The sequence below is a fragment of the Scyliorhinus canicula genome, chromosome 10 (assembly GCF_902713615.1).
Source record: "Scyliorhinus canicula chromosome 10, sScyCan1.1, whole genome shotgun sequence".
Lineage (NCBI taxonomy): Eukaryota > Metazoa > Chordata > Chondrichthyes > Carcharhiniformes > Scyliorhinidae > Scyliorhinus > Scyliorhinus canicula.
This window is the reverse complement of record NC_052155.1, coordinates 105,557,104-105,678,999: the sequence shown is the minus strand read 5'-3', so window position 1 is coordinate 105,678,999 and position 121,896 is coordinate 105,557,104. Positions and strand designations below refer to the sequence as shown.

Here is a 121,896-nt window from a genome sequence, read left to right as displayed (position 1 = left end):
ACATGAATAGGATGGGAATAGAGGGATACGGACCCAGGAAGTGTAGAAGATTTTAGTTTAGATGGGCAGCATGGTCGGAGCAGGCTTGGAGGGCCGAAGGGCCCGTTCCTGTGCTGTACTTTTCTTCTTTTGTTCTTTGTTCTATTTCAGAGGACAGTTAAGAGTCAACCAAGTTGCTGTGACCGGAGTCACACAGGCCAGACCAAGTAAGGACAGCAGATTTCCTTCCCTCTAGGACATTAGTGAATCAGATGGGGGTTTTTCAAGTGTCCTCATTTAGACTTTTGGTTTGATTTTTATTGAATTGAAATTTCACCATTTTTTGTGAGATTCTAATCCAGGTCCCCAAAGCTTTAACCTGGGTCTTTGTACTACCACCACCTCCCCATGAGATGAGGGAATGATCTAAGTCAAATGACTAGAGGTGGCAGAACAACTCCCTTTTGACCTAATCATGTAGCAAAGTGCTTTTGATCCAAGTAAGTATTTTTGAAGTGGGCCTTGCTAGAAATAAATCCCAGTGCTTTGTTAGCAGTTTTAATACTTTTGCTGAGCTATGCTGCTGCTTTTAATGTTCACCTGTATCACCAGCACCCTTTGCTCTTCTGCCTTCGTTTTTTAAAAACTTATATTTTTATTAGTTTTCATTTTATAAATGCAATAAACTCTCAAAACTGATACAGTATAAGTGCTCATACATGCAACACAATTCATTCAGCATAATCATTAATCGTGTTTTTACCCACCAAACAATAAGTACAATGAATGGAGAAGCTAAATAGGAAAGAGGATAGGGGCATGTAAACATGACAATATAGTGCACACCAACATGTAGAGTGAGTTTGTGATGGTGCTCCATAACTTATGGAAAACCTTGAAGAAGCAAGTCAGACATAGGGGAGCCCATTTGAGAGAGGGATCCCATATGTTTTGGAATGCATCCGATTTAGAATGGAATATGAAGTTAGGAACTCTTATAGAGATATACTCCATGATAATTTTAGCTAATTCTTAATGGAAGGATAATTATCACTAATCCGCAAGCAAAGGATGTTCATCTGAGCGGCGAAGGCTAGGATGCTATAGAGCTATTTTTCGTTTGTGTCAATGATTCTACTATTTAGGAGTACCATAATTAGGAACAATGGATACAATTATAAGGCCATACTGAATATCTTCTCAAGCTCTTAGTAGACCAGTCCAGTTAGATTGAATTTTGAGACCACACACTGAATGTAGTTCCCCCTTGACTACCTTGCACTTTCGGCACAACATGGATATAGCAGGGTCAAACCTGTCTCAAGCTTGGTCCGATATGTAGATGGCATAATATTTTAAACTGAGTCTCTTTCGTTCTATTACAGACAAATTTTAATTAGCATTTCCCATACATTACCCCAGGTTTCCTCATCAAGACTACATGCAAAATCTTCTCCAAGACTGCAGTGTTTCTAATCTATTCTACACAGGATCTGGAAAAGTGTGATAACATTTACTAACTGATTGCTTAGATTCATTATACAGAAATCAGGATTTTTTTCTACTGGGGAAACTGAAGCATCAAGGTGTATAGTTGTCAAGTTGCAGATTTATTTTTAAAGAGTATCTTGTTTTACATAAGGTTTATTCTTGTTCCATGTAAAATAAACTGAGCATCCCATTAATTTCCTTGAGGACCTTAGCAGAAAGCAAGATTGGCAACATCTGTAAGGAATACAATAACCTAGGCAACACATTCATCCTAATCAACACTATCCTGCCCAACCACAAAATCAGCAAGGATGACCAACAGAGCAGGTCCCAAAGAATAGACTATACCCAGAGAAGTAAATCCTGAAGGGGACCACTTGAGTAGAAAATTAGGAAATGAGTCTCCTCTGAGCCTACCCAGTGGTACGGCTTCAGATTTGGTGAAATGAATTTTATAGCCCGAGAAAAGGCAAAATCTATCCACCACGTCAATAACAGCGGAAACAGAAATGCCTGGCCTAAACACAAACAGTAACACACTGTCACCGAAGTGATTTTATGCTGCTCCCCTCCACTATGTAGACCAAAAAACGAAGGGTCTTGTCTTAATTACATCAGTTAGTGATCTATGACTATTGCAGTCTTAGGAGCATCCCTGTCTCTCGCTGGAGACAAATTCTCAGGCCTGTAACTGCCCATAAGCACTGCTACCAGAGGGTTTTTATAAAAAAAAGCACTCCCAACCCAAGCATTTGCAGGGAATAAAATAAACAACGCTACTCCGCATCCAAGGAGATCACCAACCCATCTAATGCCTGTTTTTAAAAGACCCGAATAACATTCAAGAGATTCCTAACGTACTTACACTAATTCCAGCCCTTTATGAACCCAGTCTGTTTGCTCTTGATGATCAATGGGAAAACCCCTCCAGAGGCCATGCTGACACTTCGGACAACTTCAAATCTACATTCGGCATCAAAATTGGCCTATAGGATATGCACTCTTCAGGATTTGAGGTGGCACGGTAGCACAGTGGCTTTACATCTCCAGGGTCGCAGGTTCGATTCCTGGCTTGGGTCACACTGCAGAGTCTTCACATTTTCCCCGTGTCTTCCCTCTGGGTGCTCTGGTTTCCTCCTACAGTCCAAAGATGTGCAAGTTAGGTGGATTGGCTATGCTAAATTGCCCTTAGGTTAGATGGGGTTACTGGATTATGGGGATGGGGTGGAGGTGTGGGCTTAAATGGGTGCTCTTAAGAGCCAGTGCAGACTTGATGGGCTGAATTGACTCCTTCTGCACTGTAAATTATGATTCTTGCTTGCCTTCAGAATGAAGGAAACATTAGCATCTTGGAGCATTTGCAGTAGCAGACCTCCTTTAAATGAGTGACTGTACTTGCCAATTAGCCGATCTATTAGTAAGTCTTTAAATTTCACACCCAAAACCATCAGGCCCTTGGGTCTTACCAATCAATCAAGTTCCATCAATGCAAGAGCCACTTCTCTCTTAGAAATAGGAGCATTTAAAGGGCGGCACGGAGCATACTGCCTCATGGTGCTGAGGATCCAATAGTCAGCCTTCGTCCTAGTCAAACGGTTCACAAACTTTAAACTCCTCTCAACCTGCTAAGTCAGCAAGGAGTCCAGTGCCACATGAGTTACACATTCCTTTCAACAAGCGGTTGGTCTCCTGACATACTCAAGTCTCTGCTTGTCAATTTTTCTTCCAACCAGCACTGCCGCTCCACCATTTTAGGTCTTTTGCTGGCCGTATGTAACATGACAGCCTCCTTTGCTGGCCGTATATGAAATATAGCCGCTAGCATAAACCTTACAGGTTTCCCATAGATCAGAGGGGTTTACATCAGAGGGAATTGACTGAGTAGAAGAGGTCAAATTCCAACTTCAAACATGTAATTATGCCTTTCACATCCACTAAACCCATAACCTTTTGTTATCCTCCAAGTCATACACAACCCTGACTTGGAACTTCTCCATTCCTTCAGTCACTATATCAATAACCTGGAACTTCCTCCCCCTAACTGTTGAATGTACCTACATCACATAGACTTAAATGGTTCAAATCCCAAAAACATTTAGGGAGGGGCAACAAATGTTGGCCTTGTCAACAATGTTCACATCCCACAAATGAAAGGAAAAGCTATTCTGCTGTCGTGTCTATTTGGCTATGTATTTTTCTCTTTATAATAAATGTGTTGCAAATGAAAGTAGTAACTACAAAGGTGTCCAAAGCAAACAGAATAACTTTTACAATTAAACAAAAGCAAGATTAATGTGATGCCAGATTGTGCAATTTGTACCATAGAACTACTGATTTTTTAAATGCTTTTGTATGCATTAGAAAATAAGACAGTACATCACATTATCAAATCTCAGTTGTGGCAGTAAAGCTTTTATTATTTTTTCAGGATGTGGGCCTTACTGGAAGGATCAGCATTTAATTGTAACTTGCCAGGTTACATCAGAAGGCAGCTAAGAGTCAACTATTTTGGTGTGGGACTGGAGTCCCACATTGGCCATAAGCTTGGTAGATTGCCTTCCGTTGTTTATAAATTCTGATGGCTTCATGGTCACTTGTACTGATGGCAGCTTTTAAAATCCAATTTCAGATTCTCGAACCGTGCTGGAATTTATTTCCAGTGACCACCATTATGCTATCGCACCACTGTTGGTGGCTTCTGGAGACACAATGCTTTACCTCTCAAAAGCAACAATTGAATACTTAGAAAACAGTCAATTGCTCTTGATGCAAATAATCTTGCAGGAAGAATGCTATTTCCCATTTTAACAAAGCCAAATTTGATCATTCAGGGGCTGGTTGAACCGCTGGCTTTGAAAGCAGACCAAGGCAGTCCAGCAGCACGGTTCAATTCCCGTACCAGCCTCCCCGAAACAAGCACCAGAATGTGACGACTAGGGGCTTTTCACAGTAACTTCATTTGAAGCCTACTTGTGACAATAAGCCATTTTCATTTCAATGTAATATCAGTAACACTGGAATTTGGGATAGTGCTTTTCATCTGGCTACTGTAACAAAAAATTTGGGGATTTTAACAAATCATTGAAAACACTGAATATTCAAAATGTACTCACTCCGCACACTTTTCTCCTATAGGATAAATTGTGATCATTTGAAATTTGGCATTCTTGTGTTTGCCCTGATGAGTGTATGACAAAAAGCTTGGACAACATGTCTCTTTACAGCAATTACTGCTGAAAAGAACAGCTAATTCTTGCATGATGTCTAATTAGGCAAAGGGAACTCTTAATTTAGCCATACCAATTTGAAAATGCCTGGCTGCTGAAAAAGATGGTCTCATGAAGTTTAGGTGTAGGGGTAACATGTTTTGTGGATTGGTTAGCTAACAGGAGTCAGTAGACATAAATGGGTCATTTTGGGGTTGGCAAGATCAAATGAGACACAGATCAATGTGGGAGGCTCTACTATTAACAATCTATATTAATGACTTGGATGATGTGACCAAATTAATGGTTACTAAATTTGCTGATGACACAAATATAGGAATGAAAGTTAAACCATGAAGAGAACACAAGGTGTCTGCAAAGGAATAGATAGATAGGTTAAGCAAGCAGGCAAAAATTTGGCAGAGAGAATAATGCGGAAAATGTAAACCTGTCCACTTCAGCAGAAAGAATTAGGGTACAGGCGGATCAGTTTGTCCCGGTACATGAATCATGCAGGTGCAATAAATGATTAGGAAGACAAATGGAATTTACTGCAAAGGGAATGAACATAAAAGTAGGATGTTTTGCTACAGGATTGTTGTACAGGGCATTGGTGTTTGTTCCCTAATGTTTCAGTTACACTACACCAAGTGGTACTGTAGTCGCATTACAGTTGCTAAATTGCTGACTTCGAAAATTCAGCACAACAGTAGATGTTTGCCTTTGATGTGTTACAAAAAATGCCACATTGACATGAAATGTGCAAAACTATGTCAATAGAATCATACATGGTTTGTTCACAAAAAAACAATTAAATAACAATAGAACTATTATCATTGAGTAACCTTTAGTGTTGAGTTTACATTTTAAACAAATAAAACATTTTACATTTTCCAACAGTCTGATAGTAATAAGTATTGTACAATATGGAGCAGTACTGCAGGGTTATACATTTGAATCTGTATTAGAATATATTTTTGCAATGTATATCAGATCGCACAATTGAAAACACAGTTCCAAGGTTATAAAATATTACGTTCAAACATGTAAAATATTTGGTAATGTATAATTTACTTATTACTCATAAATAAAATAAGCTAATAGAATATACATTTTAATACACAAGGGTTTGTTTTCTTTAAATATGTTTGTTGTACCAAGAGCTAGCATGCGTTGCTAGACTTGGCTATAAATGCAATTTTTTAAAGGAAAAAATAAAAACACTGATGGTGAACCACGAGGTAACAAACGGTGGCTTTGCTCCTTCAATCTCTGGTGTGGGCAAGTTAGATCAAACTGAGAACAAGGCGAGAATTATTTCTTCTAAAATCAGTGTAAAAAGTATTAGCAATGGCTAGGGAGCAGATATCACACTGTTGTGAAAAAAGAGGCATGTTTCAAAAGTTGATATGGCTCTCCGAATTACAAGTTTAAACATACTCATACACAAAGTAATACTCCTCTACTCCTCTTTTTAAAGCTAACTTTCTTTTTGCAACATAGTTCTCTAGCTGCATCTCAGACAATAATTCTACGGTGTGCTGGAGATGGTCGACCATTTAAAAATTATTAAAACACCTTATGCACTCCCCTATGACCCCACGCCCCAATTTATACAATATACATTTTAAAAAACTAGATTAAAACATATTTCCCACTATGGAAAAATAAAATTTAAATTTGAGCATACCTACATTTCTGTGCAGGAAATTAATTTTTTGTACAACAAACATGGGATTAAAAAGTATTATACAATCGTTTTAGGTCTTCTGAAATTAAGCTAATGTCTACCCTTATTCTACTACCTTGAGTGGATTCTGGGAATTCCAGCAGTTATAGTGTAATTTTAATGTAAATATATAATACCATAAGTTATTTTGGTCCAATTTGAAGCAATATTGTATTACAGAAGCTCTTAAAATTAATTAAAGAAAATTAAGTGTATTTCCAGGCTACTATGCATATAAAAATACCAGGGGAATGAGACAAAGTTTTACACTTGCACCCAATTATTAAAATGATGAAAGTGCATGTCTGCTATAACTATCATCTGAAGAATTTCTGGTTTTGAACAAAGCGATGGTGCACTGGATTTTCAGGATTGGTATTTGAAATAAGAGTGTTCTACCATCAAGATATTTTACAAATTAAATAGTTAACAAGAATAATATTACTATCTTTTTTAGTTGCCTTCATTCTTTAGTCACCGTTTAACTTTTTGTTTAAGCAGGAAGAGCTGGTTAAAAGGAGTTGAAATTCAGTGAGGGAGGTTAATTGCAAGTAATAATAGACAAGAGATGACTCAACATTTACTGCATATGGTAGTTCAGGCCTCTCACCGAAGATTGCAGTATCCAAGTACATCATTACCCACACTCCTACTTTAATTAATAAACAAAATAACAACATTGAAAAATGTTGGAACTATTTGATTTTTAAATGGGTCCTGTGATGTGTTACTTAGATTTCAAGATAGGTAAACAGCATAATTTATTTGCCAAATTACCTGGTTTACAATAAATTTACAGTAGTTGCTGTAAGTGACGACCACAGCTTATTACTGTTTAAATTAGTGTAAATGCCAAAGCAGGAAAATACTATGGCTTATTTAAAACACAATTAAAACAACCATCTAATTAAATTTAGTCAGCCCAGGTGCCTCATTTAAGACAAACATATAAAAAGCAACACAATAACTTCAAACATTTGAATTTGGCTGTTTTCTCTTTGTGAATACATGCAAAACACTTACTGGCACATGAAGTCAGTAAGCCAAAAGATAAAATTTACATTTTTAAACCCTGATTTCAGAAGTATCCCGTATGTAAACCACAAAGATTTAGCAGTAGCAGTATTTCTTCATACTTCAAGTGTCATGTGAATTAAAGTCCAAACTAGAGGAAAAGTACAAGCTTTTCTCTCCTGCCTGATCAGGACTGCGGTGTATTTCCTAACAATGGTTTTCTCTTTCCCATTGGCTTCAGCATGTGTTGTCCAAACTATTAGAAAGAAAAGTAGAATAAAATATCAAAGCCTTATTGAGTTGTCAGTTTGTTTTGTTAAACTTTGATAGCAGAGGATTTACGCTTTTGAGAACAAAGAACATCAGTTCATAGGAAGCCATTATCATTTTTAACTGGACAATGCATCGTAGCACCAACAATGTAAAATAGCAATCACTTAAATTGCAGCACTATTAACATAGAAAATACCACGTAGTACAGAGCAGACATCAGAAATAAAATAAATAATGGCTGGGCGACTTAGAAAAGATGACTAATTGCTTTGTTCAAAATTGGGTTTTGAGAATGCTCTTACAAGGTGGAGAAAGACATGGAGAAACAGACTGGTCTAGGGAGGGAATGCCAAAATACGGCCAAAGAACATTACAGCGCAGTACATGCCCTTCGGCCCTCGATGTTGCACCGACCTGTGAAACCACTCTAAAGCCCATCTACACTATTCCCTTATCATCCATATGTTTATCCAATGACCATTTAAATGCCCTTAATGTGCAACTGAAGTCACTACAACAAAAGGTGGGGCAAAAGAGATGGATGATCTAAAGATTACAGTTCGAGGCCAAGAGCAGTGGAAGGGGTGGATAGCTGAGAACTGTTGGCCTGAACTGGAGTATTTGGAAAGGTTTGTGTTTTGTAAGTAAAAAGGGACTTTACAAGAGAAAAGGGAGCATGTTTAAAACCATTGCCTCAAAGGTTCAGATCAATAGTTTCATATTTCGCAAATACTTAATTTGAAAGAACTGAATTGTGACTAACCACCTTAACTTTGCACTTACCTTTGGGTGTTCTGTGCTTGCTTGAAAGTCAGAGCTTGAAGATTGATTTCCACTACATCTATCATTTTGTAGCGATGCGCAAATTTGCGTTTCAAAGCTGCTGCTATTAATGCTGTTGGATCTGTAGATTGGTCTTGTTTGGGCTTTAAATCATCCAAAGATCTGAAATGAAATTACATATTTTAATAATAATATTTATTATTGTCACGAGCAGGCTTACATTATCACTGCAATGATTTTACTGTGAAAATCCCCAAGTCACCACATTCCGGCGCCTGTTCGGGTACACAGAGGGAGAATTCAGAATGCCCAATTCACCTAACAAGCACGTCTTTTGGGATTTGTGGGAGGAAACTGGAGCACCCAGAGGAAACCCACGCAGCCACGGGGAGAGCATGCAGACTCTGCAGATAGTGGCCCAAACATCGAACCAGGCCCCTGGCGTGATGAAGCAACAATAGTAACCACTGTGCTACCGTGCCACCCCTTATGTTTATTATGTTCTTGAATATCTTTGCAAATTCCCTCCTCCATCTCACCTCCACTCTTTGATAGCGGCTTGCAATGATCAAGATTTACATCATTTAATTCCTTATTTCTCAAGACGGAGTCAATAAAGTGGCAACACACTCCCTTAAACACCCTCGCATTCTATTGCTGTAGTATCTAATATTACTACCCAGTCCTCTTTCCTTCTCACCATCTCTCCCAAAAACATAGAATTATATAGGCTGTATGGCACAAAAAGGCTATTCTGCCCAACCAGTCCATACGAGTGTTTATGTGCCACTTGAGCATCATCCCACACAATTTCTAAATTTGCAAATGACATCAAATTGAGGAAATGGTCAATACCGAGGAGGATTGCAACAAATTACAGGCAGACATTAATACACTTGCAGATTAGAAAAATAATTGGTAAATTAAATTCAATACAGATAAATGTGAGCAGGTACATTTTGTAAACCTGTATCAAGCTTTGCTTATTTAGTTCTGGCTACTAAATAATGGAAAGAGTATAGAGACACTGGAGCATCTTATATTGAGCATCATCCCATCTAAATCCACTATCAGAATAATTTATTCCCTCTCCCTCATATACTTGTCTAGTTTGCATTATTTTTCATCCATACTGTTCACTCTAACCACTCCCTTTGATAGTCAAGAGTGTCAAGAAAGTAGTTTCTTTTGAATTCACTAATGGATTTCTTAGTGATGATCTTATATTGAAGGCCTGCCCCACAAGAGGAAATATTTTCTGTACACACTATCTAAACCTTGCATAATTTTAAAGATCTTGATTAGGTCACCTCTCAGCCTTCTTTATCAAGAGAAGAGACCCAGCCTGTCGATCCTTTCCAGATACGTATGCTTCACATTTCTGGTATCATAGTTGTAAATCTCTGCACCCTCTCCAGTGTCTCTATACTCTTTCCATTATTTGGTAGCCAGAACTACATAAGCAAAGCTTGATACAGGTTTACAAGTACTAAAATGTACCTGCTTACATTTGTCTGTATTGAATTTAATTTACCAATTATTTTTCTAATCTGCAAGTGTATTAATGTCTGCCTGTAATTTGTTGCAATCCTCCTCAGTATTGACCATTTCCCCAATTTGATGCCATTTGCAAATTTAGAAATTGTGTTTTTGATTCCAAAGTCAAAATTGTTAGTGTAAATGTTGAGCGGCAGTGGTCCAATCTCTGATCCTTGTGGAATATGCTTCCCACCTTCAGCCACTGAGAAACTGCCCTTTATTCCAATACTCCGCTTTCTGTCTTGAAGCCAGCTAGCAATTCATTCTGCCACTTGCCCCCTAACTTCACACACTCTGGCCTTATTCATGAATCTATAATGGCGCAGCTTTTCAAAGGCCTTTTGAAAATTCGGATAACTTGCATCTGCTATGTCAGCATTATTTATTCGGTTACCTTCATTAAAAATTCAAGGTTGGTCAAGCAACATTTTCACCTTTGAAATCCATATTATTCAATACTAGATTTTCATTTCTAGATGTTCTTCTATTCCCTCCTTTGGTAAGGGTCCATTATTTATCTGACCACCATTGGCAAGCTGACTGGTCTATAATTCCATGATGTGGAGATGCCGGCGTTGGACTGGGGTGAGCACAGTAAGAAGTCTTACAACACCAGGTTAAAGTCCAACAGGTTTGTTTCAAAGACGAGCTTTCGGAGCACGGCTCCTTCTTCAGGTGAATGGAAAGGCTTGTTCCAGAAATGTTTATATAGACACAGTCAGAGATGCCCCGGAATGCGAGCACCTGCAGGCAATCAAATCATCAAAGATGCAGAGAGAGAGGTAACTCCAGGTTAAAGAGGTGTGAATTGTCCCAAGCCAGTTCAGTCGGTAGGCCTCTGCAAGTCCAGGCTTGTTGGTGGGGGCCACCAACAAGCCTGGACTTGCAGAGGCCTACCGACTGAACTGGCTTGGGACAATTCACACCTCTTTAACCTGGAGTTACCTCTCTCTCTGCATCTTTGATGATTTGATTGCCTGCAGGTGCTCGCATTCCGGGGCATCTCTGACTGTGTCTATATAAACATTTCTGGAACAAGCCTTTCCATTCACCTGAAGAAGGAGCCGTGCTCCGAAAGCTCGTCTTTGAAACAAACCTGTTGGACTTTAACCTGGTGTTGTAAGACTTCTTACTATAATTCCATGGACATGCCTCCTGAATTACATTAGCTATCCATCAGTCCACTAGAACTGCACCCTTTTCTAATAAATTAACTATGAATAATAATGACCCTACTATATCTTCCCTAGATTTTTTAATTCATGGATGTAATCCATTTGAGCCAAGGAATCACCTTTTTGGGATTTTAGTTTATTCAGGGTTTTAGTTTATTCAATAATACCCTTCATTTCAAATGCAGATATTTTATAATTGATGCAAGACCATAAATAGCAGTAGACCATTCAACCCTCGAGGATGTTCTGCCATTTAATAAGATTGTTGCTGACTAACACACACTAAGTCCACTATCCTGCCTTTGCTCCGTAACCCTTAATTCCCCTGATTAAAAACTTATCGATCTCAGCCTTGAAAATGTTCTTGGGGTAAAGAATTCCTAAGATTCACCACTGAGGCCATATCCGGTTACGTGTGCGCAGTTTTTGTCTCCTTATCCAAGGATGTTCTTGCTATAGAGGGAATGCAGAGAAGGCTTACCAGACTGATTCCTAGGAAGGCAGGATGGACACCAGAGGAGAGATTGAGTCGGTTAGCGTGTATTTGCTGGGGTTCAGAAGACTGGGGGAGAAAGAGATCTCAGAAACCTATAAAATTCTAACAGGACAGATGCAAGAAGGATGTTCCAGATGGTGGGAAGAACAGAACCAGGGGTCACAGTCTAAGGATACAGGATAGACTATTTAGGACTGAGATGAGGAGAAATTTCTTCACCCCTATAGCGGTCGGCTTGTGGGATTTGCTGCCACAGAAAGCAGTTGAGGCCGAAACATTATACGTTTTCAAGAAGCAGTTAGATACGGTACTTGGGACGAGGTCCGATACGGTACTTGGGGGCGAGGTCCGATACGGTACTTGGGGCGAGGTCCGATACGGTACTTGGGGGCGAGGTCCGATACGGTACTTGGGGGCGAGGTCCGATACGGTACTTGGGGCGAAGTGGATCAAAAGATCGGGGGGGGGGGGGGGGGGGGGGGGGGGGGGGGCGCAGTAAGGGAAATGGGGTCAGGCTATTGAATTGAATTGAATGATCGGCCATGATCATAATGAATGGCAGAGCAGGTTCAAAGGGCCAAATGGTCCCCTGCTCCTATTTTCTAAATCTGTCTTAAATGAGCACCCTCTTATTCTCCGATAATGCCCTCTAGTCCTACACTTTCCCATGAATGGAAACATCTTCAACATTTACCCTGTCTAACCCCATCAGAATCTTATATGTTTCAATCGTATAATCTCATTCTTCTGAATTCCAAGGGGTACAGATTCATTGTCTAATCTTTCCTCATTTGGCAGTCCCTTCATACCCAGGATCATCCTTCCCTGAAAGGACACGAGTGAACCAGATGAGTTTTTACGACAATCAACGATAGACTTCTAATTCCAGATTTAAAAAATATATATATATATATTTAGAGTACCCAATTATTTTTTCCAATTATGGGGCAATTTAGTGTGGCCAATCCACCTATCTGCACATCTTTCAGTTGTGGGGTCGAAACCCACGCAGACAGTAATTCCAGATTTTTATTGAATCCAAATTTCACCATCTGCCATGGCAGATTTTCTCCCTGGATCCCCAGGGTATTACGCTGGGTCACGACAACTGGTCTTGAGACAAAATCACTACGTTGACACCTCCCTATTTTATTTTTGCACCTCAATGAGAAAGGGTTTTCTTCCTCCATTTGTTCTTCATTTCTTGCTTTGTTTTCTTAAAACGTTGATCATCTTTCCTTGTTCATTTCCTCCATTTTGCTTTCTGTTATTTCCCTTATACCGGTGGTCATTTGCTTACAAGCACCAAGTTTAGAGCAAGCTGTTAACTGACCAGTAGCTATGAAACACTGAACACAAGGGATTCCTTTTATTTGCTACCCAAATCCCAATCCCTCCCCATTACTCAACCAATTACAGGAATTTCTTTTTAAATAAAAGAAAATCTAAAAAAATGCATGAAATACTCAGCAGATCTCAGTACATCTGTGAAGAGGGAAACAAAGTTAGCATTTCAGGTAGATGACCATTTGTCACAACTGGACAAAGTTAGAGAATTCAATTGCTGCCTGCCAGCTGAGTATTTCAAGAATTGTGTTTTATTTTGGATTTCCAGGATCTACAGCATTTTGCCTTTGTATTTAGAATACCTGTTGCATAAATAATACAATTTCCAATGTGGTATTTCTGAAATAAATCACTAAACTGGATTTGATATAAACATAAGCAATGGTTACAAGTTTATGTATGGATTCTTAATAGACATCTTTTGCTAAAATTGGAATGCCTCGGGGAAACAAGTAAAATCTCTTCAGTGAACTCCAAACAAAACTAGTTAGGTATAAGGAAAGGAATCTTAAAAATACTTACTTCTTCACAGATCGTAGTTTCACCTTATTGATGTCTTTTAGGACATCCAACATGTTTGGCATAGTTTGCTGTTTAGGACTAGTTGCAGTCTGACTATCAGCTTTCTTTCCTCTTCTTTCTTTAATGAGATCAATCACAGACACACTTCGCTGGATGGCAGGTGGTGGTGGTAACGGTGGGGGTGGTGGTGGTGGCAGTAGTGGAGGAGCAGGAGGAACAGAGCCATCAGGTGTCACTGAACAGGAGGAAATAATAATAATCTTTTATTGTCACAAGTATGAACGTAAAAAACTAAATTGCACAAATTATAGCGACCAGTTCATAAAATGTTCTTGAATGGAGAACTATCCACATGTTAAATTCTCCACCATATAAAAATACATTTTCTACATATTTATTAAACAACTATATGGTGAAGTATTATTTCTCCAACAAACTTACAAATTCAATAACTTTGTTAAAGAGCATAGCTTCTGAATTCTATTGCAAACTAGATTGTTTTAAAGCCATTTATTCAGTTTCTTTGAGAGGCGAGAAGAAAATGAGAAAGGAAAATTCAATACAGATTGCAAGTTTGGAGATTGGATGGCGTTATGGACTACCTTGTCAGCACTGGACACAAGTTCAAATCTAGCAAGACAGCTGGGAGAAAAAAAAAATCTGTCTTGCAGGACTCCGACATGAAATAAATATAGGTAGTATTAATCCAGTCCTAGTTGACATGCTCTAACACAAGATTCACCAAAAATTCAACATTAATTGGCATCTTAGTAAATAAGAATATAGCTCGTTTAAAAATACTGGAAGCTATTAATGGTGCATTAGGACTTTTCCTAAATAAGGCTCAAAGTTTGCTCTGGCAACCCAATGCATGGCATCCACCGTTAGTTATATGTGGCCTTTTGCTTGTACGTTGTTTTTGCCCTGCAAGTTGCTTGAAGTCCCAGGTGAAAATGGCACGAAACCCTGCTCTGAGAATCTGACTGAACAAGGCAAGCAATGGTGTAAGTCCTTAATCAGTCAGATTGAAAGATTGCAGAGTTTACAATACAAGGCTGGAACAAGAAAATGTAATCTAGAATGGTGAATTCAACAGAAAGAAAAACAGGTACAAGGAAATTGAATTGAGGGGAATATTTAAATATAATATTTAAAGCTCCAGAAACAATTAAAACCTGAAATGAGATGCTTCACTTGTAATATTAAGTTGACTAACCCGATCACTGCATTCAGAGTACTTAGACCAAACTAAGCCCCAGCTTTCTGCGGCAAGGTGCAGATTTTTTGGGTCAAATATCACATGTTTAATAATCCTGTGCATATACAAGAAAAATTCTCCTAAACCTTTATTTTCAATTGTGTGAAGAAAATCTTAATTTTCTGCCTTCAGCTGCCAACTCACCAACCAGCGGAAATAGTTTCTATTCTAGGACTCGAAAAGTCACTTGATTAATTTAATCTTGGGAACTGCCATTCAGCATAATGATCTACTTGACACACATAACAAGAATCACAAAGTGCATCTTACAGGCCATAAATAAAGGTGGAAGTTAATAGTTTAGTTAACAGTGAACCCCTGGGATAAGCAAGGAGACAGCTACGGTCGCAGTGAAACATCAGCTGGTGCCTCTCAGATCTGTTAATTATCAATCCAATCTATTCAATTTGCTGACAGTTTGAGAGATGAAGAACTTTATCATAATTGTTTTAGTGCATATATCATATCAAGTATTACTTATTTTATACTCATTCAGTACACAAGTTAGTACCAAGAGAATGTGTGACGCATATCATTATAAGTCTCAAAATTAAACAAATAAGCAAATAGCTTAACAGAGGAGGAAGCAAGAAGCACAATTTGCACTGGGCACAAGGATTATCATAATCATTTAAAGTAACTACGAGGAGGGTTTAGGAGAAGTTATGATAATATGAAGGTTTTTAAAAAAAAAAGAAACTACTGTATAGAAAAGTTAAGCAAAATGTACCATCACAACAGGTTCTAAATAACTTAAAAGAATACGGAGCATAGATAATGAGAAGGGGAGAATTTGAGAAATAGCTCTAAGCTGGAAATGTTCATTTTTAGGAAGTTTGAACAGTATGAAATAGAGGCCAAGGGACCAAAACATCACTATTTTTATGACCAAATACCTTAAAATGGCCATGTCTGTTCCCTGAACAAAAGAAAAAGCCACTTGTCAGTTTCAGAAAAACTCCGACCTCACTATCTCAGAAGAGCCACCAACAAGCCCCTGTGGATTGTACAGCTCAACTTCAAAGACAGCTATACGAAGGCCATCTGCATTTTAGTAACCCAGGCTAGGCCAGAAGGTGGATCGTATGCTAAGACAAAAACCTCAAAACCTTCCTTTCCATTTCTATTGGCTAAGACATTCAAGTCTCTGGAATCCAGACGATGGATACACATCCTTTGTCAAAGATGCTGGAGAGGTGAGAGTCATGGGCCTTTGGCTTGTGGAATAGGTAATATTGCCTTGCTGAACTGCACAGCTCAGTCTGCTGTTTGCCACCTGACTAGCAGCCTCACAGAATAGGAACTCTGCACTGTTTCTGCTGGAAATTGTGTGTCACTGCCTACAAAACTGACTGATTCCCAGTGACAGCGGTAGTATAAAGGGCAAAAGTTCCTAAATTGTGTTCAGGATAATTTTCTACAGAAGTGTCCAGTCCAACAAGAAAGGAAGCACTGTTGGGGAGCCAAGTGGACCAACTGTCAGCAGGGGAGCTTTTAAGAGTCAGTGATTATTGTATCATAAGGTTTAGGATGATAGGAAATAGGCAATGCAAAGTAAAAATAATTAACTGGGGGAAGAGCAGATCTCAATGGGGCAAGAATGGAACGATCCGGTTAGACTGGAACAAAAGGTTGGCGGGAAAAACCATGGCTGAACAATAGGCTACCTTCAGAACAGAAATGGTTCGGACACCATCAGGGTATATTTCCGTAAAAGGGAAAGGGAGAGCAAACAAATCCCGATCTCCCTAGACGAAGCAGATGTGAATTAAGGCAGAAAAAATGTGTTTATGACAGATGACAGGTAGAAAATACAGTTGAGAACTAAGAGGAATACAGAAGGTTCAGAGGGGAGGTGAAAATGTATATTAGAGAAGCGAAGATAGAGGAGAAAAGACTGGCAGAAATTCTAAAGTCTTCTACAGACTTATAAATAGTAATGGGTGGCACAAGGAGTGGGCCCATTAGGGATCAAAAAGAGACGCAAGGGGCATGGCACAGGCATTAAATTAATACTTTGCATCTTTACTAAAGAAGTAGATGCTGCACAGGCCATGATGATAAATGAGGAAAGTCTATCCCTAGAACAACTCAAAAAAATGGAGGAATTGTTGAATAGACGGCCAGTAATTAAAATTAACAAGACACCTAGACCAGATACGGTGCATTCAAGGATATCGAAGGAAGTGAGAATGGAGATTGCAGTGACACTGGCCATAAATTTCCAGTCTGCTCTAGAATCAAGGGAGGTGACAGAGGACTGGGGAATTGCACATGTTACGATCCTTTCAAAAAAACGTCATCAGGGTAGGCCCAACAATTGCAGACCAATCGGTTTAAAAAATATGGTCAGCAAGATTTTAAAACAATTATTTTGGATAGAGTTTGTAGTCATATGGATAAATGTAGGTTGATTAGGAAGAGCCAGCATGGATTTCTAAAGGGGATATTGCGTTTAACAGATTTTGCTGGAGTTTTTTTTGAAGAGGTAACAGAAAGAGTTGATGAGGGTAATGCTGTTTATATGGTGTACATGGCCTTTCAATATAGTGTCACGTAACAGACTTGAGAAAAGTTATAGCTCATGGAATAAAAGGGACAGTAGCAACATGGAAGAAAGAACATGGAGAGACAGCATAACATACAGGGTCAAATTCTCAAGGGGGTCCAGGAGCAGAGGAACCCGAGTGTATATGTGCAAAAATCATTGAAGGTGGCAAGACAGTTGGAGAGCAATTAATAAATCATACAGTATCCTGGGCTTTGTCAATAGGGGAAGAGTACAAGAGTATGCTGAACTTGTACAATATAGTTGATAAGTACGTATCAGTCAGGCAGGGAGGAAGGGGTCGAGCGAGGGAACCGTGGTTTACCAAAGAAGTTGTTAAGAGGAAGAAGGATGCCTATGTGAAGATGAGGCGTGAAGTTTCAGTTGGGGCGCTTGATAGTTACAAGGAAGCGAGGAAGGATCTAAAGAGAGAGCTGAGACGAGCAAGGAGGGGACATAAGAAGTCTTTGGCAGGTAGGATCAAGGAAAACCCAAAAGCTTTCTATAGGTATGTCAGGAATAAAAGAATGACTAGGGTAAGAGTAGGGCCAGTCAAGGACAAAGGTGGGAAGTCGTGTGTGGAGGCGGAAGAGATAAGCGAGATACTAAATGAATACTTTTCGTCAGTATTCACTCAGGAAAAAGATAATGTTGTGGAGGAGAATGCTGAGACCCAGGTTATTAGAATAGATGGCATTCAGGTGCGTAGGGAAGAAGTGTTGGCAATTCTGGACAAGGTGAAAATAGATAAGTCCCCGGGGCCTGATGGGATTTATCCTAGGATTCTCTGGGAAGCCAGGGAAGAGATTGCCGAGCCTTTGGCTTTGATTTTTATGTCATCATTGGCTACAGGAATAGTGCCAGAGGACTGGAGGATAGCAAATGTGGTCCCTTTGTTCAAGAAGGGGAGTAGAGATAACCCCGGTAACTATAGGCCGGTGAGCCTCACGTCTGTTGTGGGTAATGTCTTGGAGAGGATTATAAGAGATACGATTTATAATCATCTAGATAGGAATAATATGATTAGGGATAGTCAGCATGGTTTTGTAAAGGGTAGGTCATGCCTCACAAACCTTATCGAGTTCTTTGAGAAGGTGACTGAAAAGGTAGACGAGGGTAGAGCAGTTGATGTGGTGTATATGGATTTCAGTAAAGCGTTTGATAAGGTTCCCCACGGTCGTCTATTGCAGAAAATACGGAGGCTGGGGATTGAGGGTGATTTAGAGATGTGGATCAGAAATTGGCTAGTTGAAAGAAGACAGAGGGTGGTGGTTGATGGCAAATGTTCAGAATGGAGTTCAGTTACGAGTGGCGTACCACAAAGATCTGTTCTGGGGCCGTTGCTGTTTGTCATTTTTATAAATGACCTAGAGGAGGGCACAGAAGGTTGGGTGAGTAAATTTGCAGACGACACTAAAGTCGGTGGAGTTGTAGACAGTGTGGAAGGATGTTGCAGGTTACAGAGGGACATAGATAAGCTGCAGAGCTGGGCTGAGAGGTGGCAAATGGAGTTTAATGTAGAGAAGTGTGAGGTGATTCACTTTGGAAAGAATAACAGGAATGCGGAATATTTGGCTAATGGTAAAATTCTTAGCAGTGTGGATGAGCAGAGTGATCTCGGTGTCCATGTACATAGATCCCTGAAAGTTGCCACCCAGGTTGATAGGGTTGTGAAGAAGGCCTATGGTGTGTTGGCCTTTATTGGTAGAGGGATTGAGTTCCGGAGCCATGAGGTCATGTTGCAGCTGTACAAAACTCTGGTACGGCCGCATTTGGAGTATTGTGTACAGTTCTGGTCACCTCATTATAGGAAGGACGTGGAAGCTTTGGAACGGGTGCAGAGGAGATTTACCAGGATGTTGCCTGGTATGGAGGGAAAATCTTATGAGGAAAGGCTGATGGACTTGAGGTTGTTTTCGTTAGAGAGAAGAAGGTTAAGAGGTGACTTAATAGAGGCATACAAAATGATCAGAGAGTTAGATAGGGTGGACAGTGAGAGCCTTCTCCCACGGATGGAGGTGGCTAGCACGAGGGGACATAGCCTTAAATTGAGGGGTAATAGATATCGGACAGACGTCAGAGGTAGGTTTTTTACGCAAAGAGTGGTGAGGCCGTGGAATGCCCTACCTGCAACAGTAGTGAACTCGCCAACATTGAGGGCATTTAAAAGTTTATTGGATAAGCATATGGATGATAATGGCATAGTGTAGGTTAGATGGCCTTTAGTTTTTGACTTCCCATGTGGGCAGCACGGTAGCATGGTGGTTAGCATAAATGCTTCACAGCTCCAGGGTCCCAGGTTAGATTCCTGGCTTGGGTCACTGTCTGTGCGGAGTCTGCACGTCCTCCCCGTGTGTGCGTGGGTTTCCTCCGGGTGCTCCGGTTTCCTCCCACAGTCCAAAGATGTGCGGGTTAGGTGGATTGGCCATGCTAAATTGCCCGTAGTGTCCTAAAAAAAGTAAGGTTAAGGGGGGGGGGGTTGTCGGGTTACGGGTATAGGGTGGATACGTGGGTTTGAGTAGGGTGATCATTGCTCGGCACAACATCGAGGGCCGAAGGGCCTGTTCTGTGCTGTTCTATGTTCTATGTTCTATGTCGGTGCAACATCGTGGGCCGAAGGGCCTGTACTGCGCTGTATCGTTCTATGTTCTATAGTTAGACCTCAGCTGGAGTATTGTGTACACTTTAGGAAGGATACGAGTGCATTGAAGAGAGTGCAGGTTAACAAAAATAGTTCCAGGGATGAGAAACTTCAGTTATGCAGATAGATTGGGAAGGTTGGGACGGTTCTCCTTGGTGAGAAGAAGGTTAAGAGGAGATTCGATAGAGATGTTCAAAATCATGACAGGGCTGGACAGAAGAGAGAAAAACTGTTCCTGCTCATAAAAGGATCAGGAATGACAGGGTACAGATTTAAAATGATTTGCAAATGCTATGGTTTGAGTCTGGGATACACTGCCTGGAAATGTGGTAGAGGCAGGTTCAATCGAGGCATTCTAGAGGGCACTGAACGATTATTTGAAAATAAACAATGTACAGGGTTACAGGGAAAGTCAGGAGAATGGCATCAAATCATAATGCCCATTTGGAGAGCTGGTGCAGACACAATGTATGGAATGATCTCTTTCTGGGCTATAACAATACTGTGTGCCCATCTTGTGAAATCAACACCATGCGAAAAGGGGATTCTGCAACATTGGTTTTTAGCCCACCTACTTCCATGAGGAATACGTCATTGGAGATTGAATCTGGACTCTGGAACCCATGTGAAATAATATTTTCTGTGGTCTCTGATGTAGAAGCAAATAAACTAATGCTTATGATGAACTCTAACGCCAGTTTGCTGTGACATCAGGAGAAAGTTGGATTGTACCAAAATTGAGGAATTAGGAAATTTTTCACCACTTATAAAAGAGAAAACAAATTTAAATTAAACTTTCTCCTGCCCGTAACAAAGAAATCCAGTAAAAAGGGCTAAACAACTGAAAATGATGCAACCAATGATATAAAAAGCACTCCAACCCACAACAACAGTACGTGCACAAATGCGCATGTAGGTAGTTTGAAGCTGACAATAATTTAAATGGCTACTATTTAACCATAAATATTGTGTATACCTGCCGAGAGACTGCTTTTCTCTTGTATAGTCACAATCATGGCAATCTGCTCCCGCAACTTAGCAAGCTCATTCTCCAAAACACTGATTTTTTCCAGTGCTGCATCACTGGCCAGTGGGGGAGTTGCAGGTACCTTTTTACAATGCTTCAAATTTGGTAGGGAAGTTTGCCTGGCGATGGGTCTTGCAAAAGACGAAGCCTGATGGTCTGAGATATCAGAACATTCGGGGCGAATTTCAGATCTGCAAACAAAAACATTTAGACTGCAAGATAAAAGCATGTTCCCAATTGGAATCCCAAAAGGAAATATCTACACAAGTATAAATACTCAGACTTGGATAGTGACATTTATTGCTTTATAGGTTCAATTCTTGAGTAGCAATGTTCAATTATACATTCAAAAACCCTCAAATACTGTAAGAAAAAAAGGATATAAAAAACCTCCAATTTGATGAGAAAAAAGTTTAAATATATAAATGATTTATTTCTAATTTGTAAAACAAGGTTAAAATGCAAAATTAATTTAAAACAAGGTTTTTGTTATGTTCTATGCTTACAAATACTCTAGTTATATCTTAAGACATACAATAAGTCCAATAGACAAAATGCATTTATATAGCACCTTTAACTTGGACAAAAGTTCCAAGATGCTTCATAGAGGCAGTCAGGACAATACATCACGAGGGGCAACAAAAAAGATCAAGAGGTAGGTTTTAAAAAGGGCCTTAAAAGTTAAAGATAAATGGAGTTCGTGATGTTTCACATGTGGCACAGTAGCACAGTGGTTAGCACTGTTGCTTCACAGCACCAGGGTCCCGCTTTGGTCACTGTCTGTGCAGAGTCTGCACTGGTTTCCTCCGGATGCTTCGATTTCCTCCCACAAGTCCTGAAAAATGTGCTGCATGGGGAATTGGACATTCCGAATTCTCCTTCAGTATACCCGAACAGGCGCCGTAGTGTGGCAACTACGGGATTTTCACAGCAACTTCACTGGCAACGGAAATGTCAATAATAAGATTACAGTAAGAAGTCTTATAACACCAGGTTAAAGTCCAACATGTTTGTTTCAAACACTAGCTCCTCAGGTGAAGGAGCAGTGCTCCGAAAGATAGTGTTTGAAACAAACATGTTGGACTTTAACCTGGTGTTGTAAGACTTCTTACTGTGCTCACCCCAGTCCAACACTGGCATCTCCACATCAATAATAAGATTATTAAGGAAGGTGCTCCAGAGCTTTAGGCCTAGACGGTTCAAGGCATCGCCACCAACAGCAGAGCACTGGGTGGACTGGCAGGTTGTTTTATGAGGAAAGGTTGGGCAGACTATGCTTGTATCCACTTGAGTTTAGAAGAGTAAGAGGAAACTTGATTGAAAAATAAAAGTTCCTGAGGGGTCGATGGGGAGAGAATGTTTCCTCTTTTGGAGAATCTAGTACTAGGGCCGCCCATTTAGATGTGAGATGAGGAGATGCTGGTCGCAGGACTAATAAATCAGAGACCCAGGTTAATGATCTGGGGACATGGGTTCAAATCCCACTACGACAGGTGGTGGAATTTAAACTCAATAAAATATCTGGAATTAAAAATCTAATGGATTGGCTTGAAACCACTGTTGACTATCGTAAAATTCCATCTGGTTCACTAATGTCCTTTAGGGAAGGAAATCTGCCATCCTTACCTGGTCTGGCCTATACATGACTCCAGGCCCACAGCAATGTGAGTGACTCTTAATTGCCCAGCAAACCATTCAACCACTACAAAAACACGAAAACGGAATGAAACCGGACAGACCACCCAGCATAGACCCAGGCACCGGAAATGACAACGGCAAACCCAGCCCTGTCCTTCTTACTAACATCTGGGGCATGTGCCAAAGTTGGGAGAACTCAGATTAGTCAAGCAACAACCTTAAATTTGTTCCAGCCACCACCATCACCATTCCTGGGTATGTTCTGTCTCACCGGCAAGGCAGTCCAAGCAGGTGCGGCAGCAGAGTGGCATGCAGTGGGGAGGGAGTTGTCCTGGGAGTTCTCAACATCGACTCTGGGCCCCATGAAGTCTCATGGCTTCAGGTTAAACATGGACAAGGAAACCGCCCGATTACCACGTACCATCCACCATCAGCTAATTAATCAATGCTCCTCCAGGTTGAACACCACTTGGAGGAAGCACCGAGGTTGGCACGGGTGCAGAATATACTCTGGGTGGGGGACTTAAATGTCCATCACCAGGAGTAGCTCCACATCATCACAGAACAGGCTGGCCGGGTCCAAAAGGGCATAGCTGCTAAGACTGGGGCTGCAGCGGGTGGTGAGGGAACCAAAAGGGAAAAACATACTTGACCTCATCCTCACCAACCTGCCTGCTGAAGATGTATCTGTCCATGACAGTATGGGTATAAGTGACCACTGCACAGTGCTTGTGGAGACAAAGTCCCGTCTTCACATTGAGAATACCCCACATTGTGTTGTGTGGCACTACCGCTGTGCTAAACGGATAGACTTTGAACAGATCTAGCAACTCAGGCCTGGGCATCCATGACGTGCTGTGGGGAATCGGCAGCAGAACTATACACAATCACAATTTGCAACTTCATGGCCTGGCATTTCCTCCATTCTACCATTACCACCAAGCCAGGGAATCAACCCTTGTTCAATAAAGAGGGTAGGAGAGCATACCAGGGGCAACACCAGGCATACCTAAAAAAATGTGTTAAATAGGTGAAGACTACTTGTGTGCCAAACAGCACAAGCAGCAAGTAATAGTAAGAGCTAAGCGATTCCACACTCAATGGATCAGATCTAAGCAGTCCTTCCACATCCAGCCGGGAATGGTGGTGGACAATTAAACAACTCACTGGAGGAGGTGGTTCCACAAATATCACCATGCTCAATGATGGAAGAGCCCAGCACATCTGTGCAAAAGATAAGTCTGAAGCATTTGCAACAACCTATAACTAAATGTGCCGAGTGGTCTCAGCATCACAGATGTCAGTCTTCAGCCAATATGATTCACACCACGTGATATCAAGAAACAGCTGAAGACACTGGATACTGCAATGGCTATGGACCCTGACAATATTCAGCAAAAGTACTGAAGACTTGTGCTCCAGAACTTGCCACACCCCTAGCCAAGCTGTTCCAGTAATTTCAACAGTGGCATCTGCCCAACAATGTGGAAAATTGCCCAGGTGGGTCCTCTACACAAGAAACAGGACAAATCCAACCCAGCAAATTACTGCCTATCGTCTACTCTCCATCAGCAAAATGATGGAAGGAGTCATCAACAGTGCAACCAAGTGGCACTTACTAAACATTACCTGCTCGCTGATGGCCAGTTTGGATTCCGCCAGGGTCACTCAGCTCCTGACCTTATTACAACCATGTTTCATACATGGACAAAAGAGATGAATGCCAGAGGTTAGTTGAGAGTGACTGCCCTTGACATCAAGGCAGCATTTGATCGAGTATGGCATCAAGAAGCAATAGCTAATCTGGAGTCAATGGAATCAAGGGGGAAACTCTCCACTGGTTGGAGTCATATCTGGCACAAAGGAAGATAGTTGTGGTGGTTGGAGGCCAATCATCTCAGCTCCAGGACATCACTGCAAGAGTTCCTCAAGATACTGTCCTAGAATGAAATGAAATGAAAATCGCTTATTGTCACGAGTAGGCTTCAATGAAGTTACTGTGAAAAGCCCCTACTCGCCACATTCCGGCGCCTCTTTGGGGAGGCTGATACGGGAATTGAACCGTGCTGCTGGCCTGCCTTGGTCTGCTATAAAAGCCAGCGATTTAGCCCAGTGTGTTAAACCAGCCCAACCATGTTCAGCTGCTTCATCAATGACCTCCTTTCCATCATAAGGTCAGAAGTGCAGATGACCGCACAATGTTCAGCACCATTCGCGACTCCTCAAATAATGAAGCAGTCCATGTTCAAATGCAGCAAGCCCTGCACAATACCCAGGCTTGGGCAGACAAGTGCCAGGCAATGACCATCTCCTACAAGAGAGGTTCTAACCATCGTCCCTTGACATTCAATGCCATTATGATCACCGACTCCCCCCACAATCAACAACCTGGAGGGATTACCATTGATCAAAAACTGAGCTGGACTAGCCATATTAATATTGTTGCTACCAGAGCAGGTCAAAGGCTAGGAATACTCTCCACTTGCCTGGATGAGTGCAGCTCCAACAACACTCAGAAACTCAACGCCCTCCAGGAGCAAGCTGCCCGCTTGATTGCTACACCTTCCACAAACATTCAATCCTTCCACCATCAACCAACAGTGGCAGCCATGTGAACCATCTGTAAGATGCAATGCAGGAACTCGCTAAGGTTCCTTAGGCAGCACCTTCTGAACCCACGACCGCTACTATCTAGAAGGACGAGAGCAGCAGATACCTGGGAACCCCATCAAGTCACTCAACACCCCGACTTAGAAATATAATAACAATAATCTTTACTGTCACAAGTAGGCTTGCATTAACACTGCAATGACGTTACTGTGAAAAGCCCCTAGGCGCCACATTCCAGCGCATGTTTGGGTACATGGAGAATTCAAAATGTTCAAAATGCTTAACAGCACGGCTTTCGGGACTTGTGGGAGGAAACCGGAGCACCCGGAGGAAACCCACACAGACACGAGGAGAGACACGAGGAGAACGTGCAGACAGTGACCCAAGCGAGAATCAAACCTGGGACCCTTGTGCACTGTTAGCACTGTTGCTTCACTGCGCTACCATGCCGCCCACAAATATACCGGCGTTCTTTCACTGTCGGAGGGAGGGTAAAAATCCTGGAACTCCTCAATTAACAGCACAGTGGGTACACCTATACCTCAGGGACTGCAGAGGTTCAAGAAGGTGACTCACCACTACCTTCTGAAGGGCAATAAACGCTGGCCTAACCAGTGATGCCCACATCATTTTAAAAAATAAACATTTTCTCAGGAGGGTCTAGTGTTTGGAACTCTCTTCCTCAATAGGTAGTGGAATCAGTGTCTTTGAATATGTATCAGTCAAGGTAAGGTTCTTGATAAGCAAGGGAGCGAGTGGCTATTGGGGAAAGGCAAAAATTTGGAGTTGAGTTTACAATCAGATCAGCCACAATCTTATTTAATGGTGAAGGCCCAAAGGGCCTACTATTGCTCCTAATTCTGAGGTCTTGGACCATTGTAGGGCCATGAAGTTGGAGATCGGAACTGGCAATGCAACAAAGTGATTCGATCACAAGAATCACAATTTTAAATCTGAGTCTTAATGAATACAGCAACAATGCGTAAGAAGGACATTATGCAGACCAGAACAGGAGCAGCAGCATTTTGGATAGGTTAAGGAGTTAGAGGATGGAAAGTTGACAGGAGAAAGTTGGAATTGAGAGTCTAAAAGCATTTGTAATTTTCCTTATCCTCACATTTTGCTTACATTACTATAATTGTCCCAGGAATTCGTATTTGTTAGATCACAAGTTTATATCAGACCACAGGTTTATATAATAATTGGAACCTTATGTCATGCTTTGTTACTCGAAGAACAATTACTTAGCAATACATTTCTGTGGTGTGCTTTAAAACTTTATTCTTAAAGACTTAGGCACAGCAAAGTTCTTATCTGGGGTGCATACTGTTATCAGCAACACAAAAATCATTTGCAACATATTGCAAGTTTTTAAAGCCATGGAATGATGATAAATACCTCATCTTGGAAAATGACTCCCCCTGATCACAAACAATCCAACCTACATCAGCCAGGGAAGCAACTGAACCATACTCTGACTCGGCAAAACTTGGAGCAGCTTCTCCAACGCCATGGAAAATCTATTAGAGAGGTTTTAAAATAAGATGATTATTCAGTTCTCACAACACAAAATAAATAGTACTGAGCATCAAATTCTGCAGTTATTAGAGTATATGATTTCTTTGAAAAACGCATTGTGGAACAACTATACTGTAATCAAACTATTCCCAATCTAGATATCATTCTCTTAGCAGAACTGTACCTAACCTCAATGTGGAAATCAGAGGTATACTTATTCCTCTAAGCAGGAGCCTTAGTATTATACCTCAACATAGTAATATAATGGTCCTATTATCAATATTGCGAGCCTCATATTTCTTGAAATTTGCTGAAATTATGGTGTACACCATTCCCCTAGCAATGATGTTCTAGGAAGTAATGGCCTGACTGATCATGGAACTTATGCATTACTCCATTGTTACATAGCGGCGAAAACACATAGGTCCATAGGTTCTTTAGATTGCCACTCTGGACATTTACTTGCATTGAAATTGGACAGACTTACCGGTATTGAAATTCCAAAGGCACCATCCCTCCAATCTCTCTCCAACCTTCCTCTCAGGCTGGGTGAGAGAGGAGTAGTGAAGCATGCCCCCAGTTGCATTGGCACGGAGTAACTGGACAATTTAAAGGGAGAAGGTAAGTTTTCAAAAGGTAAGTGGGGGTCTGGAGTTTGGGTGGGGGGGGGGATCAACGGAGGGAGACCAGGAGGGTCAAAACAGAGAGAGGATGAGAAAGAAGGAATAAGCCCAGAGGATGATGATGCTGGAGTCAGACCGACGATGGGAGGTTCTGAATCAGACCAGAAGGGGGTGCATGGTTTGGTAGAGTGTTCTCTTGGGGGGGGGGGGGGGGGGGGGGGGGGCGTCATGGGTCTGCAGGGCTTGGTCTGGGGTTAAGCAGTTACTCTGGAGTTAACCATCTGAAATTAGGGATTTAAATCACTTTGTCCGATGGTTTCCAGCATAATTGTCCAAGTTAGCCCTTCTGAACAATTACCATGTAAACCCTTTTTGTTAAAATGTTTTTTATTCAAGGCATTTAACAAATATGCACAGAATATCAGAAGAACAACACATCAACCCAGTAAAGAGCCACAACACTCCAGCTTTCCCCTGAGAATTCCTGCCAGAACCCTCTCAATTTGGACACGTCCAGAACATGTGGAAGTGATTCGAGGGCCTCCCGCACATCGGCCATACTTATCCTCCACCTCCTCAAAGAACCTGCTTATCCTCACTACTGTCTTGTGGGCCCTATGCACCATTTTAAACTGAATGACACTTAACCTCGCACACGACAAGGATGTGCTCACCCTCCACAAGACCTCCACCCACGTCCCAGTCCCCACCTCCTCTCTAGGCTCCTCTTCCCATTTGCACTTACTATCCTCCACCAGAGCGCCCTCCCTCTCCATCAATCCCTTAGAAATATTTTCCCCCTATAAACAAGTCCTCGAAATAATCAATATCCACCTACCACCACTCCAGAACCTCGCATCCAGCTCCGCCTGCCCAAACCAATGGTTGTTGTGAATCAACATCCATAAGAACATACCCTCCACCCCAAAACGCTGTCTCCACAAGTTTAAAGCTGACACCACCACTATCATGGAGAATTTGGCTGGCACGAATGGCAAAGGTGCCAACAACGAAGCTCGCAAACTCTTTCCCCTACACAATGCCGCCTCCATCCGCCCTCAAACCGACTGTTCCTCCACAACCCACTTTCTCACCATTGGAATATTCGCTGCCCAATATTAATTTAGCAAATTCGGCAACGCCGGCAGCCCTCCCCCGCTCCAGAAAAATCTGCCACAGTCACGGGACCTTCCCCACCCACACCAACCCCAAGATCGTCCCACTGACTTCCCTAAAAAAGACTGGGGGGGGGGGGAGGGGGGGGGGGGGGGGGGGGGGGGGGGGAGAGAAAGGGAGGCTTTGAAACACAAACAGAAACCGAGGCAGCACTGTCATTTTCACTGACTGCACCTGCCCAGCAAGCGACACTGGAAAAACATCCCACCTCCTAAAATCCATCTTCATCTCTCCACCAATTGAGCCAAGTTCAATCTATGTAGTTAGGCCCAGCTCAGTGCCACTTGAATACTTAGGTACCTGAAGCTTGCCTCCAGCACCTCTAAGTGACACGCTATGTTCCACTTCACCCTTAACTATCGAGTTGGATGATCAGCCATGATCTTAATGAATGGTAGCGCAGGCTCGAAGGGCAAAATGGCCTCCTCCTGCTCCTCATTTCCATGACCTCGAGCGGAGTTTGAGACTCCATATCAATAGAACTTACCATTTCCACAATATCGTTCAAGCTCTGTTACTTAAAAACACATACATGTCTTAGTCACCGTCATATTCAATTATTCCAGTGTCCTTCTTGATGGCCTAGCTTCTATCTTTCATTGTCCAAAACTCTGTTGCATATACCCTGCCCTACTCACCATGACTTCAGCCATTTGCACTTCCACCTCATTGTTAATAACCAGGCTTCTAGCTGCTTGAACCCTACCCACTGGAATGAATTGCCTGGTGCTCTCCACTCATTTAACCACTTCCTTAAAACTCATCTCTTTGGTCAAGATTTTAGCCACCTCAATCTCTCTCTTTATATCTCAATGTGAATCATATCGTTCAATTACCGCTGAATTTAAAAAAACATATTCAAAGCACTATATACAGGAAAGTTGCATTGCATTTTTATAGCTCTTAATGACCGTTTATAAACTCCCTCCACCATTTTGGACATCGCTCTAGGAGTGGCCGAGGCCCAACTATCTTGAGCTGCTTTAGTGACCGCTGCTCCAGTACAAGATCTGAAGCAAGGATGTTGGTTGATGATTAATTTTCAGTTCCATTCACTTCTCTCAATAAAGCAATCAGTGCCCACATGTACCGAGACCTGGACAACATCCTGCCTTGTGTAGTTAAGCAGCATGCAAGTTACTTGCCATGCAAAAGTCAAGGCAATGATCATCTCCAACAAAAAGAGTCTATAACCAACTTCTCTTGACATCCAATGAAGTGACCATGGATCGAATTCTCCATTCTAAGCATACAATGGGTAGGGGTTATCACTGACCAGAAATGTAGCAGGATTTAACATACAAGTACTGTGACTACAAGAGCAGATCAGTGGCTAGGTAGTGACGAGTGACTCAACCTCGAGTCCCCAAAGTGTTTTTCATAACCTACGAAGTAGAACTCAGGAATGTGATGAAATACTACATAGGCTTCGCTCCAACAACATCGAAGACGCTCGCCACCATTCAAGACAAAAGAAAACTTGTTTTTGCACCCAACCAACATGAACATTCACTCCCTTCCACCACTGTCGCAGCATGGTTGAGGTGTACCAACTACGATATGCACTGTAGCAACTTGCGAAGGTTCCTTTCAGCAGCATCTTGTAAGCCTACTACTCCTACTACCCAGAACAAAGCAGCATACCGCATGTCATACAGAGCAGACTTTGGAAATACATTGCTGTTTCTCCACAGCTTCTTACCAATGACAACCACATCCTGAGTGAATGAAAACTGTATCTGTGAAAAAGGTTTATTTAAGGGACTAATCTAAGGGAGAAACTCAAAGGATTAAAATCTAACAGCTCTCCAGGGTGATATGGCCTACACCGGAGTGTTCTAAATGAGACAGCTGCAGAGATAGTGGATGAATTAGTTATGATTTTCCAAAAGTCCCTAGATTCTGGAATGGTCCAAGTAGAATAAAAGTTAACAAATGTTACACTGCTATTCAAGAAAGAAATAGGAGAGAAAATAGGGATCTACAGGCCAAATAGTCTGGCAGTCACTGGGTAAGTACTGGAATTTTTTCAGGAAGACTTCATTAATGCATTTCGAAAATAATGTACGATTAGAACAAAATACAGTTGTACGAAAGAGAAATTGTGTTTGACAAATTTAGAGTTTTCTTGAGGATGCGATTGGTTGGATAGATAAAGGAAATCCAGTAGATATGCATTTGATAAGTTGTCACACAAAAGGTTAATGAGCAAGGGCTCAGCCAGTCATTTTCATCATAATAAGAGGCCATTTGGTCCATAGAATGCATGCCAAAGTTACAGGTAATATATTAGCATGGATAGAAAATTGGCTAATGGAGAGAAGGCAAAGAGTAGGGATAAATGGGGCGTTTTCAAGTTAGCATGCTGTGACTATTGCACCGATGCAAGGATCAGTGCTGAGGCCACGGCTATTTACAATCTACATCAATGACTTAGACAAATAGACAGAGGACAATGTATCCAAGCTTCCTGATAATACAAAACTAGGTGGCAATGCAAACAGAGGAAGCAACAAAGAGACTGCAAAGTGATACAGGCAGGTTAAATGAGTGGGCAACGAGGTGACAGGTGGAGTATAATTTGGGGAAGTATGAGGCTATTCACTTTGGTTCCAAGAATAGAAAACCAGAGTTTTTATTTTAAAAAGTATGAAACTTGCAAATGTTGACGTTCAGAGACTTGGGTGTACTCATTCAAGGAACACAAAGTTAGCATGTAGATGCAGCATGCAAATAGGAAGACAAATGACATGCTAGCTTTTATTGCAAGCGGATTGGAATAAAATATAAATATGTCTTGCACAAATGTTGGTGACACCACACTTAGAATGCTGTGTAGATTTGGTCCACTCAAGGACACAATTTTACGTGCAACTCCAAGACAATATTTTTAGTAAACGATCATAGATTACTGACCTGCAGCAGGACCACTGCACAGTCCGATAAGAATGTGAACAGAGCTATCAGAAAGAGACAAGAGGAAAAAGAGGCTTGCAAGAGTAGAAAAGTCACAGTTAACATTTAGATATTTCTAAAGACATTTTCTAAGTTATTAACATTATATAATAGTAATTACATTATATAACTATATATATATTAACTATAAAATTTCAAACAAAAGCATATGGTGCCAAAAAATCCCCAAATGGACTGAAGAAAGATGTCGATGCTTAGCATCGCCTTGAAGTGATCCTAGGTATTGAAATTCCATTATATGTCTTAACTGGGAAGATACTGACTTATTCTGTCAATGACTGTTTGACATTCAAAAGTGAAAGTATTTATAAAATGTGTCCACCTGATATTGTGATGCCAAACACAGCACAAACCCCAATTAATATTAGTGTTGTTTTGCTAGCATCATCAAACAGAAGAAAATATACCCAGTTTGCTTTTGAGCCCAGAAGTTAAAAAAGTCCTTATTATATTGATGCTAGACATATCTAGCATCAATATAATAATCTAGTTGGAAGGAAACCAACTGTCCTGGGGAACAATCTACTGCAGCAGTGAGTGCTAAACAGCCAGTACTTCTCAAACTCATTGAAGACCCTATTTCCAAAGGGATGAGTAACCTTCCCAGAAGACGCATTAAAGATTAAAAGGAATGAGTAGAGAATTGTGACTTTATATTTCTTGGCACTGCAGCCACCTGCACGTCAGCACTCAAACGCTATAGCTCTAAACACAATAGCTCTAAACTACAGACAGTTGTACAGTATTACAAAAATATTCATACCAAATAGGAGCAGAAATAGACCACTCAGCCCTTCGATCCTGCTCCGCCGTAAGATCATGGTGATCTGATTGTAACCTCAATCCTACCTTATATTCCTGTCCACCCTCGATAACCCCTCACCACTACTTTTTTTGTTTGATTCTTTTTAAAAATAAATTTAGGGTACCAATTCATTTTTTCCAATTAGGAGGCAATTTAGTGTGGCCAATCCACCTACCTTACTGGGTTGTGGGGGCGAAACCCACGCAAACACGCGGAGAATGTGCAACTCCACATAGACAGTGACTCAGAGCCAGGATCGAACCTGGGACCTCGGACAATGATTCACCACCACTATTAAACAAGAATCTTATCTAATCCTGCCTTAAAAATATACAAATATTCTACTTCCAGTGAGTAGTTCTAGACTTACAATCCTCTGAAAGAAAAAAATTTCTTCTGATCAATCTTATGAGCGACTATTTTTAAGCAGCGATTCTAGTTCTAGATTTTCCGACAAGTGGAAACATCCTCTCCATATACACCCCATCAATACACCTCAAGATCTTAAAAGTTTCGATCAAGTCACCTCTTCTAATCGAGTGGATACAATCTCTCCAACCGTTCCTCATAAGACAAACTGCTCATTCCTGGTATTAGACTGGTAAACCTTCTTTGAACTGCTTCTAATGCATTTACGTCTTTCCTTAAATAACGAGACCAATATTCCAGATGTGGTCTCACCAATGCTCTGTACAATTGAAGCATTACTTTTGTAATCAATTCCCCTCACAATAAGTGATAACATTCCATTAGCATTCCTAATTCCATTAGCTTTCCTAATTACTTGATGTAAGTATATACTAGCCTTTTTGCGATTCATGCACTAGGACACCCAGATCCCATTGCACCTCAAGAGCTTTGCAAACTCTCACCATTTAGATAATAAGCATCTTTTTTATTCTTGCTACCAAAATGGACAATTTCACATTTTTGATCACTCACTTAACCCATGTCCCTTTCTAGCCTCTTTAAATCCTCTTCACAATTTACCTTCCTACCTATGTCTTTTCAGCAAATTTAGCAATCATAACTCCAGTCCCTTTATCCCAAGTCATTTATATAAATTGTGACACGTTGAGGCCTCAGTACTGATTTCCCTTTCACAAAATGACTCTGGCCTATTGTCTTAAAGTTCTCCAAGTTCTCTTTTATAACATTATTAATAATGGCTTCTAACATTTCCTGATATTAGGTTTCTTTCTTTGTCCCTTTTTGAATGAAGGAGTTACATTTTCCATCTTCCAATCTAATGAAACCATCCCGGACTCCAGGGATTTTTAGAAAATTAAAGTCAACTATCTCCATAGCCACTTCTTTCAACACCTTAGGATGAAGTCCATCCGGACCTGGGGATTTGTCAGCCTGCACACCCAACAATTTGTTCAATGCCACTTCCCTGGTGATGCAATTTCTATAGGACCAATGCTCACTTTAACTCTTTTCTTAGTTAAATATCTATAGAAACATGAGATATTCCTCTGGCACGTGTCAGAGCTAGTCAGGGTAAAACCTTGTCCATTATAAAAATAAAAATAGTAATCTTATGGAGTAGCCAGGTTGATGTAGATGTATAATTTCCTACAGGTCCTCTGGTCAGGACTTGTCTCCCCCATTGGAGAAAACAAAATGAATTCCATTTCATTTCATTTTTAAAATATCTGGTCTTGGACTTCTGTGACTTTGTCTGTCTGGCCCAGTTCAAGACTCTTTCCCGGTCTTGGTACCTGTGCAGCTTAACAATTATGGCCCTCTGCTGTTCCCCAGCCCTGGGCTTTCACCAGAGTGATCTGTGGACCCTGTCCATTTCTGGAAGCTTGGGGAAGCTCTGTCTCCTAAGCAGGTTTCCCAGCATCTGGGCCAGGTATTCCGTGGGGTTCCTGCTCTCAGTTCCTTCACCTTCAGCATTCCCTTGTCTGCTCCTTGTCCAGGCCACTCGTCTGAACAAACTCTGCCACCTTTGCCAGGGTGTAGAAGTTAATTCCTTATTTTGGAATGTGACCCAGAGCCTGGCTGGGAACAACAATCCAAATCTCAATCCATTCTTGTACAGGGCCGATTTCACCAGGTTGGACTTGGTCCTGCACTTTGCCAAGTCTGCCCAATGTTCTGATAAAGTGGATTCTATGTCCTTCCCAGCTGCTTGCCTGCATCTGCCTTGCCCACTGCAGGATCCTGATAAAGATGCAGTTTTGCAATTACCGCCCTTGGCTTCTCCCCGGTACGATCTGTGTGCTGTTGATCTCTGGCGGATTGGGGAAGGTGTCTCTCCTGACTAGGTTGCCCAGTTTTTGGGCCACATAGCCAGTCGGGTCCCTGTCCTTGATCCCCTCTGGCAGGACGCGATACGGACATTTTGGCATCAGGACCTATTCTCCTGGTCTTCAACTTTCCCTTTCAAGTTCCCCTGGGTTATCACCAACACCTTTTGATCTCGGCCTTCAGAATGACAATCCTGTCGCTCTGGTCCTTCGATGCCAGTCGTCTTCTCTTGCATCTCCACCTTCTTCCCCAATCCATCGATCGCCGTCTGCATGCCGACCAATGCCTCCCTCATCGCCGGCAGTTCCTTCGTCAGGACATCCATCTCCAGTTGGGGTAGTTGGTTTTCCTCTCTCTGAGGTGGCCTGGGACCCCTCGCCTCGTGGGTCCACTCATTCGTCCACCCGTTATTCGTGACCTTTCCTTCCGCTTCTGTCATCTCTGTTGCCTCGCAAGCTCTCGTTTGCTGGCAATGATTCTATCCTTTCCCTTTCTTAATTGTGGGTGAGATGCTGACAAATTTACGGGCTAATTTTGACTAAAAGTGCTATATGACTATGTTCTGGAGGATAGCCACCTGACGCGCATCTACTCAGCACATTTCCCTCACTGGAAGTCTGGCAACCAGTTTGTTATCCATCTCAATACACTATCCCCAATACCATGCACTTTAATTTTACATGCTGATCTCTTACGTGTACTTTGACAAAACCTTTTGAAAGCCCAAATAAACCACATTCATTGGCTCCCCCTCAGCAACTCAACTAGTTACATCCTTGAGGTCCAGTAATTTGTCAAGCATTTCGTAAATCCATGTTTGACTTGGTCCGATCCTGCCACTGTTTTCCAAGTGTCCTCCTATCAAATCTTTTATAATGAACCCTGACATTTTTCCCACTATCAAAGTCAGGCTGACTGGTCTATAATTCCCTGTTATCTCTCTTCCTCCTTTTTTAAACAGTGGGGTTACATTAGCTACCCTCCAATCTGTAGAACTGTTCCAGAGTCTATATAATCTTGAAAGGTAACCACCAATGCATCCAATATTTCTCGGGTCACTTCCTTAAACATTCCGGGATGTAGATTATCAGGTCCTGGGGATTTAATTGCCCTTCTATCCCCATCATTTCCCCCAACACCATTTGTCTACCAATACTGATTTTCTTTAGTTCCTCCCAATCACTAAACCCTGTGTTCCCCAATACATAGGTGCACGTATTGCAACAGATTGTTTGTGAAGGAGACAGTACCATAAGCATGAGAAAGTATCAATGCTTTGGATGCTTTGCTAAAGGTTCGCAGGATGAAAGGAGCCCTTGGGAGTTAGGGCCCCTGTTGTATCTCTCCTCCACCTCTGTTCTTGGGTGACAGAGTGGGGTCATGAGCCATATTTTCAAAGGATAGCCTTTATTGCCCAGGAGCCGCCCATTCAATCGTGCAGGAGCTATGAACAGCCTTGGTACCAGAGTGCCACAAGATGCAAGCACTGTGAGCTGCCAGGGTAATGGGCACAAACTCAGAGAACCTATGTCCTATAGTCACAGACAATCTGCATTCATTGAGTGGATGCCCTTTTGGCTCATGAAGGCTCCCGGCTCATCTGCTGGCACCTTGATGGCCACATGAATGCAAACTATTACATCTTGGATGTGAAGGGAATCGCAGTGGAGCCTCTGTGACTGTCTTGCTGGCCTAGTCTGTCCAGTAATGGATAGATGTAATGACATGTTTGAACATAGTCAGTTACGAGCTTGATAACTGCTTGCAGTTGATTTGAGACACAGCACACAAACACCCCCTACTGACCCCTGGAAAGATTGTTGGGGTAGTTGAGGGACACTGCGACCTTCAAAACCACTGGAATAAGGTTTCCTCCCAAGCAGCTGGAGTCGATTTCCAGCCCAATCATCCGGCACATTGCTGTCAGTGTGTCCCTGGAGGGACGGAGCCTCCTGTGGCACAGGTCCTCAGACATTTGGATGCGGTTGGAGTACTGCCTCTACACGCTAGTCACTGGGTCATGGCTTCTTCAGCCGATACTATAGCCTTGACCGTTGGCTCTACACTAATTGAGCCCATGCCCCTCCTCTCAAAGATCTCTCTCTGGATGCTGCCAATGTTCACCTGGTCTCCTCTTACTCCTGCCTCTTTCTCTCACTCTTCAGAGGAGGTACCATCAGCTGAATATACTATCCCCATTAGATGAGATGAGATGCACCAGGACCTGTGCTTGCAACTAAATGTGCATTCTGTTGCAATGCTCAAGCAAACTTTCCAGAGAAGTCAAGATCCTCAAATGCAGCTAGGAAGGCTTGAATAGCTACAGAATTCTAAAAGAAATCTGGCACATTTCTGAACTGAGACAGCAACAAACTGGTAATGTGATTGCGCTCACAGGGATCTTTTATCCAACCCTTGCACAGCAAGTTGATGAAAACATGCTCGCCGCACACCCGAATTGCCCAGGCGACATGTGAAAAATCATTTGTGGAGCAGAAAATAGTGTTCAATTGGCTTGTTTAATTGTCAGTGGGTGTGGATCAGACTAGTGCGCATGCCCGACCTGAACACTGCTTGCGTACACAATAATGTCAGGATCTATGCCCGACAGAAATTCTATGTTCGTTCAGGTTGAGCGTGCCCCACCTCAATGTAATATTCAGGCCATAGAGAATCACGGGTATAAACCCGCCACCACTTGCATTCTGCTGCTCCACAAAGGAGGCGTTTTAAAAAATCTTCACCTTTCTCATTTATCTCTACATCAACGATCAGTTCTCTATTCACATCAGAAGATAATTAATAAATATTGAATGGCTTGCCTTACCTGAAAATGAACTCTTGGACATGGTTTAAGAGGCAGGCTAGAGCCTATCCTCCGAATAATACTACGAGACGAGCCATACGGTTTGTTTGACCAAAACGGCTGCAACTGGAAACAAGTTTTAACAATTAGAGAATAGAATTCACAAAAAAATTAATTTTCAGCTCAAGTGAATGCTTAAATTACTACAAAATCAAATTGTACAGATTCTTGGAATGGTTCAAGATCACATAATTACCAACAAGAACAAATATAGTGACTAACAATCTGATGCGTTCCATTATTTCCTGATACCCAGATCCTTGGTTTGCATTCAGAACTGTGCACATAGTTCGTTTCCGCTGGGCAGCACAGTAGCACAATGGCTAGCACTGCTGCATCACGTCAATGAGGAACTGGGTTCGACCACAGCCCCGGGTAACTGTCAGTGTGGAGTTTGCACATTCTCCCCGTGTTTGGGTGTGTCTTACCCCCACAATCCAAAGATGCGTAGAGTAGGTGGATAAATTGCCCCTTAATTGGAAAATAATAATTGGTTACTCTAAATTTATTTTTAAAAATACTTGTGCAATCTCAGAGGAGCATTTACATTTTGTTAGTTCAAAATTAACATTCAAGAGGAGAAGTATCTAACTTACTGAATCCATGTCAAGTCCAGCATATCCCAACATCATCCTAATCATCTGAATGAGGAATAAAACATTTAAGGCTGCATGACATCTTTTCAATCCACATTAATTAGGAGTCTGGAAGCTTTTTGCAGTTCCATAGTTCAACTGAAGGAAAGAAATAATATAATCAGGCAAGCATATACAGCCATAGATAATTTAAAAACAAAACCATGAGATATTCTTTATTTTCAACAGATAAAACAATTCAAGTTGTAACAAAGCTATTACACAATATAAGCTGAAAGCTCAAAGCAAAATATTGCAGATCCTGGAAATACGAAATAAAAACAAAATGCTGGAACAGTTCTGGTAGTGCCAGGGAAAAAGGAACAGAATTACTGTTTCAAGCCCATATCACGCTTATTCAGAATTCTGAAGTCGAAAGGACTTGAAATATTAGCTATTTCTCTCTGAACTTTGGGAAAGGATTTGCCTGATGATCCAATTTCCACATTACACAATTACCCAATTTGGATTAGGCAGATGCGGTGGGGCGTGGTAGATAGCAGAAAAAAAACATTGAGGAACCCAATGCTTCCAGACAATAGGAGTTTCAAGTTTACATACACAATTCAATCCAATCCAATCCAATTGCCATTATAATGAAGATAATCAGTTAATTGAAAAATCATAATTGCCGCAGGTGCCGAGGTAAACATAAATCATGACCGTTATAGACAATTTAAATAAAATTATATAAAGACTTTCACAATTGATTTTAACATATAAATTAAAATACATTGCAAAATGCAGCTCTCAATTTATAGAATGGAACTGAGCAGATGGACCGCTTCTATATTAAGATCAATAGATCATATTTGTCCGGTTGAGTTCATTAAATTGTCATTTACCGGCAGCACAGTAGCACACGTGGATAGCACTGTGGCTTCACAGTGCCGTGGTCCCAGGTTCGATTCCCTGCTGGGTCACTGTCTGTGCGGAGACTGCACGTTCTCCCTGTCTCTGCGTGGGTTTCCTCCGGGTGCTCCGGTTTCCTCCCACAGTCCAAAGACGTGCAGATTAGGTCACACTAAATTGCCCTTAGTGTCCAAAAAGGATAGGAGGGGTTAATGGGTTATGGGGATAGGGTGGAAGTGAGGCTTAAGTTGGGTCGGTGCAGACTTAATGGGCCGAATTGCCTCCTTCTGCAATGTTCTATTTACATATTATTTTGAATTTATAAAGTTGGGGATGGGGATTTCTCAGTCTATTTATTCTATGTTTTAATTGCGGAACAGTGTCTATTCTCCTGCATTCCATCACACATTTACTCTCGTGTGGTTGCTACTAAAAAAGTGGCAATGTCGGGATGGGATTCGAGGGTTTTCTTGTGAAATCCGGAGAGAGCTTTTTACAACTTTTAGTAAGGAACCACAAAGTATTCAGTTGTTCAATGGTGTCGGATTAGCTTTGTTATGCATTACCTTTCTGTTTCTGTTTGTGTCGGAATGCTTTTGAGCTTGTTCACTGTAGAGAATATGGAGACAAGCGAACATTTTTTTATATATGGAAGCATCAATCCACTCATTAAAAATCCTCAGACTAAGAATTATACACTGCTCAACATTCATACTTGTAGCAACATTAAATGCGACCATCATGCTTTTTTCATCAAATGTTGTATAGGCAAATACGTAAATGTGAATTTGTGGCAACATCCAGATATGTAGTAATGTTTATTCACCACAATCAGGAGTCCAACTTCAATTTTATTTCTCCATACACAGATTTAAACATTTTGATACAAACCGGTGGCCTCCTGCATTCCCAAATAATGTGACTGATCAGTTAACCAGTAATGACCAAATTACACACACTTGAATCAATACGGTTACAAAAAGGGAAAAGTACACCGAAAAGAACAGAGATTCCCCCATCACACCACCAAGAATAAACAGCACAATAGAAATGGCTTCATAAGATTGAATGAATTATTGGGTCAGACAAATAGTTAAAGCAGATGCCACCAGCGGGGAATGGCCAAGGTGGGGAGGAGCGACACACCCCACACACAGATTCCTAGTTGTCCTTAAACCGCTTACCCCGGTTCTGCTATTAACCCACTCTGATCAGCCACCCTTCTTAGTCATTACAATCATTTACATTCCCTTTGTCTTTTTGTCCATGGCATCTTAGTCAATCTTGCCCTGGCCTCCATCTATCGCTTGCCCACAATCCTCCCCTTACTGCTAACCCCCATCATCACAGAGTATAAATCTCATCCTATTTCCAGTTCAGCCAGGTTTGATACGTTAGCTCCATTCCCTCTCCATAGATATGCCACGAGAGTTACCAATAGTAACCCTCAGTAAACAATCCTGTAAAAGGATTGAATATAGAACCACAAGATCTGACTCTTGCCCTCTCCTCTCTGCTCCACCTCCCCCCTCCTCTCTGCCCCCTCCTCCTCCTCCCTGCCCCCTCCTCCTCCTCGCCCCCTTCTCCTCCCCCCTCCTCTCTGCCCCCTTCTCCTCCCCTCCTCTCTGCCCACTTCTCCTCCCCCCTCCTCTCTGCCCCCTTCTCCTCCCCCCCATCTCCTCTCTGCCCCCTTCTCCACCCCCCCTCTCCTCCTCTCTGCCCCTTCTTCTCCTCCCTCCCTCCTCTCCTCCCTCCTCTCCTCTCTGGCCCCTTCTCCTCCCCCCACCCCTCCTCTCAGCCCCCTTCTCCTCGCCCGCTCCTCTCTGCCCCCTTCTCCTCGATCCCTCCTCCCCGCCCGCCCCCGCCCCCCCTCCTCCTCCGCCCCCTCCTCCTCCTCCGCCCCCTCCTCCTCCTCCGCCCCCTCCTCCTCCTCGCCCTCCTCCTCCTCGCCCCCTCCTCCTCCTCGCCCCCTCCTCCTCCTCGCCCCCTCCTCCTCCTCGCCCTCCCCCCCCCCCTCCTCCCTCCTCCCCCTCCTCCTCCTCGCCCCTCCTCCTCCTCGCCCCCCCTCCTCCTCGCCCCCTCCTCTCTGCCCCTCCTCCCCCCTCCTCTCTGCCCCCTTCTCCTCCCCCCTCCTTCTCTCCCCCCCCCTCCTCTCTGGCCCCTTCTCCTCCCCCTCCTCTCCCCGACCCCTCCACTCTGCCCCCTTCTCCTCCCTCCCTCCTCTCCGGCCCCTTCTCCTCCCTTCCTCTCCCCCACCCCTCCTCAGCCCCCTTCTCCTCGCTCCCTCCTCTCTGCCCCCCCCTCCTCCTCGCCCCCTCCTCTCTGCCCCCTCCTCTCTTCCCCCTCCTCTCTCGCCCCCTCCTCCTCGCCCCCTCCTCCTCGCCCCCCTCCTCGCCCCCTCCTCCCCGCCCCCCCTCCTCCCGCCCCCTCCCCCCCCCCTCCTCCCCCCCCCTCCTCCCCGCCCCCTCCTCCCCCCCTCCTCTCTGCCCCCTCCTCCTCGCCCCCTCCTCTCTGCCCCCTCCTCCTCCCCCCCTCCTCTCTGCCCCCTCCTCTCCTCCCCCCCCTCCTCTCTGCCCCCTTCTCCTCCCCCCCTCCTCTCTGCCCCCTTCTCCTCCCCCCCTCCTCTCTGCCCCCTTCTCCCCCCCCCTCCTCTCTGCTGCCCCTCCCCTCCTCTCTGCTGCCCCTCCCTCCTCTCTGCTGCCCCTCCCCTCCTCTCTGCTGCTCCCCTCCCCTCCCCTCCTCTCTGCTGCCCCTCCCCTCCTCTCTGCTGCCCCTCCCCTCCTCTCTGCTGCCCCTCCCCTCCTCTCTGCTGCCCCTCCCCTCCTCTCTGCTGCCCCTCCCCTCCTCTCTGCTGCCCCTCCCCTCCTCTCTGCTGCCCTCCCCTCCTCTCTGCTGCCCCTCTCCCCTCTCTCTCTGCTGCCCCTCCCCTTCTCTTCTTGCCCCTCCCCTCCTCTCTGCTGCCCCTCCCCTCCTCTCTGCTGCCCCCCCCCTCCTCTCTGCCCTCCCCTCCTCTCTACCCTCCCCTCCTCTCTGCCCTCCCCTCCTCTCTACCCTCCCCCTCTCTCTCTCTGCTGCTGCCCCTCCCCTCCTCTCTGCTGCCCCTCCCTCCTCTCTGCTGCCCCTCCCCCCCCTCCTCTCTGCGCCCCCTCCCCTCCTCTCTGCTGCCCCTCCCCTCCTCTCTGCTGCCCCTCCCCTCCTCTCTGCTGCCCCTCCCCTCCTCTCTGCTGCCCCTCCCCTCCCCTCTGCTGCCCCTCCCCTCCTCTCTGCTGCCCCTCCCCTCCCCTCTGCTGCCCCTCCCCTCCCCTCCCCTGCTGGCCCCTCCCCTCTCTGCTGCCCTCCCCTCCTCTCTCTGCTGCCCCTCCCCTCCTTCTGCTGCCCCTCCCCTCCCCTCCTCTCTGCTGCCCCTCCCCTCCTCTCCTGCCCCTCCCCTCCTCTGCTGCCCCTCCCCTCCCCTCGCTGCCCCTCCCCCTCCTCTCGCTGCCCCTCCCCTCTGCTCTCCCCTCCCCTCCCCTCTCTGCCCCTCCCCCCCCTCCTCTCTGCTGCCCCTCCCCTCCCCTCCTCTCTGCTGCCCCTCCCCTCCCCCCTCTCTGCTGCCCCTCCCCTCCCCTCTGCTGCCCCTCCCCTCCCCTCCTCTCTGCTGCCCCTCCCCTCCCCTCCTCTCTGCTGCCCCTCCCCTCCTCCTCCTCTCTGCTGCCCCCTCCCCTCCCCTCCTCTCTGCTGCCCCCTCCCCTCCCCTCCTCTCTGCTGCCCCCCCCCCCTCCCCTCTCTGCTGCCCCCTCCCCTCCTCTCTGCTGCCCCCCTCCCCTCCTCTCTGCTGCCCCCTCCCCTCCTCTCTGCTGCCCCCTCTCCTCCTCTCTGCTGCCCCCTCTCCTCCTCCTCTCTGCTGCCCCCTCCCCTCCTCTCTGCTGCCCCCTCCCCTCCTCTCTGCTGCCCCCTCTCCTCCTCTCTGCTGCCCCCTCTCCTCCTCTCTGCTGCCCCCTCTCCTCCTCCTCTCTGCTGCCCCCTCTCCTCCTCCTCTCTGCTGCCCCCTCCTCCTCCTCCTCTCTGCTGCCCCTCCTCCTCCTCCTCTCTGCTGCCCCCCTCCTCCTCCTCCTCTCTGCTGCCCCCTCCTCCTCCTCCTCTCTGCTGCCCCCTCCTCCTCCTCTCCTCTCTGCTGCCCCCTCCTCCTCCTCCTCTCTGCTGCCCCCCTCCTCCTCTCTGCTGCCCCCTCCTCCTCCTCCTCCTGCTGCCCCCTCCCTCCTCCTCCTCTCTGCTGCCCCCTCCTCCTCCTCCTCCTCTCTGCTGCCCCCTCCTCCTCCTCCTCCTCTCTGCTGCCCCCCTCCTCCTCCTCCTCTCTGCTGCCCCCTCCTCCTCCTCCTCTCTGCTGCCCCCTCCTCCTCCTCCTCTCTGCTGCCCCCTCCTCCTCCTCTCTGCTGCCCCCTCCTCCTCCTCCTCCTCCTCCTCCTCCTCCGCCTCCCTCTGCGTGCCCCCCTCCTCCTCCTCCTCTCTGCTGCCCCCCTCCTCCTCTCTGCTGCCCCCCTCCTCCTCCTCCTCCTCTCTGCTGCCCCCTCCTCCTCCTCCTCCTCTCTGCTGCCCCCTCCTCCTCCTCCTCCTCTCTGCTGCCCCCTCCTCCTCCTCCTCCTCTCTGCTGCCCCCAAGGCCTCCCTCCTCCTCCTCCTCTCTGCTGCCCCCCCTCCTCCTCCTCCTCTCTGCTGCCCCCTCCTCCTCCTCCTCTCTGCTGCCCCCTCCTCCCCTCTCTGCTGCCCCCTCTTCCTCCTCCTCTCTGCTGCCCCCTCTCCTCCTCCTCTCTGCTGCCCCCTCCTCCTCTCTCTGCGTGCCCCCTCCGCCTCCTCCTCCTCCCCTCGCTGCCCCCTCCTCCTCCTCTCTGCTGCCCCCCTCCTCCTCCTCCTCTCTGCTGCCCCCCTCCTCCTCCTCCTCTCTGCTGCCCCCCTCCTCCTCCTCCTCTCTGCTGCCCCCTCCTCCTCCTCCTCTCTGCTGCCCCCTCCTCCTCCTCTCTGCTGCCCCCCTCCTCCTCCTCCCTCCCTCCTCTCTGCTGCCCCCTCCTCCTCCTCCCCCCTCCTCCTCCTCCCCCCTCCTCCTCCTCCCCCCTCCTCCTCCTCCCCCCTCCTCCTCCTCCCCCCTCCCCCTCCTCGTCTGTCTGTCTCCCTCTGCTCTTCGCCTCTACTCTCCTCCTCTCACCTCAATCCTCCAGTGGTTCCATCCAACTGACACTGAAGCGGCGCGAGACATTCACTTCCGGGACGTGTTCGCCAAACCCACCAATCAGCCAGGGCTCCAACCGGCCAGCCAACCTTTCAACCGGAAGTGGATGTATTTAATGCAATTAAAATACTCTTTGTGGTAAAGGTTCAAAATTAATCCGAACTGTGTTCACATAATGCCAATAAATTTGAAAAGTAACCCGCAGAGCGAAATGACAATGCGGCAATAACACGGTGAAGGATAGGCTAGCCGGGCAGTGATTGCCTGGGCCAATGGGGTGGCTGGGATTGAGGGAGTGAGACTAATGTGCTGGGCCGGGTTGGTGCAAGGCGCCCGGAGCTGCGGAGGGAGCGGTGTTGTTGGTTATTGTTTTACTGAGTCACCGTGCCCGTTCAGACAGATGGGATTTGTTGGGAGCATTGGCGAGTGACCGAAGGAGGAGTAAATCCGGGCTGTGATCGAGGAGCCGAGCGAGTGTCGGGTGTTAAAGGTATGCGGAGGCCCGTGGTGGCTGGAGGTTAACTGGGATGAACCTGCAGTGTAGCGGAGGGAGGACTGTCTCCTCAAAATGGAACAGCCTTAGGATGAACTCGGGGCCCCTCTTCAACCCTACGCGTTACACGTACATCTGATTTGAGTCCCGTTATATTTTAGACTACTTACTGAACAATATTTCTGAAAGTTAGACGCTCAATATATCCTCTGACATTGTACGAGCAATAATTGTCGAGTTCCCTGTCTCTTTATTAGGTTTTGATTTAAATGACGTTTTTCGCTGTATATTAATAGACCTGTTTAATAGAGCAGATTTATCGTGTTCATTTGTAGTTTAGTGTTGCATAAACTTTGATTCTTAACCACTGTTTTATAATGAATTAATTAATTGACATATTGTTTCTATATGACATGGGGATTCCTAGAGCTTTGCTGGTATAGCCATTTTAAAATTAAATCCAGTGACCTTGGTAAAGTCGCCATAGGATCGGTGACCATAGTCTGCTTTCCCCTCTGAGGGGAGACTTGACTGTTGGTGGTTTAACCTGAGGATCACCACATCTCAGGTGAGGGGCAAGGTTGAGAAGGTGGGCCTTCATAAATAACAGCAGACGGTACGGGAATTAGACCCGCACTGGGGGCATTGCTCTGCACCACGAACCAGCTGTCTGGCCGACTGAGTTAAACTGGCCTCCAGCATAACCATAGAATCATACAACGACTACTTGCAATTATATAGTACCTTTAGCTGAGTAAAACATCCACAGGGGCATCCCAGCAGCCATAATGAAACATAAGTTGACACCCAGTCACATAAGGAAGCATTAAGACAGTTGAGCAAAAATCTGGTTGAAAAAGTAACTTTTTAAGGGTTGTCTTCAAGAAGAAGAGAGGGGTGATATTAAGGAAGGAAATTCTAGAGCTTGTGGCTGAAGCAGTTCAAGGGTCGGCTGCCAATGTTAAAGCAAATTGGGGTTGTGCAACAGGTTAGAATAGGAGGAATGCTGCTATCTCAGTTTTAAGGCAAGAGGAGGTTACAGAGGTAAGGTGATGTGAGACCATGGAGGGTTTTGAAAGCAGTTGTGAGAACATTACATCACAGGAGGCAGCCAATCAGCTATCCAGTTGGTCTCACTTCACTTTTACATAACTCCTTTTCTTTTTGAAGTACACCTGCTTGATCTATGATGCTTCAACTCTGATTTTCTTTAACCATGTGATCAGTTAGGCTGTTAATGGCTCACTTTCAGTCTTCGTATTTTCTTGCAGTGTAAACCATTGAGCTTCACCCTAGGTTTAGTACTTTACAGATTTCCTCACCCTAGGGTTAGTACTGTCCAGGTTAAGTGCAACTTGATTTTTTTTCGTATCTGATATTGCAAATGACATTTACTTGAAAGTATCATGAAAAACAATGCTTCATTATCAATCAGTGTTGCCTACTTTAATGGCATGAGTTTAATTGAATGACCTGTCAAATTTGCGTAAATATATTTAGTTTGTTAATGATCTAATGTATGCCTATTTTACTTTTACAGTGCTTATTGAGAAAAATACTTGAAACATATGGCCTAGTGGATGGTGGCACAGTGGATGGTGGCACAATGAGTGGGGAGCCTGATGCGCTAGCAGTAGTAAATCAGCTGCAAGATTTAGCATCTGATCCCTTAAACAGGCGAGCGATTGTTCAGGATCAGGGATGTCTTCCTGGATTGATCCTGTTCCTAGACCACTCAAATCCTCAAGTTGTTTACTCTGCGTTATTGGTAAGTGTACCTGCTCAATGTATTTTGATATTCAAAATTAATTACTGATAGAAATTAAGCACCTACCCAAAATTATTGTGTATGTTACCTTATCAACTATTTATAATTGATTCATAACTGTTGCTAATTCAGAGCTTTATTAGCATGAGAGCAAAAATCAAAAGGAATTGTTGGATGTTGTCACTTTTAAGCACTCTGAAATTAGTTAAAAGTTTATAACTGGATTATCTATTAGTTTCAGTAAATATCAGCTCTCTTTTGTGACAGGAACAGTTCCTTGGTAGTACAGAATGTGAATAGTCTCTCTTTTCAGCATTAGGTTGCTGAAGCATTCTGGCTTGCACTCATCAGGCCAAATGCAAGAGTGTCAAATTTCAAACGATCACAGCGATTTATACTGCAGGAGAAAAGGGTGCTGATTGGTTGGCAAGTCAATTCCGACTGGCTGAGGCGTTGTCATGGAGAAAGCAAGCTCTCCAAACTCCTGGGTAATTGAAAGAAGGTGTAAGGCTTGAACATATTCCTTTTTGCAGAGAACAAGTTCCTGCATATGAATGTATGTCACTTCAAGCAAGAGTAAATAAGCCACATTACAAGCTTGACTGATTATGTTAAATTGTTTTTTTTTAAGCACATTAAGCATCGTTCAACAGTACAAATTATACTCCATCGTCCTGTGCAAAACCCAAAACAAAATGGCCACTGTTTAAATGTGATTCCACAATTGAACAGTCTTAAACTGTCTCTTCTCAAAGGACAAGAACAATCACAACTTCTCTAGTCTCTACACATGACTGAAATCTTTCATCCTAGTTACAATTCTGGTAAATCTCCTGAGCACCCTCCTGAAAGCCTTTTCATTCTTCCCAAAGTCTAATCTTGGAAATAGACACAAGGCACTAGCTGAAGCCCTATCAGTGTTTATAAATATTTGCCATTACTTTCATTCTTTTGTATTTTTGGTTTGTATTTCTAAAGTCAGGTAACCTGAATGCTTTTTCAAATGACCTCTGTCATTTTTTATTGATTTGAGTATTCAGAGGAATTTGGGTGTTCTTGTAGCTAAAAGTCACAACAAACAATTTGGAAGGCAAATGGCATGTTAACCGTTATTGCAAAGAGGTGAGAGTATTAGAGAAAGGAAATATTGGTACATTATACATTTAGACATGACACACCTGAAGTACTGAGCATTATTTCAGTAAGGCGTTTGATAAGGTTCCCCACGGTAGGCTATTGCAGAAAATAAGGAAGTATGGAATTGAAGGTGATTTAGCGGTTTGGATCAGTAATTGGCTAGCTGAAAGAAGACAGAGGGTGGTGGTTGATGGCAAATGTTCATCCTGGAGTTCAGTTACTAGTGGTGTACCGCAAGGATCTGTTTTGGGGCCACTGCTGTTTGTCATTTTTATAAATGACCTGGAAGAGGGTGTAGAAGGATGGGTTAGTAAATTTGCAGATGACACGAAGGTCGGTGGAGTTGTGGATAGTGCTGAAGGATGTTATAGGATACAGAGGGACATAGATAAGCTGCAGAGCTGGGCTGAGAGGTGGCAGATGGAGTTTAATGCGGAAAAGTGTGAGGTGGTTCACTTTGGAAGGAGTAACAGGAATGCAGAGTACTGGGCTAATGGCAAGATTCTTGGTAGTGTAGATGAACAGAGAGATCTCGGCATCCAGGTACATAAATCCTTGAAAGTTGCCACCCAGGTTAATAGGGCTGTTAAGAAGGCATATGGTGTGCTAGCCTTTATAAGCAGGGGGATTGAGTTTCGGAACCACAGGGTCATGCTGCAGCTGTACATAACTCTGGTGCGGCCACACCTGGAGTACTGCGTGCAGTTCTGGTCACCACATTATAGGAAGGATGTGGAAGCTTTGGAAAGGGTTCAGAGGAGATTTACTAGGATGTTGCCTGGTATGGAGGGAAGGTCTTACGAGGAAAGGCTCAGGGAATTGAGGTTGTTTTCGTTAGAGAGGAGAAGGCTGAGAGGTGACTTAATAGAGACATATAAGATAGTCAGAGGGTTAGATAGGGTGGACAGTGAGAGTCTTTTTCCTCGGATGGTGATGACCAACACGAGGGGACATAGCTTTAAATTGAGGGGTGAGAGATATAGGACAGATGTCAGAGGCAGTTTCTTTACTCAGAGAGTAGTAGGGGTGTGGAACGCCCTGCCTGCAACAGTAGTAGACTCGCCAACTTTAAGGGCATTTAAGTGGTCACTGGATAGACATATGGATGAAAATGGAATAGTGTAGGTCAGATAGGCTTCAGATGGTTTCACAGGTCGGCGCAACATCGAGGGCCGAAGGGCCCGTACTGCGCTGTAGTGTTCTATGTTCTATGTTCTATTATTGATCTCCTTACCTAAGGAATGACATGCTTGTTTTGGAAGGAATACTGTTGCTCGTTATGCTTTCTCTTTAATTGCTCTGTTTTAATAACCTTTGCTCTAGAGTCGCCAGGTATCTTTCTGATACCACCATGAGGTTCAAGGCCAAGAGCTGATCAATAACTCAATAACACCAGTTAGTAAGTTTCAAATCAATACACATTTATTATACACACAGTCAATCACTACTCATGCATAAACTCTAATTACTAAACTATCACTGCTACTAAAAGCCTATACTTAGCTTTGAGTGGCCCACCCACCAGGTCAGAAGAACAATGGCCTTTGTCCGGTTCTGATTCTGCTGGCTTCAAACTGGTACGGAATAGTAGCTAGGAGCGTCTATCTCGTAGCTTGCGTTGACTTGAGACTTACTTGGTTGATGCAGCTGCTAGGCAGGTGTCTCCTCGCTGAGAGCCACGGTCAAGAGTTATTTAAGAGCTGCCAAGAGAGCGAACTGAACTTGGGGACGCTATCTTATGGGTCCCAGGGGTTTCGCGCCCTTTTGGGCAGACCCCGGACTTGGTCCCAATTAATTGGACCAGGTTCCAATCGTTCTCATCGATTTTCTCCAATACTGGAGTTGTTCCCTGATCGTTGGGCGGGCCCTATGTGTCCGTTGGCCTGACTTTGTCCTAGCTGGCGCCGGGGAGTCTGGTTTGGTCCCGATTGATTCAATGTTTCTGATTGTTTCTGGGGATCGCTCATTAGTATGTAGATGGCTATTAGTTTTGGTTCTGTCTGGGTTCTGCAAATCTTAACACACAGGAAACCTTGCACCTGCTTGTTTTCCTTGTAGCTGGCCAATTTTCCCTGTACTCTATGCGGGCATCCATTTTGGAGTCGGGATGTGGCCACCCCAGGTGGCTACATTCCCTCCTTGTGATCCTCAACGCGAAGCGTGAAGGATCACATTACTGCGATGTCTTCATTCCCTGACCCAGCGGGCACTCATGATTAGACTCTAATCTGACCCTAACTATGCAATAAATTTTTAACTAAACAATTTTACATACACATCATCAAAACCCTATGGGGCGCTATGTCATTAAGGACATGCATTACAAAACAAAAAAACTGGAACCTCTAACTATCCTCAATAAACTACTCTCACTTAAATCATTCAAAACATACTAACTTCCTAACTGTACAAATAGCAGCATTCAAATTTTCCTCTGGTTTGGCAGTCAAACCCAGAGTTTTACAATCCTTTAGTCACAAATGAACACATTTCTTTAATTACAAATGAAGACGCACAAACAAAACAAATGTTCTTTATTCCATGTCAAGGGGTTCGGGGGCTTGGTGGAAACCGAAAATAGGGGATCTTATTCTGTATACCGGGGTGCGAGAGCGGTAGGCTCTCCTTCGCCATTTCTTCATGCCAATAGTCTCCACGATGCTGCAGAGTATTGCCAATGCTAGAAGTGCTTCGACCACATATGAAAGGGAATACCATGTGATAAATGTATCACACCATGTTGGGCTACTGTTGGTTGCTACTGGGCTCTGTGTACTATGGGGGAGTGAATCATTGACGGCCTGTGGGGTGGGGGTGAGGGGGTTCGCGATCGCGCGCAACCAAATGGATACGATGATCCCTACAACAAAGATGGAGGTCGTCTTCATCTTCTCTTCTCTCTTCTCTTCTTGTCCTGGAGCTTCTGGAATTCTGTGAATACAAGCATAACATCTGTTATTATCTTGATTAAGATCTCGTGTGTTTGTCTGTCTGTCCTTTAGTGCCAATTACCCTTTATAATTGGTCACCATCTGTGACTCCCTCATTTTAAAAAAAAAACGAATTTCAGGACCAGACATTCTTGAAAAGTACTGAAACAGTGCGAGCCGTCTTGCAGCCTGTGCGGGTTACCATCCCAATGTTTGAGGATGTAAATAGCATGAGGGGAAGCAACCGAAGGGTTACCTTAAAACAAAAACTTTTGAAACAAAAGAGCCAAAATGAGGTGCGTATGGGCCGCGGCGGGTAAGAATTGGATGGGATCCCCGGGTAGGGCGGGCTGTGCTCTACCCGAGCTTAGCTGACCAGAGGGGGGGGTCCAGAGTCGGGGTGGGGGTAAGTGCCGTTTCTCCACTGCCTAAGTAACCGGCAAGAACGGGCAAGAATGTAGTCATCGTGGTGGGTTGCAGTAATGCCTCTACCGTCGAATCGGAAGAGCAATTATGAGATCGTCTCTGGCAAGTTCTCAGTGGTTTCGGCTGATAAGCCTGCTGGCAAGTTCTCATAGGTTTCTGCGGACAAATTTGGCGTGGGGCTGTGGAAGGCTGTTTAAATGCAAACAAAGAACATTTGACAAACACAAACAAACATGCAACGAATATCGTGCAGGTTCCATCAGAAAGGGCACCTTTGCGGGCATCCATTTTGGAGTCGGGATGTGGCCACCCCAGGTGGCTACAATGCAAAAAGTTCACTTCCTGGTATAGTTCTTGATATGAGAGGACTGTCCTATGAGGCGAGTTTTAGAGTAGAACATGCTATATTCTCCTGGCACTTAGAAGAATGAATAGTGATCTAATTGAAACATATACAATTTGTCAAATGGCTGGACATGGTATTATGCTGAATGGCTGTTTCCTTGCATGCAGCATCTAGAATTAGGGAACAGAATCTCAGGATAAGGAGTCAGCCGTTTTGGACTGAGCCAAAATTGAAATATCTTGTAGCTTTAAGTTAAAGTTAAATTAAAGAACTTCTAAGATTAACTCACAGAAAGATGACATTTTGCTGGTAAACAATTTCAGTTTACCAGGTACAGAAGAAATTTTAGATACGCTGTCAAAGTACCAATTCTTTCTATATACCTTTGTACTAAGTTGCTTATGTGACTAATGGCAGAGGAGTAAGATGAAATATGTGCTTTGACCAAAGACTAATATGAGGGTGAAGCAGCAAGATAAGAGTATGCAGGTGAGCAAGATTCCTATTGACTCCACCGCCAGCTGGTAGCATCTCTGCGCTCAGTTGAGCAGGAAAAGGCAGAGCAATGTGCTGTGATTAAAATTAAATTATTGATGTGGTAAAGAAACATAGTGGCAAAATTGTTTTGCATGATAGTGCCCCATGACTCAGAACAGTAAAACAAAATCTGCTTGTTCAAATACCAGGTGCCTGCAAAATATTTTCTTATTGTGTATTTTCTATTTTACAAAATATTATATTAATTATTTTGAATATTATGGAGAAAGGGGAGGAGGCATATATTTCCTTTATTTTCCATTTCTTCCCAGCTACAACCACCGCCACCCTAAACTTCAAAGAATCTCAGAACTTCTACAGTGCCAGGAATTAGTTAAAATTTAGAAATGGCACTCAAATTGGTCATGATTGATTTATTTAATTAACCTTTATTTAGCCAGGTAAGTGAATTGAGAACCAATTCTCTTTTACAATAATGACCTGGCCAAGAGGCTAATGCTGCAATACAGAAATTACACACCATTACAACTCATTTGTCATGCTAAATCCACCATCAATAAATCAGGCACATAAACAGGAACTCATCTAAATTACAAAAACAGTAAATGCTGGATAATCTCAGCTAGTCTGACAGTATGTGGAGAGAGAACGGAGCAAACGATTCGAGTCTGAATGACAAACAATCATCCTTCTGCAAAATATTAGCTCCATTCTTTCTCCACTAACTGTCAGGCCTGTTGCGATTATCTGACATTTTCTGTTTTATTTCAGATTTCAGCGTCCGCAGCAATTTGCTTTCAGCTCATCTATATTGTCTGACCACCTCAATTGAATTCTAAATAAATAATTTAATTACATTTTTCTTGTCACTGTTCTTTCATATTTACATGAATTTCTGTGCTATCACGTAATGGGATGGAGAACAATAGAATGGAACACAAAATAAATCCCCACACAGTTGCAATTGAAAAGGATGCAAACTCTTGTCAACAACAGGACAAGCAATGAACAAAAGTGTAGCAAATCTAAATGCATGACAGATAGACCATATGCACGCTAATATAAATATTTCCATTCTTGGTAGTCTAACAGATGCCGTAAATTGCATTTCATCAGCAAAATGGTTGGCCGTTCTGTCAAAATTTGCAACATTACACAATGAAGAAAAAAATCTCAAACTATCCATATTAGGAATGAAGCACAATTTGATCTCTACTGTAATCTCCACAATATTTAGGAGTGCATGTGTACAGCAAAATATATTGGAAGCATCAAATAAATTTGTTGAAATAAAATGTAAAGAGGCAGAAAACAGGGAAGTTCACATGATGAAAATGGAGATGAAATACTTTACTGTGGTACAGCATAGAATCATTGCACTGTACTGTCAGGGCGAACTGTAATCACATCACATTCTATTGTGGCAGACAGACATGATGAGAATAGCAAACTTTACTTCACTATTAAATCTGCTCTTGCAAGTAGGAATCTTTAAGGTATTTCAGTTGATTTATTGCAAAGTTGTTTATCTAAAATTGTGGTTTGGATGATTCTGCTATTTAGCTGATAAGCCAGCCTATCCCTTAAATGCTTCCTCTGCATAAATTGTATAAACATGAAACCCAAATAGTTGTGACTACTTTAAAACTCTTGAGGTAAATCACAATTTTGACAAGGTTAGTTTTTGTTCTTTTCAAGATTGCTTTGCATCTGTAACTGACTAATTTTATTCCATGAGAAGGTAGATAAATCCGTTATCGTGGTTCATTAACATTGAGAAATATGCCACACTCTAGTTTGACTATAGGTTGTGATTATCCTGCAGCATGGAAAGGCTTATTAAAAATCCTGACCTACCTCCTGAGTAGAATTCCATCCATATTGCTTGTGAGTACAGAGATTAGTCAGATAACTGTGATATTTCTAACAACTTAGAAGTATAGATGCCAAAGTCCACATTCAGAACTATTATGATCCCAGGTTAAAGTCCAACAGGTTTGTTTCGAATCACTAGGTTTCGGAGCACTGCATCTTCCTCCGGTTCCTTCACCTAGTGATTCGAAACAAACATGTTGGATTTTAAACTGATGTTGTAAGACTTCTTACTGTGCTGATTATGATGTGATTGCTATTTAATCTGATATGTACATTATTTGGATTGTGGTAAACTCAAAACTGCTCTAATTTCTGATCTTGTCAGCAACTCTGGAGTGAGTTGCTCTGTTTTTCACATGCGCTGTAGTAATTTTGGTAGTCTAAAACAGTTTTCTTCAAACTTTTTTCCCGGGGACCCATTTTTACCAATGCGGCCGACCTTCGGGACCAACGCGGCCGACCTGAGCGACCCACCATTTTCTCTTACCTTCTTTGCTGCTGATAAGAATGGAGGAAATGGCTTTGGGTCCCTTTGGCCCTCATACACGCTCCTCCAATGGAACCTGTTGGATGAAGGTGAAGCCTTCCTGTGTCGGAAAGTTTGGAGTTTCCATCCGTCCATGGTTCTGCATTTTTTTCCTGTAAAATTTTATCAAATAAACCCCCCCCCCGATCTTGTAAAAAAAAATGAATAAAATAAATGAAAAAAATAAAAATTAAATGAATAAAACCCCCCCGAACTTGTAAAAAAATAAAATGAATAAAACAAATATACTAATTTTATGGAGCAAAGTTGTGCAGAAAGAAATGATACCATTTATGTTCTCCTAATTGGATTCCTCAGTTATTGTCAAATGTTGTTTTTCCTATTGTCAGTGATGACTAATGCAGCTATGTTATTTTTTTCCACTTCTGCACCTCAGGCTCTACGCTACCTGGCAGAATGTCGTTCCAGCAGAGAGAAAATGAAAAGTGAACTAGGCATGATGCTGAGCTTACAAAATGTGATCCAGAAGTAAGTCTGTATTACTCTGTATGTTTTAAAGCTGAGAACTGCATCTTCCTTCCTTTTATATTAAAGATTCCATCCATTCTTGACCTTTTTCAAAGGAGCTTTTTGAATAGACTTATTAAGGATCTGATTTCTTGTGTTCCCATGAAAATCTTTTGGATTGCTATGTTGGAAAAAGATAAGGCATCACTGGAGGGGATCAAAGCAAAGTGGGAGCAAGAGCTGGGAGAGGTTATAGAGGAGGGGGTCTGGTGTGAGGTGCTCCGGAGAGTTAATGCCTCCACCTCGTGTGCGAGGTTGGGGCTGATATAGCTGAAGGTGGTGTAGAGGGCACACCTCATGAGGGCGAGGATGAGCCGATTCTTTGAAGGGGTAGAAGATGTGTGTGAACGTTGCTGGGGGGGGCCCACTAATCACATTCATATGTTTTGATCCTGTCCAAAGCTTGGGGAGTACTGGAAGGAGGTGTTTAGGGTAATTTCCAAAGTGGTGCATGTGAAACTGGACCCGGGTCCCCAGGAAGCCATATTCGGGGTGTCGGACCAGCCAGGGTTGGAAACTGGTGCGGAGGCAGATATTATAGCCTTCGCCTCGTTGATCGCCCGAAGGCGGATCCTGTTGGGATGGAGAGCGGCCTCTCCACCCTGTGCCCTGGCGTGGCGAGGGGACCTGTTGGAATACTTGACTCTTGAGAAGGTTAAGTTCGAACTGAGGGGAAGATCGGAGGGGTTCTACAATTCATGGGCACTATTTATTATGCACTTTCAAGAACTGGATAACATCAAACATTAGTTGGGGGGGGGATGGGTGGGTGGGTGGGTTGAGGGGGAGGGGGGCTATGTATGTTAAAGATGGCTATGGGTAATCCCTGATTCCTTTTTTGTCATTTGTTTATGTTAACATGCGGGCTGATGTCTGGGCATGGTGGGTGAATGGGGTCGTTGTTATTGTTATGGGGTTTGAGATATTTGTTGTTGGTGGGTGTAAATTCGGGAGAAAAATTGTGAAAAAGGAGGAAAATAAAAATATTGTTTAAAAAATCTTTTGGATTTTGGTGTCCTTTTACTCCTCAGAGGTGAGTAGTGCATCGTTTGATGACCAAACTTGCACTCTTGAGCATAAATTACCAATATCATATACTCAATATTGATTAGGAGATATTGTGTAACGCCATGAGTAATTCATCAAGTTATGGGGAATCCATGACTGTTTTGACATTGAAACACCACACATTGCAGGTAAATGTTTTTTAAAAAATAATTTTTATTCAAATTTTTCAACAACAAATTTTCTCCCAACAGTAAAATAAACAGAGTATAAAAATAAACAGGAAAACACCTCCCACCCCCCCCCCCCCCCCCCCCCATACAAAGCAATAAATTAATAACAATACAAAAAGTAAAAAAGTAGCAGACAAACAGTCGCCAAAACAACCCCCCTTAACAGATCCCTAACTGTCTCCCCTTCACAAACCCCGTTTGGTCCTCGTGTATGACCATCGGGACCACATCTTCCACCCTCCTGGACAGTATCTTGGCCAACAACTTTGCATCCACGTTGAGGAACGAGATTGGCCTATAAGACCCACATTGGAGGGGGTCCTTATCCCGCTTCAGGATTAGTCAGATTATTGCTCTACACATTGTTGGGGACAAAGCCCCCCCCCCCCCCCCCCCCCCCCCCCCCCCCCCCCCCCCCCCCCCCCCCCCCCCCCCCCCCCCCCCCGCCCTTGCCTCATTCAGGGTCCTCACAAGCAGCAGGCACAGCAGATCTGAGAATTTCTTGTAAAACGCCACCGGGAACCCATCAGGCCCCGGTGCTTTCCCGGTCTGCATGCTCCCCAGCGCCTCCATCAGCTCCTCCACCTAGATTGGGGCCCCCAGACCCTCCACCCGCTCATCCTCCACTCTTGGGAACTCCAGTTTATCCAGAAAGCGGTCCATCCCGCCCACCTCCTAGGGGGCACCGACCGGTACAGCCCCTCATAAAAGGATCTGAACACCCCATTAATAGCCCTACCACTCCGCACCAGGTTTCCTCCTGCATCTGTGGCTCCCCCTATCTCTCTCGCTGCCTCCCGCTTCCGGAGTGGTGGGCCAGCATCCGGCTTGCCTTCTCCCCGTACTCATACACCGCCCCCTGCGCCCTCCTCCACTGCGCCTTCGCCTTTCGGGTGGTCAGTATGTCGAACTCCGCTTGGAGACTGCGACGCTTCCTCAAAAGCCCCTCCTCCGGGACATCCGCATACCTCCTGTCCACCCGTACCATTTATTCCACCAACCTCTCCCTCTCAGCCCTCTCCCCTCTCCCTGTGCGCCCGAATTGATATCAGCTCCCCTCTAACCACCGCCTTCAGCACTTCCCAGACCACCAAAACTTGCACCTCCCTGTTGTCGTTGGCTTCCAAATACCCCTCTATGCTCCTACGGACCCGCCCACATACCTCCTCCTCTGCCAGCAGCCCCACATCTAACCTCCACAGCGAGCGCTGATCCTTCCCCTCCCCCAACTCCAGGTCCACCGAGTGCGGGGCATGGTCAGATATGGCTATCGCCGAATACTCCGCCCCCACCACTCTCGAGATTAGCCCTGCTGAGGACAAAAAAGTCAATCCGGGAATAAGCCTTGTGGACATGGGAGAAAAAGGAAAGCTCCCTACCCCCCGGCCTCAAAAACCTCCAAGGGTCTACCCCTCCCATCTGATCCATGAACCCCCTCAGCACTGAGGCCGCCGCCGGCCTCTTGCCCGTCCTTGACCTCGAACGATCCAGGGCTGGGTCCAACACGGTGTTAAAATCCCCTCCCAAGATCAAGCCGCCCATCTCCAGGTCTGGGATTCAGCTCAGCATTCGCCGCATGAAGCCCGCATCGTCCAAGTTGGGGGCGTACACATTAACCAGAACCACCCGTTCCCCTTGAAGCCTACCACTCACGATTACGTATCTCCCTGCACTGTCCGCCACCACACTCGACGCCACAAATGACGAGCTCTTGCCAACTAAAATTGCCACCCCTCGATTCTTCGCATCTAGCCCCGAGTGAAATACCTGTCCAACCCAACCTCGTCTCAGTCTCACCTGGTCCACCACCTTAAGGTGCGTCTCCTGAAACATGGCCACGTCCGCACCCAGCCCCTTCAGATGCGCCAGGACCCGGGACCGCTTGACCGGTCCATTCAGCCCCCTCACATTCCACGTGACCAGCCAAATCTGGGGGGGGGCCTTCCCCCTCCCTCTGCGCCGGTCAGCCATAGCTCTCCCTCGGCTCTCCACGTGCCCGCAGAACTCCCCAGGCCCGTTCCCCACGGTGGCGGACCCCCATCACCAGCAGTTCCCCTTCGGCCCCTGCAGCAGCAACCCGGTATTCCCCCCCCCCCCCCCCCCCCCAAAACTAGCTGCGTAACCCCCTCCATTGTACTTCCGTAAGTCAGCCGACTCCTGCTGACCCCGGCTGCTGTCGCCATCCCAACGACACCCCTCCCCCCCCGATGCAACAAAGCACCCCCCCCCCCCCCACGCAATGCCGGCCCTGCCTACTGCTCCATCCCGAACCCCGACCCAGCGCGGGAAAAGACGGGCACATGACCCAACCGGACCGTGAAACCGCTCCCCAACCCTCCACCCGTGAAAAAAGAACAAAAAAAGCACCCAAGTAAACAAATAACAGTCCCAAAAATCGAAAAAGCAGAACAGCAAAAAGGCATCATCAAATACCATCATTAAAAGCAAAAGGAGGACAAGGCCTCCGGTCCACGTACATCATTCGCCAGCCCCCAGTCCTCAATTCGAGTCCAGCTTCTCTGCCTGGACAAAAGCCCAGGCCTCCTCCAGAGAGTCGAAATAGAGCTGGCGGTCTTTATACGTGACCCAGAGGGTGCCGGCTACAACAGGCCAAACTTCTCTCCCTTCTTGTGAAGCACTGCCTTCGTCCGATTAAAACCAGCCCTTCTCTTTGCCACCTCCGCACTCCAGTCCTGATAGATCCTGATCTCCGCGTTCTCCCACTTACTACTTCTCTCCTTCGCCCATCTCAGCACACACTCAGGTTCGACGAAGCGGTGGAAACGGACCAGCATAGCCCGAGGCGGCTCGTTTGGCCTGGGTTTCCTCAGCAGCACTCTATGGGCACCCTCCAGCTCCAAGGGTCCCTGGAACGACCCCACGCCCAATAGCGAGTTCAGCATCATAGCCACATAGGCCCCCAAATCTGAACCTTCCAGCCCCTCCGGGAGGCCCAGAATCTGCAGGTTTTTCCGACGGGAGCAGTTCTCCATCTGCTCCATCCTCGCTAACCACTTCTTGTGGAGTGCCTCGTGCGACTCCACCTTCACTACCAGGCCCAGGAGTTCATCCTTGCTCTCCGAGGCCTTCTGCCGTAGCTCTCGGATCTCCGCACCCTGAGCCGCCTGAGTCGCCGTGAGCTTGTCCAGCGAGGCCTTAAACGGTTCCAGAATCTCGGCATTCAGCCCTCTGAAGCAGCGATGGAGCAGCTCCTGCTGCTCCTGCGCCCACTGCTGCCGGTTCCCCGCCCGCCGCCATCTTGCTTTTCCTGCTTCGCACCTTTCTCTGCTCCAAAGCCGATTTTTTGACCGCTCCGCTCCTGGTCCAGTCCATCCACCTGCAGATAATCTTAGTGGAAGTGTTCCCATACGGGGAAAAGTCCAACCAGCACCGTTACGGGCCCTTAAAAGAGCCCAAAAGACCGAAAATAGCGGGAGCTACCGAACGTGCGGCTTAGCTCCGCATCACCGCAACCGGAAGCCAGGTGAATGTTGATGGTTTTATAATATATTTATAGCAGTAATTTATGTAAGAGTGTTTAATGGATTATGCTACCCCACATACCAATTTTAATATGCAATAGATTTCATTTTTTAAAAACTTGTTTTTGGGATGACTGCACTGGCAACTATTGCTAATTCCTACCTCTTCTTTAGAAAGGGTTGGTGAGCCACCCCCTTGAACAGTTACAGTCCATCTGGTCTAAGTACACTCACAATGTTGTAATGGAGTTTCAGGATTTTGTCCCAGTGACTGAAGTAACCACAATGTAATTCCAAATCGGGATGGAATGCAAAGGAGAACTTGCAGGTGGTGGTGTTCCCATGAGTTTGCCATTACCCTTCTAGGATTTTATTCTTTCATGAGACATGGACACTTCTGACTAGACCAGCATTTTCATTACCTATGAAGTGTTGGTAGTAAGCCACTGCCTTGATCTGCCGCAGTATAGGTGGGGTAGGTATACCCACATTGCTGTTAGGGAGTCAGTTCTAGGATTATGACCCAGTGACAGTGAAGGAATGGCTATAAATTGTGTTCCCGTGCATCTGCTGCCCTGGTCCTTCAAGGTGATAGAAATTGCAAATTTAGAAGGTGCTGTCAAAGGAGCCTGAGTGCCTCTTGTAGATGGTATATACTGTTGCCAGTGTGTGCAAGTGGTGAATTAATTGAAGGTGGTGGATGGGGTAATCAAGTGGGCTGCTTTGTCCAGAATAATGTCGAGCTTCTTGAGTTGTTAAGCTGTGTACATCCAGGCAAGTGGATAATATTCCATCACACTCGTGATTTGTACCTTGGACAGGCTTTGGGGAGTCAGGATGTGAGTTACTAGCCATTGCCCTGTTATTGTAGCCACAACATTTATATAGCTGGTCAAATTCCGTTTCTGGTCAATTGTAATTTTGGTGGGGGATTCAGTGGTGGTAAAACCATTGGATGTCAAGGAAAGATGGTTAGATTCTCTCTTGTTGAAGATAGCGGTTGTCTGGCATATGTGGCGCAAATGTCACTTGCCACTGATCAGCCAAGCCTAAATGCGATCTAGATCTTACTGCATGTGACCCTGGATTGCTTCAGTATCTGAGGCGTTGTGAATAGCACTGAACACTGCAATCATCAATGAATATCCCAGCCTCTTATGCTTAAAGGAAGGTCACTAGTATGTTAACAGTATCTGACTTTTCTAAACTTGTTTTAAATTCATTCAAAAGATTTGACTTTTCATATAATTACTTTTCAGAACAACAACGCCTGGTGAAACTAAGTTTTTGGCAAATGAAGTGTATGAAATTTTGCAGACATCAAGCAGCGAAGATTCTGGCTATACAAATGATCACAACTCCCATAGGCGCAAGCCACAGTTTTTTTTGGGAAGCACTAACAAACGTGCAAAAACAGTAACTCTGCAGATAGATGGTTTGGATGATGCGGTAAGAAATCCTATCCATGTAAACTATTTCCTTTTATTTTTAATTGAGGTTTGGGAATACATTTTTCAGCTGTGAAGAGTTTTCCATGGGTGTAGGTAGTAATATTTTGTCAGGGCAATGAGCATTATTCAATTTTAATTGTTTTGTAAAATTTATTTTAAAACTTGCGCTGTGACTGTGCAAAGTCGCCTCAAGTACTAATCATGCAACAAGTCTCGGCATTGTTTGTGTGGCTTTGTTCATGTATGAGAATGGAAAACTGGACCCCTTTATTAGTTCAGGTTTTACATGACAAAGTGGTTGTGGTTATCAACAGTAAATAAACAAGCAGGACTCTTGAACTGCTGGAAACCTAAGTGATGGTTTTACTTCTGTCCCTAAAGTGAATGCAACTAAATTGCTCCCTTCTGAATCCATGATGACTGATATTTACTCATTTGTTATCTTGAAAGTTTACCTATTAACCTATCTAGAAGTACTATCTCACTTATATCAAAGTCACTAATTTCCACTGGGTTAACTCTGGGAAGTGAATTGCTCAAGTCTCCCCTTGTAACCAATCATATTTTTACTGTCCTGTGCCTGACCGCTCTTCAAAACTCTTCGCTCCCCGCCCCCATCTCTCATGTTTGAAGAACTGAAGGAACCTCTTACTGATATATTTTGCATCTACTGCAATACTTAAAGTCACGCTTTGCAATTGATCACCTTTTTTTAAAAATGTAGAGGACCCAATTATTTTTTCCAATTATGGGGCAATTTAGCGTGGCCAATCCACCTATCATGCACATCTTTGGGTTGTGGGGGTGAAACCCACGCAGACACTGGGAGAATGTGCAAACTCCACACGGATAGGGACCCAGGGCTGGGATTCGAACCTGGGTCCTCAGCGCTGTAGGCAGTAATGCTAACCACTGTGCCACCGTGATGCCCTTTCATCACCTTTTTTACATGTAGCTATAGAAAACATTAATTCTTATGAACTCCATCCAGTTTTCCCTGCAGGATTTAAAGTTGTAAACTCAAAATTATGTTTGCTCCAAGTTAATCCTTGAAAAATTCCACTTGAGCTCCTGAGGTATTGAACAACCATCCCCCAGTTAATTTGCTTAAATTATGCATTCACATGTATATGAAATGAGACCTTTTTTATTGCTGTAGAATCAGCACTTGGTTTGTGGTTTATCTGTATCCTAGATTCCAAAACATCATTTTGCTTTAGAGAGGGCGTTGAAAGGATTTCCGAGAATGGTTCCAGGGATGAGGGACATCAGTTATGTGGATAGATTGGAGAACCAGAGGCTATTTTCCTTAGGCAATGGCAGGTTGAGAAGAGATTTGATTAAGGTGTTCAAAATCAATAATGGCCTACACAAGCAGGTAGAGAGAAATTTTCTGCATTGGTGAAAGGATCGTGAGACAGGGGGCACCAATTTAAGGTGAATGCCACAAAAACCAATGGCGACAAGAGGGCATGATTAGGATCTGTAATGCACAGTTTGGGACTGTGGTGGAGGCAGATTCAATTGTGGCTTTCAAAAGGTTGATGTCTAATGAGAAAAATGAGCAGGATCTGGGGAAAGGGTGGGGAGTGGGATTAACTGAATTTCTCTTGCATACGATGGGCTGAATGATTTCCTATGCTGTAACCAGGCCATGATTCTATCTGGTCACTATGCCCTCACAAGTACAATCACATCTATTTTCTGGGTGTTTGAATCATTCATGAATATCAGGACAAGAGGAGCACAACCTTTAATAGATGGGTTAAGAAAGAATCATGCAATTGGAGCTCAAAACCAGGGGGGCATGGTGGCGCAGTTATTAGCACTGATACCTCACAGTGCTGAGGACCTGGGTTTGATCCTGGCCCCAGGTCACTGTCTGTGGGATTTTCACATTCTTCCCTTGTCTGCGTGGGTCTCACCCCTACAACCCAAAGATGTGCAGGGCAGTTGATTGGCCACGCTAAATTGCCCCTTAATTGGAAAAAAGAAAGAATTGGGCACTCTAAATTCTTTTTGTTAAATGGAACTCAAAACCATTTAGGTTTTCTCAATTTACATTAGGCTAATGCATCTGTCTTCGGTGATTGGCAAGTTATAATCAAAGCGTATCTGTCTACCTAAAATATATGTATAAAGCATGTCCATAGAGCATTATACCAAATTGTTTATGGGGGGAATATAGAACATAGAGAAATACAGCACACAACAGGCCCTTCGGCCCACGATGTTGTGCCGAACGTTTGTCCTAGGTTAATCATAGATCATAGAATTTTGGACACTAAGGGCAATTTATCATGGCCAATCCACCCAATCTGCATATCTTTGGACTGTGGGAGGAAACCGGAGCACCCGGAGGGAACCCACGCACACATGGGGAGGATGTGACCCAAGACAGTGACCCAAGCCGAAATCGAACCTGGGACCCTGGAGCTGTGAAGCAATTGTGCTATCCACAATGCTACCGCTGCCCTTAAGAACAAATTAATCTACACTCCATTATTCTACCATAATCCATGTAACTATCCAATAGCCGCTTGAAGGTCCCTAATGTTTCCGACTCAACTACTTCCGCAGGCAGTGCATTCCATGCCCCCACTACTCTCTGGGTAAAGAACCTACCTCTGACATCCCCCCAATATCTTCCACCATTCACCTTAAACTTATGTCCCCTTGTAATGGTTTGTTCTACCCGGGGAAAACGTCTGTCTACTCTATCTATCCCCCTGATCATCTTATAAACCTCTATCATGTCGTCCCTCACCCTTCTCCGTTCTAATGAGAAAAGGCCTAGCACCCTCAACCTTTCCTCCATAAGACCTACTCTCCATTCCAGATAACATCCTGGTAAATCTCCTTTGCACCTTTTCCAAAGCTTCCACATCCTTCCTAAAATGAGGTGACCAGAACTGCACACAGTACTCCAAATGTGGCCTTACCAAGGTTTTGTCCAGCTGCATCATCACCTCACGGCTCTTAAATTCAATCCCTCTGCTAATGAACGCTAGCACACCATAGTCCTTCTTCACAGCTCTATCCACTTGAGTGGCAACTTTCAAAGATCTATGAACATAGACCTCAAGATCTCTCTGCATCCTATCTATGTCTCTTTGCAGTCGACGATAGCCCTCCTCACTATCCACAACTCCACCAATCTTCGTATCATCTGTTAAATTTACTGACCCACCCTTCAACTCCCTCATCCAAGTCATTAATGAAAATCACAAACAGCAGAGGACCCAGAACTGATCCCTGCGGTATGCCACTGGTAACTGGGCTCCAGGCTGAATATTTGCCATCCACCACCACTCTCTGATTTCTATCGGTTAGCCAGTTCGTTATCCAACTGGCCAAATTTCCCACTATCCCATGCCTCCTTACTTTCTGCATACAAGTCAAAATTACAAAAGACTCTTCTGTTTAGCAATGTTTTGGTGTAGCTACAGCATAAGAGGGGCATTGCGCCGCTTTTGTCCCATGAAATTTGGAAATGATTGATTTACACTGATCTTAACACCAAAAATCTTGGCATGTACAAGTTTCAACTATTTGTGCTGTTTCTGAAACCACTCAGTAACAGCTCCTTCCTGTGATTAAAAATTTACTTTTGAATTTCATACATTAAAAAAATAATGTGCTTGTGTTGATTTAAACAGGAAAAATGTATGTGCAGCAAAACTCAGTCACCTAATATCAGGTGATTGACCCGGCTTTGATGACATTTTCTTTGACGTTTTAATGCTGATCTGTACTTAACTAAAGTGTTAGTCTCAGTGAGCACAGGGATAATGAGTGAACGGGACTGGTGTGAGCTAGAATGCACGCAACAGAGTTTTGGATGATCTCAAGTTTACAGAGGGTGGAGGGCAGCACGGTGGCGCTGTGGGTTAGCCCTGCTGCCTCTCTGCGCCGAGGTCCCGGGTTCGATCCTGGCTCTGGGTCACTGTCCTTGTGGAGTTTGCACATTCTCCCCGTGTTTGCGTGGGTCTCGTCCCCACAACCCAAAGATGTGCAGGCCAGGTGGATTGACCATGCTAAATTGCCCCTTAATTGGAAAAATGAATTGGGTACTCTAAATTTTAAAAAGAGTTTAGAGGGTGAACTGTGGGTGGCCAGCCTTGAATTGGAATAATCAAGACATGGGGTTTAAAAAGATATAAATGTGAGTTTCTACAGGGCCAAAGTTGGGGAATGTTATGGAGGTGGAAATGGACGGTATTGTGATGGCACAAATATATGATAGGAAGCTCCACTTGGACAGATATGACTCCACGGTTGTGAACCGTCTGATCCAGGTCAAACAGTTGCCTGGGCAAGTGATGAAGTTGGTTGCTACAGTATGGATTTTGCGGCACGCATTGACGATGGTGTCTTTGGCCTTCCCAATGTTTAGATTTAGGAAATTTCTGATCACCCGGTATTTGATGTTGTAAAGGCAATCTGAAAATGTAGTGACTTGTGGAGGGATTGAAGAAGCAGGTGGAATAGTTTATATTTTTCATGGTTTGTGATTTTTGCCAAGAGCAGTCTTTTTTATTGCGACAGGCCCAGGAACCTGACTTAAGCGATTCAAACATGGAATTTCAGGAACGATGGGCATGGACTTGGGTGACAAAACAATCAAGGACATAGGAAAGGAAAGGGAGGTTTGGGATGGGATGATAGTTGCAAAGGTGTCGAGGGTTTCATTTTCAGGCGAGGGGGTGATTGATGGATTTGAAAATGAGAGGGGCAGTACCTGAATAGTGAGAACCTTCAAGAATATCAGCAGTTTGATGGGAATAGCTTTGAATGGAAGAGATGGATCTCCAGGACAAGGTGACCTCAGACTGGCCATGAGGGTAGATGGAAGAGAAGTTAGAGAAATGCTAGGTCAGGATGTTACTTAAACTTAGCTCTGTTGATTTGGAGAAAGGAAGGGAAGCAGCAAAGGTAGCTGATTGAATCTTATTGGCAAGAAAATCGATGAGTTCCTTGCACTTGTTGGTGGCGATGGTAGAGGATACTGGGAAGAGGAGTTTACAAAGACAGTTTGCAACAGAGAAAAAAAAGCTGTGCGTTATTTTTGCATCCCCAGATGATTCCGGAATAATAAGCCGTTTTAACAGAGGAGATCTGCATGATGTGATGTTGCTTAATGTGGTCCAGCCAGATCTGACGGTGAATAACTAAAACTGTTGCCCGTGACATCACTTCGACACTGTGTCCCTTTGACTAAAAGAATGGCACTATGGGCCATACCTGTGTTAGAGGTTGTGGTCAGAGCAGATGTGTTAGTAATAGTGGTATTGGGACATAAGACATCAAAAGTGAGGGTGTGGTTGAGCAGATGGGTAGCTGCAGGAATGTCATGGTGAATGGAGCGTTAACAGCTAGACAGATGTAATTTTTAATTTTCAAAGTTCAATTGTAAATGAATTGGGAGATGCATTTTTCCAAGATTGGACATAAAAACGGGTACGTTTGGGAGGTCGAGCAGGATGTGGGTGCAATGTGAGGGAGAAAACTCTTCCCCTCAACTCCTTTCAATACTTGTATTGGATACTGGCCAAGGAAACAATGCATTCTGACATCTATTCTTAAAATAAAATCTCGTTCTTTTTCTCTTTCATTCTTTATCGACTTTTGTCCTTGCTTTGCCTATACTTGCCTCTATTCCTTCAGTGTACACTTTGTGGGTGGCACGGTAGCACAGTGGTTAGCACAGTTACTTCACAGCTCCAGGGTCCCAGGTTCAATTCCTGGCTTGGGTCACTGTCTGTGCGGAGTCTGCACGTTCTCCCCGTGTCTGCGTGGGTTTCCTCCGAGTGCTGCGGTTTCCTCCCACAGTCCAAACATGTGCAAGTTAGGTGGATTGGCCATGTTAAATTACCCTTAGCGTCCAAAAAGGTTACTTGGGGTTACTGGGTTATGCGGATCAGGTGGACCTGTGGGCTTAAAAAGGGTGCCCTTTCCAAGGGCCGGTGCAGACTCGATGTGCCTAATGGCCTCCTTCTGCACTGTAAATTCTATGATTCTTAATTCTCCAAGAACCAGTCCAAGTGTTCATTCATTCTGAAGCCAAATGGTGATGCAGGAAACCAATATTGTATTTTTTTAATACTAGATTTCTTTATTGAATGCAATATTTACAAATGTCTGCCTCCTCCTTAATCCAGAAATCTCTCTCCATACCCCTTTTGTTACCGACTATTCCAATGAATTGCCGCATATGCAAGGACAGCGGCTTCTTTGAGCCGGAATTTAAGATGTCAGCTTTGCTATCCTTTATAGTCCTTCACTCACCATTCTGAACTATCAAAGGAAAGCTGCAAGTCTCTTTTTTTTTTACTCTTGAGTAAATCAAATAAACTAATTGATTAAAGACTTTAAAGGGTCTCTCTTTATACTTTTAATCAGTGAAAATCGCTGACATGAGGGGGTCACGTATGTGAGTATAGGGGCTGTTGCGTTTTACCGAGTTCTGGCTTTGCTCGTCCTTTATTTTATCCTAGTGCACATTTCAGATTTGTCTTTGTTTTGTTTTGGGATATGCGTCCCTGGATGATCCTGATTGGAGTTTTGCAATGAAGAGCCGAGTTAAATCATAAAGAATCCTTGTTTGACTGTGATGGTTGGAGTTGGCCGGGGCCCAACTTGCAGTGGCATAGTTGGTGAGAGGGCCTTCGCCCCAGTGATGCTGTGTGCATCGGGATGATGGCCGCCATTGAGAATGTTGTTGTAGATGAGGATCTCGGCTCTGTGGTGCAAGTCTTTGGAGTTCACTTTGAAGGACTGCGAGGTATCCTTGGGAGAATGGTGGGGGTGAAAGATAGAATCTTTGTATTTGATAGGGAACTTTCCCTAGTAAGGACCCACCTTCGATTTGTTGAGACCCTGCTGCATAATATCTTGTCGATCCTGACTGGTTCAAGATGTAGGGGCTGGATAGAGAGTGTCTGTGAGCCCGGCCCCCAGCAAGAAGTGGGAGGCAAGTTCCCGATTTGAGTTTGAAAATTGGCTGCATGCTTTAGTAATCTTGATCTGGACGCTGGATATAACCGGTTCAACGGAGCTCCATGTATCCAGTCTTCCAGTTATTAGAATAGGAGGAATTGAGCGGTGGCCATGGCAGGTCTGGGTCAGTTGGGTCTCCCAACCACTGTCTCTATATTATCCTGTTCTCTATGGTCGTCATAGGGGGTTGGAGGTGGCCGATCAAAGAATACAGCACAGGAACAGGCCCTTCGGCCCTCAAGTCTGCGCCGATCACGTATCCTATCTAGACCAGCCGCCTGTATCCTCCTATACCCCGTCTGTTCGTGTGCCTATCCTGATGAGTCTTAAAAGGTCGCTATCGTATCTGCCTCAACCACCTAATTTGGCTGTGCATTCCGGGCCACCACCACCCCTGTGTTAAAAAACTTGCCCCGCACATCTCCTCTGAACATTTCCCCCCTTACCTTGAACCTGTGCCCCCTTGTAATTGTCATTTCTGCTCTTGGAAAAAGCCTCCAACTGTTCACCCTATCTATACCCCAAATAATTTTATAAACTTGTATCAGGTCGCCCCTCAGCCTCTGTCTCTCTAGGGAGAACGATCCCAATTTATTCAATCTCTCATCATAGCTAATAGCCTCCATACCAGGCAACATTCTGGTAAACCTTTTCTGTACTCTCTCCAAAATCTCCACGTCCTTCTGGTAGTGCGGTGACAAGAATTGGACACAGTATTCCAAATGTGGCCTAAAGAACGTTCTGTATAATTGTAACATTTTTTATGATTTTATACTCGATACCCCAGTCTTTGAAGGCAAGCATGCTGTATGCTTTCTTCACCACCATTTCCACCTGTGCTGCCACTTTTAAGGATCTGTGGACCTGCACACATAGATCTCTGTGTCTCTATGCTCCTGATGGTTCTGCCATTTATTTTATAGCTCCCACCTGAATTGAATCTACCAAAATGCATTTGTCTGGGTTAAATTCCATCTGCCATTTCTCTGTCCAATTTTGCAACCTGTCTATATCCTGTTGTATTCTCTGATAGTCTTTATCACTATCTGCAACTCCTGCAATCTTAGTATCATCCACAAACTTGCTAATCAGATCTGCTATGTTTTCTTCCAAGTCATTTATTTATATATATATATATAATCTTTTATTCTCACAAGTATGAAGTAACTGTGAAAAGCCCGTCTGGGTAAGCTGGTACAGGACTTGAACCCGCGCTGCTGGCCTTTTTCTGTGTTACAAAGCAGCTGTCTAGCCCACTGAGCTAAACCAGCCCCATGTTTTACAAAGTGCAGAGGCCCCAGAACTGATCCCTACGGAACACCACTAGTTCCAGACCTCCATTCTGAAAAACACCTTTCCACTGCCACTCTCTTTGGCCAAGCCAGTTCTGGATCCATCCAGCTAGTTCACTCCTGACCCCATGTGATCTAATCTTTTGCACCAGCCTGCCATGAGGGACCTTAAGGGACCTTTTCTCAAGTGGCTGCAGTGATGTCCGTGTGTGGGTGGAGCTGGGCTCTGGCTCTGCTTTTTACTGTTTTTGGCTGAGTTTTAGTTTCGTTTTCAGTTGGAGAGCTGCATTCAAACCAAGGAGGTGTATTTTGGTCTCTCTTTGCATGCTAAAGAATGTCTCCAGGTCATTTGATGATTTTAAAGTAATACCTGTTTCTGTAAGGAATGCAACCTACTGGGCGCAATTCTCCCATCGGGAGACTAAGTCCCGACGCCAGAGTGAAAACTGGTGTGTTTCACTCTGGCGTCGGAGGCTGCTCCAAACCCCCTATTCTCCTGCCCCCGGGGGGCTAGGAGCGGCGGCACGTCATTTACGCGTGCCGGGCCTTGGCGCCGCGTAAATGACGTCATGCGCGGTTGCCGTCCTCCCAGCGGCCGCCCCGCAAGAATGGATCTTGTGAGGCGTCGGAGGAAAGGAGGTCCTCCTTCAGAGACACCAGCCCGCCTATCGATGGGCGCCGATCGCGGGCCAAACCACTTTTCAGGCCCCACCCGGTGTAAGAAACCCCTCCCCCTCCCACAGGCCGTCCCCCAGCGTTCCCGTGCTGTTACCGCCGGCAGCGACCAGGTGTGGACGCCGCCGGCGGGAACCTGTCGTGTTGGGCAGGTCCGCTCGGCCCATCCGGGCCGGAGAATCGCCGCTCGCCCATTACAAACGGCGAGCGGCGATTCTCCCAGCGGCCAGCTGTGAATCTCGCCGCGCCGGTTTGGGGAGGGTGGGAGAATCGCGTGCGGGTGCTGGGGCGGCGTGGCGGAACACGCTCGGCGACCTGGCGATTCTCCCACCCCGCGTGGGGGTGGGGGGGGGGGGGGGGGAGAAATCCACCCACTGTCTTTGTTAAAAAGGGTCTTTGACTTCTGGATGTTGTTTGGAAAGTTACTAAAGGTTGCCTGTAGAGTACTGTATCTTTGGCGGGGTATCAGGGTTGGCAGTGTTGTTAGTTGCTAAGATGTTTACTGTGTGTCTATAAAATGTTAACTGGATTCATAGAATAAACATTGTTTTTGTTTAAAAATACTTTGGATCTCTGTTGCCTCACATCTGGGGCGAAATTCTCCGACCCCACGCAGGGTCGGAGAATCGGCTGGCAGCGGCGTTAATCCCGCTCCCGCAGGGTTTTTAAATCTCTGACCGGCCCAAAAACCGGCGCTGTGCAAATCCCGCCGGCAGCCTCTGAAAACAGCTGGCGGGATTTCATTTTTTTTTTTAGTTTCCACGAATCTCCGGCCCGGATGGGCCGAAGTCCCGCCGACGTGGCCATGGGTCACGTCGGCGAAAATCACAGTTGCTTTAAAACGGCGTCAACCATTGATGATGGTTGACGCCGTTCAGTGTCGGGGGGGGGGGGGGGTGGGTTGCGGCATCGGGGGGGGGGGGGTTGCGGCATCGGGGGGGGGTTGCGGCATCGGGGGGGGGGGGGTGGGGGCATCGGGGGGGGGGTTGCGGCATCGGGGGGGGTTGCGGCACCGGGGGGGGTGGGTTGCGGCATCGGGGGGGGGGTTTGGGGGCAACGACATGCAGAGAGGGGGGGCGACGGATGCCCGGGGCCAACGCACCGTCGCCCCCCCCCCCTCTGTACGCCGCTGTCCCCTACCCCATCCACCCCCCTCCTCACCACCCCTACCTCCCTCCAACGCCCCTACCCCCCTCCCCACCACCCCTACCCCCCTCCCCACCACCCCTACCTCCCTCCGCACCACCCCTACCCCCCTCCAACGCCGCCCCCCCATCTCTCGCAACGCCGCAACCCCCCACCCTCAACGCCGCAACCCCCCCTCATCGCCGCAACCCCCCCTCTCAACGCCGGGTCCCCCCCCTCTCAACGCCGGGTCCCCCCCCTCTCAACGCCGGGTCCCCCCCCTCTCAACGCCGGGTCCCCCCCCTCTCAACACCGGGTCCCCCCCCTCTCAACGCCGGGTCCCCCCCCTCTCAACGCCGGGTCCCCCCCCTCTCAACGCCGGGTCCCCCCCCTCTCAACGCCGGGTCCCCCCCCTCTCAACGCCGGGTCCCCCCCCCTCTCAACGGCGGGTCCCCCCCTTTCAACGCCGGGTCCCCCCCCCCTCAACGGCGGTACCCACACCCCATCCCCCTCCCTCTGAAGGCCGGTACCCACACACCCCCCCCTCTCTCCTCCCTCTGAAGGCCGGTACCCACACACCCCCCCCTCTCTCCTCCTCCCCCCCTTCCTTCCTCCCCCCCCTCCTTCCTCCCCCCCCTTCCTTCCTCCTCCCCCCTTCCTTCCTCCTCCCCCCCCTTCCTTCCTCCTCCCCCCCCTTCCTTCCTCCTCCCCCCCTTCCTTCCTCCCCCCCTCCTTCCTCCTCCCCCCCCTTCCTTCCTCCTCCCCCCCCCTTCCTTCCTCCGTTAGGGGGGGGGTGCGGCGTTAGTGGGGGGGGGGTGCGGCGTTAGTGGGGGGGGGGTGCGGCGTTAGTGGGGGGGGGTGCGACGTTAGTGGGGGGGGGTGCGGCGTTGGAGTGGGGTAGGGGTGGTGAAGGGGGTAGGGGTGGTGAGGGGAGGGGGGTTGGGGTAGGGGCAGCGGCGTGCAGAGGGGGGGGCGACGGTGCGTTGGCCCCGGGCATCCGTCGCCCCCCTCCTCTGCACGCCGCTGCCCCTACCCCAACCCCCCCCTCACCACCCCTACCCCCTTCACCACCCCTACCCCCCTCCAACGCCGCCCCCCCTCTCTCAACTCAACACAGCAACCCCCCCTCAACTCAACGCCGCAAACCCCCCCCTCAACTCAACGCCGCAAACCCCCCCCTCAACTCAACGCCGCAAACCCCCCCCCTCAACTCAACGCCGCAAACCCCCCCCCCCCCCCCCTCTCCTCTCAACTCAACGCCGCAAACCCCCCTACCACGGGTCTGTCTCTCTCCTCCCCCCCCCCCCCCCCTCCAAAATGCCGGTCTGTCTCTCTCCTCCTCCTCCCCTCCCCCCCCCCCCCCCCCCCCCAAAATGCCGGGTCTGTCTCTCCTCTCCCCCCCTCCCCCCCCCCCCAAAATGCCGAGCTGTCTCTCTCCTCCTCCTCTTCCCCCCCCCCCAAAATGCCGGGTCTGTCTCTCCTCCTTCTCCCCCCCCCCCCCCCCCCAAAATGCCGGTCTGTCTCTCTCCTCCCCCCCCCCCCCCCCAAACGGCAGGCTGTCTCTCTCCTCCTCTCCCCCCCCCCCCCCCCCAAAACGCCGGGTCTCACCACTTCCGCAGCTGGTGAAACTGACGCCTATCGCGTCAGTCAGCTGCTGGCCCCTCCGGGAACGGAGAATAGCGGCCTAAAAGAAGGCCCCGACGCCGGAGTCATCTACACCGATTTTTCTCGCCGGAAATCGGCGTTACGACGGTCTGCAGAGAATTTCGCCCCTGTAAAGTGAGCCCTTGTGCTCCCCATAACCAAAATCTGTTCAAAGTTGTGGGTCAGGTGAACTCCATGATATACTTTGGTGTTCTCTAAACCGTGGCCCATAATATGTTATTTTGAATTTAAGAATCTGTACTTGTCTAATTCAATGGCCTGGGCAGATTATGTATATATTTTTTAAATTTAGAGTACCCAATTATTTTTTTCCCCAATTAAGTGCAATTTGGCGTGGCCAATCCACGTACCCTGCACATCTTTTCGGTTATGGAGGCAAGACCCACGCAGACATGTAGAAAGTGCAAACTCCACGCGGACAGTTACCCGAGGCCAGAATCGAACCCGACTCCTTGCCACTGTGAGGCAGCAGTGCTAACCACTGCGCCACTGTGCTGCCCGCAGAATGTATCCTGCGGAGGACTGGGTTGCTTCTCGCTTTTCCTTGAGGTTGCGTGTTTTTGTGGGAGAGGGGGGTCGGGAGGGGTGTTTTTCCTTGTGATCTATTAGAATAGGAAGAATTGAGGCAGCATACGTCGAGGTGGGTTTGGTCAATCCTTGACTGATTTATTGAAGAGTGAGACTGTTTGCCATGCCTCTACACTGTTGGGGCCCTTTCCTCGTGTGGGTGTCTTGCGTGCGTGCATCCGTCCGGTGTGTGAGGTGCAGGATTGGCTTTGGGGTATGCTGTAGGTCTTTGGGGGGGGGGGGGGCTTGTACCTCGGAAATACAGACCCACGGTGGGGCCCTAATCCTTCTTCATGTGATCCACTCCTGGTAGTTCTGGTTCTCGTTTGTTTCTTGGTTGATGTTGACGCCACTGATCATAATCTGAACATGTTGCTGCTGGTCCTCTCTGACTAATTGTATGGAATGATGTTGGTTTTGTACTGTGCCTGAAGCTGGGGATATGATGCACTGCCTAATATACTTGTGACTCCCTTTTTACAACTGGGGTTCTTGCATATTTTCGTTGTTTGTTCCTGTTTTTTTAAGGGTCTTTGTTTTCTTTTTTTAAGGGTGGTTATCAAGAATCTGTGATTGGTTCCTGCATGGGTGCAGATGGGTCAGGTATCCGTGAAGAGGAGGTTGTGCTGTGTCATTGGTGCTGCTTGAGTTGAGGGAGATAAATATTAGTGCGTGCCTGAACACAGCGTAAAAATAATTATCCTGAACTCTCTTGGCAATTGCGAGCAATCATACATAGAAACATTCGGCCTTTCGAGCCTACTCCACCATTCATTATGATCATGGCTGATCATCAAGTTCAATACCCTGATCCCACCTTCCACCCGCCCCATATACCTTAATCCCTTTAGCCCCAAGAACTATATCTAATTCCTTCTTGAAATTACACACTGTTTTCGTCTCAACTGAATTCTGTGGTAGTGAATTCCACAGATTCACCACTCTCTGAATGAAGAAATTTCTTCTCACCTCAGTCTATGACTCCGAGCTCTGGACTCTCCTGCCATTGGGAGCATTCTTTCTGAATCTACCCAGTTTAATTCTCTGAGAATTTTATCAGATCCTCTCTCGCCCTTCTAAACTCCCTAACTGTTTTAGTCTATTCTCACACGCACCTTGTATCCAAGTAGAAATACTGATTAACTATCTCCTAAACTTTCAACTCAAATGCTCCATTGTCTACAGTGTGTACATCTTGCACCTCCTTCCCAGTAAGACAACCTGCATCTCCCATTTAACTTTTAACAACCAAGTTTGGTGTCAGGCAGCATCCACAACAGTCAGATGACCACCCGTCATTCCTCCATTTGCCTCCAAAAGGGAGTCCCTAACATACAAATGCAAGTGTGTATGGCTAACAGATTTTTAAATGTTTGATATGTTGGGGCATGGGGAAAGTTATGGAAACAGATTCCATAATAGCTGTTGTAAGAGAAGTAAATGAATTTTTGGAAAAAAATTTAAAGGATGAAAAATATGGAATACCTTGCAGCAAATTGGTGTGGGTGCAATGGGATGAATGGCCTCTGCTAGAACGATTTATTCATTTTTTCACAAATTAGCAAGAAATAACAAAGTACTGGAAGCTTAATAATTAGCATGTAACTTTACAAAAGCTAGTAATTTTCTACTGACCTCTTCTGATTTTGATATACTTGTGTGTATAAAAGTAGGAGCCAGGAATTTACACGCAGCTGCCAATCTAGAGTCGCGTCCCCGCATCACAAATAAGTCTATATTAACAGCAATTACACTTCACTCCGCTAAAAGTGATAAAATGGCTTAAATACAGCTCTATTTTAGCAGGCGTTTAGGAAACAAATCTCAGTGTTCATAGAATCCCTACATTCGGCCCATCAAGTCTGCACCAACCCACCGAAAGAACAACCTGCCCTATCCACGTAAACTCTGTAACCCCGTTGCTTAACCTGCACATCCCTGGACACTAGGTCAATTTAGCATGTCCAATCCACTAATGTGCACATCTTTGACATGGGGAAAATGTGCAAACTCCACACTCACCAAGGCCAGAATCAAACCTGGGTCACTGAGCTGTGAGGCAGCAGTGCTAACCATTGTGCCATCATGCAGCCTCCTATGCCACCATGCTGCCCATGCCATTGTTCACAAAATTTATCATATTAATAAAACAGAGTACTTTCTAAACGGAAAGAGGTGAGGTAAAATGGCCAGCATGGTAGCACAGTGTTTAGCACAGTTGCTTCACAGATCCAGGGTCCCAGTCTTGATTCCTGACTTGGCTCACTGTCTGTGCGGAGTCTGCACGTTCTCCCCGTGTCTGCGTGGGTTTCCTCCGCGTGCTCATGTTTCCTCCCACAGTCCAAAGATGTGCAGGCTAGGCGGATTGGCCATGCTAAATTACCCTTAAGTGTCCAAAAAAGGTTAGATGGGGTTACGGGGATAGGGTGGAGGTGTGGACTTGGGCATGGTGCTCTTTACAAGGGGCGTTGCTGACTCGATGGGCCGAATGGCCTTCTGCACTGTAAATTCTATGAAAGTGGATGTCCAAAGAGACTTGGGAGTTCAGGTGCATAAGTCCTTAAAATGCCAGAAACATGTGCAAAAAATAATCAAAAAGGCTAATTAAATGCTAGCCTATATATCTGGAGGATTGGAATATAAAAACATGGGTTATGCCACAGTTATACAAAATCTTGGTTAGACCCCACCTGGGCAGTTCTGGGCACCACGCCATGGGAAGGATATTTTGGCCTTTGAGGGAGTATAGCATAGGTAAACAATAATGATACCTGGATTACAGGGGTTGAGTTACAAGATTACTCAAATTGGACCTGTTTTTGCTGGTAGTTAGAAGGTTAAGGGGTGATCTGATCGAAGTATTCAAGATATTAACAGGGAAAGACAGGGTAGATAAAGGTAAACTATTTCCACTGGTTGGAGATTCTAAAACTAGTGGGCTTAAGTCTAAAAATTCAGAAGAACTTCATTCAAAGGGTGGTAGTGCTTTGGAACTCTCCCACAAACAACAGTTGATGCTAGATCAGTTGTTAATTTTAAATCTGAGAGAAAGAAGTTTTTGTTAAACAAAAATATTAAGGGATATGGGCCAACGGCGAGAGGAGTTGGGTCACAGATCAGCCATGATCTCATTGAATGACGGGACAGGCTCAAGGGGCTGAATGGCCTGCTCCTGTTCCTATGTTCATTAAGTGTTTATAAAGCTGTAAAATGAAACTAATGTTTTTACCGTCTGATAAAACATCTCCAAAATTGATTGCCATTTGGCTTGAATGTTTTTGTTTCCTTTTAGTCACGGAGAAATATGTGCGAAGAAGCTTTATTGAAAATTAAAGGTGTCATCAGTTTTACCTTCCAAATGACTGTAAAAAGATGTATTGTGCGGATCCGGTCTGATTTAAAAGCAGAGGTAGGTTCTTATTTTTAAAAATGGTGATTCTGGTGGGGTCATTGTGTGGTAACACCTAAGGAAAATTTGGCATCCTAATTTTTAAGAAAATTAAATGGCATGATACCGCCTGAAGTTAAGGAGAATGAAAGGCAAGTTGAGCTGAGTCAAGAGCAAGGGAAGAGTGAGTGAAAGCAACTTTCACCTTTTTGACTTCCTGAGCAAGAATACGCTTAAAGATGGAGAAATTAATACTACTTCCCAATCAAGGATGATGCTTGTGGGGCAGCACGGCGCAGTGGTTAGCACTGCTGTTTCACGGCGCTGAGGTCCCAGATTCAATCCCGACTCTGGGTCACTGTCCCTGTGGAGTTTGCACATTCTCCCTGTGTTTGCGTTGTTCAGGGTAGGTGGATTGGCCACTCTAAATTGCCCTTAATTGGAAAAAATGAATTGGGTACTCTTAAAAAATTTTTTTTAAATGGATGATGCTTGTGATTGTTGGAGGTGAATTGTCTCAGCCCTGGACCATAGTTATGAGTGTCCTAGGTTCCACCATCATCAGCTGCTTCGCCAATGGCCTTCCATCCTTATGAGGTCAGATGTGGGCATGTTCACTGGAAATTGCAGTGTTCTCAGTCTCATGTAAAACTCCTTAGGTAATGACAGTCAGCATTCGTGTACAGCAAGACCTAGACAATAGTCACACCACACAAGTGCCAGGCAATGACCATCTCCAAAAGAGAGAATCTAACTATCTCACCTTGACATCCCATGACATTATCTTCACTGAATCCCCCACTGTCAAAACCCTTGGGACTGCCATTGACTAGAAATTTATAAGGTACCTGCCAGGAGTGTGATGAACATGCCTGGTTGACCACTCCGGAAGCTTGATATTATCCAGAACAAAGCAGCTTGCTTGACTGACACTCCACCATCAACTTAAGCATTCATTCTCTACATTATAGCATCTTCCAAAACCATGAACTCCACCACCTAGAAGAAGCAGGAGAGCTGATGTTTGGGGATAAAAAGTGCTCCTTGCAGTCCAAATTTCAATGCTTTAACCAACACTACTCTCTGGTCATTTAATGCAATCATGCATTATTTTTTGGAGTTGGTGTCATTTGGTTGTGTCCTCCCCAAAAATCTGATTCATGCGGGATATGTCAGGATTATTAAAACTTGGCTTAATGTTGCTATCAACCGGAAACCACTACAAGTATGAGTATGTAACATTGCACACTCCCTTTCAAGTGAATCAATGAATGGTACTTTAAGGGTAGTACCCGTTGCCACCTCTACAAATTATTTTTTAAAAAATTGTTATGGCTGGTTATTATTTGTTAAAAGGCTAGTGCTAGAACCTGTCCCAGGCAATGACAATAACCTTTGCTAAAAGGCATGACATTTCATTCATCTAACTATTTTCTCGAGACTATGGGAAATAGCATTGCACCCTGTATGCCATATTTAATACATAAAAATTAAGTTTCACTTGTTCCTGAGTGGCTTATGTCTTTTATTTCTATAACACCGAAACAATGAATATCTGAACAAATAGATAACATGCCAGTCAAAAACATTTAAATAAAATCATAGCATTCATACAGTGCAGAAGAGGCCATTCGGCCCATCGAGCCTGCACCAACCCTCTGAAAGAGCGCCCTACCTAACCTACACATCTTTGAACACTAAGGGGTAATTTAACATGGCCAATCGACCTAACCTGTACTTTTTTGGATTGTGGGAGGAAATCAGAGGAAACCTGGGCAGACGTGGGATAAAGTGCAAAGTCCACTCCACACAGTCACCCAAGGCCAGAAATGAACCCGAGTCTCTAGTGCTGTGAAGCAGCAGTACTAACTACTGTGTTGCCATGCTGCCCACAGATACATGTTTTTCCAATGAAAGTTTACTAAGAACAATTTTAAAATAATCAGTCAAAAATGAGTTGGTGACAAAAATTACCAGTACACTTTACAACGTTAAACTAATTAACTAGCATCATGTATTTTGGAAAATCAACTGCAATTTTGGAGTCCCGTTAAATTAAATTCAGGCCGAAAATGAAGATTATGACATGAAGAGAACAAATATTACGTCTACGAGAAAATTGCTAAGTTTGGCATTCAGTAACAGGTCCTGTGTTTAACATGTCTATGAACATTTTCAGTTGTATACCTCTGATTCTTTGATAAATCTAGACTTCATGAAGCTTGTTGGAGCCACTGTTCGTTAAAGAGCCTGAATAAGGTAGCAGGATACAATTCCTCCAGGCTCCGGTTTCCTCTCTCAAGTTGTGATGTTCGGTAATTTGGACATCCTGAATTCTCCCTCTTGTGTACCCGAACAGGTGCCAGAGTGTGGCAACTAGGGGAGTTTCACAGTAACGTCATTGGAGCGTTAATGTAAGCCTACTTGTGACAATAATAAAGATTATTAAAAGATTATAACCACCCTACCCCCAGAATTACTGCTTTGACAACAACAGTACCCATTCACAGAACATGGTAGGATTAGCTAGGACCAGCACAATATGTCTCGATAGAAGATTATTGAAGCAATTTTTCATAGCAGTGAAAGTGATCAGTTTTGTTTTGATGTTGTACACAAAGATAGGTCAAGCATGAACTGTTTAGCTTTTTCTGAGGTCACTTTCCTGAAAGGAAAAGGTGGTATACCACATTTAGCGAGTTGTTTATTTAGCAAATGCTGTACCTCCCCATCATGACATTTTGAGCTAGTGCCCGGTCAATTTACACTTGACCTGGAGTCGCAAAACAGGTGAAATTAGATTTTGTTTATCTGAGGTACTTGGTTGAACCCAATAAACTAGTCACTTGGTTTGTAGCTTTAAAACATAAGTAACCGATATTATGTACAGTATTATAATTAAATGGACAGAAAATGTAACTGACTACTACCCTTTCAAAAACTCCCTCCCTTCCGAACTCGCCCCACTTACATTATATATATATATATATATATTCACACACACACACAACACAGAGGGGAAAGGGGGATGAAAAGGGAAAGAAATAAAATAAAATGATACGGGTGTTTGATGCAGTGGAGTGACTTCTAATCAATGTCCTTCTGAATTCAAGCTTTCGTTTGGCTCCTCTTCATTCTATGCTTGAGATGGTTTTCTCTGACGAGGTTGTCTACTTTCTCTGCAGACTCAGCATAATTTCAGGTTTACAACAAAGGATGCGCCAGGCACTCTCACTGCTTTCAGAACAATAGAACAGTTCTTTCACTTCAGCAAGCAGGAGAGAGAGTTTTTTTTCCCTTCCAAGGTCAAACACTTTTGCTGAGTTCTCTCTAAAAGCAGCACCCAGGAACCAATCACTGACCGTTGTCAAGCAAAACACTGACCTGGGCCAAGCCACCGGTTGTCAGTTAACCAGTCGACCCAACTCCCTCTAAAGCTGGTTCCTAAGATCCATTTGGTGTCAAAGAGTTTGGCTTCTCTTTTCCAATATACAAAGCCTGGGAACTCGAGTGTCCTGGCGAGCAGGCTATTTCAACTGTATCTTCTGCTTAAATGCACACCCCGATTATGGGTCAAGGAACCAAAATAATAAAAGCAAAGAAATGAGAACAAAGGAAATAAACAGGAAGGACTTCCATGTGTGATTAAATTAAAACTTTGGACCAAATTTGGTAGTACAATTTTTTATGTACTCCTAATGGTTAAACTGAATTTTTAAATTTGTATTATGGACACACAGTTGAAACTCTAGTACTGTAGCTTTCTTCAAGTTATAGGGAGGGTGGTTCTGAACAAAAGTCCCAATTTGAATTTGTTAAGTAGAGCATTTTACAAATTTTTCCAGAGATACTAAGTTTGCAGAAGAAACTTGGAAATTAGTTTATTTATTTATTTTACTTTGTGACAGTCGCTAGAGGAAAAACACCCACAGCATTATAGAGGGATCATAAAAATATAATTTCTGTATTAAATTATATGCAGATTTGTAGAACATTTTATTTATTAACTTACATTGAATAAGTAAAATGCTTTATTTCAGAAGCCAATCAAAAAATGATCAGTAATTATATGCTCCTCGACAAACTGCTATTGAATTCTTTCAGTGGAAATATCAACCACTCCTTTGCATCAATGTTATCTCTGACTAACCGTGAGCCTTACTGCTGGAATTACTTGTATTCACCTTTTATTGTAGGCACTGGCATCTGCTATTGCAGCAACCAAAATTTTAAAAGCTCAACAAGTGATCAAAAATGAAAATGGAGAGGAGGTAAGATAAATATCTGCCATTGAGTTTTTATTTAAAAATATTTTTATTCAACATTTTCAATTTTATACATAACAATAGAACAGCACCAAAGAACACAAAACGATCCCTCCCCCCACCAAAAAACAACTAACGATGACCAGTTCTTTAAAGCACAGAATCAACCCGCTATATCTCCGGTTGAACCCATCAATTACCACCTCACTGTGTACTTTTTTCCTGAGGTATAAAAACTCCATAAGATCCCCAGCCATACTGAGGCTTTGGGTGGAGAAGATGACCTCCATCCTATCAACACCCGCGTTCGAGCAATCATCAAGCTAAGACCAGAACTTCAGCCCCTGACCCATCTGCAGCTCTGGCAGGTCTGCCATCCCAAATATGGCCCCATAAGGGACAGGGCTTCAGTTCAATTTGCAGAATCGTTGACATGAAGGAGACCCAGAATCTCACAAGTTTAGGATATGACCAGAACATGTGCACATGGTTAGCCACCCTAACCCTAACGCTCACACTTATCTTCCACTTCCACAAACAACCTACTCTTCCTAGACTAGTCAAATGAGCCCTACGCTTACCTTCACCTGTATTCAACTGTAATCTCGCACAAAAAAACGTAGCATTCAACCTCTGCACCACACGCACCCTCCAATTCCAACCCCAACTCCTGCTCCCACCTGGGATGATCCTCTAAAACAGATGAGGAGAAATTTCTTCAGACAGAAGGTGGTGAATCTGTGCCAAATCTCAATGAGTGACTTTAAGACAGCGATACATAGGTTCTAGCGCAGTGGTGCAGTGTCTGAGGACCTGGGTTCAATCCCGGCTCAGATCACTGTCTATGTGGAGTTTGCACATTCTCTCTCTGTCTGCGTGGGTTTCACCCAAACAACCCAAAGATGTGCAAGTTAGGTGGATTGGCCACATTAAATTGCCCCTTAATTGGAAACAAATAATTGAGTGCACAAAATTTTTTTTTTTAAAGCGATAGATAGGTTCTTGATCAATATGGGGGAGACGGCAGGAGAATAGGGATGAGAAAAATATCAGCTATAATTGAATGGCGGAGCAGACTCAATGGGGCATGTGGTCTAATTCTGCTTCTTTGTCTTATGGTCTCCCCATTTTTGTTAAACCCCACATACTACTCAATCACCCTGAACAAAAATTCCCAAATCTGCCAACAGCCCCACATCCAAACTCCATGTCGCCGCTAAACTATCTCCAAAACCACATCTACCAGGTGCAGAGCATGATTCAAAATAACTATCGTGGAATGTTCCACTTTCCTCACCCCTGGCAGCAGAGACCTCCCCATCACGAAAAAGTCTGAACGCAAATGCATGTTATGCATCGGAGAAAAGAAGGGGAATTCCCTACCCTCAGTGCAAAAACCGCCACGTATCGGCTACACCCATCTCCTTCATAAACGCCATCAGTACCTTTGTTACCCCCAAAGGAGCCAATGACTTCAGCTTTGGAAAATCCAGTTTAGGATACAAAACACAATTCAAAGCTCCCCCATTCCCAAAAGCAGCCAACATCCTGTTCCTGAATGCTATATCGGACTAATTTGGCACATACACACTCGCCAAAACCACAGACTTAACTTCCAACGTTCCCGTAACTATGACATACCTACCATTCTGGTCTGCTACCGCCTCCACCATCTGATACCAAACTCTTTATTCGAATCGCCACCCCCTCCTGGTCATGCTGTCAAAGCCCAATTGGAACATCTGACCCTTATGAAGCCTAATCTGGTCCCTCACTCGCAACTGGGTCTCCTGCTAAAGCACCACTTCAGCCTTCAAACTCTTCAAATGAGAGAAAACTTATGCACGCTTCACTGGGCCCCCCAAACCATGCATATTCCACGTAATTAGTAGCACATTGGTTAGCACAGTTGCTTCACAGCAACAGGGAGCCGGGTCTGATGCCCGGTTTGGGTCACTGTCTGTGCGGAGTCCACGTGTTCTCCCCGTGTCTGCGGGGGTTTCCTCCGGGCGCTCTGGTTTCCTCCCACAAGTCATGAAAGATGTGCTTATTAGGTGAATTGGACATTCTGAATTTTCCCTCCGTGTACCCGAACAGGCGCCCGAATGTGGAGACTAGGGGATTTCCACAGTAACTTCTTGCAGTGTTAATGTAAGCCTACTTGTAAAGATTATTATTAATTAGGAGTAACTCTCAGCATCACCGGGTACACCACACCAAAATGCACGCCACTCTTCTAAAGCGCTCACTTTGCCCTATTAAAGGCTGCACGCTTCCTTGCAACTCTGCCGCAACATCCTGATATAAACGAATACTGCTGCCTTCCCACTGCATCTCCAGATTCTCCTTGGCCCACTTCAGGACCCTCTACGTCATCCGATAATTATGAAAACATACTATCATCGCTTGCAGTGGCTCATTAGCTCGTGGTTTTGCCCGGAATGACCAGTGGATTCTGTGCAGCTCGATTGGGGGTGGGGGGGTGGACCTGGTCCTCCTCCCCCACCAACCTCGTAAACATTGCCACAAAGTACTCCGTCAGCTTGAGCCCTCCACTCCATCAGGCAACTCCACGATCTAAGGTTCTGCTGCCTTGACCTCTTCACCAGGTCCTCCACCATAGACCTCAGCCCCATGTCCCTGTCCTCCTCTCTCCGCAGCTCCCCCTGCAGCATCTCCTTCCCTTGCTTCTCAAAATGCTTGCTAAATTGCCTTTCAAATTCGACTGCCATTCCTCCCTCAGCTTATTCAGTGTAATAGGTGCGGCCCCACCCGACGAGCTTGCCTCATGCATCTTTGATCCCAGTGGATTCCTCTACTCAGGAGGTCTACTGTGTGTTGTTACTCGTGTCTTAATAAAGCTCGTAGTCTCAAGTGTGGAGAAGATGCTTTATTGTGAGTTTGTTCAGTTTCCAGAGCTCGACCTAGAACGACCTTCCAGTGCTAACTACCAGCTTTGCTTGCTGTGTGTGTCCTGCTTACCAGCCCGCCTGCTGTGGAGTGTGTATTGTGTATATGTGTTGCTCCAAGTTCTGCCCTCAGTGAAGTGTGTCCTCACTTCCTGTCCTGATCTATTTATATGGCTCTCCCGTGCTCCCTCTAGTGGTTGCTCAGTTGTGTTGCATCTGGTTAACTTGTGATCACCACATCCCCCTTTTTCTCTTAACATATTTTCTGTACATCGTTAAAGAAAATTGTACATCCTGTCCCGGTGTATTTGTAGCTCTCCCTCTGGTGTTTGCTCAGTTGTTTTGTATCTAGTAAATCTACGATCACCACATCCCCCTTTTTCTCTTTACATAGTTTCTGTACATCATTAAAGAAAAATTATAGAAAACAGTTACTTATGATATGCGTATCTATACAGGTGATGGTGCTATTGCATATTTTACAAAGCCAATGTAGTTATATGTCCAATCTTAATAAAAACATTTATGAGTCCAAACTTGATGAATTTGTTCAGAGCTTTTTTTCTTTTTTTTGTTGTTGTTGATGACGTGGTGATATTGCAAGTCCGCTGTGAATGTTGTTGGTGTTCCTTGTTATTTAAGTGCCCAATGCATCATCCCGAGGTGTTTGCATGGTCACATCACTGATGTTGACTGGCATGGACTTTTTTCTGTGCTTGTGGTGTTGATTTATTGTCTCATCCGCCTTGGATGCTGGTGTGCTTGCTCGTTCTGGAGCAGACGTGTGTTTATGCGATTCGTCGTCATCCCATGACATGTTTGTAGTCTTGTCATCGTTTTGCCATGCGCTGTGGCATTGTCCGTCATGTGCCAAGTAGTGCCATTGTGTACAAGTCGTTGTTTCATTGCTGTTGTTTCTGTCGTTCTTGTTTTTGTTGTTTTCGTTGCCGTACTTGTCGCTGTTTTTGTCGTTTCCGTCTTTGGTGTTGGCACTGTCGTTGTTCCAGACTTTGTTGTTCTCGTTGCCGGTCTTGGTGCTGTTTTTGTCGTTTCTGTCTTTGGTGTTGTCGCTATCTTTGTTCCTGACTTTGTTGTGTTTGTTGCCATTCTTGTTGTTTCTGTCTCTGTCGTTGTCGCTATCTTTGTGCCTGACTTTGTTGTTTGTCTTGTCGCGCTTCATGTTGCTTTTATTCTTGCTGTTGTCGTTCTCGTTTCTGCTGTGCTTCTTGCTATTGTTGTTGGTCTTGTCGCGCTTCATGTTGTTTTTGTTCTTGCTGTGTTTCTTTGACTTTTGTTTTTTTTTGTTATACTCTATGAGTGTCCCGAGTGGATAATTTGAGTCATTTAGCATTCCGTCTCGCGAGTGGTGCGAATGATCTGATGTTGCATCGGTGCAGGTGACATCAATCAGTTGTGGAGAATTGGATTCCGCATCTTTGCTTTCTTGGTGCTCCTCTTCCGGAGTCAAAGTCTTCTCGATTACATTTGACGCGGTGTCTGTGGACTCTCGGCGCTCCTCTTCTGGAGTCAAAACCTCCATGATTACAATTGACGTGATGTCTGTGGACTTCTGGCGCTCCTCTTCTGGAGTCCAAATCTGCATGATTTCAGTTGACGTTGTGTCTCCGGACTCTTGGTGCTCCGCTTCTGGAGTTGAAATCTTCATGATTTCCGTTGATGTTATCTCACTGGACTCCAGGCGCTCCTCTTCTGGAGTCAAAATCTGCATGGTTTCTTCTGGCTTGGTCTCTCTGGACTCCAGGTGCTCCTCGTCTGGAGTCAGAATCTGCATGGTTTCTTTTGGCTTGGTCTCTCTGGACTCCAGGTGCTCCTCTTCTGGAGTCAGAATCTGCATGGTTTCTTTCGGCATCGTCGCTCTGGACTGTTGGGTGGCCCGACTCTGTGCTTCTGTACAGACAAGCTGAGAACTGTCAGTCTCACTGTGATCCTGTACGTCGAGTGCGAGCATCTTGTCACTGTTTTCGCTCTGTGCTTCGGTACAGGCAAGCTGAGAACTGTCAGTCTCACTGTGATCCTGTACGTTGAGTGTGATCACCTTGTCACTGTCTTCGCACGCAGTGGGCAGAGGTGCATTGTCTTCTTCTTGTTCATGTGAGCGTGTTGGACTTTCATAGTCTGCTTGTGGTTGCTCAGATACGGCGGGTTGACCTTCATGGTCTTGTGCATGCATGGTGTCAGTGGTGAGATGTACGTTGTCTTCTTCTTGTTCCTGTGAGCTTGGTAGACTGTCATAGTCTGCTTGCGGTTGCTCAGATACTGCGGGTTTACCTGCATGGTCTTGTTCATGCATGGTGTTCGCCAGGGAGTGTTTGCTTGCATCCCTTTTGGAGTCTTCATTACTCGCACTGTGGAGCCTGTCATCGCTCGCTCTGTGGAGTCTTCCTGTGCTCTCTGTGTGGCGTCGTCTTCGTCTTGGGTATTGCTGTCATCCAATGTATCGACGAGCTGCCATGGCCTCATGGTGTTGGATTCATCTACCATGAGTAGAGTCGTGTTGAGCTTTGCAACTGTGTCGCTGATGCTGTGATCAGCATGTCCAAATAACTCCTCCATGTCTGAGTAGTATTCTTTGAAAAACAAATCATCCTGGTTGGATTCTTCTACCACGAGTTGATTCGTGTTGAACTTTGCGACCGTGTCGCTGATGCTGTGAGAAGCATATCCGACTGACTCAGCTGTGTCTGAGTAGTATTCTTCGAAAAACAAATCATCTTTTGTTGTTTCGGAATTCTTTTTGTTCTCTTCACTTTGGGTGGTGCAGCCTGCTTTTTTCAGGGTGTTGTGCAAGTTGTTTTTAACTGTTGGTGTAAGTTCAGGCGTTTTTTTGTGTTCTGAGGCAAGAAAATTTGTGTTTACCACTTTAAGTGTCTTATTTTCAATTTTTGGGCATTTCCCTTTTAAGTGGGCGTGGTCGGGATGCTCAGACGTCATGACGTCACGCGCAGGAATGCATTGCGCATGCGCAAGTCGGCCTTCCTCCTTCACTGTGCGGTTTTGTTTCCATTGCGCATGCGCGGCGTGCGCATGCGCATTACGATCCGCGACCAAAACTTCTTTTGACTGCGCATGCGCGGCCTGCGCATGCGCATCAAGATCGGCACCGCGATCTTTTTTAAACTGCGCATGCGCGGGTTCCGGCGCATGCGCAGACGCCATTTGTAGTTCTTTGCTTACCGGAGACTGCAAAATGTGCTCCGACGCCATTTTTTGCCGTTTTTCGCGGATTTCAGCGATTTTACTGTCCCACCAGGACTGCAAAATTCGTAAGTTATCTTCTCTTCCCGATTTGGACAGGGTTTCAGCGTTTTGGCTTTGTGAGAAATTCTTTTTATTTCTTCTTTTTGATCTGTACTTTTCATTCGCGATTTCTTGCTCTTTTCGTGATTTTTTAAGTTTTGCATCACTCAGTCTCTGTGCAGTTTGGACTCTGAGTATGTCTTGCTGTTCAAATTTCTCACAGTACTCTTCAAATTTGTTTAGTACCGTTTGTAAGCTGTTTCTGTCTTCACCTTTTGAGTATTTAAATCCATTATAAACTTTCCAAGCTTCATTTCCTTCGATGAAAATTGCTATTTTAATTTCGTCTGAGGCTGCTGCTGCATCATATGCTATGATAGCGAAATCGAACATTTGTTTAAACGTTTCCCAGACACTTCTTACTTTTCCAGTCGTGTCCAGGTGAAGTGGGTATCCAAGGCACATCCTCTCATCAGCAATGTCTTCCCAAGTCGAATGTCCAGTAGGAGATTTCCATGCCATTCTTGGTTGAGATTTCCATGCCATTTTTTTTGTTTTCTGTATCTGCAGCTGAGTTGTCCTGTCATAAGCGTCTGAAATCACTCCTGGGTACCATGTGTTGTTACTCGTGTCTTAATAAAGCTCGTAGTCTCAAGTGTGGAGAAGATGCTTTATTGTGAGTTCGTTCAGTTTCCAGAGCTCGACCTAGAACGACCTTCCAGTGCTAACTACCAGCTTTGCTTTGCTGTGTGTGTCCTGCTTACCAGCCCGCCTGCTGTGGAGTGTGTATTGTGTATATGTGTTGCTCCAAGTTCTGCCCTCAGTGAAGTGTGTCCTCACTTCCTGTCCTGATCTATTTATATGGCTCTCCCGTGCTCCCTCTAGTGGTTGCTCAGTTGTGTTGCATCTGGTTAACTTGTGATCACCACATACTGCTCACACCTTTCTTTTTTTAAATATATATATATATAAATTTAGAGTACCCAATTAATTTTTTCCAATTAAGGGGCAATTTAGCGTGGCCAATCCACCTAGCTTGCACATTGAGATTTTAGAGACTATTTTAAGATACTTTTGTCCCAAGGCCATCTGCCATTTGTGGCAATATACTGCAAAGCATTCGTGAATATTGGTCAAAAAAGATCAGCTCTCAGGAGATATATGGTAGCAATTAGATCATGACACTGGCTCTTTTTTTCACCTCTCCCTCTGTGTTGCTTTTCCACCCAGTATCTTGCCTGATGTTGGCCCCAGGCATGGTTGCGTTCCCATGTGGAGTGTTGGGAAAACCAAGGTAGTTTTAAGGGGATATATATTTGTTTTGGTAAACATTAGAAATAAGGTGTAGGTTTAAGTGGGTTTAATTTAACGTTTCTGTGCCTGGAAGGTTAAAGCCTATAGTTAGATTCATGCTGGACAAAGGTGTTTGTATGTTTGGGGGTTGGTTTCAATTCCAACTGTGATTCTATTATGCTTAGGTAGGGTTACAGCGTGAAGAATAAATAGAACTAGCAGGGGTTGCTTAGCAACTGAAGGCACTTGTAAAAATAAAAAACTCTGAATTTGTGGGCAGTTGGGAGTGAACAAAGATGTGCAGGTTAGGTCGATTTGGCCATGATCAATGTGTAGGGCTAGGTGGGGAAGTGGGCCTAGGTAGAGTGCTATTTGAGAGTCAGAGCAAACTTGATGGGCTGAATGGCTGCCTTCTGTGCTGTATGGTTTAAAAAAAGTATTCTGAGTTAGAGACATTGCAATAACCAGATTTAAAGTGGGACAGCAGCCGTCAAAGGTAAATCAAACATCTGCTGCCACTTTAATGCAGTCTGTGAATTCAGATTTGAAGCAACTGTGAGCAGTATGCAGTCAAGACAAAGAAATCCTAAAGAGCTTGGTGTAAACCCCTGCGCTAGGTTTACTGCTAAAAATTGAGCAAAAGCTTTATTTAAGTATCACTTGGAAAACCTGGTCTGGATTTCGGGATGCAAACCACTAAAGGAAAGCATAATTATGTGAAGGTTTTAAAGCGTATTTTTGGGAGTGGAGTTTGGAAACTCTCATGTGACAATCTGGGGGGATTTTGAAGATACATCCACAGACCTACATTCTCTACTTTGAACCCCAAATGAATTTACCCACAGTCATCTTGTGTGCTTAAAAGGGACTTTGTGTTAATGTGACCGTTGTAGATTAAGATGTGTTTTGTAATACGTATAAATCTCATAATCCAATTTTGTTTTCTAATTAAAACTTATTAGCGACCTTTTGACTCTTCCTCCATACTTTACCACAAAAAATAAATAAAGGTTATGGTCTTTTCAGCCAGGGTTCCATTCTGGAATCTTCTCCTCCAGTTATAATATCAACTAGGATTGTAACCATGTGAACCAAGGCTTACATTTTGCTTGATACAATACATTGATGGTCTCTTTCACTGCACAACCAATTCAGTCAAATGCTATACTGAATGCACTCTAATTTTTCTATAGCCTAATTCTCATTTAATTTATACAGTGTTTCCCTCATCTAAAATTAGCAGTGAATCTCCTCCAAACATTAATTTGTTTAATAAATGGTAGTTATTTTGTAATTAATCAGAAAATGTTTGAAGTTTTCAAATCTAACCCTGCATTATATAATTAGAATAGTGGAAATCGACCAAAATGTCCTCTACTATGTTGTAGAGGGAAGTTTAAGGTTGATGTATAGACACATTTACATTATAAATTAATATTCAGATTATCTAATGCGCAATCTAGGTGATTTATGGATTTAATTTGTGATCATTTTTACAGATCATTATTTTTGTCCAAAATGGTTCTCATTAAAAAATATAAGCCATTTGTGGCCTTTATGAAGATAAATGCTACAGGTTAAAGCTCTTAAAAATTGTACTGTTATAGGTTAGTGTATTTTGCTAGCTTTTTAAAAACTATTTCTCGTGATAAAACTGTTCATCCTTCTGAGGATCGAGTGGTTTGTCAGAAACCGGAGTCAGTTTGTAGAACTACAGTTGTAAATCAGGCGAGTGGTCCCGTTTGTTATGATGAAACTGTGCCAAATCACTGAAACTTGCTCCTAGTAAGCTTACAATATCTGAAGAAGGTTTGCAATGCTGTCCACCATTCTGTATTTAGTTTTGTACTATTTAATGGTCAGGTGAAATATCTGACTGGCTTTTCAATCTTGTCTTAAGGCAGTCCCTCAAAATCAAAAATAATTTGGTTCCACACTAAAAATGAGTTATCAGATGACTGCGCGACCTACAGTCGCTGTCATGGGTGAGCGGGTGGCTGGGTTGCCACACACTCCTTTCATTGTTGATGCTTGGCTTCAGCTTTCTGTCGCCGATGAAACCCGAGGTATCAGCTCCTTCCTGGGTGCTTTTCCTCTCCTTTGGGTGGTCTTGGGCCAGGGATTCCCAGGTTTCAGTGGAGATGTTGCATTCTTCCAAGGAAGCTTTGAGGATGTTCTTGAAGCTTTTCCTCTGCCCTTCTGGGGCTCACGTGTTACGTTGCAGCTCTGAGTAGAGTGCTTGCTTTGAGAGTTTTGTCAGGTATGCAGACGATGTGGCCTGACCAGCATAGCTGATTGAGCATGGTCAGTGCTTCAATGCTGGGGATAGTGACCTGAGCAAGAACACAGACTTTGGTATTTCTATCCTGTCAATTAGTAGGGGGCAATGCTTTGGCACTTCTCGTGGGTTTTGAGGTGCCTGCTGTACATTGTCCACATCTCTGAGCCATATAGGAGGGTGGGTATCAAAACTACTGTAGATCATGAGCTTGGGGAGAACTGGAGGCCCTGGTCTTCAACCACCCTCTCCTTCAGGTGATCAAAGGCTGCACTGACGCACCTGAATGCAGTGTTGAACCTAGTCATTGATGTGTACCTTTGTTCACTGTATGGAAAGTGGACCACATTGTTCAAGACCTCATCATGAATGTTGATTGGGCAGTGCTGTGTTGCAGGGACAGGTTGGTAGAGGCCCATGCTTTCATACGCCTCAGTGAAGGTGTTGACGATGGCTGCTGCTTGGCCTTCATGTGTGTGTTGATGTAAGCATCGTCTGCATGCTGTAGTTCAATGACGAGATGGGATTATCTTTGAGCTTGCAAGTAGACGGTGGAAGTTAACCTGATTCCAGTTTAGGTCCACTCCAGCAGGCAGCCTGAGGATGAGATAGAGCAATCCAGCAAGGACAATTGAGTAGAGCATCGGTGTGATGACACCGCCTTGCTTGACCCCAGTTCAGATGTGAATTGGGTCTGTGGTGGACTTGCTGGTCAGGGTTACGGATGTATGTCATCATTGAGCAGGCGCAGGATGATGACAGACTTTTGGGGACAGCGGAAACGGAGGACAACACTCCATAATCCCTCCCAGTGAACTGTGTTGAAGGCTTTTGTGAGGTCTACCCACCATCTATCTGTTCTTTAGGTTGCGAGGTTTCTGATGGGCCTCAGCCTTCAACCATCTGTAAAGCTGTTTTCTTGTTCTCGAGGTGGGCTGGTGTTCCAGGAACCTGCACTTGTGATTTACCTGGATCTCCTGGTTGTTCTCATCAAACCAGTCTTGGTTTCCTGGTGGAGTGATCAAGCATCTCTCCGGCGGTACTGATCATGGAGACCTTGAGGGCAGAGCAGTCGCTGTGGAATCTTTTCATCTCTGGGTCATTGGGAGCCATCAGGCTGGCAGTGAGGCACTGGCTGAATAGGGCTCTCTTGTCCTGCAGAATTGTTTCTGTTGCTGTTGTTGCTTTGTGGCCACATTGATGTTGATCACAGAGTGGATTAGATGGTGATCTATCCAGCAATCGTCGGCTCCTGTCATGTCTCGGGTGATGAACATATCGTTGCCATCCCTCACATGGACGATAACGTAGTCACGCAATGAGAGTGCTTGGAACAAGGGTGTTGCCAAGGTGCTCCTTGTCGGTCGGGACTCGGCCAAGGATTGTTCGAGGCTGGAGTAAAAGGAATGTAGCAGAGGAATGCTAAGGAATGTAGGAATGTGGTTGTGGGCTATGGTGAGCCAGTGTCATGGGGCGTTCGTTTATTGCATAAGAGATTGTCGTTTGTTGTTAAAACCCATCTGTTTCACTAATGTACTTTTAGGGAAGGAAATCTGTCTTCCTTACCCGGCCTGGCCTACATGCGACTCCAGACCCACAGCAATGTGATTGACTCTTAGATGCCCTAAGGGATGGGCAACAAATGCTGGCCCAGCCAACAACGCACACATCCCATGAACGAATAAAGGAAAAAAAAGGCTACAGGCCAAGTGCTGTAAAATGGGATTGAAACAAGCAGCTAGTTTCTTGTTTCCCTTTTTTTTGGCTGGTGTAGACACAACGGGCTGAATGGCTTCTTTCTGCATCCTAATTTTTCTATGGTCCTATAGTACTATGAATGTTTAGTTTATGTGCACAACCCCATATTTTTGCAAACCTATTGAGTTCAAATAGTTGTTCTACAAAAGTTTGTTTTCTTCACCATTTTGAATACTTCAGTTAAATATTCCCAAAGTCTGCTTCCATACAATAAAAAGACTGCTGATTGAATAAAGCATCATGTTCCTTTGGCTGCTTGAATTAGATCAAATATAGATCATACTCAATCGGTCTTCGCTTGCAAAACTCAGAACAAACCATCTATGGTTAGTAGATGTGATTCTGTGATTGGGAAGCATTTGCTGAGTGCACTAATGCCTACACTGAAGACCAATTTGAGATAATCAGTTGCGCTTTCAACATTGCTCATTTATGTTCACCTACATTCCCAATCTCTGCAAACAAAAAAGATGTTGCACCTTTATTTTTGAAACAGCTGGGAACTCGGAGAGCCTAAGCACCCTTTTGCTACTTCGGCCAATCAGTTGACTTGCCAACTAATTAGCACCCTTTTCACCTGCAGTATAAATAGTTGTGTTTGTTGGAAATTTGACATTCTTGCATTTGTCATGACTAGTGTAAGATGGAAAGCTTCGATGGGATTCAAATTCTGTACTACCAATTGACGGACAAATGAATCACTTGACACTTCTATGTGTTAGGTTTCATTTGTGTCTGCCCAGCAATCTGTCCATGTCCTCCTGAAGTCTGTTACTGTTTTTCTCATTGTTTACTGCATTGAGTTCTCACTCAACTGCACACCGTTGAATGTGTACCTCTTCTACCCAAGTCCAGGTTGTTAATATATTTTGACGAGAGCATTATTCCTAACTATGATTACTATTGCTTTACATATGTATTTTACACATTTCTGAGCCAGCTTTCATTATTTTTAAGGTGGGGTGCTGGGGAGTTGCAGGTGGTTTCCTCATTTATTGTGTTTTTCATTTTATGGTTGTTTATTGTCAAGCACAAGTCATGGAGTTAAAAGTTTAGATCATCAATTTATGTTATAAAATTGCTTGGGTTGTCAACGGGGTTATAGTTATGCCAATTGTATTTTATCAAAATAATGCTACACTGGCAAAATCTCATACTGGAATATAACTTGAAAAAGCTGAAATAAATGATCTTTGATTGCCGTGTTTTATTGGCAGCATATCTGATTGCTATTCCTAAAAAAAATTAACTATTTTGAAAAGAATACAATAAGAACAACTGAGGGAACTATTTCCTCGCCTTCCAGGTGCTGTGCTGTTCACTGGTATTTTTTTAAAGTTTTAAATTATTATTTTATAGATGCTGGTTCCATTCCAAGGTACACCTGTTGAAGTTGAGGAAAACACAGAATTACCAGACTACTTGCCTGAAGATGAGAGTCCTGCAAAAGATGACGACAATGCTGTGTCCCGTGTTGGGAGTAAGCAAGAAGTTGGTAGTGGCTGGTTCAGTACAGCGGCAAACTTTTTATCAAGGTCATTTTATTGGTGACAGGTGGTTGTGGCTGCTCAAAACTTGGATATGAGTAGGACTGTGGAAACAGGGAGATCGTTTTCCCATTGTTGTGGTGAATTGTCAAGTGCAATTTGCAGTAATGCAAAAACGATTGCAGGTAATAGAGGTTTTAAGTATACTGCATTTTCACTTAAACGAGAAATTAAGCCATCAGCAATAGAAGAGTTCCCTACTGCCTTTATCATTAAATTGCCTCACAATCATGTGTTTATTATTTTCTTCTAACGGGTCCTCGTCAATACCAAATGACATGAAAAAGTGAAGCTTAAGCAACGAGAGTTTGGATGGATTCTTCTGCAGCATCCTACATAGGGTACCCACATTCACCTCTATCCCTTGAATATTGTACAGAAGACCTCCTCAGTTATGTTAATATAAGGAACATTGTGCATGAATTATGCTTTTTTTTGATGTTACACATTACAATGACATTTGCAAATATTTGCAGTTTGCTGAAGACCTAAATGGTTGCATACATTTGCCTTACTTTTTTTTCAAATTCTAAATCCTTCATTGTAAATGCCTTTCCGTTTGTTTTCCATCTGAATGCTTAAATTTATTATGCATATTGGTGCAATTTATCCTTGTAACTTATTAATGTTAAACCATTTCTGTACACTAAGTTACACCCTATTCATAAGTGTACAGTAAATTAACTGACATGTTGCCTTCTAATTTGGTTTTGCAACATTTTAAGTGAATCTGTCAAAAGCCCATTAACTGCACTTTGAGTAAAATGTCTACATGATACAATGCAATGGTTTTATTTTGTCAGGCATGCATTAAAAGCATAGTTTAAGATTCAAATGTTTGTTTGAGACGGTAGGTATGTATAGTATTCAGAATATAAATCTTTGTTACTAATTTGCATTCATATTATTAACATTTAGATTGTGCCAATAGCCTGTACGTTATTCGAAAAATGTGTTTATCCCTGTAACTACATTTTCCATTAAACATATTGTATATCGATTACATTTCTACATTTTACAAGATGTGTTTCTTTGCATTATCTCACATTTTCTAGTGCATTTTAGGAACAATAACTATCATACTTGGAACCGTGCAAAGACATCATGATTGTTATTGTGTCATGTTCAGCAAATCACGTGAAATGAAAGATGATCCGCATTTCTGTTTGGTCCAGATCGATTGGTTTGGTAATGCACTACATGTTAAAGATGTTCATTCATCGACTGTGGGAGGAAAATGATCAACAGTTTGTAATCCATATTATGAATGTTGCTTGAAATGTAGCTTTAGCTGAAATCATGCATTTATTTTAATTTTGTTGGTGTAAAAGAACTGCAATTGAAAATCATTTGAGTTTTAAAAATATTTTTTAAATAACTGAACAAGCCATTTTATAAGAATTTTTGAGATGCAAATAGTTTCTGGTACTACTTGAAATTATGTTCCCTTTCAATTGCTGATTGTTTTGGAGCAAGCTGTACTCATTATTTTCACATTTTTGGTATGGATAAATACTGATCTGCATAATTTGCACTTAATTTTTCAATGTAAGAATGCAGTGAATTTGTTTATATTTGAGAAGATGACTAGTTGTAATGTTTTTGCTGTTAACGTATTGGGTAATTTGGCATTTGTCCATCGACATTGAGAAGTGTTTACTGACTCTTTCATGGAATCATAAAATCTCTACAGTGCAGGAGGCCATTCAGCCCATCGCGTCTGCACCAGCCCACTGAAAGAACACCCTACCTATACCCACCCCCTGCCCTGTCCCTGTAACCCCCCCTATGGGGCAATGTAGCATTATCAATCCACCTAACCTGCACACCGTTGGATTGTGGGAGCAAACCAGAGCACCTGGTAGAGACACATGCAGACACTGAGAATGTGCAAACACCACACAGGCATTCATCGGAGGTCGGAATCGAACGCATGTCTCTGGCGCTGTGAATGTTAACCACCATGCCGCCCCTTTTAGGAAATTTGAACAGTTAAACAAACTGTACTTCACACTCACGATAACTCAACTTTGATCAGTAATACTACTTGAGAAATATGAATTGATGATTTAAGTTTTTCACAGTAGAGCATTGATAATCTCCACATGGGAAAACTAGACTATCTAGACTATTAGTTTAAATATGCTTCTTTCTTGTAAAGGGGGAGTATTTACAAGAAGGTAAAACATTACATGCTTGTGTTTTTAAGTGTGATTTCAAGATTGATCACATCCATTGCCTTTAGTTTTGGTATCAGTATTGGTGCAATACCTTTTGAGAGATGAGGGATATGAAGGTTATGGGTCCAGGGTATACATGTTATCAGCTTTCGCATTATGAGCAATTTCATATGTAATTTTGCCTCGATGTGGGAGGAAACGCATCTAAGAGGTATAGCTGCAGATGCCATTTTATACATTTGACAGTCTTGCACTGCATGTTAACTTTGAATATATGACATTAATGCTACACAACTTGTATTTACACAGCAGTTCTAATAAACAGAACATTCCGAGGTGCTTCGCAGAAGCATCATAACAAAACTTGACACTGAACATTGATGCTGGGTAGATGTTCCGAAGTTTTTTCAAAGACGTAGGTTTGAAGAAAGGTCTTAAAGGTAGAGAGGCAGAGATATTGAAGAACAAGATTGCTGCAGTTTGGGACCTAGGCAGCTAAATGCGCAATTACCCAATGGTGACTATACTAATGCGACTCCTAGTGGTCAGTCGGTGAATTATAACAACCATAATATCACTCCATCCCCTTTCCTTGGAAGGATCGATTAATACATTACCATCAGTATATTTACATGTGATATCATTAGCCTGTGAGTCTAACAGTATTAATTTTTTTTTAAAATTAAAACATACATATATATCTATCTGTATATATATTATATATATATTTATACACAAGAACAAGCATGGTATGTACAAATAGTTCAAATCTACAAATTGAGTCGATCAGATTTTCTTCTGACTCTGGTTGATCTTCTCAAAGTTTAGACCTTGCCGCTCAGAACCTGTAGGTTCAATGTTCTCCATGACATTCGTGCTCAGGAACTGTTGAACTATCTGACACTGCAGCTGAAGTTGATTCAGACATAGATTTGTTGTCCATCATGTTGTGAAAGTCTCTGGTGTTCAAGAGTGATGATTTCTTCTTAAAACCAACCCTTCCTCTATACATTGACGAACGAGGTGCTACTTCTCCAAGTGCAATGGCTTTTCTCAACCAATTGCCTGAATCTTCTATTCTCACGATGTCATCACTAAGAGGTGGTAAAGTTCTCGACACTGAACTGCTTTTGTTTTGCTTTCATGTTCTGCAATTCCAGCAGTGCCACAGTATTCTCCTTTTCCAAGTAGGGAAGTGTGGTACGCAACCTTCTATTCATGAATAATTCTGCTGGCGATCTACCATGAAACAATGGTGATGCTCTGGAGCTCAATAGTGAGAGATTTGGATCAGATTGGCTATCCATTGCCGCCTTCAACAACTGCTCGACAATATGTACACCTTTACCGGCTTTGCCATTGGTTTGTGGGCACAACAGACTTGATGTGACATGATTGAAATCATACGTGACTGAAACGTTGCCACACTTTACAGCTAAACCAAGGACATTGTCGTTCATGACGACTTGAGGAATTCCGTGTCCAGCAAAACTGACTTGGTATGCAGTATTACATTGCTTGCCATTACACTGGACATTGGAGCCATCTTGGGATAGTTTGATGTGGAGTCTATGATTAAATAATCTTTCCCTTGTAGGTGAAAGAGATCTATTGCTATTTTCTGCCGTGGTGCTTTAAATAAATCAGATAATTGCATAGGTTCTCATGTTTGTTTGCAACGATGCAACTGGCATGTGTCACAACAACTGACCATCCTTTCAATATCCTGGTTTATACCTGGCCAGTAAACAGAGTCACAAGCTCCCCATTTACACTTCTCAATCCCGAGATGTCCTTCATGTATCCTCTTAAGTACATCCTTGCAAAGAGAGTGAGGTATAACTATAGTGTTCAAATGAAGCACCACTCCATTAATGATACTGAGTTCACTACTTTTATTGTATAACTCCATACATTGACCTCTGAGGCAGTGTGAATTGACGTTCCTCATCACCTCCTTGAAGAGTTTGATCCTTCTTGAATCTCACATGGTTTTGTATGTGTTACTGGTAGTGTACTGTGCTGTACAGTTTTATGTTCTATTACTCCCAACAAACAATGATATTTCATCACTGGAGACTCTGTCTTCCACTGTGCTGACTGGTCTGGGGTTGAGCTTTGAGTAATAATTCTGAGCAAAGTGATTTTTTTCCTTTGCATCTGGAACAAAACTTGCCAAATGCTGGACACTGCCTTAATTTGTGCTTTTTTAAAATTTAGAGCACCCAATTCATTTTTCCAATTGAGGGGCAATTTAGCGTGGCCAATCCACCTAGCCTGCACAACTTTTGGATTGTGGGGGCGAAAACCCATGCAAACACGGGGAGAATGTGCCAACTCGGCACGGACAGTGACCCAGAGCCGGGATTGAACCTGGGACCTCGGCGCTGTGAGGCTGCAGGGCTAACCCACTGCGCCACTGTGCGGCCATTTAATTTGTGCTTTTGACTACATCTTTTACACAGAAATCCTTTGTCCTGATCTTTGACTTGTTTGTTGGTGTTGAGGAGCTGCAGGAACGTTCCTGCTGTTTTTCTTTTGAACGTTTCCTGGCTTTTTGTAAAAGGGGCGCGAACTTTTCTCCAAGAAGACACCACCATTACTGAGAAATATATTAGAATGCTGTGCTGCTAGCTTGTGAACCTTACAAATCTTAACTGTTTGTTCTAAGGACAGCTCCGATTCCCTCAGCAACCGTTTCCTCAGCTTATTTTCATTCACGCCAAACTAAATTTGGTCCTGAATCGTGGAAGATTCCCTCAGCAACCGTTTCCTCAGCTTATTTTCATTCACGCCAAACTAAATTTGGTCCTGAATCGTGGAAGATTCCACCTCAGAAAAATTACAGGTTGTAGCTTTTAACTTTAAATCGGTGATAAACTGATCTATGGACTCTTCTGTCTTCTGTAAATGTGGTCTAAACACCTAGCGTTCATCAATTTCATTCTTTCTGGGAGTGCAATGTGCATCAAATCTTTGAATTATTTTGTTAAAAGTTTTTAGTACCTTCATCGTTTGCTAATTTAAATGTATTAAACGCAGCAATTGCTTCGGGCCTTGCCACTGATAGAAGCATCGCTACCTTGCGCAAATCTGATTGATCTAAATTTACTGCAGAATGAAACATAAAATTGTTGTTTAATCACATGCCAGTTGCTGTCCACATTTCCATGAAATCTGGACTCATTGGCTTCAACACCTCTATTTGGTCATTCTGGCAGTCTGCAAAATCATCAAATCTCTGGACCTCGTGGCTTCACTTGACGATATGATAGTGTTTTCTCAGTGTTTAACACCATCTAACCCTGGCACCATGTAATGTTCTTGTCAGAGGGCCTGATTTATATTACAAGAACACTTGTAGCTAAAGCTATAAATTATTTATTAACATTAACTGTGGGTCAACGATATACAAAACAACAAATGAATAACAGTATGATCACGCAGAAGCAACCTCCCAGCTTCCTAGTCAGCCTGAGGTCACATGACTCTAACAGTCACTTGTATACTAACAAGGCATCTAGTGGTCAGTCGGTGAATTAGAACACAACCATGCTATCACTACAGACAGTAGAGATTTGGACGGCTTCAAGTTTCAGGAGGATAGGATGTGGGAGACCAGGTGTGCATTGGAATAGTTAACTCATGAATGAGGCTTTGAGCGAGTGAGCTGAGATAAGTGAATTAGGTGATGTTTCACAGGTGAAAATAGTCAGTGGCGCAGACATGCTGTCAACAGCTCACCTCTGAGAGCCAAGGTTGTGAACTGTTTGGTTTAGTCTCAGACATTTGCTTGGAAGGGAGAGGGATGAAGTTGGTAGCTAGGGAACAGGAACTGAAAAAAGTAACTTGGGTCTTTTCAATATTTATGGAGGAATTTCTTTTTAATTTGTGGGATAAGGGCGACTCAGCCCCCTGGCCGGGTGGGTAAGTAGTGTGGGGAGGGTGGGTTAAGCAGTTTGAGGGTGAGATGGTGAGCAGTGCCAAGGTTGAAGATGGAGCAGGGGGACGGAGGGTGGGGAATCTAGAATTAGAAAGAGTTAAATGCACATGTTAAAAACTGAAATTCACTGAACTGAAGGTAAGACCTCAAGGACAGTGTCGTCAGTTCATGACATCAAGGGCATTGCTGGAGTTACACCATGTCACTAGTAACAAAGATTTATATGTTGAATACTATATATACCTTGTCACTAAGTCTCCCAACTCAATTTGTCACTAATCAAGATAGAACTTTTCCCAGGTTCCAGTGTAAAAAAAAATATTGCAGCCCTTCCATTATGCTGCTGAGCAGATGATCCCACCCATAGTTAATGTTTCAGGTCAGTTTTCCTACATTAGAACTGGCAGTACTTCAGGCTGCAACAGTATGAAGAATGACGACAAAGTGTCGTGGACCTGAAACGTTAAACCTTTCCTTTTCCACAAATGTTGCCAGACCTGCGTGTTTCCCGCATTTTCTGTTTTTTTCAGATAATCAGCAGTGCTTTGCTCTTGAACACTTTTTTGATTTTCTTGCTTCTGTTGTTCTGTAGAAAATGCTTTGAATAATACTTAGAAATGGTATTTTGCATTCAATAATTTATTTTTAAGGGTTGAAAAGGGAGAATGTGCAGGGTGTTACGGACGCCTGATCAGGTCTCAGCAGTGATACTGAACCAGAACCATAAGGGTTTTAAGTTTTAATGCGGTGCGGAAAGCTCGATTCGTTCCAGGAGTGATAGCACAAGAAATAGGGCTTGGTTATTTTGTAAACGGGTTGGTGTGGGAGCGGATAGAGGCAGCCTCATATAAGGGCAACAGCTTAAGGACATTATTGACTTGCGTCTTCCGTTCTTGCCGGCCAAGTATTCCACCAGCCCCTTGATGGTGGCGGCCCTGAGAGTATGACGAAAGTGGTAGCAGCATCTGAGGTTTGTGGTGCCTCGAGACACTGAGCTCGGGACACTGCTGGACACTGAGCGCGAGACCCTGCTGCACACTGAGCGCGAGGCACTGAATCGGAACACTGCTGGATGCTGAACTCGAGACACTTCTGGACACTGAGCTCACGACACTGCTGGACACTTTGCTCGAGACACTTCTGGACACTGAGCTTGAGACACTGCTGGGCACTTTGCTCGAGACACTTCTGGACACTGAACTCGAGACACTGCTGGACTCTGGGCTCCAGACACTGCTGGACACTGAGCTCAAGACACTACTGGATGCTGAACTCGAGACACTGCTGGACACTTTGCTCGAGACACTTCTGGACACTGAGCTCAAGATACAGCTGGACACAGCTCGAGATACAGCTGGACACTGAGCTCGGGACATTGAGCTCGGGACACTGCTGGACGCTGAGCTCGAGACACTGCTGGACACTATGCTCGACACACTGAGCTTGGGACACTGAGCTTGAGACACTGAGCTCGGGACAATGCTGGACACTGAGCTTGAGACACTGAGCTTGGGACACTGAGCTTGAGACACTGAGCTCGGGACACTGAGCTCGAGACACTGCTGGACACTGAGCTCGAGACACTGAGCTTGGGACACTGCTGGGCACTGAGCTCGTGACACTGAGATTGGGACACTGCTGGACACTGAGCTTGAGACACAGCTCGGGACACCGCTGGACACAGCTTGAGACACTGAGCTTGGGACACTGCTGGACACTGAGCTTGAGACACTGAGCTTGGGACACTGCTGGACACTGAGCTTGAGACACTGAGCTTGGGACACTGCTGGACACTGAGCTTGAGACACAGCTCGGGACACTGCTGGACACTATGCTCAAGACACTGCTGGATACTATGCTCGAGACACTGAGCTTGGGACACTGAGCTTGAGACACTGAGCTCGGGACACTGAGCTCGAGACACTGCTGGACACTGAGCTCGAGACACTGAGCTTGGGACACTGCTGGACACTGAGATTGGGACACTGCTGTACACTGAGCTTGAGACACTGAGCTCGGGACACCGCTGGACACTGAGCTTGAGACACTGAGCTTGGGACACTGCTGGACACTGAGCTTGAGACACAGCTCGGGACACTGCTGGACACTATGCTCGAGACACTGCTGGATACTATGCTCGAGACACTGAGCTTGGGACACTGAGCTTGAGACACTGAGCTCGGGACACTGCTGGACACAGCTTGAGACACTGAGCTTGGGACACTGAGCTTGAGACACTGAGCTCGGGACACTGCTGGACACTGAGCTCGAGACACTGAGCTTGGGACACTGTGCTCGAGACACTGAGCTTGGGACACTGCTGGAATCTGGGCTCCAGACACTGCTGGACACTGAGGTCAAGACACTGCTGGATACTGAGCTCGAGACACTGCTAGACACTGAGCTCAAGACACTGCTGGACACTGAGCTCAAGACACTGCTGGGCACTGAGCTCGAGACACTGCTGGATGCTGAACTCGAGACACTTCTGGACACTGAGCTCGCGATACAGCTGGACACTGAGCTCGGGACATTGAGCTCGAGACACTGCTGGACGCTGAGCTCGAGACACTGCTGGACACTGAGCTTGGGACACTGAGATTGAGACACTGCTGGACACTGAGCTTGAGACACTGAGCTTGGGACACTGCTGGACACTGAGCTTGGGACACTGAGCTCGGGACACTGCTGGACACAGCTTGAGAAACTGAGCTTGGGACACTGAGCTTGAGACACTGAGCTCGGGACACTGCTGGACACTATGCTTGAGACACTGCTGGACACTCTGCTCGAGACACTGAGCTTGGGACACTGAGCTTGGGACACTGCTGGACACTGAGCTTGGGACACTGAGATTGAGACACTGCTGGACACTGAGCTTGAGACACTGAGCTTGGGACACTGCTGGACACTGAGCTTGGGACACTGAGCTCGGGACACTGCTGGACACAGCTTGAGAAACTGAGCTTGGGACACTGAGCTTGAGACACTGAGCTCGGGACACTGCTGGACACTATGCTTGAGACACTGCTGGACACTCTGCTCGAGACACTGAGCTTGGGACACTGAGCTTGGGACACTGCTGGACACTGAGCTTGAGACACACCTCGGGACACTGCTGGACACTATGCTCGAGACACTGAGCTCGGGACACTGCTGGATACTATGCTCGAGACACTGAGCTTGGGACACTGAGCTTGAGACACTGAGCTCGGGACAATGCTGGACACTGAGCTTGAGACACTGAGCTCGGGACACTGAGCTCGAGACACTGCTGGACACTGAGCTCGAGACACTGAGCTCGGGACACTGCTAGACACTGAGCTCGAGACACTGAGATTGGGACACTGCTGGACACTGAGTTTGAGACACAGCTCGGGACACCGCTGGACACTGAGCTCGAGACACTGAGCTTGGGACACTGCTGGACACTGAGCTTTAGACACTGCTGGACTCTGGGCTCCAGACACTGCTGGGCACTGAGCTCGAGACACTGCTGGATGCTGAACTCGAGACACTGCTGGACACTTTGCTCGAGACACTTCTGGACACTGAGCTCGAGATACAGCTGGACACTGAGCTCGCGCTACAGCTGGACACTGAGCTTGGGACATTGAGCTCGAGACACTGCTGGACACTATGCTCGAGACACTGAGCTTGGGACACTGAGCTTGGGACACTGAGCTTGGGACACTGAGCTTGGGACACTGAGCTCGGGGCACTGAGCTCGAGACACTGCTGGACACTGAGCTCGGGACACTGAGATTGGGACACTGAGCTCGGGACACTGCTGGACACTATGCTTGAGACACTGCTGGACACTCTGCTCGAGACACTGAGCTTGGGACACTGAGCTTGAGACACTGAACTCGGGACACTGCTGGACACTGAGCTCGAGACACTGAGCTTGTGACACTGAGCTAGGGACACTGAGCTTGAGACACTGAGCTTGGGACACTGCTGGACACTGAGCTTGAGACACTGAGCTTGGGACACTGCTGGACACTGAGCTTGAGACACTGAGCTTGAGACACTGAGCTTGGGACACTGCTGGACACAGCTCGAGACACTGAGCTTGGGACACTGCTGGACACTGAGCTTGGGACACTGAGCTTGGGACACTGATCTTGAGACACTGAGCTTGGGACACTGTCTCGGGACACTGAGCTCGGGACACTGAGCTCGGGACACTGAGCTCGAGACACTGAGCTTGAGACACTGAACTCGGGACACTGCTGGACACTGAGCTCGAGACACTGAGCTTGTGACACTGAGCTAGGGACACTGAGCTTGAGACACTGAGCTTGGGACACTGCTGGACACTGAGCTTGAGACACTGAGCTTGGGACACTGCTGGACACTGAGCTTGAGACACTGAGCTTGAGACACTGAGCTTGGGACACTGCTGGACACAGCTCGAGACACTGAGCTTGGGACACTGCTGGACACTGAGCTTGGGACACTGAGCTTGGGACACTGATCTTGAGACACTGAGCTTGGGACACTGTCTCGGGACACTGAGCTCGGGACACTGAGCTCGGGACACTGAGCTCGAGACACTGAGCTTGAGACACTGAGCTTGAGACACTGAGCTTGAGACAATGCTGGACACTGAGCTTGAGACACTGAGCTTGAGACACTGAGCTCGGGACACTGAGCTCGAGACACTGCTGGACACTGAGCTCGGGACACTGAGATTGGGACACTGCTGGACACTGAGCTTGAGACACAGCTCGGGACACCGCTGGACACAGCTTGAGACACTGAGCTTGGGACACTGCTGGACACTGAGCTTGAGACACTGAGCTTGGGACACTGCTGGACACTGAGCTCAAGACACTGCTGGGCACTGAGCTCAAGACACTGCTGGGCACTGAGCTCGGATCACTGCTGGACACTGAGCTCAAGACACTGCTGGGCACTGAGCTCAAGACACTGCTGGGCACTGAGCTCGAGACACTGCTGGGCACTGAGCTCGAGACACTGCTGGATGCTGAACTCGAAACACTGCTGGACACTTTGCTCGAGACACTTCTGGACACTGAGCTCGAGATACAGCTGGACACTGAGCTCGCGATACAGCTGGACACTGAGCTCGGGACATTGAGCTCGAGACACTGCTGGACACTATGCTCGAGACACTGAGCTCGGGACACTGCTGGACACTGAGCTCGAGACACTGAGTTTGGTACACTGCTGGACACTGAGCTCGAGACACTGAGCTTGGGACACTGCTGGACTCTGGGCTCCAGGCACTGCTGGACACTGAGCTTGGGACACTGATCTTGAGACACTGAGCTCGGGACACTGCTGGACACTATGCTCGAGACACTAAGCTTGGGACACTGAGCTTGAGACACTGAACTCGGGACACTGCTGGATACTGAGCTCGGGAAACTGAGCTTGAGACACTGAGCTTGAGACACTGAGCTCGGAACACTGCTGGACACTATGCTTGAGACACTGAGCTCGGAACACTGAGCTCGGGACACTGCTGGACACTGTGCTTGAGACACTGAGCTTGGGACACTGAGCTTGGGACACTGCTGGACACTATGCTCGAGACACTGAGCTCGGAACACTGAGCTCGGGACACTGCTGGACACTGAGCTTGAGACACTGAGCCCGGGACACTGAGCTTGAGACACTGAGCTCGAGACACTGAGCTCGAGACACTGAGCTCGAGACACTGAGCTCGAGACACTGAGCTCGAGACACTGAGCTCGAGACACTGAGCTTGAGACACTGAGCTCGGGACACTGCTGGACACTATGCTCGAGACACTGAGCTTGGGACACTGAGCTTGAGACACTGAGCTTGGGACACTGAGCTCGGGACACTGAGCTTGGGACACTGCTGGACACTGAGCTCGAGACACTGCTAGACACTGAGCTCGAGACACTGAGCTCGGGACACTGAGCTTGAGACACTGAGCTTGGGACACTGCTGGAAACTATGCTCGAGACACTGAGCTTGGGACACTGAGCTTGGGACACTGAGATTGAGACACTGAGCTTGAGACACTGCTGGACACTGAGCTCGAGACACTGAGCTTGGGACACTGAGCTTGGGACACTGAGCTCGGGACACTGAGCTCGGGGCACTGAGCTTGAGACACTGAGCTCGGGACACTGAGCTCGGGGCACTGAGCTTGAGACACTGAGCTTGAGACACTGCTGGACACTGAGCTCGGGACACTGCTGGACACTGAGCTTGGGACACTGAGCTCGAGACACTGAGCTCGAGACACTGAGCTTGGGACACTGAGCTTGGGACACTGAGATTGAGACACTGAGCTTGAGACACTGCTGGACACTGAGCTCGGGACACTGCTGGACACTGAGCTTGGGACACTGAAATTGAGACACTGAGCTTGAGAGACTGAGCTTGGGACACTGCTGGACACTATGCTCGAGACACTGAGATTGAGACACTGAGATTGAGACACTGAGATTGAGACACTGAGATTGAGACACTGAGCTTGGGACACTGCTGGACACTATGCTCGAGACACTGAGCTTGGGACACTGAGCTTGAGACACTGAGCTTGGGACACTGAGCTCGGGACACTGAGCTCGGGACACTGAGCTCGAGACACTGAGCTCGGGACACTGAGCTCGGGACACTGAGCTCGAGACACTGAGCTCGGGACACTGAGCTCGGGACACTGAGCTTGGGACACTGAGCTTGAGACACTGAGCTTGAGACACTGCTGGACACTGAGCTCGGGACACTGCTGGACACTGAGCTTGGGACACTGAAATTGAGACACTGAGCTTGAGAGACTGAGCCTGGGACACTGCTGGACACTATGCTCGAGACACTGAGCTTGGGACACTGAGCTTGAGACACTGAGCTTGAGACACTGAGCTTGAGACACTGAGCTTGAGACACTGAGCTTGAGACACTGAGCTTGAGACACTGAGATTGAGACACTGAGATTGAGACACTGACATTGAGACACTGAGATTGAGACACTGAGATTGAGACACTGAGCTTGGGACACTGCTGGACACTATGCTCGAGACACTGAGCTTGGGACACTGAGCTTGGGACACTGAGCTTGAGACACTGAGCTTGGGACACTGAGCTTGGGACACTGAGCGACACTGAGCTCGAGACACTGAGCTCGGGACACTGAGCTTGGGACACTGAGCTTGGGACACAGCTCGGGACACTGAGCTCGGGACACTGAGCTCGGGACACTGCTGGTTACTGAGCTCGGGACACTGCTGGACACTGTGCTCGAGACACTGAGCTTGGGACACTGAGCTCGGGACACTGAAATTGAGACACTGAGCTTGAGACACTGAGCTTGAGAGACTGAGCTTGAGACACTGAGCTTGGGACACTGCTGGACACTGAGCTCGAGACACTGAGCTTGGGACACTGCTGGAATCTGGGCTTGAGACTCTGAGCTTGGGCCACTGCTGGACACTGAGCTTGAGACACTGAGCTTGGGACACTGCTGGACACTGAGCTTGGGACACTGCTGGACACTGAGCTCGGACACTGCTGGACACTGAGCTTGAGACACTGAGCTTGGGACACTGCTGGACACTGAGCTCGGGACACTGAGCTTGGGACACTGAGCACGGGACACTGAGCTTGAGACACTGAGCTCGGGACACTGCTGGACACTGAGCTTGAGACACTGAGCTTGGGACACTGAGCTCGGGACACTGCTGGACACTGTGCTCGAGACACTGAGCTTGGGATACTGCTGGACACTGAGCTCGGGGCACTGAGCTCGAGACACTGCTGGACACTGCTCGAGACACTGAGCTTGGGACACTGCTGGACACTGAGCTCGGGACACTGAGCTCGAGACACTGCTGGACACTGTGCTCGAGACACTGCTGGACACTGTGCTCGAGACACTGAGCTTGGGACACTGCTGGACACTGAGCTCGGGACACTGAGCTCGGGACACTGAGCTCGAGACACTGCTGGACACTGAGCTCGAGACACTGCTGGACACTGAGCTCGGGACACTGCTGGACACTGAGCTCTGTTGTGTTATGCTGCTTCAGATAACACAGGCAGCTACTTGATGCAGTCTTAACTAAATGATGCTCCAGACTCTGAAATGAGTTCAACGTATTTATTGAACCATTAACACAGTTCTCAAATGAGTTTGACTCTCTGCTAATCTAACTGTAGTAACTCAGTCTAACTGTACCAGCTTGCTCTAAGCAACGTGCTGGGGTGTGATGCTGCTGATCAACCCTTTCTAACTCTCTAGATGTCTGTATGGAAAGAGGCAGGGTGTGTGTGCCTCATCCCTTTTATAGTGTTTATGTCATTCCCCCTTGTGGTGATGCCACCTCTGAATGTCCTGACTGCCCATTGGTTGTGTCCTATTCTGAGTGTTTATTGGTTACATGTTTGCATATCATGACATCTGCCCCTTTTTGTTAGATGTAGATATATGTGAATGTGTCTGTCTAATGGGACTGACTGAGGAAAACAGGACATAACAAGCAAAACAAATGCTCATAAGTCCAGTCTCTGAGGCTTGCGTTTGATTCTCATCCAGGTGGTGGAGGGGATGACGGTGTCTTGACAGGACTGGTGGCCTCATGATTCGAGGTGTCTGGAGGTGTCAATTTGAAATGTGGAAATGGAGGGGAAAGTGGTTGTGTGCAAGCAACTTTTCGCAGTGCCCTTCGATTCCTTCGCACAATGGAGCCATCAGCCATACGTATGACATAGGACATATGACGAATGACAGCCGGAGCAGACCGCCCACCATCTGGTATCTTGATCCTGACCGTGTCTGCCAAGGATAGCACGGCCAGATCGGTGGCATGTGCATCAAAGCCCTGCTTCTGGCTGTCGCGAAGATGCTGCATCTTTTGCAGCACTGGGAGGTGATCAAGGTTGGGGAGGTGTATGGTTGGAAGCATCGTCCTCAGGTCCCTGTTCATCAGCAGTTGAGCTGGCAACATGCCAGTGGACAAGGAAGTCGCCCGGTATGCAAGTAGTGCAAGGTGTATACCGGAAGCGGAGTCCGAGGCCCTGCGGATGAGCTGCTAAATGATGTGCACCCCTTTTTTGACTTTGCCATTGGAGTGCGGATAGTGCGACTGGAGGTGACATGCCTGAAATTGTAGCTCTTGGCAAACGTGGACCATTCTCGATTGTGGAAGCACGGGCCATTGTCGCTCATGCCGAACACCATTCCGGCAACGGAATGCCATGCCGTGAGAATGTCTCTTTACACGCTTTGATGACGGTCCGTGAGGTGAGGTCTGGTAGCTTCAGCACCTCAGGATAGTTCAAAAAGTAATCGATGATTAAGATATAGTCGCGACCATTCGTGTGGACTAGGTCAATGCCAACCTTGGACAACGAAGAGGTCTCTAGGTCATGTGGTTGGAGCGTCTCCTTGCTTTGCATTGGTTGGAACCTCTGACAGGTTTCGCAGTTCAGGACCATGTCCATGACCTCCTGGTTGATGCCGGGCCAGCAGACAGCTTGCCGGGCCCTGTGTCTGCCCTTTTCTATACCCAGGTGTCCCTCATGAATCTGCTGCAGCACCATGCTCTGGAGATGTAGCGGGATGACTATCCTGTCCAGCTTGAGCAGGATGCCGTCGATCAGCGTCAGGTCATCCTTGACGTTGTAGAATTGAGGGCATTGCCCTTTCTGCCAGCCATTGCTGAGGTTGTGGATGACTCGCTGCAACAGGGGGTCTTTGGCCGTCCCTTCTCGAATGAGAACGATCTTCTCATCTGTTGCCGGGAGAGTGCTTGCACACAGTTGTACCTGCAAATCAATGTGCTGGATGATCTCCAGTGGTTCACTGGGTGAGTTGACGGAGCGGGACAATGCATCAGCGATGAGCTCCTTGCCAGGGGTGTACACCAAATTGATATCATACCTCCGGCGTTTGAGCAGAATTCTCTGCAAACAAGAGGACATGTCGTTCAGGTCGTTTTGGATGATGTGGACTAGCGGCCTATGATCTGTCTCAACAGTAACTGTTGGCAAGCCGTAGACATAATCATGAAATTTGAGGATACCGATGAGAAGACCTAAACACTCCTTCTCAATCTGCGCATATCTGGTCTCAGTGGGTGTTACTGCCCGTGACGCATATGCTACTGGTACCCAGGATGACGTGTCGTCTCTTTGAAGCAAAACCGCCCAATGCCATCCTGCATCTGTGGATATCTTGGTCTCTCGGTCTGGTCAAAGAATGCAAGGACGGGTGCAGTGGTGAGCTTGGCTTTCAGCTCCAGCCACTCTGTTCGGTGCTCTGCCTTCCACTCAAAGGCGGTTGATTTTTTCACCAGGTTGCGTAGGGCCATGGTGTTTATGGCCAAATTCAGGCTGAACTTGCCAAGGAAATTGACCATTCCCAGGAAGCGCAGTACTGCCTTCTTGTCCTCGGGGACTTTCATTGCCTCGATGGCTTTAATTTTGTCTGTGTCCAGACGCACACCGTGTTGCGAAATCTGATCACCCAGGAACTTCAGCGTGGATATCCCAAAACAGCACTTGGACCTGTTTAGCTTGAGGCCATTGATGCACTATCAATTACGAGACGAGAGTAGAGAGTAATTAAGGCTTTATTAAACAGAGATGTGTGGCCTCCTGCAGCTGCTGCCAGAAATGGGAGCAGCTCAGTGAGCACACACATTTATACTCTGCCTACTGGGCGGAGCCAGCATACAGTAAGGGGTGGTAGGGGTCCGCCGAATTTTGGAGTTAGGCTTTGAAGGTTGCACTGGAAGTCCAGGCCAAGTAACAGGGCAGCGCAGAGGTTGTGGGGGACGTAGAGCCGGAAGTTGCTGAACTCTATGCCCTGGATGGTGAGGGTGGCGATACAGTACCCCCGGATTTCCACAGAATGGGATCCGGAGACCAGGGAGATTCTCTGGGTAACGGGGTGTACCCCGAGGGAGTAGCGCCTTACCATAGAGGGGTGGATGAAGCTTTCGGTGCTCCCAGAGTCAAGAAGGCAGGATGTCTTGTGCCCATCGACTTTCACCGTCGTCGTCACAGTTGCGAGGTTGTGCGGCCGGGCCTGGTCGAGCGTGATGGAGGCGAGCTGCAGCTGGTGTTGGTCGGCGGCGGTGGCAGGCGATGAGCGGCCAGATGAAGTGCCCGACGAGCAGGGGTCCTGAGGTGCCGTTCAAAATGGCGCCAAAGATGGCGGTGCCCATGGGGTGCATGTGGCGGCGGCGTTGAAGATGGCGACACCCATGGGCCGCATGTGGTCTGATAGGAGGAAGATGGCGGTGCCCACGGGCCACACGTATTCTCCTGGGAGGAAGATGGCGGCGCCCACGGGCCGCACGTGGGGGGTGCAGGAACAATGGGCCTGGATACAGTGGATATCGACCGGGCCTGGCACACCACAGCAAAATCTCTCTTCGTCCCGCAGGTCTTGCAGATTGCGCTCCGCGCCGGACAGCACTGCCCGGGTGATTCTGCCCGCAGAAATAGCATTTGGGCCCCCCGGGGTTGGCTGGCTGCCGCATGGCACAGGCTTGTGTTGGCTGGGAGCGGCCGCTGGTGGGTCCCACGATGCCCATGAGGGCACCGTGCGGTGGGGGGCGTACGACTGTACGTTACGGGAGGCTACCGTTAGCGAGTTCGTGAGTTACCTGGTCGCCACGATGTCGATCTTACCCCCTTCTAATAGGCGCTGGTGGGTGAACGCCAACCCCATGCCCATAGGGAAAGCATCCCTGATTAAGAGCTCAGTATGTTTGAAGGCCGAAACTGCCTGGCAATCGCAGTTCCTCCCCAGGATGTGCAGGGCATGCCAGAAATCGTCTAATGGCTCACCGGGAAGTTGTTACCTCGTGGACAGGAGGTGCCTGGCATAGAGTTTGTTGATCGGCCGGATATAGTGTCCTTTCAGAAGCTTCATAGCTTCAGGGTAAGTGGGCGCATCCTGGATAAGGGGAAAAATCTCGGAGCTCACCCGTGAGTCAGAATCTGGAGTTTCTGTGCATCCGAGGGTTGTTCAGTCGCTGATCCAACGTAGCTTTCGAAGCAAGCTAGCCAGTGGTTGAAGGCCGACGTGGCATTGGCTGCTTGCGGGTGCAGCTGTAGGCGATCTGGCTTGATGCGTAGTTCCATAGTTATAATATCTCTGCTTAATAAATTGATGCACTATCAATTACGACAAGACGAGAGTAGAGAGTAATCGAGGCTTTATTAAGTAGAGATGCGTTGCCTCCTGCAGCTGCTACCAGAAATGGGAGCAGCTCGGTGTGTACACACATTTATACTCCGCCTACTGGGCGGAGCCAGCAGGCAGGGATCTGCCCCCGTACCTGTAGTACAGGAGCCTTACCGTATTACCTCTAATACAAGTATTATACAAACAGTGGTGACTACCACATTCACCACCTGTTAAAAAGGAATCCAGCGGGGGAGGTGGAAAAAAACATTTACAGGTTTGTGAGAATTTATAGTTTACAGTCTGGTGAAAATTTAGAAATTCAGCTGGTCGGGTGCCTTGATCCTCCGCCGTGCGCGCCTCGGACCCGGTGGTGATGCAGGCGCCGACTTGGTCGCCTGTGACTCCGGGAGCATGCTGTCCTCATCTTCATCCCCGGGTGGAACTAGTGGGAGGACGGATCGTCCTGGGGCGGGGGCTGTAGTGAGATGCGCTGGGGGGAGGATGGTGGTGCTGGGGCAAACGGAGGGGGGGGGGGGGGGTTTGGGTGGTGTTGGGCCGTTGGTGGGGATCCAGCTGGTGTCAGGTCCCTGAGGGAGACTGTGTCCTGGCGGCCGTCGGGGTACACCAGCGGGTTTGCATGCAGTAGTTGTACCCTTTCGACCAACAGGTCTGCCTTGTGGATCCGCACATGTTTGCGGAGAAGGACGGTGTCATAATATCCACTCATGTATATAATGAGATGCAGACAGGCAGTGACTGACACACAGGATGACCAATGAACACACAACACAGAACAACCAATCACCAGACAGGACACCATCGCTATAAGAGTGGTGGTCAGTTATCCCCCTCAAAGGGCTGCTGGACACTGAGCGCGGGACACTGCTGGACACTGAGCGCGAGACACTGAGCTTGGGACACTGCTGGACACTGAGCTCGATATGCTGCTGGACACTGTGCGCGAGACACTGCTGGACACTGAGCTCGGGACACTGCTGGACACTGAGCTCGAGACACTGCTGGACACAGCTTGGGACACTGCTGGACACTGAGCTTGAGACACTGAGCTCGATATGCTGCTGGACACTGAGCTCGAGACACTGCTGGACACTGAGCTCGAGACACTGAGCTTGGGACACTGCTGGACACTGAGCTTGAGACACTGAGCTCGATATGCTGCTGGACACTGAGCTCGCGACACTGCTGGACACTGAGCTCGAGATACTGAGCTCGAGACACTGAGCTTGGGACACTGCTGGACACTGAGCTCGAGATACTGAGCTCGAGACACTGAGCTTGAGACACTGAGCTCGCGACACTGCTGGACACTGAGCTCGAGATACTGCTGGACACTGACCTCGAGACACTGAGCTCGAGACACTGCTGGACACTGAGCTCGATATGCTGCTGGACACTGAGCTCGAGACACTGAGCTCGAGACACTGAGCTTGAGACACTGAGCTCGCGACACTGCTGGACACTGAGCTCGAGATACTGCTGGACACTGACCTCGAGACACTGAGCTCGAGACACTGCTGGACACTGAGCTCGATATGCTGCTGGACACTGAGCTCGAGACACTGCTGGACACTGAGCTCGGGACACTGCTGGACACTGAGCTCGAGATACTGCTGGACACTGAGCTCGGGACACTGCTGGACACTGAGCTCGAGATACTGCTGGACACTGAGCTCGGGACACTGCTGGACACAGCTCGGGACACTGCTGGACACTGAGCTCGGGACACTGCTGGACACTGAGCTCGGGACACTGCTGGACACTGAGCTTGAGACACTGAGCTCGAGACACTGCTGGACACTGAGCTCGAGACACTGCTGGACACTGAGCTTGAGACACTGAGCTCGAGACACTGCTGGACACTGAGCTCGAGACACTGCTGGACACTGAGCTCGAGACACTGAGCTCGAGACACTGAGCTCGAGACACTGCTGGACACTGAGCTTGAGATACTGCTGGACACTGAGCTCGAGCCACTGCTGGACACTGAACTCGGGACACTGCTGGACACTGAGCTCGCGACACTGCTGGATGCCGTGGAGGACAAGCGAGCGAATCTATAATCCAGGAATGAGGCTGCCAGCTGCTCTTGTTTGCAGTCCCTGGGAGCAGGTGGTAGGGGTGGTCAGCGCCTTCAGCAACACTGTCCTGACTGGCCAGCAATGCAGGGAAAAGCTGCACAATCTCCTCAAGGCAGCCAGGGTGCGTAGGCAGCACTGTGCCTCTGGCACCAGCCCCTGTCCCACACGCCCATAACCAACCCCGCTCCTGCCCCCAGCAGTAGGGTGGCCCCGCCCTGCACCACATACCATAGTGGCCACCATGGCTGGGTGCCCTGGCCGCTATCGATGCCCTCTCTGTGACTCCTCAGGAAAAGCTCTCCCACAATCATCGGGAGGGGGCCCAGACTGGCTGTGTTCCAGCTAGCCAGGCTTAAGAGTCCTCCCCTCCTTCGAGGAGCGGGCCCTGGAAGTGATTGGGGTGGTCGAGGACAGATCAGTCACCCACACCGAGGCTGGTGAATGCCGCAGAGGTGAGGAACCACCAGCTTCCACCCAGAGGACCTGTCAAGCGTGAGTTGTTATTGCCTTACTAACTGACACATCCCTCCCACTGACCACATGTCCATTCTCCTGCAGGTCCTCCAGCCGACAGCGTAGTCCCATCTCGTGTGGCCCCCTCTCCGTACTCCCAGGAGACCATTCGGAAGGGAGCTCCGAGGAAGACACGATTGAGGCACCACAGCTGTCACCCCCATCCTCCATCAATGCAGATACACGCACCTCAGTGGGAAATGTTAGTGGCCAGGTGTCTGGGGCACAATTTGGTGAGCACCACACAGCTGCTGATGTACATCAGGTGGAGGCAGGAACGCCCAGGCGGGACAGCAGTCAGAGGTCTGCTGGATCCCAGGACCCAGCTGCGTCCCAGACTGATGCTGAGCCTGTGGAAGAGGTCATCCCGGAGCTGATGGAGACGATAGGGAGCGGCCGGGACATTCAGAGGGAGATGTCAGTTAGTCCAATGCCCCTGGGCTCTTTACCTGTTAGAAAAGATGGCTACTCACCTCCTCGGCTCCCCACAGAATCCCTTCCACCAGGTTCACATTTTTCAAAAGGAATACCAATCAGCGCCAATGTGAGCACTTGCTGGGGAGGCCGATTAATGACGGGAAGCCGTTGGATATGGGGTCACTCCCGTTAATTGCTTGGAAAGGGGACTTAAGTGGTGATAATTAGTTTCTCGCCATGCGACAGCGAGATCCCGATTTCGCCTACGGGAGCAGGCCGGTTGCATCGCAATCTGTTTGGCGCCTGGCGTGGTTCTCGTTTTCGATCTCTGACGCTATTCACTGGCCTCGTTTCAGTCGAGCGAGAGCGCAACGAGGCCGGAGAATCGTGCCCTAAGTGTCACTTAGGGCAATAAAATCAGTACGAATCTCGCCGGCAGTTTTGGCGCGATTCCCATCACAATCTTCCCGCATTTTGTCATTTTTTTGGAGGAGGCATGATTTGCACCGGCACTGATAGGGGTGGGGCCTAAACACACCAGCAAACTCGGCTTCACGAGGGCATCCCAATTTCAAAGTGACAGATCAGGCTCCCCCTCTCCAAACATCCCGGCATTAACTCCCTTCCATCCCCCCACCACACCCAAAGGATTGCTGGCATCGGGGCCCTCCCAATGGGTCCCCCCCCCCTCAGACCCCGCTTCGTGCCGGCATCAGGCCTCCCCAACCTCTGCTATGGGGTCGCCAGGTGCCCCCCCCCCCCCTTTATGACCCCCCTTCATGCTTCCCACCTCCAGGCCCCACACCATTTTCAGGCCTGCCCCTTTCAGACCCCACCCGTGGCAGTGCCAACTGGCACTGCCCCCTGGTACCTTGGTGGCATCAATCTGGCAGTGCCAACTAGCAATGTCCTCAATCACGGTGGAGGCTCCACTGTCCTCAGAGCCCGACGGTGTGGTCATCACGTCTGGTCTCCGGCGGTGGAGGGCAGAAGTGATTCCTGCCGGCTTCAGGTTCCACCAATGGGTGGGTGAAACCTGGGATCTGGGAGAATCCGGTCTCAAACTATCCCAGGATATTTAGATGGTGATTTAAATATGCTAATCTGGTTCACACCAAGCAATTATGGCAGCTGCAGTGGGCTGGGGACATATTACCCTGGACGGCGCCCGGCACAAACCCCTTTTCGGGGCTCTCCAACCTTTCTCCCGACATCGCAGGGTTTGGGCCGGGCACAAAGCGGGCCAGAGAATAGCCCAGAGTAAGACAATTCATAGCTGAGTCTGTTAAACTTCCTAAATATAGCCACTAGAGGGTGGTGTTTCATTGCCATTATGTGACAAGCTCAATTTCAGTTCTATTTATCTGTGGAGGAGATAATTTTGCAGATTGTTAAACTATTCTTTATATTTAAGAACAGCTCAAATCTTTTTGTTTATTATTAAGTAGGTTTCTTCATTGAAAACCAGGCCTGTCTGATTTTGGACAAATCTATTACTTCTAAGAGTGTTACTGCTGCACCAACACAATACCATAGAATTCATGAATTGCAGGAGCTTCTCGCCATTTATTTTTCAGGTAGTACAATTTCCAGTGACACAGAATCATGCAGGTGAATGCATGCTTCCCAGGCAGCAGCGACATTCCCTTTCCCTTAAGGCTCAAATAATGTATTTTACTTTCTTCAGCTTTGACTCAGAATATCCACTGACCGCAACCACTGTAAAGGGTAGAGTGTGGCACTGACAATGACTTTAACTATCCTCCAGGCATGATATTAGTGCCTTGCACTGTCTGAGATGAGGGGCTGATTCTCCGATTCTGAGGCTAATTGTGGAGGATCTGTGGCGTTTTACATGGAAAAAATCGGGGGCGCCGCAGCCAAGCCACTGGTCAGGGGCTAGCAGCCACGCCACTGGTCAGGGGCTAGCAGCCACGCCACTGGTCAGGGGCTAGCAGCCACGCCACTGGTCAGGGGCTAGCAGCCAAGCCACTGGTCAGGGGCTAGCAGCCACGCCACTGGTCAGGGGCTAGCAGCCACGCCACTGGTCAGGGGCTAGCAGCCACGCCACTGGTCAGGGGCTAGCAGCCACGCCACTGGTCAGGGGCTAGCAGCCACGCCACTGGTCAGGGGCTAGCAGCCACGCCACTGGTCAGGGGCTAGCAGCCACGCCACTGGTCAGGGGCTAGCAGCCACGCCACTGGTCAGGGGCTAGCAGCCACGCCACTGGTCAGGGGCTAGCAGCCACGCCACTGGTCAGGGGCTAGCAGCCACGCCACTGGTCAGGGGCTAGCAGCCACGCCACTGGTCAGGGGCTAGCAGCCACGCCACTGGTCAGGGGCTAGCAGCCATGCCACATAAAACTCCCAGCTTCTACGAAATAAACGGCCGGAGAATGGCCGGGTCCGTGGCAACGCATGCGCATGGTGACGACCTGCAGCAGTCGTGTCATAAAACATGGCGCCGGCCGTGCGCGGACCCCACCTGCCAGATAGTGACCCCTTGGCCAACCCCTCGCCATTCCCTGGCCACCCCCACCAGTCCTCTCCAAAGTCCCCCCCAGCCAGCAGTATGGCTTCGCCCGACAGTCCGCAGCCGCCACGCCAGGGTCCCGCACGGCTGCGACCAGAAGTGAACCCCACCATCGTGAACGTGGCCCATTGGGGGTGGAGCATCGGGGGAGGCCGTCCCAACAGCGTGCGGTGCGTGCCGCGCGTGCCGCGATGATGCTCTTGTGGAGGGGCGGAGCATACGAAGCCTGCGTCAAACAGGCACTGCACCCCCATTTCAGCGTCAAAGGTTATTCTCCTCCCGATCGCTGATTACGCAATCTAGCTCCAGATCTTCATCTGTGTGCCTCAATGGCCTGATTCAGTAACTGCTTTGTGCACAATATCGTAGTCCAGCACCCCTCCCCCAACACTCTACTATTCAGCCATCCTTCAATCTGTTATTACCTTCAACAGCACACTCTTTGGATAAAAAATAATGAAAGTGGGAACATGTCTAGTCTGATCCCTTTTGAAGACAGTGAATGCTGTCCATCTTCTGGAACCTAACACAGTGTGTGGCTCAGGGGTTGGTCCATTCCAGTGTTGCCGTCGCTGCCCTATTTCAGCACACTTCCAGCCCTTTGACTGGGAGAGATGGGGCTGAAATAACATTCCTTTGACGGGCATGTTTCCCGCAGGGGAACACGTGAATGGCTGTGGGCGCCAATACCCCCACTTTCTCGTCCACCCCTGAGCTCACCCCCATAATATGGGAGGGGGGCAGGTACTGCAATCGGCAGCCCACCCACCATATTTAAATAAATAATTAATGGTAAATTAGGCTTGTTATCAAGCATGTAATCATGACAGTAGATTAGCAGCAAGATGCTCATGACCATCCCTATGTGGCTCTCCCAGGGTTTGCCTGTGAGTAAAAGTGACTATCTGAGCACAGTCATTATCTAGTCATTTGCATCAAGTCAAACTGCCTTGTAAGGCCTAATTTCCGTGGATTTCTGCAACATGGCCCCCAGCCATGAAGAACTTCCATACAGGGAGACGTCAATGCTTGTAACTGCTTTTATGGGGCACAAAATGAGCAGAGTATTAATCACAGATAAATGGGGATGTTGAAAGTATGTCTAGTAGTAAGGATGTGGATGGCCAACAGCTCCAGCGGGTGGGACTTGTGCCCCAATGAAGGATAGAAGGCCCACTTGGCACTCATTAATCAGCCCTGCAGCTTTATTGCTGCGAGGTTGATCAGCGAGGTGTCAGTCAGCTCCATGCCGACGTGGATTCTGGCCTATGTTATTCAGCCCAGGGATAACTGCCCTGCAAAAGCACTTTCATTGTGCCTGCTGCACCTACATCCTTGGGGTAGTCACCACTGTTTGTATAATACTTGTATTAGAGGTAATACGGTAAGGCTCCTGTACTACAGGTACAGGGGTAGATCCCTGCCTGCTGGCTCCGCCCGGTAGGCGGAGTATAAATGTGTGTGCACACCGAGCTGCTCCCATTTCTGGTAGCAGCTGCAGGAGGCAACGCATCTCTACTTAATAAAGCCTCGATTACTCTCTACTCTCGTCTTGTCGTAATTGATAGTGCATCAATTTATTAAGCAGAGATATTATAACGATGGAACTACGCCATCAAGCCAGATCGCCTACAGCTGCACCCGCAAGCAGCCAATGCCATGTCAGCCTTCAACCACTGGCTAGCTTGCTTCGTAAGCTACGTTGGATCAGCGACTGAACAACCCTCGGATGCACAGAAACTCCAGATTCTGTACTCACGGGTGAGCTCCGAGATTTTTCCCCTTATCCAGGATATGCCCACTTACCCTGAAGCTATGGAGCTTCTGAAAGGACACTATATCCGGCCGATCAACAAACTCTATGCCAGGCACCTCCTGTCCACGAGGTAACAACTTCCCGGTGAGCCATTAGACGATTTCTGGCGTGCCCTGCACATCCTGGGGAGGAACTGCGATTGCCAGGCAGTTTCGGCCGTCAAACATACTGAGCTCTTAATCAGGGATGCTTTCCCTATGGGCATGGGGTTGCCATGCATCCGCCAACGCCTATTAGAAGGGGGTAAGCTCGACCTCGTGGCGACCAGGTAACTCGCGAACTCGCTAACGGTAGCCTCCCGTAACGTACAGTCGTACGCCCCTCACCGCATGGTGCCTTAATGGACATCGTGGGACCCACCAGCGGCCGCCCCCCAGCCAACCCAAGCCTGTGCCACGCGGCAGCCAGCCAACCCCGGGGGGCCCAAATGCTACTTTTTAAAAAAAATTTGTGTACCCAATCATTTTTCCAATTAGGGGGCAATTTAGCGTGGCCAATCCACCTAGCTTGCATGTTTTTGGGTTGTGGGGGCGAAACCCACGCAAACACGGGGAGAACGTGCAAACTCCACATGGACAGTGACCCAGAGCCGGGATCGAACCTGGGACCTCAGCGTCGTGAGGCCGCAGTGCTAACCCACTGCGCCACCGTGCTGCCCCCAAATGCTACTTCTGCGGGCAGACCAAACACCCCCGGCAGCGCTGCCCGGCGCGGAGCGCAATCTGCAAGACCTGCGGGACAAAGAGAGATTTTGCTGTGGTGTGCCAGGCCCGGTTGATATCCGCTGTATCCAGGCCCATTGTTCCTGCACCCCCCACGTGCGACCTGTGGGTGCCGCCATTTTTGTCCCCGCAGCCCACGTGCGGCCCGTGAGCGCCGCCATCTTCCTCCTATCAGACCACGTGCGGCCCGTGAGCGCCGCCATCTTCCTCCCAGGAGAATATGTGTGGCCCGTGGGCGCATCATCTTCCTCCTATCAGACCATGTGTGGCCCGTGGGTGTCACCATCTTTAACATCGCCCGCCACATGCACCCCGTGGGCACCGCCATCTTTGGTGCCATTTTGAACGGCGCCTCAGGACCCCTACTTGTCGGGCACTTCATCTGGTCGCTCATTCTCTGCCACCGCCGCCGACCAGCCCGGGGCCTACCAACACCAGCCGCAGCTCGCCTCCATCACGCTCGACCAGTCCCGGCCGCACAACCTCGCAACTGTGACGACGACGGCGGAAGTCGATGGGCACAAGACATACTGCCTTCTTGACTCTGGGAGCACCGAAAGCTTCATCCACCCCTCTACGGTAAGGCACTGCTCCCTCGGGCTACACCCCGTTACCCAGAGAATCTCCCTGGTCTCAGGATCCCATTCTGTGGAAATCCGGGGGTACTGTATCGCCACCCTCACCATCCAGGGCACAGAGTTCAGCAACTTCCGGCTCTACGTCCCCCACAACCTCTGCGCTGCCCTGTTACTTGGCCTGGACTTCCAGTGCAACCTTCAAAGCCTAACTCCAAAATTCGGCGGACCCCTACCACCCCTCACTGTATGCCACCTCATGACCCTTAAGGTCGACCCACCTTCCCTGTTTGCAAACATCACCCCGGATTGCAAACCCATCGCCACCAGGAGCAGACGGTACAGTGCCCAGGACAGGACCTTCATCAGGTCTGAGGTGCACGGCTGCTGTGGGATGGCATCATCGAGGCCAGCAACAGCCCCTGGAGAGCCCAAGTGGTGGTAGTAAAGACTGGGGAGAAACACAGGATGGTCGTTGACTACAGTCAGACCATCAACCGGTACACGCAGCTTGACGCGTGCCCCCGCCCACGCATATCTGATATGGTCAATCAGATTGCACAGTACCGGGTCTTTTCTACAGTGGACCTGAAATCCGCCTACCACCAGCTCCCCATCCGCAAGGCGGACCACCCATACACTGCGTTCGAAGCAGACAGCCGCCTTTACCACTTCCTTAGGGTTCCCTTTGGCATCACTAATGGGGTCTCGGTCTTCCAACGGGAGATGAACCGAATGGTTGACCGGTATGGGCTGCAGACCACCTTCCCGTGCCTGGATAACATCACCATCTGCGGTCACGACCAGCAGGACCACAGCGCTAACCTTTCTCCGCACTGCCAAACGCCTGAACCTAACGTACAATAAGGAGAGGTGCACGTTCTGCACCAACCGCTTAGCCGTCCTTGGCTATGTTGTGGAAAATGGATTTCTCGGGCCCGACCCCGACCGCATGCGCTCACTCATGGAACTCCCACTTCCCCACTGCCCCAAGGCCCTGAAACGATGCCTGGGGTTTTTCTCCTATTATGCCCAGTGGGTCCCTAACT

At 46.2% G+C, this 121,896-nt stretch overlaps 2 protein-coding genes across 2 annotated transcripts; one reads left to right on the top strand and one right to left on the bottom strand.

The window, feature by feature from the left end:
- Nucleotides 1-5,504: 5,504 nt before the first annotated feature.
- Nucleotides 5,505-44,300, bottom strand: mtfr1 (mitochondrial fission regulator 1). The gene is given in 11 exon segments (XM_038809486.1): nucleotides 5,505-7,675; nucleotides 8,476-8,543; nucleotides 8,546-8,637; nucleotides 13,555-13,789; nucleotides 20,978-21,219; nucleotides 26,675-26,796; nucleotides 31,510-31,553; nucleotides 37,461-37,565; nucleotides 38,096-38,233; nucleotides 39,553-39,595; nucleotides 44,165-44,300. Coding segments are annotated over 8 exon segments (894 nt in total). The 5' UTR covers nucleotides 37,483-37,565; nucleotides 38,096-38,233; nucleotides 39,553-39,595; nucleotides 44,165-44,300; the 3' UTR covers nucleotides 5,505-7,606.
- A 149-nt stretch (nucleotides 44,301-44,449) lies between these two features.
- On the top strand, nucleotides 44,450-94,921 carry armc1 (armadillo repeat containing 1). Its single transcript, XM_038809487.1, has 7 exons — nucleotides 44,450-44,678; nucleotides 46,222-46,449; nucleotides 54,585-54,676; nucleotides 60,695-60,884; nucleotides 76,502-76,618; nucleotides 80,794-80,868; nucleotides 93,718-94,921. The coding sequence occupies exons 2-7, from the start codon at nucleotides 46,288-46,290 to the stop codon at nucleotides 93,907-93,909; spliced, it is 828 nt and encodes a 275-aa protein (XP_038665415.1). The 5' UTR covers nucleotides 44,450-44,678; nucleotides 46,222-46,287; the 3' UTR covers nucleotides 93,910-94,921.
- Nucleotides 94,922-121,896: the final 26,975 nt, after the last annotated feature.

Coding starts and splice junctions, on each gene's coding strand:
- armc1 (XM_038809487.1), top strand. CDS start 46,288: ATGAGTGGGGAGCCTGATGCGCTAGCAGTAGTAAATCAGCTGCAAGAT. Junction 54,677..60,694: donor TTACAAAATGTGATCCAGAA/GTAAGTCTGTAT, acceptor ATTACTTTTCAG/AACAACAACGCCTGGTGAAA. Junction 60,885..76,501: donor TAGATGGTTTGGATGATGCG/GTAAGAAATCCT, acceptor GTTTCCTTTTAG/TCACGGAGAAATATGTGCGA.